This window comes from Pseudophryne corroboree, chromosome 6 (assembly GCF_028390025.1).
Source record: "Pseudophryne corroboree isolate aPseCor3 chromosome 6, aPseCor3.hap2, whole genome shotgun sequence".
Classification (NCBI taxonomy): Eukaryota; Metazoa; Chordata; class Amphibia; order Anura; family Myobatrachidae; genus Pseudophryne; species Pseudophryne corroboree.
Window position 1 is genome coordinate 349,216 of NC_086449.1, and position 144,179 is coordinate 493,394.

The 144,179-nt window shown below is 52.0% G+C and overlaps 1 protein-coding gene and 1 long non-coding RNA gene across 3 annotated transcripts; one reads left to right on the forward strand and one right to left on the reverse strand.

The window, feature by feature from the left end:
- Positions 1-6,760: 6,760 nt before the first annotated feature.
- On the reverse strand, positions 6,761-37,626 carry PHF23 (PHD finger protein 23). Of its 2 annotated transcripts, none has more exons than XM_063930653.1 (5): positions 37,384-37,626; positions 31,300-31,331; positions 15,397-15,492; positions 14,500-14,923; positions 6,761-7,192 (listed from the first exon to the last, which is right to left on the reverse strand). In XM_063930653.1, the coding sequence occupies exons 1-5, from the start codon at positions 37,544-37,546 to the stop codon at positions 6,990-6,992; spliced, it is 918 nt and encodes a 305-aa protein (XP_063786723.1). In that variant the 5' UTR covers positions 37,547-37,626; the 3' UTR covers positions 6,761-6,989. The 2 variants fall into 2 exon arrangements, with proteins under 2 accessions (XP_063786723.1, XP_063786722.1); XM_063930652.1 differs by having other exon boundaries at positions 15,397-15,495; positions 37,384-37,624.
- Positions 37,627-37,656: 30 nt separating this feature from the next.
- LOC134935836 (uncharacterized) lies at positions 37,657-92,344 on the forward strand. Its single transcript, XR_010180418.1, has 4 exons — positions 37,657-37,723; positions 91,251-91,621; positions 91,705-91,897; positions 92,173-92,344. It is a non-coding gene; the product is annotated as an uncharacterized LOC134935836 (long non-coding RNA).
- Positions 92,345-144,179: the final 51,835 nt, after the last annotated feature.

Genomic DNA, 144,179 nt, shown 5'->3' on the forward strand with positions numbered 1-144,179 from the left:
AGGTCAGAATCACTAGTGTGCGCATGGGGCTATCCATAGGAAGAGGTCAGAATCACTAGTGTGCATGGGGCCATCCGTGGGCAGAGGTCAGAATCACTAGTGTGCGAGTGGAGTCATCCGTGGGAAGAGGTCAGAATCACTAGTGTGCGTGTGGGGTCATCCATGGGAAGAGGTCACAATAACTAGTGTGCGTGTGGGGTCATCCATGGGAAGAGGTCAAAATCACTAGTGTCCGTGGGACTATCCATGGGAAGAGGTCAGAATCACTAGCGTGCGTGGGGTCATCCATGGGTGGAGGTCAGAATCACTAGTGTATGCGTGGGGTCATCCATGGGAAGAGGTCAGAATCACTAGTGTGCGCGTGGAGCCATCCATGGGCAGAGGTCAGAATCACTAGTGTGCGCATGGGGCTATCCATGGGAAGAGGTCAGAATCACTAGTGTGCATGGGGCCACCCGTGGGCAGAGGTCAGAATCACTAGTGTGCGAGTAAACCATCCATGGGAAGAGGTCAGAATCACTAGTGTGCGTGTGGGGTCATCCATGGGAAGAGGTCAGAATCACTAGTGTGCGTGTGGGGTCATCCATGGGAAGAGGTCAGAATCACTAGTGTGCGTGGGGTCATCCATGGGAAGAGGTCAAAATCACTAGCGTGCGTGGGGCTATCCATGGGAAGAGGTCAGAATCACTAGCGTGCGTGGGGTCATCCATGGGTGGAGGTCAGAATCACTAGTGTATGCGTGGGGTCATCCATGGGAAGAGGTCAGAATCACTAGTGTGCGTGTGGAGTCATCCATGGGAAGAGGTCAGAATCACTAGCGTGCGTGGTGTCATCCGTGGGTGGAGGTCAGAATCACTAGTGTATGCGTGGGGTCATCCATGGGAGGTCAGAATCACTAGTGTATGCGTGGGGTCATCCATGGGAGGAGGTCAGAATCACTAGTGTATGCGTGGGGTCATCCATGGGAGGTCAGAATCACTAGTGTATGCGTGGGGTCATCCATGGGAAGAAGTCAGAATCACTAGTGTGCGCGTGGAGCCATCCATGGGCAGAGGTCAGAATCACTAGTGTGCGCATGGGGCTATCCATAGGAAGAGGTCAGAATCACTAATGTGCATGGGGCCATCCGTGGGCAGACGTCAGAATCACTAGTGTGCGAGTGGAGTCATCCGTGGGAAGAGGTCAGAATCACTAGTGTGCGTGTGGGGTCATCCATGGGAAGAGGTCACAATAACTAGTGTGCGTGTGGGGTCATCCATGGGAAGAGGTCAAAATCACTAGTGTGCGTGGGGCTATCCATGGGAAGAGGTCAGAATCACTAGCGTGCGTGGGGTCATCCATGGGTGGAGGTCAGAATCACTAGTGTATGTGTGGGGTCATCCATGGGAAGAGGTCAAAATCACTAGCGTGCGTGGGGTCATCCATGGGTGGAGGTCAGAATCACTAGTGTATGCGTGGGGTCATCCATGGGAAGAGGTCAGAATCACTAGTGTGCGTGTGGAGTCATCCATGGGAAGAGGTCAGAATCACTAGTGTGCGTGTGGAGTCATCCATGGGAAGAGGTCAGAATCACTAGTGTATGCGTGGGGTCATCCATGGGAAGAGGTCAGAATCACTAGTGTGCGCGTGGAGCCATCCATGGGCAGAGGTCAGAATCACTAGTGTGCGCATGGGGCTATCCATGGGAAGAGGTCAGAATCACTAGTGTGCATGGGGCCATCCGTGGGCAGAGGTCAGAATCACTAGTGTGCGAGTAAACCATCCATGGGAAGAGGTCAGAATCACTAGTGTGCGTGTGGGGTCATCCATGGGAAGAGGTCAGAATCACTAGTGTGCGTGTGGGGTCATCCATGGGAAGAGGTCAGAATCACTAGTGTGCGTGTGGGGTCATCCATGGGAAGAGGTCAGAATCACTAGTGTGCGTGGATTCATCCATGGGAAGAGGTCAAAATCACTAGTGTGCGTGGGGCTATCCATGGGAAGAGGTCAGAATCACTAGCGTGCGTGGGGTCATCCATGGGTGGAGGTCAGAATCACTAGTGTATGCGTGGGGTCATCCATGGGAAGAGGTCAGAATCACTAGCGCGTGTGGAGTCATCCATGGGAAGAGGTCAGAATCACTAGCGTGCGTGGTGTCATCCATGGGTGGAGGTCAGAATCACTAGTGTATGCGTGGGGTCATCCATGGGAGGAGGTCAGAATCACTAGTGTATGCGTGGGGTCATCCATGGGAGGAGGTCAGAATCACTAGTGTATGCGTGGGGTCATCCATGGGAGGAGGTCAGAATCACTAGTGTATGCGTGGGGTCATCCATGGGAAGAGGTCAGAATCACTAGTGTGCGTGTGGAGTCATCCATGGGAAGAGGTCAGAATCACTAGTGTGCGTGTGGAGTCATCCATGGGAAGAGGTCAGAATCACTAGTGTGCGTGGTGTCATCCATGGGTGGAGGTCAGAATCACTAGTGTATGCGTGGGGTCATCCATGGGAGGAGGTCAGAATCACTAGTGTATGCGTGGGGTCATCCATGGGAGGAGGTCAGAATCACTAGTGTATGCGTGGGCTCATCCATTGGAGGAGGTCAGAATCACTAGTGTATGCGTGGGGTCATCCATGGGAGGAGGTCAGAATCACTAGTGAATGCGTGGGGTCATCCATGGGAGGAGGTCAGAATCACTAGTGTATGCGTGGGGTCATCCATGGGAGGAGGTCAGAATCACTAGTTTATGCGTGGGGTCATCCATGGGAAGAGGTCAGAATCACTAGTGTGCGCGTGGGGCCATCCATGGGCGGAGAGATTTCCATCTAGTATTTCTGATGGTCATAAGATGCTTTGACAAGTTATCTTTGCACGGCCGTCCTTTTTCCTGCTGTGGGCCTTACTGCCTCTACCTGCGCTACCAGCGTCCAGGCTGTGTGGGGGGAGGGCTCCGGTTAGGGCGTGTGGGGGGAGGGCTCCGGTTAGGGCGTGTGGGGGGAGGGTTCGGGTCAGGCCGTGTGTGGGGGAGGGTTCGGGTCAGGCCGTGTGGGGGGGAGGGTTCGGGTCAGGCCGTGCGGGGGGAGGGTTCGGGTCAGGCCGTGCGGGGGGAGGGTTCGGGTCAGGCCGTGCGGGGGGAGGGTTCGGGTCAGGCCGTGCGGGGGGAGGGGAGGGTCAGGCCGTGCGGCGGGAGGGGAGGGTTAGGCCGTGCGGGGAGAGTTAGGCTGTGCGGCGGGAGGGGAGGGTTGCTGTGCGGCGGGAGGGGAGGGTTAGGCCGTGCGGGGAGAGTTAGGCTGTGCGGCGGGAGGGGAGGGTTGCTGTGCGGCGGGAGGGGAGGGTTAGGCTGTGCGGGGGGGAGGGGAGGGTTAGGCTGTGCGGCGAGAGGGGAGGGTTAGGCTGTGCGGCGAGAGGGGAGGGTTAGGCTGTGCGGCGAGAGGGGAGGGTTAGGCTGTGCGGCGAGAGGGGAGGGTTAGGCTGTGCGGCGAGAGGGGAGGGTTAGGCTGTGCGGCGAGAGGGGAGGGTTAGGCTGTGCGGCGAGAGGGGAGGGTTAGGCTGTGCGGCGAGAGGGGAGGGTTAGGCTGTGCGGCGAGAGGGGAGGGTTAGGCTGTGCGGCGAGAGGGGAGGGTTAGGCTGTGCGGCGAGAGGGGAGGGTTAGGCTGTGCGGGGGGGGAGGGGAGGGTTAGGCTGTGCGGGGGGGAGGGGAGGGTTAGGCTGTGCGGGGGGGAGGGGAGGGTTAGGCTGTGCGGGGGGAGGGGAGGGTTAGGCTGTGCGGGGGGAGGGGAGGGTTAGGTTGTGCGGGGGGGAGGGGTTAGGCTGTGCGGGGGGAGGGGAGAGTTAGGCTGTGCGGGGGGAGGGGAGGGTTAGGCTGTGCGGGGGGAGGGGAGGGATAGGCTGTGCGGGGGGAGGGGAGGGTTAGGCTGTGCGAGGGGAGGGTTAGGTATCCTCAGTGTAGGGATTCTGTACCCAACCCTTCTGCAGCAATAGGGCAGGTGTATGTATGGGGTAGCTGTTAGGACAATATCTGTATAGAATGGCCTCAGCGAGGCGGAGGTATGCTACCGGTGCTCGGAGCGGAAAGCATAGAACAAGAAACATGTCATCACACTGTGTAACAAGGTCTGCCTCACCAGCGCAGCACAACCCCGCAGCGCTGTATAATCGCAGCACAACCCCGCAGCGCTGTATAATCGCAGCACAACCCAGCAGCGCTGTATAATCGCAGCACAACCCCGCAGCACAGTAAAATCACAGCACAACCCCGCAGCGCTGTATAATCGCAGCACAACCCCGCAGCGCTGTATAATCGCAGCATAATCCCGCAGCGCTGTATAATCGCAGCATAATTCCACAGCACTGTAAAATCACAGCATAACCCCGCAGTGCAGCATAATCCCGCAGCGCTGTAAAATCACAGCACAACCCCGCAGCGCTGTATAATCGCAGCATAATCCCGCAGCGCTGTAAAATCACAGCACAACCCCGCAGCGCTGTAAAATCACAGCACAACCCCGCAGCGCTGTATAATCGCAGCATAATCCCGCAGCGCTGTATAATCGCAGCATAATCCCGCAGCGCTGTATAATCGCAGCACAACCCCGCAGCGCTGTATAATCGCAGCACAACCCCGCAGTGCTGTATAATCGCAGCACAACCCCGCAGCGCTGTATAATCGCAGCACAACCCCGCAGCGCTGTAAAATCACAGCACAACCCCGCAGCGCTGTATAATCGCAGCACAACCCCGCAGCGCTGTATAATCGCAGCATAATCCCGCAGCGCTGTAAAATCGCAGCACAACCCCGCAGCGCTGTATAATCGCAGCACAACCCCGCAGCGCTGTATAATCGCAGCACAGCCCCGCAGCGCTGTATAATCGCAGCATAATCCCGCAGCGCTGTAAAATCACAGCACAACCCCGCAGCGCTGTATAATCGCAGCATAATCCCGCAGCGCTGTAAAATCACAGCACAACCCCGCAGCGCTGTATAATCGCAGCACAACCCCGCAGCGCTGTATAATCGCAGCATAATCCCGCAGCGCTGTAAAATCGCAGCACAACCCCGCAGCGCTGTATAATCGCAGCACAACCCCGCAGCGCTGTATAATCGCAGCACAGCCCCGCAGCGCTGTATAATCGCAGCATAATCCCGCAGCGCTGTAAAATCACAGCACAACCCCGCAGCGCTGTATAATCGCAGCATAATCCCGCAGCGCTGTAAAATCACAGCACAACCCCGCAGCGCTGTATAATCGCAGCATAATCCCGCAGCGCTGTATAATCGCAGCATAATCCCGCAGCGCTGTATAATCCCGCAGCATCCCGCAGCGCTGTAAAATCACAGCACAACCCCGCAGCGCTGTATAATCGCAGCACAACCCCGCAGCGCTGTATAATCGCAGCACAACCCCGCAGCGCTGTATAATCGCAGCACAACCCCGCAGCGCTGTATAATCGCAGCACAACCCCGCAGCGCTGTATAATCGCAGTACAACCCCGCAGCGCTGTATAATCGCAGCATAATTCCGCAGCGCTGTATAATCGCAGCACAACCCCGCAGCACTGTATAATCGCAGCATAATCCCGCAGCGCTGTATAATCCTGCAGCGCAGCATAATTCCGCAGCACTGTATAATCGCAGCATAATTCCGCAGCACTGTATAATCGCAGCATAATCCCGCAGCGCTGTATAATCCCGCAGCATAATTCCGCAGCACTGTATAATCGCAGCATAATTCCGCAGCACTGTATAATCGCAGCATAATTCCGCAGCACTGTATAATCGCAGCATAATTCCGCAGCGCAGCATAATTCCACAGCGCTGTATAATCCCGCAGCGCAGCATAATTCCGCAGCACTGTATAATCGCAGCATAATCCCGCAGCGCAGCAGAATCCCGGACACTTTCCCAGCATCCTCCTACATTATGGGAGTCACATGGCTCCAGAAGGTCTTCCCCTGGCAGAAGCTCCCGCAGGACGTGCTGCACCTGGAGGAGGCTTTGCAGTCCCCTCTCTGTCCTGCTGGAGACAGTCCAGGATTTCTAGCTGCCGCCTGGTTCTTTCCCTGGAGGTAGCACTGGGCCGTTATCCTGCTGTAGGGTGAAGCATAGAGCAGCGGGTATAGCATGGGGCTGCAGATTGAAGTCTTCTCTTCCACCACTGATAAGTTGGGCCAGAAGCTGCTGCTGCCCCGGGAGCCGCCCCGCAAGCTGCCACCCTGCAATCCGCCAGTTGCACCAGTCCAATAGTAACATACGACTTCCATGGTGTGCTATACTGTCCGTCAGATGGTGGGATGTCTGTTCCAGCGCCACTTCTACGCGGTATCCGGTCATCAGCAGCTGCCGGGACACCCGTACGACATCACTTTCTTCCAGTGCGGCAACTGTAAAAATAGGGTCTTTCAACATGCGGCCCTCCAGCTGCTGTAGAACTACACATCCCAGCAGACCCTGCTCTAATAGGGAAACTGATGCAGGGCGTGCTGGGATGTGTGGTTCTGCAGCAGCTGGAATACCCCCGGCTCTGTAGGAGAAGGGCACGTGTCACTGGATAGGCATACGAGAGCACGGCCACTGCTGTCTGCACGGCAGGACCTACCTGGACGGAGCCGTGGACCGTACTGTGTCACCTGCCATAACCACCTACCACCTATGTGCCTGGCATAAAGAAATGGAAGCAGTCACACGGAAGCATTGCTCTGCGTTACCCTGACGTACCCCCTGCGTTCCTGGCTCAGGGTCACCTACCCCCGGCCGGGGTGGCAGAGACACAGGAACCAGCACTGCTATACACAAAGTAACTTTTATTTCTGGGATAGAAACAGGAATTATTACAGGGGGGGCAGAAAAAAAAATAAAGTTTCTGTCCACTATTTACACAAGAATGAGCAGAGCGCTGCGTGATCTGTACACCGGTGCGAGCGCAGCGCTCTGCGGAGGAGACTGCTCCGCCATCCCGCTCACCACCCTCCTCCCCACTGTCTGCACTCAGTCCAAGTCTGATGAAGGGGTGTCAGGGTTCCTCTTTGGGCCCTGTGCTGCCCCCGTTCCTCCCCTCCCTGCACTTCTGGCAGTAATAGATGTCGGGGACGTTACTCTTCCGGATCTTCGCGCAGGAGAGATGAACCCACGTACAGCAGATGTTACACTCAATCATCGGGCGTCCGGCGAACGGCTTCTCGCAGTAACATGTCACCAGGTCCCAGGAGTCGTCACCTGCGGCAGGAGAGAAACAGTGAGAGGGGGACAGAGAGGGGGACAGAGAGGGGGACAGAGAGGGGGACAGAGAGGGGGACAGAGAGGGGGACAGAGAGGGGGACAGAGAGGGGGACAGAGAGGGGGACAGAGAGGGGGACAGAGAGGGGGACAACGCACCGAGCAACCGCTACAGAGGGGGAAGCCTTTATTCTACACAGAACAGCAGAATAATCCAATATACTACATGGGGATATTTCATGGGGGTGCTGGTCTTTGAGTAGGGGGGAGGGGATCCCCCTCCCCCCTACTCAAAGACCAACACCCCCACCCCACTGGAACACACTGACAAAGCCCCCCTGCATCTGTACACACGCCCCTCCTACACACACACATAGATGCACCCTAATCCTCCTCTGTACGCACTGACGCACACACCCCCCACACACACACACATACACCCTCCTCCCCAATCGTACGCACCGAGGCGCACCCTCCTCCCCAATCGTACGCACCGAGGCGCACCCTCCTCCCCAATCATACGCACCGAGGCGCACCCTCCTCCCCAATCGTACGCACCGAGGCGCACCCTCCTCCCCAATCGTACGCACCGAGGCGCACCCTCCTCCCCAAATCGTACGCACCGGGGAGCACCCTCCTCCACAAATCGTACGCACCGAAGCGCACCCTCCTCCCCAAATCGTACGCACCGAGGCGCACCCTCCTCCCCAATCGTACGCACCGAGGCGCACCCTCCTCCCCAATCGTACGCACTGAGCCACACCCTCCCCCCCATATCGTACGCACTGAGGCACACCCTCCCCCATATCGTATGCACTGAGGCACGCCCTCCCCCCATATCACACGCACTGAGGCACACCCTCCCCCCCATATCACACGCACTGAGGCACACCCTCCCCCCCATATCATACACACTGAGGCACACCCTCCCCCCCATATCATACACACTGAAGTAACCCTCCCCCCCATATCGTACGCACTGAGGCATACCCTCTCCCCCATATCGTACGCACTGAGGCACACCCTCCCCCCCATATCATACGCACTGAGGCACACCTTCCCCCCATATTGTATGCACTGAGGCACGCCCTCCCCTCCATATCACACGCACTGAGGCACACCCTCCCCCCATATTGTACGCACTGAGGCACGCCCTCCCCCCCATATCATACACACTGAGGCACACCCTCCCCCATATCGTACGCACTGAGGCACGCCCTCCCCCCCCCATATCACACGCACTGAGGCACACCCTCCCCCCCATATCATACACACTGAGACACACCCTCCCCTCCATATCATACACACTGAGGCACACCCTCCCCCCCATATCATACACACTGAGGCACACCCTCCCCCATATTGTACGCACTGAGGCACACCATCCCCCCATATTGTACGCACTAGGGCACACCCTCCCCCCATATCGTACGCACTGAGGCACACCCTCCCCCCATATTGTACGCACTGAGGCACCCCCCCCCCCCCCATATCGTACACACTGAGGCACACCGTCCCCCCATATCATACACACTGAGGCACACCCTCCCCCCCATATCGTACGCACTGAGGCACACCCTCCCCCCCATACCGTACACACTGAGGCACACCCTCCCCCCATATCATACGCACTGAGGCACACCCTCCCCCCCATATCGTACGCACTGAGGCACACCCTCCCCCCATATTGTACGCACTGAGGCAACACCCTCCCCCCATATTGTACGCACTGAGGCAACACCCTCCCCCCCATATCGTACACACTGAGGCACACCCTCTCCCCCATATCATACGCACTGAGGCACACCCTCCCCCCATATCATACGCACTGAGGCACACCCTCTCCCCATATCATACGCACTGAGGCACACCCTCTCCCAATATCATACGCACTGAGGCACACCCTCCCCCCATATCATACGCAGAGGCACACCCTCTCCCCCATATCATACGCACTGAGGCACACCCTCCCCCCATATCGTACACACTGAGGCACACCCTCCCCCCCATATCATACACACTGAGGCACACCCTCCCCCCCATATTGTACGCACTGAGGCACACCCTCCACCCATATTGTACACACTGAGGCACACCCTCCCCCCATATTGTATGCACTGAGGCACACCCTCCCCCCATATTGTACACACTGAGGCACACCCTCCCCCCATATCATACACACTGAGGCACACCCTCCCCCCATATTGTACGCACTGAGGCACACCCTCCCCCCATATCATACACACTGAGGCACACCCTCCCCCCATATCATACACACTGAGGCACACCCTCCCCCCATATTGTATGCACTGAGGCACACCCTCCCCCCATATCATACACACTGAGGCACACCCTCTCCCCCATATTGTATGCACTGAGGCACCCCCTCGCAGTCAGCGTTGGTGCGGTTGTGTGTGACTCATGCAGGGGAGCACAGTACCCCCACAGCTAGCACTGGCTGTCGGTAGGTTTCCGGGTGCCGGCACCAGCTGTGGGAAATGACAGACGGATGCAGTGGGCACATCTCCACACCATAACCCATACGATGGTGGAGACACGGAGCTTCAGCAGGGAACCGTACGTCTAGGTGTCCTCTAAGCACACAGGCCCGACGCCCCCACAGCAATACATAAGGTGGGCGGGGATTCATATCCCCTCAGAGTACCCCCCACACCGTTACACATGACCACTATCACGCATCTCCTGAAATACTCTGTGCTGCTGGGAACACTAATGATCTGACCAAAATGAAGGACATCACGGATAAGGAGCTGAAGAGTGAATACGGTATGCTGCTCGGACACAGCGTCATTGCTGGGGCTCTACTATACAGCATCTCCGTCCCCAGGATTATCCTGCAGGCAACGGCCATTCCAGTAACTAGGAGCTGCAAAGTGTGACCACTAGGTGGCGCTGCTATACCTGTACCGTAAGGAAACCTCACACGGCATTACATTCACATGACATAACCTCTAATAACAACATCACAGGCTTATCTAGCGCTGACACCCAGAGCTCAGACTACGCACAGCCAGCATCACTGCCTGGAAAACTACATCCCCAGGGCATGACAAAAGTAGGGGCTCAGCGAGGCAGGCAGGCAGGCGAGAGCAAGCAGTATGGCAGGCCAGAAAACGAGAGCGTGGGACCGGGAGCAGTCAGTAAGAAAGGCCACCAGGAGCAGTCAGTATGGCAGGCCACCAGGAGAGAGCGCGGGACCAGCAGCAGTAAGACAGGACACCAGGAAAGAGCGCGGGACCGGGAGCAGTCAGTAAGACAGGGCAGCAGGCGAGAGCGTGGGACCGGGAGCAGTCAGTTAGGCAGGCCTGCAGGCGAGAGCGCGGGACCGGGAGCAGTCAGTAAGGCAGGCCAGCAGGCGAGAGCGGGAGCAGTCAGTAAGGCAGGCCAGCAGGCGAGAGCGCGGGACCAGCAGCAGTAAGACAGGACACCAGGAAAGAGCGCGGGACCGGGAGCAGTCAGTAAGACAGGGCAGCAGGCGAGAGCGTGGAACCGGGAGCAGTCAGTAAGGCAGGCCAGCAGGCGAGAGCGCGGGACCGGGAGTAGTCAGTATGGCAGGCCAGCAGGCAAGAGCACGGGACCAGGAGCAGTCAGTAAGGCAGGCCAGCAGGCGAGAGCGCGGGACCAGGAGCAGTCAGTAAGGCAGGCCAGCAGGCGAGAGCTCAGGACCAGCAGCAGTAAGACAGGACACCAGGAAAGAGCGCGGGACCGGGAGCAGTCAGTAAGACAGGGCAGCAGGCGAGAGCGTGGGATCGGGAGCAGTCAGTAAGGCAGGCCAACAGGCGAGAGCGCGGGACCAGGAGCAGTCAGTAAGGCAGGCCAGCAGGCGAGACCGCGGGACCAGGAGCAGTCAGTAAGGCAGGCCAGCAGGAGAGAGTGCGGGACCAGGAGCAGTAAGACAGGCCACCAGGAGAGAGCGCGGGACCAGGAGCAGTCAGTAAGGCAGTCCAGCAGGCGAGAGCACGAGACCGTGAGCAGTCAGTAAGGCAGGCCACCAAGAGAGAGGGCGGGACCCGGAGCAGTCAGTTAGGCAGGCCAGCAGGCGAGAGCGCGGTACCAGGAGCAGTCAGTAAGGCAGGCCAGGAGGCGAGAGCGCAGGACCAGGAGCAGTCAGTAAGGCAGGCCAGGAGGCGAGAGCGCAGGACCAGGAGCAGTCAGTAAGGCAGGCCAGGAGGCGAGAGCGCGGGACCAGGAGCAGTCAGTAAGGCAGGCCAGCAGGCGAGAGCACGGGACTGGGAGCAATCAGTAAGGCAGGCCAACAGGCGAGAGCGCGGGACTAGGAGCAGTCAGTAAGGCAGGCCAGCAGGCGAGAGCGCGGGACCAGGAGCAGTCAGTATGGCAGGCCACCAGGAGAGAGTGCGGGACCAGGAGCAGTAAGACAGGCCACCAGGAGAGAGCGCGGGACCAGGAGCAGTCAGTAAGAAAGTCCAGCAGGCGAGAGCACGAGACCGTGAGCAGTCAGTAAGGCAGGCCACCAAGAGAGAGGGCGGGACCCGGAGCAGTCAGTTAGGCAGGCCAGCAGGCGAGAGCGCGGTACCAGGAGCAGTCAGTAAGGCAGGCCAGGAGGCGAGAGGGCATGACCAGGAGCAGTCAGTAAGGCAGGCCAGGAGGCGAGAGCGCGGGACCAGGAGCAGTCAGTAAGGCAGGCCAGCAGGCGAGAATGCGGGACCAGGAGCAGTCAGTAAGGCAGGCCAGCAGGCGAGAGTGCGGGACCAGGAGCAGTCAGTAAGGCAGGCCAGCAGGCGAGAGCGTGCGGCCGGGAGCAGTAAGACAGGCCACCAGGAGAGAGCGTGGGACCAGGAGCAGTCAGTATGGCAGGCCAGCAGGCGAGAGCGCGGGACCGTGAGCAGTCAGTAAGGCAGGCCAGCAGGCGAGAGTGTGGGACCAGGAGCAGTCAGTATGGCAGGCCAGCAGGCGAGAGCGCGGGACCAGGAGCAGTCAGTAAGACAGGCCAGCAGGCGAGAGTGTGGGACCAGGAGCAGTCAGTATGGCAGGCCACCAGGAGAGAGCGCGGGACCAGGAGCAGTAAGACAGCCACCAGGAGAGAGCCCGGGACCAGAAGCAGTCAGTAAGGCAGTCCAGCAGGCGAGAGCACGAGACCGTGAGCAGTCAGTAAGGCAGGCCAGCAGGCGAGAGCGCGGGACCAGCAGCAGTCAGTAAGGCAGGCCAGCAGGCGAGAGCGCGGGACCAGGAGCAGTCAGTATGGCAGGCCACCAGGAGAGAGCGCGGGACCAGGAGCAGTAAGACAGGCCACCAGGAGAGCGCGCGGGACCAGGAGCAGTCAGTAAGGCAGTCCAGCAGGCGAGAGCACGAGACCGGGAGCAGGCAGTAAGGCAGTCCAGCAGGCGAGAGCACGAGACCGTGAGCAGTCAGTAAGGCAGGCCAGCAGGCGAGAGCGCGGGACCGGGAGCAATTAGTAAGGCAGGCCAGCAGGAGAGAGCGCGGGACAGGGAGCAGTCAGTAAGGCAGGCCAGCAGGAGAGAGCGCGGGACCGGAAGCAGTAAAACAGGCCAGCAGGCAAGAGCGCGGGAGCAGTCAGTAAGACAGGCCACCAGGAGCAGTCAGTAAGACAGGGCAGCAGGCGAAAGCGTGGGACCGGGAGCAGACAGTACGGAAGGCCAGCATGCGAGAGCGTGGGACCAGGTACAGTCAAGTAAGGCAGGCCAGCAGGCAAGAGCGTACGAAGGGAGCACAGTATGGAAGGGCAGCAGGGGAGAGCGTGGGACCGGGAGCAGTCAGCAAGGCAGGCAGGAAAGAGTGTGGGACCTAGAGCAGTCAATAAGACAGGCAAGCAGACGAGAGCGTGGGACCGGGAGCAGACAGAAGGGAAGGCCAGCAGGCGAGAGCGTGGGACCGGGAGCAGACGGTATGGAAGGCCAGCAGGCGAGAGCGTGGGACCAGGTACAGTCAAAGTAAGGCAGGCCAGCAGGCAAGAGCGTGGGAAGGGAGCACAGCATGGAAGGGCAGCAGGCGAGAGCGTGGGACCGGGAGCAGTCAGCAAGGCAGGCAGGAAAGAGTGTGGGACCTAGAGCAGTCAATAAGACAGGCAAGCAGACGAAAGCGTGGGACCGGGAGCAGACAGAACGGAAGGCCAGCAGGCGAGAGCGTGGGACCAGGTACAGTCAAGTAAGGCAGGCCAGCAGGCGAGAGCGCGGGAAGCGGAGCAGTAAATAAGGCAGGCCAGCAGGCGAGAGCGTTAGACAGAGCAGTCCGTAAGGCAGACGAGTGTGGCCACAGAGCAGTCAGTAAGGCGGGCCAGCAGGCAAGATCGTGGGACAGAGCAGTCAGTAAGGCAGGCGAGAGCGTGGGATGGGGAGCAGTCAGTAAGGCAGGCCAGCAGGCGAGAGCATGGGACCAGGTGCAGTCAGTAATGCAGGCAGGCCAGCAGGCGAGAGCAAGGTACAGAGAGCAGTAAAGCAGGCGACAGCATGGAACAGAGCAGTCAGTTAGACAGGCCAACAGACGAGAGCATAGGACAGAGCAGTCAGTAAGGCAAGTGAGACCGTGGGACAGAGCAGTCAGTAAGGCAAGTGAGACCGTGGGATGGGGAGCAGTCAGTAAGGCAGGCAGGCCAGCAGGCGAGAGCAAGGTACCGAGAGCAGTAAGGCAGGCCAGCAGGCGAGAGCGTGGAACAGAGCAGTCAGTTAGGCAGGCCAACAGACGAGAGCATAGGACAGAGCAGTCAGTAAGGCAAGTGAGACCGTAGGACAGAGCAGTCAGTAAGGCAGGTGAGACTGTGGGACAGAGCAGTCAGTAAGGCAGATCAGCAGGCAAGAGCGTGGGACCGGGAGCAGTCAGTCAGACAAGCCAGCAGGCAAGAGCGTGGAATGGGGAGCAGGCAGTGTCTGAGAGGGGAACAGAGCAGGCAAGAGGGAGGGATAGAGCAGTCAGTAAGACAGGCCAGCAGGCGAGAGCATGGGACAGAGCAGTCAGTAAGGCAGGCCAGCAGGAGAGCGCGTAGGACCGGGAGCAGTCAGTAAGGTAGGCAAAAGCGTGGGAACGGGAGCAGTCAGTAAGGCAGGCCAGCAGGCAAGAGCATGGGACAGAACAGTCAGTAAGGCAGGCGAGAGCATGGGACAGAGCAGTCAGTAAGGCAGGCGAGAGCGTGGGATTGGGAGCAGGCAGAGTCAGAGGGTAACAGAGCAATAAGCCACCTGCGGTGTGGTGGTAAATGCTGGTGTAGTACGCAGGTAAGGTCACCATACAGCAGGATTTGGGTAAGCTAGTAGGGGTCAGGGAGCAGCGTTATATTCTGGGCATTACTATTATGTTTATCTAATACATCTCACCTGATTCCACCATTATATCTTCATCCATCACCTGCGTATCTGCGTCACTAGAGCTGCCACCACCGTCCCGACTGCTTTCTGCGCTTGGAGGTGGCTGAGGAGCAGTTTGGGACACCAAGGGTCTCTCTCCCCTATCCTCATCATCAGTGTCCGTGTCACTCAGCCTCATGCCAGCTCCCCCTCGGTGCCTCTGCCTCCTCTTCCTACGACTGCTTCTCTTCACACGGGAATGTTCTCCTCCTTTCCGCTTACTGCTGCTCCCTGCCTCACCATGACTCTTCGCCTTCATCACGAAAGTCTGGATAGTGCTGAGGTCAGAGGTGGCTGGCGCCAGGGTACCACGTGGTGCGTCCGGAGATTCGCAGCTGTCACTCTCCTCCGTCCGATGAGGGGAAGCGGAACTGGGGGGAGTCCATGACCTCTCCTAATGGGTGTAAGACACATACAGGACTGGTTACATTGCGACACAGGATATGGCGTGGGTAGGGGGATGGTGTCATCAGGACCACCACACGTTTGTGCTGGAAAGACCGGTCAATGATGAAGCAGAGGGATGTCTGTGCTTTTGGGACAAGTAAAATACATTAGGTGTCAGTCACATAGGGGGGTGATGGATGTTAGTTTAAATGTAGACTTACTAACCTAGTGGTTCCCAAACACGGTCCTCAAGGTACCAATAACCCGGGGTGTAAGGCACAGATTACCTAGTACCCTCATTCAACCACGGATATCTTTAGAGTCTGGGAATCAGTGGATAGGTGCTGAGGTACAATGGGTACATGTGCACAAAACCATGTGGGTGACAGATAAGCCCCTCCCACCAAAGGGTAGTAGGATTTATAAGCCCCGCCCACCCTGGGGAGAGTAGTTATAAGGCCCTGATACCCCCACACTCACCTCCTTAGTGGGTGCAGGGATGTAGCCAGCATAAGCGAGGACGAAGGAGCAGAACCGGTTAAAGTCTTCGACTGTACGAGAACGTTTCTGGGGGGGCTGCTGTGGAAATAACCATTAATTACTCAGTACTACTGTAGCAGAATCCCCCTCCCACAGCACACCCACCTGAGGCACGGACAGAATCCCCCTCCCACAGCCCACGTACGTGTAACCCATAGCACCACCAACTGAGGCACGGACAGAATCCCCTTCCACAGCCCACATACGTGTACCCAACAGCTCCCCCACCTGACACACGGACAGAATCCGCCTCCCACAGCCCACATACGTGTACCCCACAGCACCCCCACCTGAGACACGGACAGAATCCCCTCCCACAGCCCACATACGTGTACCCCACAGCACCCCCACCTGAGACACGGACAGAATCCGCCTCCCACAGTCCACATACGTGTACCCCACAGCACCCCCACCTGAGACACAGACAGAATCCCCTCCCACAGCCCACATACGTGTACCCCACAGCACCCCCACCTGAGACACGGACAGAATCCCCTTCCACAGCCCACATACGTGTACCCAACAGCTCCCCCACCTGAGACACGGACAGAATCCGCCTCCCACAGCCCACATACGTGTACCCCACAGCACCCCCACCTGAGACACGGACAGAATCCCCTCCCACAGCCCACATACGTGTACCCCACAGCACCCCCACCTGAGACACAGACAGAATCCCCTCCCACAGCCCACATACGTGTACCCCACAGCACCCCCACCTGAGACACGGACAGAATCCCCTTCCACAGCCCACATACACGTGTACCCCACAGCACCCTCACCTGAGGCACGGACAGAATCCCCCTCCTACAGCACACACACACACGTGTACCCCACAGCAACCTCACCTGAGGCACAGCAGAATCCCCCAACTACAGCCCACATACACGTGTAGCCCACAGCATCCTCACCTGAGGCACGGACAGAATTCCATTACAGAGCCCACATACACGTGTACCCCACAGCACCCCCACCTGAGGCACGGACAGAATCCCCCTCCTACAGCCCACATACACGTGTAGCCCACAGCATCCTCACCTGAGGCACGGACAGAATTCCATTACAGAGCCCACATACACGTGTACCCCACAGCACACCCACCTGAGGCACGGACAGAATCCCCCTCCTACAGCCCACATACACGTGTAGCCCACAGCATCCTCACCTGAGGCACGGACAGAATTCCATTACAGAGCCCACACACACGTGTACCCCACAGCACACCCACCTGAGGCACGGACAGAATCCCCCTCCTACAGCCCACATACATGTGTACCCCACAGCACCCTCACCTGAGGCACGGACAGAATCCCCTTCCACAGCACATATACACGTGTACCCCACAGCACACCCACCTGAGGCACGGACAGAATCCCCCTCCTACAGCCCACATACATGTGTACCCCACAGCACCCTCACCTGAGGCACGGACAGAATCCCCTTCCACAGCACATATACACGTGTATCCCACAGCACACCCACCTGAGGCACAGACAGAATCCCCCTCCAACAGCACACATACCACAGCACCCCCACCTGAGACACGGACAGAATCCCCTCCCACAGCCCACATACGTGTACCCCACAGCACCCCCACCTGAGACACGGACAGAATCCGCCTCCTACAGTCCACATACGTGTACCCCACAGCACCCCCACCTGAGACACGGACAGAATCCCCTTCCACAGCCCACATACACGTGTACCCCACAGCTCCCCCTCCTGAGGCACGGACAGAATCCCCCTCCTACAGCCCACATACACGTGTACCCCACAGCTCCCCCACCTGAGGCACGGACAGAATCCCCCTCCTACAGCACACACACACACACACGTGTACCCCACAGCAACCTCACCTGAGGCACAGCAGAATCCCCCTCCTACAGCCCACATACACGTGTAGCCCACAGCATCCTCACCTGAGGCACGGACAGAATTCCATTACAGAGCCCACATACACGTGTACCCCACAGCACACCCACCTGAGGCACGGACAGAATCCCCCTCCTACAGCCCACATACACGTGTAGCCCACAGCATCCTCACCTGAGGCACGGACAGAATCCCCTCCCACAGCCCACATACACGTGTACCCCACAGCTCCCCCACCTGAGGCACGGACAGAATCCCCTTCAACGGCCCACATACACGTGTATCCCACAGCACCCTTACCTGAGGCACGGACAGAATCCCCCTCCTACAGCACACACACACGTGTACCCCACAGCAACCTCACCTGAGGCACGGACAGAATCCCCTCCCACAGCCCACATACACGTGTACCCCACAGCTCCCCCACCTGAGGCACGGACAGAATCCCCTCCCACAGCCCACATACACGTGTACCCCACAGCTCCCCCACCTGAGGCACGGACAGAATCCCCCTCCTACAGCCCACATACACGTGTATCCCACAGCTCCCCCACCTGAGGCACGGACAGAATCCCCTTCCACGGCCCACATACACGTGTATCCCACAGCACCCTCACCTGAGGCACAGCAGAATCCCCCTCCTACAGCACACACACACACACACACGTGTACCCCACAGCAACCTCACCTGAGGCACGGACATAATCCCTTTCCACAGCCCACATACACACGTGTAGCCCACAGCATCCTCACCTGAGGCACGGACAGAATTCCATTACAGAGCCCACATACACGTGTACCCCACAGCACACCCACCTGAGGCACGGACATAATCCCTTTCCACAGCCCACATACACACGTGTAGCCCACAGCATCCTCACCTGAGGCACGGACAGAATTCCATTACAGAGCCCACATACACGTGTACCCCACAGCACACCCACCTGAGGCACGGACAGAATCCCCCTCCTACAGCCCACATACATGTGTACCCCACAGCACCCTCACCTGAGGCACGGACAGAATCCCCCTCCAACAGCACACATACCACAGCACCCTCACCTGAGGCATGGACAAAATCCCCTTCCACAGCCCACATACGTGTATCCCACAGCACCCCAACCTGAGGCACGGACAGAATCCCCTTCCACGGCCCACATACGTGGACCCCACAGCACCCCCACCTGATGCACGGACAGAATCTCCCTCCTACAGCACACACACACACACACACACACACACGTGTACCCCACAGCACCCCCACCTGAGGCACGGACAGAATCCCCCTCCTACAGCCGTGTGGCCAGAGAGCCCCAGCCACGAGGCAAATGGCCGCCGCGGCACTGAAGGGTTTAACCCCTAGTGCCCGGCGCCATTTTAAAGGACAAAGGGGCGCTTGGCGCCAGATTTGAAAATACTGTGGGCGCTAGGCGCCGTGTTTTATAAACTGTTTAAATTTGTACTTTAAACTGTGCCGTGGTCCCGGACCCCTCCGGAGACCACGGCAGTGAGGACAGCCCCCGGCGCGCTCAGCAGAGTGTGCGCTTAGGGGGAGAGGGCAGCCGCTGACCGCCGGAGACCGGGAGCTCCGCTCCCGGCAGCGGTCGGTGCAGCCCCGGGCGCACTGGAGTGTGCGCGCCGGGGAGAAGGGTGAGCGCTGCGGCTGGGAGCTCGGCTCCCGCTGCAGTGCTCTCTGTGTGCCGCCGCTGAGGGCCGGGAGCTCTGCTCCCGGCGCCCCAGCCCAGCACGGGTGGCCAGCCGCGGCAGCCGGGACGAACGTCCCGGGCGGCAAGGGGGTGCACCGCACACGGGGACCGGGCTAGCCGGCTCCCTAGCGGCGTGGGTGCAATTAGGCTGGCGAGCAGGCTGACGAACGCTGGGGTCCGGGAGCTACGCTCCCGGCACCTCAGCGTTACAGCAGAGCCAGAGTCACGGCGGCCGGGACAAGTGTCCCGGGCCGCCGGGCTTCAGTACAGGGGGGTGCGCCGCTGCATGCGGCGAGGCCACAAAGGTAGTGCCACACTGGGGGGACAGGGAGACCCAGCTCCCTGGACCCCAGTGGCAGGCAGGCAGGCTGGAGGGTGGGGGAAGCCAGCCCCATACCTCCAGCACTGAGAGAGCCCTAGCAGCCAGGCTGCAGGGCTAGAGGAGCCAGCACAGACAGGGTCCTAGCAGCCAGGCTGCAGGACTAGGACAGTATTCCACAAACCAGACATTGTGTAAAATAATAGAAAGTACAGTGTGTTGTAAGGCACTGCAGTGCCTAGGTATGTGGAGCCTGTGCAGGCTCAGAGTGTATTGAAATGTATAACATGTACAGTGTGATTTAAATGTAATGTATTTAAAGGTAAATTGCACTTACTTGGTTGTGTGTCCCAGGAAGGGGGAATCCATGGCTGTGCAGGCTGATGGATTCTCCCAGACCTTTTCCCCAAAAACGGAATGCTTTCCCATCCAGCCTCACATTTCCAAGGGGCACAGGGAGAAAGAGAAGCAGCTCAGCTATGAAACAAGCTGAGTGGTTTCTTGGAGCTCCATGGAGATCACCCGTAGTGGCCAAGAGACCTGGACCGGGGAGCCAGGCTGCCCAGCTCTGGAGCCCAAATCCAGGCTGCAGCCAGTGGGCTAGGTCCCGGGCAGGTTTCTGGAAGTCAGTTTAGGAGGGAAAACTTTCCCCCAGCCAGACTGAACGGCACCGGGGAGTATCCTGATTCTCCAAGGTGGGAGAGTCAAAGGAGACCGACCACTCCCCACTGTCCATAAGGGCAATGTTAGATGTGCATGTGACCAAGGCATGCACAGCTCATGGGTAAACATTGATTGGTTGTGCACCACAGGGCGGGCTTACCCCCTGTGGTAAGGGGTCTTGGAGAGGGATAAAAGGAGGGCAGTTGGCCCATAGGAGTGTGTATTATTCCATTTTATTATTCTGCTGAAAACATCTGATTGTATGCTGTTACCCCTAGCAATAGGGAGGAGCCTTTTTAAAGGTTATTGAGCAATAAACATCTTTGCCTCAAGAAGACTGCTTCATCTTGTGACCAACAGGGTTAGGCCAAACCTAGCCCCGTCCTCCGGCTGTCCAGGGAAGTACCTAGCGTCACCAAGCTCCGCCTTCTGCCAGCTACCGGTAGAGGCCTAGCAAGTGGCTAGTGGGGATTCGTCAGCACCACACAGCTGTGGTAAGGCAGTGCGTCGGCACATACAGAGCAGAACCGTGGTTCCAAACGCCACGGCAGGTTAGGAGTTTGGTGGTGGCAGCGAGAACCCGCCCACAGCGCAGTGGGTGGAGTCAGTAACAGGCAGTTACTGACGGTAAGCGGGAATCCCCTATGTGGTCAGGCCTCGTGCGGCTTGACCTTCCAATCTGTGCGCAGTCAACGGGACGCGAAAGCGGCGAGTGCTTTCGTACGGTACCGTCCTGTCACAAGCCCACATACACGTGTACCCCACAGCACCCCCACCTGAGGCATGGACAGATTCCCCTTCCACAGCCCAAATACGTGTACCCCACAGCACCCCCACCTGAGGCACGGACAGAATCTCCCTCCTACAGCACACACACACACACGTGTACCCCACAGCACCCCCACCTGAGGCACGGACAGAATCTCCCTCCTACAGCACACACACACACGTGTACCCTACAGCACCCCCACCTGAGGCACAGACAGAATTCCCCTCCTACAGCCCACATACATGTGAGCCCCACAGCACCTACACCTGAGGCACGGACAGAACCCCCCTCCTACAGCCCACATACACGTGTACCCCACAGCACCCTCACCTGAGGCACGGACAGAATCCCCTTTCCACAGCCCACATATGTGTATCCCACAGTACCCCCACCTGAGGCACGGACAAAATCCCCTTCCACAGCCCAAATACGTTGTGACAGGATGGTCCCGTACGAAATCACTCGCCGCTTTCGCGTCCCGACTCCTGCGCACAGATTGGAAGGTTAGGTCACACGAGGCCTGACCACATAGGGGATTCCCGCTTACCGTCAGTAACCGCCTGTTACTGACTCCACCCACTGCGCTGTGGGCGGGTTTATGCTGCCACCAAACTCCTAACCTGCCGTGGCGTTTGGAACCACGGTTCTGCTCTGTATGTGCCGACGCACTGCCTTACCACACCTGTGTGGTGTTGACGAATCCCCACTAGCCACTTGCTAGGCTTCTGCCGGTAGCTGGCGGAAGGTGGAACTTGGAGACGTTAGGTGCTTCCCTGGACAGCCGGAGGACGGGGCTATGTTTGGCATAACCCTGTAGGTCACAAGATGACGCGGTCTTCTTGAGGCAAATGGTATTTATTTGCAATAGTTCTAAAGAGAACTCTTCCCTATTGCTAGGGGCAACAGCATACAGCAAGATGTTCCAGCAGAATAAGATGGTACAACTACAACTTCCATGGGGCAACTGCCCTCCTTTTATCCTACCCCAATACACATTACCACAGGGGGTAAGCCCGCCCTGTGGTGTACAACCAATCAATGTTTACCCATGAGCTGTGCATGTCTTGGTCACATGCACAGCCAACATTGTTCTCTATGGACAGTGGGGAGTGGTCGTTCTCCTTTGACTGTTCCATCCTGGAGGATCAGGATACGCCCCGATGCCGTTCAGTCTAGGCTGGGGGAAGTTTTCCCTCCTAAACTGACTTCCAGAAACCTGCCCGGGACCTAGCCCACTGCCTGCAGCCTGGATTTGGGCTCCAGAGCTGGGCAGCCTAGCTCCCCGGTCCAGGTTTCCAGGCCACTACGGGTGATCTCCATGGAGCTCCAGAAAACCACTCAGCTTGTTTCAAAGCTGAGCATCTTCTCTCTCTCCCAATGCCCCTTTCAAGTGTGAGGCTGGATGGGAAAGTATTCCGTTTTTTGGGGAAAAGGTCTGGGAGAATCCATCAGCTTGCACAGCCATGGATTCCCCCCTCCTGGGTCACACAACCAAGTAAGTGCATTTACCTTTAAATACATTTAATTTAAAACACACTGTACATTCCCCTTTAAGTACTGTGCCCAGCGTTCAGCACTGGGCTCCCCTAGCCCTGCAGCCTGGCTGCTATGGCTCTCTCTCTCAGCGCTGGAGGTATGGGGCTGGCTTCCCCCATCCTCCAGCCTGCCTGCCTGCCTCTGGGGTCCAGGGAGCTGGCGGCTCCCTGTCCCCCCAGAGCGGCATTCACTTTTGTAGCCTCGCCGCACGGAGCAGCGCACCCCCCTGATCCGAAGCCCGGCGGCCCGGGACACTTGTCCCGGCCGCCGTGGCTCTGGGTCCTTTGCAGCACTCACCAACCTACTCACCCCCCCCGCCGCTAGGGAGACGGCTAGCCCGGTCCCCCATGAGCGGCGCACTCTGGTGGCCTCGCCGCGCAGGGGGCCGGCTAGCCCGGTCCCCTGTATGCGGCACTGAAATCTGGTGCCCTCGCCGCAGCGTCCGGCGGGGAGCCGGGCTGCGGCGCACCCCCCCCCTTTCCGCCCAGCAGCCCTGGACGTTCGTCCCGGCTGCCGCGGCTGACCACCTCCGATGGGCTGAGGCAACCACGGAGCGCGCAGCAGCGGGAACTGAGCTCCCACCCGCAGCGGCTCACCCTTCTCCCCCGGCGCACACACAGCTCAGTGCGCCGGGGGCTGTGCTCACTGCTGCCAGGAGCGGAGCTCCCGGACTCCGGCGGCGCACACCCGATAGCTGCAGCGGGAGCTGATCTCCCGGCTGCAGCGGTTCCCCTCTCCCCCGGCGCACACACTCTGCTCAGCGCGGGGGGCTGCCCTCACAGTCGCGGTCGCCGGAGAGGTCCGGGACCGCGGCACATTGTTAAAATACATTTTTTTACATTCATAAAACACGGTGCCTAGCGCCCACAATATTTTAAACCTGGAGCCAAGCGCCCATTGTCCTTATAATGGCGCCGGGCTCTAGGGGTTAACCCCTTCAGTGCAGCAGCGGCCATTGTCCACATGGCTGGGGGTCTCTCCGGCCACACTCCCCCCCCCCCATTCAAGCGGGTCAACCAGGGACCCATGTCCCAACGATTTGGTCCCTGGTCCAGCAGTCCTTAATGAGGTTACCGGGAGTTCTTTGGGGGTTCAGGCTCCTCCTGACGTGACAGTCCATCCGCATTGCTATGAGCCTTGCCTTGCTTGTGGATAATATGAAAGTCATAAACCTGAAGAGCAAGGCTCCACCGCAACAGTCTGCCGTTTTCCCCCGTGGTGTGCTGGAGCCACCGTAATGGATTGTGGTCCGTTACCACCGCAAAATGGCGGCCATACAAATAGGGCTGAAGCTTCTTCACAGCCCAAACAATAGCCAAACACTCCTTTTCAATTGTGGCATACCCCACCTCCCGCGGTAGCAGCTTTCTGCTCAAATAGGCCACAGGGTGCTCCTGTCCATCCGGCCCCTCTTGGCTCAGTACTGCCCCGAGTCCGTACTGTGACGCATCAGTCTGTACAACAAAGTTTTTACTATAGTCCGGCGCCATCAGTACTGGGGCTTGTACTAGAGCGGTTTTCAACGACTGGAATGCCAACTCACATGCGGTCGTCCAGTCAACTATCTTGGGGAGTTTCTTCTTAGTCAGATCAGTCAGGGGTTTGGCCACGGAACTAAAGTCAGGGACAAAACGTCTGTAGTACCCTGCGATCCCTAAGAAAGCCAGGACCTGTCTCTGGGTTGTGGGCCGGGGCCAGTCGCGGATTGCCTCCACCTTCGCTGGTTCAGGCTTCACCTTACCTCCCCCCACACGGTGTCACCTTACCTCCCCCCACACGGTGTCCCAGGTACTGTACCTCTGACATCCCCATTTGGCACTTGTCTGCCCTGATGGTCAGACCTGACCACCAAATCCTCTCTAACACCAACCCCACATGCCTCAGGTGCTCTTCCCAGGTTCGGCTGAAGACAGCAAATGTCATCCAAGTAGGCCTGGGCGAACTCTCTGAACCCCTTCAGCAGGTCATCGACCACACTCTGGAAGGTGGCTGGTGCATTCTTCATCCCAAATGGCATGGTTTTGAACTCAAACAAGCCAAAGGAGGTGATGAAGGCGGACCGTTCCTGAGCCTCGGGAGTCATTGGTATCTGCCAATACCCCTTGCTCAGGTCGAACGTAGAGATGTACTTCGCTCCAGCCAACTCGTCTAACAGTGCGTCAATGCGGGGTACGGGATAGGCGTCTGATTTGGTCACTTCGTTCAACCGGCGGTAGTCTACGCAGAACCTGGTTGTCCGGTCCTTCTTGGGAACCAGTACAACGGAGGCGGCCAGGGGAGTGTTGGAGCGCGTGATTACGCCTAGCGCTGACATCTCCTGCACCTCTTGGTAGATACTCGCCTGCGCCTCTGGTGAGACCCGATACGCGGGTTGCCGAACCGACCTATGCTCACCAGTGTCTACATGATGGGCACGTAGGGAAGTCAGGCCGGGCTTCCTGCTGAACTGGGCCTCAAAGGACTGCAGCACTGACTCCAGCTGCTCCCTCTTGGGGTTACCAAGCTCACTGCTCCAGCTAACTTCCTCTACACCACCCTCACCCTTGGCATCCGCGAGGAGGTCAGGAATGGGATCTTTTCCCGGTTCCTCCATCGGCAGGCAGCACACCGCGGCTACCGACTCCACACACCCGTGGTATGCCTTTAACATGTTTATATGGTAGGTACGCTGTCTCCTACCATCGCTGTCAAATGACACCACGTAGGTGATGTCGCTTAGGAGTTTTGCGAACGTGTACGGTCCCGCCCAGGCAGCCTGGAGCTTGTTCTGACGCGTGGGCACCAGAACCAGCACCTTTTGCCCGACTCCAAAGACCCGAGCACGCGCGCCCTGGTCATACCAAGTCTTCTGCTTGGTCTGTGCTTCCGCAAGATTCGCTTGCGCTAGTCCCATGAGATTCTCTAAACGATCTCTGAGCTTCAACACATACTCCACCACGGACTCATCCTGGTGGATCAGCTCCCCCCTCCCAAGACTCCCGGAACAGGTCAAGAGGTCCACGGACTCTGCGGCCATATAGTAACTCGAAGGGCGAGAATCCGGTCGACTCCTGGGGTACCTCCCGATATGCAAACAGGAGGTGCGGCAGGTATTGCTCCCAGTCTATCCCTCCGAAGTCACAAATGCCCGTAGCATCTGCTTCAGAGTGCCATTAAATCTTTCGCAAAGTCCGTTAGTCTGGGGATGATAGGGGGCAGTGCGGAGTTGACGCACTCCGCACCTCGCCCAAAGACACTGGACCAGATCACTCATGAACTGCGTCCCTTGATCAGTTAGGATCTCACTGGGGAACCCTACTCTACTAAATATGCCTAGCAGAGCGTCCGCTACCTTTTCCGCAGTGATGGCGTACAGAGCCACAGCCTCTGGATACCGGGTAGCATAATCCACCACGGTGAGGATGTATCTCTTCCCCGATCTACTGGGCACAGGTAGGGGACCGACTATGTCCACAGCCACTCGTTGGAAAGGTTCCCCGACTATTGGCAAAGACCTCAGGGGAGCCAGAGCACTGGGGCATCCAAGCCGTTGGCATACATCACAGGACTTACGGTAGGTCCGGACGTCATCCGACACTCCGGGCCAAAAAAAGTTCTGCGTCAGGCGCCTCAGTGTTCGGTCCCTCCCCTGGTGTCCCGCCAAAGGAATTTCGTGTGCAACTGACATCAGTTGCTCCCGAAAGCTCCTGGGAACCACCAGTTGAACTTGCTCCCGCACTGGCCTATCCCCTTCTACCTTGGCTACCCGGTACAGTAACCGTTTCCACCAGGTCACACTCCCTGCCCCCATCCTAGCAAGGCCGCGGCCAGCTTGGCGCCTCATACCTTCCAGGGATGGGTCAGAGAGCTGAGCTTCCCTAAACTCCTGCCTGCGGCCCTCACTTTCTCCTAAGTTTGGACACTCTACAGGGGGAATATTGGGGTCAGTCAAGTTGGGGTCAGTCATGGTAGGGTTGGGTTAGTCGCTCATACTCACCGCCGGAGTTGGCAAACCACTAGGGACAGGAGCATCACTGGGCACTCCCACAAGATTCAACAAACTGGAACCGACATCCTCTGCGTTGCTAGGGGACGTAGGCCCACCAGAGGCAAGGGGCAGATGTGCTGATCTGGCCGCTGTGGTCTTTTCCTCTGGGATGGCCGACGCTGTGGTTGGCAGTTGTTCAGCCGCTGTGGTCTTTTCCTCTGGGCTGGGCTGTGCTGGCAGAGACGATGAAGACTGTAGTCTGGCCGCTTGACTCCGGGTGATGGCATTCGCAAAGGCAGTAACGATTCCTCCACCGAGATCATTCCCCAAGATGACATCAGTTGGGAGGCCATCCATTACGGCAACATCTCTTAGCTCTTCTCCAGCTCCCCAGTCGAGGTAGACTCTGGCCATGGGCACTTCTCGCTCTAGCCCATGGGTCTTCAACCTGTGGCCCTCAGGCTGTTGTGGAACTACACATCCCAGCATGCCCTGCTCAGTTTTAGCATGCCTTAATAGCAAAACTGTGGCAGGGCATGCTGGGATGTGCAGTTCCACAGCAGCTGGAGGGCCGCCGGTTGAAGACCCATGCTCTAGCCCATCGGCCACTGTAACTTTTGCAGTGCAACCCTGCAGTACTGCAGCAGGATCGACAAGGTGGGGGCTTACAACAGTTATGGAGGCCCCAGAGTCTCTTAAGCCTTCGCCCTGCAGGGACCCCACTTGGACCGGCTGCAGGTGCCGCCACATATTTGGTGGGGGCTTCTTAGCCATACAGGTGACTCTTTCCGCGGAGTCCACCTGCTTCTCGCCACACTCCATCGGACTGACTGGAGGGGGTACAGTCTCTGGAAGCTCATCTCCACGGGTTAAGCAAGCAATCCGGGCTCCAGCACTCGGATTTGGGGCACGAGTCTGGGGTGCTTGGGATGCAGGACAGTTCATCCTCAGATGTCCGATTTTCCCACAAACCATAGCATTTTTTGTCCAGGCATGGCTCCGATGTCTTCTGATTACTGGCAGGGGCACTGCGGGGTGGTTGCTGGCCAAAAGCACTCGGGTCGGAAGATGCTTGCTTTGGGGGGCGATGAGCTGAAGAGGGGTGTCCCCCTGGTGGTACAGTCTTTTGGGGCTGGCTGCTGGTTGGGCGCTTCTGCCCCTGCGGCCGAATTGCCACATACTTGTCTGCTAACAGGGCAGCCATCTTTAAGCTGGGTGGCTCCCGATCTAGCACCCACTCCTTCACTTCTGGGGCGCACCTGCGGTAGAACTGCTTCCTGCAGATCAGGTCAATCAGTGCGTCCCATGTAGTGGCTTTCGAATCCTTCACCCACTTCACCACGTACTGCCGCAGCTGGGTGGCGAACTGCTCATGGGTGCTGCTAGGATTCTTGGGCAAGTCTCTGAACTTCTTCCTGTAAGACTCTGGAGTGATGAAGAATCGCTGGAGGAGGGCCTTCGCAACTTCGTCGTAGTTCCCACAGTCCTCCGTGGCCACTCCTCGATAGGCCTCCAAGGCCTCTCCATGCAGAGTGGGCACAAGGTGTCTCACCCACTCTGACTTGGGTAGATCGTGTAGTTTACAAGTCCTTTCAAAAACTTGCAAATGTCCATCAATGTCCCCATCACTGTCTGCAAACTTGGCAAACTGAACGCGTCCTGATCTGTGTACAACAGCTGACAACGGCTCCCGGGGTACCACGGCTGGTGATGCCCGCTCCGCATGCCACATCCGGATGACAAGCATGCGTTCTTGCTCCGTTGCCCTTTCCCCCAATTCCGCTAGCCGATCTGCTAGGGTATCCGGGCCGCCCCCCCTGGGACGTTGGGATCCTGGCTCTGCTAGGGATTGCTGGGAAACATTGCTGCTGTGAGAGAGGGTGGGGCTTGTGTGTCTCACCGGTTCTGTACGAAGGTCCACTGGTGGGCCGTCCTCTGCGATGCTGACGCCGTCAGTGTTTTCCACCTCCGCCCGATGGGACTCCTCCAAGCTCATGAGCGCCGCCTTAATGACGCTTCTGGACGCGTTGGAAGGGATATCCACACCCTTCCCCTGGCATACGATCTCCAGATCGCCCTTGGACATTCCGCTGAATTCCGCCATCTTGTGCGTTCTCCTGCGCTGCAGTTACTCCTCTCCTGAGTAACTCGGCTTCTCCAATCGGGTGATGAAAAGCCGCCTGGGATTCTCCCACCGCTATGCCACCAATTTCTGTGACAGGACGGTCCCGTACGAAAGCACTCGCCGCTTTCGCGTCCCGTCTCCTGCGCAGATAGGAAGGTTAGGTCACACGAGGCCTGACCACATAGGGGATTCCCGCTTACCGTCAGTAACTGCCTGTTACTGACTCCACCCACTGCGCTGTGGGCGGGTTTATGCTGCCACCACCAAACTCCTAACCTGCCGTGGCGTTTGGAACCACGGTTCTGCTCTGTATGTGCCGACGCACTGCCTTACCACACCTGTGTGGTGTTGACGAATCCCCACTAGCTAGGCCTCTGCCGGTAGCTGGCGGAAGGCGGAACTTGGAGACGTTAGGTGCTTCCCTGGACAGCCGGAGGACGGGGCTATGTTTGGCATAACCCTGTAGGTCACAAGATGACATGGTCTTCTTGAGGCAAATGGTATTTATTTGCAATAGTTCTAAAGAGAACTCTTCCCTATTGCTAGGGGCAACAGCATACAGCAAGATGTTCCAGCAGAATAAGATGGTACAACTACAACTTCCATGGGGCAACTGCCCTCCTTTTATCCTACCCCAATACACATTACCACAGCGGGTAAGCCCGCCCTGTGGTGTACAACCAATCAATGTTTACCCATGAGCTGTGCATGCCTTGGTCACATGCACAGCTAACATTGTTCTCTATGGACAGTGGGGAGTGGTCGTTCTCCTTTGACTGTTCCATCCTGGAGGATCAGGATACGCCCCGGTGCAGTGTTCAGTCCAAGCTGGGGGAAGTTTTCCCTCCTAAACGGACTTCCAGAAACCTGCCCGGGACCTAGCCCACTGCCTGCAGCCTGGATTTGGGCTCCAGAGCTGGGCAGCCTAGCTCCCCGGTCCAGGTTTCCAGGCCACTACGGGTGATCTCCATGGAGCTCCAGAAAACCACTCCGCTTGTTTCAAAGCTGAGCTTCTTCTCTCTCTCCCAATGCCCCTTTCAAGTGTGAGGCTGGATGGGAAAGTATTCCGTTTTTTGGGGAAAAGGTCTGGGAGAATCCATCAGCTTGCACAGCCATGGATTCCCCCCCTCCTGGGACACACAACCAAGTAAGTGCATTTACCTTTAAATACATTTCATTTAAAACAAACGGTATATTCCCCTTTAAGTACTGTGCCCAGCGCTCAGCGCTGGGCTCCCCTAAGCCCTGCAGCCTGGCTGCTAGGGCTCTCTCTCTCAGCGCTGGAGGTATGGGGCTGGCTTCCCCCATCCTCCAGCCTGCCTGCCTGCCTCTGGGGTCCAGGGAGCTGGCGGCTCCCTGTCCCCCCAGAGCGGCATTCACTTTTGTAGCCTCGCCGCACGGAGCGGCGCACCCCCCTGATCCGAAGCCCGGCGGCCCGGGATACTTGTCCCGGCCGCCGTGGCTCTGGGTCCTTTGCAGCGCTGAGGTGCCAGGAGCATAGCTCCCGGACCCCAGCACTCACCAACCTACTCATCCCCCCGCCGCTAGGGAGACGGCTAGCCCGGTCCCCCATGAGCGGCGCACTCTGGTGGCCTCGCCGCGCAGGGGGACGGCTAGCCCGGTCCCCTGTATGCGGCGCTGAAATCTGGTGCCCTCGCCGCAGCGTCCGGCGGGGAGCCGGGCTGCGGTGCACCCCCCCTTTCCGCCCAGCAGCCTGGGACGTTCGTCGCGGCTGACCACCTCCGATGGGCTGAGGCGCCGGGAGCAGAGCGGCTCACCCTTCTCCCCCGGCCCACACACAGCTCAGTGCGCCGGGGGCTGTGCTCACCGCTGCCGGGAGCAGAGCTCCCGGACTCCGGCAGCGCACACCCGATGGCTGCAGCGGGAGCTGATCTCCCGGCTGCAGCGGTTTCCCTCTCCCCCGGCGCGCACACTCAGCTCAACGCGCCGGGGGCTGCCCTCACTGCCGTGGTCGACGGAGAGGTCCGGGACCGCGGCACATTGTTAAAATACATTTTTTTACATTTATAAAACACGGCGCCTAGCTCCCACAATATTTTAAACCTGGCGCCAAGCGGTCATTGTCCTTATAATGGCGCCGGGCACTAGTAGTTAACCCCTTCAGTGCCGCGGCGGCCATTGTCCACGTGGCTGGGGGTCTCTCCGGCCACATACGTGTACCCCACAGCACCCTCACCTGAGGCATGGACAGAATCCCCTTCCACAGCCCACATACGTGTACCCCACAGCACCCCCACCTGAGGCACGGACAGAATCCCCCTCCTACAGCCCACATACACGTGTACCCCACAGCACCCTCACCTGAGGCATGGACAGAATCCCCTTCCACAGCCCACATACGTGCACCCCACAGCACCCTCACCTGAGGCACAGCAGAATACCCCTCCACAGCCCACACACACACGTGTATCCCACAGCACCCCCACCTAAAGCACGGACAGAATCCCCTTCCACAGCCCACATACACGTGTACCCCACAGCTCCCCCACCTGAGGCACGGACAAAACCCCCTTCCACAGCCCACATGCACGTGTATCCCACAGCACCCTCACCTGAGGCACAGCAGAATCCCCCTCCTACAGCCCACACACACGTGTATCCCACAGCTCCCCCACCTGAGGCACGGAAAGAATCCCCTTCCACAGCCCACATACACGTGTATCCCACAGCACCCTCACCCGAGGCACAGCAGAATCCCCCTCCTACAGCCCACACACACGTGTATCCCACAGCACCCCCACCTGAGGCACGGACAGAATTCCCTTCCACAGCCTCCATACGTGTACCCCACAGCACACTCACCTGAGGCACGGACAGAATCCCCCCTCTCACAGCCCACATACACGTACCCCACAGCACCCTTACCTGAGGCACGGACTTCAGACTCAGAGATGGATCTGAAAGAGAATAATTACACATTAACCTTGTGGCATCAACATATTGCCCCCACCATGTATCACCACAACGAGAGGGGGCAACACTATACAACCCCACCTACACAACCCCCATCACAGAGGCCCCGGCAGCCTCCACATCTCTCTCACACACACAAAGGACACAGCAGCCTCCCCATCTCTCTCACACACAGAGGCCCCGGCAGCCTCCCCATCTCTCTCACACACACAGAGGCCCCGGCAACCTCCCCATCTCTCACACACACAAAGGCCACAGCAGCCTCCCCATCTCTCTCACACACAGAGGCCACGGCAGTCTCCCCATCTCTCTCACACAGAGGCCCCGGCAGCCTCCCCATCTCTCTCACACACACACAGAGGCCCCAGCAGCCTCCCCATCTCTCACACACACACACACACAGAGGCCCCGGCAGCCTCCACATCTCTCTCACACACACAAAGGCCACAGCAGCCTCCCCATCTCTCACACACACACACACACACACACACAGAGGCCCCGGCAGCCTCACCATCTCTCTCACACACAGAGGCCCCGGCAGCCTCCCCATCTCACACACACACACACACACACACAGGCGTCAGCAGCCTCCCCATCTCTCACACACACACACAGGCCCCGGCAGCCTCCCCATCTCTCTCACACACACACAGGCACCGGCAGCCTCCCCATCTCTCACACACAGAGGCCCCGGCAGCCTCACCATCTCTCTCACACACACAGAGGCCCCGGCAGCCTCACCATCTCTCTCACACACACACACACACACACACACACACACAGAGGCCCCGGCAGCCTCCCCATCTCTCACACAGGCCCCGGCAGCCTCACCATCTCTCTCACACACACAGAGGCCCCGGCAGCCTCATCATCTCTCTCACACACACACAGAGGCCCCGGCAGCCTCACCATCTCTCTCACACACACAGAGGCCCCGGCAGCCTCACCATCTCTCTCACACACACAGAAGCCCCGGCAGCCTCACAATCTCTCTCACACACACAGAGGCCCCGGCAACCTCACCATCTCTCTCACACACACAGAGGCCCCGGCAGCCTCCCTATCTCTCTCACACACACACAGAGGCCCCGGCAGCCTCACCATCTCTCTCACACACAGAGGCCCCGGCAGCCTCCCCATCTCACACACACACACACACACACAGGCGTCAGCAGCCTCCCCATCTCTCACACACACACACACAGGCCCCGGCAGCCTCCCCATCTCTCTCACACACACACAGGCCCCGGCAGCCTCCCCATCTCTCACACACAGAGGCCCCGGCAGCCTCACCATCTCTCTCACACACACAGAGGCCCCGGCAGCCTCACCATCTCTCTCACACACACACACACACACACACACACACACACACACACACACACACACACACACACAGAGGCCCCGGCAACCTCCCCATCTCTCACACAGGCCCCGGCAGCCTCACCATCTCTCTCACACACACAGAGGCCCCGGCAGCCTCATCATCTCTCTCACACACACACAGAGGCCCCGGCAGCCTCACCATCTCTCTCACACACACAGAGGCCCCGGCAGCCTCACCATCTCTCTCACACACACAGAAGCCCCGGCAGCCTCACAATCTCTCTCACACACACAGAGGCCCCGGCAACCTCACCATCTCTCTCACACACACAGAGGCCCCGGCAGCCTCCCTATCTCTCTCACACACACACAGAGGCCCCGGCAGCCTCCCCATCTCACACACACACAGAGGCCCCGGCAACCTCCCCATCTCTCACACACACACAGAGGCCCCGGCAGCCTCACCATCTCTCTCACACACACACACACAGGCCCCGGCAGCCTCCCCATCTCTCTCACACACACACAGAGGCCCCGGCAGCCTCACCATCTCTCTCACACACAGAGGCCCCGGCAGCCTCACCATCTCTCTCACACACACAGGCCCCGGCAACCTCCCCATCTCTCACACACACACAGAGGCCCCGGCAGCCTCACCATCTCTCTCACACACACACACAGAGGCCCCGGCAGCCTCCCCATCTCTCTCACACACACAGAGGCCCCGGCAGCCTCCCCATCTCTCACACACACACACAGAGGCACCGGCAGCCTCCCCATCTCTCTCACACACACAGAGGCCCCGGCAGCCTCCCCATCTCTCACACACACACACACAGAGGCCCCGGCAGCCTCCCCATCTCTCTCACACACACACAGAGGCCCCGGCAGCCTCACCATCTCTCTCACACACACACACAGAGGCCCCGGCAGCCTCCCCATCTCTCTCACACACACAGAGGCCCCGGCAGCCTCCCCATCTCTCACACACACACACAGAGGCCCCGGCAGCCTCCCCATCTCTCTATCACACACACACACAGAGGCACCGGCAGCCTCCCCATCTCTCTCACACACACAGAGGCCCCGGCAGCCTCCCCATCTCTCACACACACACACACAGAGGCCCCGGCAGCCTCCCCATCTCTCTCACACACACACAGAGGCCCCGGCAGCCTCACCATCTCTCTCACACACACACACACACAGAGGCCCCGGCAGCCTCACCATCTCTCTCACACACACACACACAGAGGTCCCGGCAACCTCCCCATCTCTCACACACACACACACACACAGAGGCCCCGGCAGCCTCACCATCTCTCTCACACACACAGAGGCCCCGGCAGCCTCACCATCTCTCTCACACACACACAGAGGCCCCGGCAGCCTCCCCATCTCTCTCACACACACACACACACACACACAGAGGCCCCGGCAGCCTCCCCATCTCTCTCACACACACACACACACAGAGGCCCCGGCAGCCTCCCCATCTCTCTCACACACACACACAGAGGCCCCGGCAGCCTCCCCATCTCTCATATACACACAGAGGCCCCGGCAGCCTCCCCATCTCTCTCACACACACACAGAGGCCCCGGCAGCCTCCCCATCTCTCTCACACACACAGAGGCCCCGGCAGCCTCTCCATCTCTCTCACACACACAGAGGCCCCGGCAGCCTCCCCATCTCTCTCACACACACAGAGGCCCCGGCAGCCTCCCCATCTCTCTCACACACAGAGGCCCCGGCAGCCTCCCCATCTGTCTCACACACAGAGGCCCCGGCAGCCTCCCCATCTCTCTCACACACACACACAGAGGCCCCGGCAGCCTCCCCATCTCTCTCACACACACAGAGGCCCCGGCAGCCTCCCCATCTCTCTCTCACACACAGAGGCCCGGGCAGCCTCCCCATCTCTCTCACACACACACAGAGGCCCCGGCAGCCTCCCCATCTCTCTCACACACACAGAGGCCCCGGCAGCCTCCCCATCTCTCTCACACACACACAGAGGCCCCAGCAGCCTCACCATCTCTCTCACACACACACACACAGAGGCCCCAGCAACCTCCACATCTCTCACACACACACAGAGGCCCCGGCAGCCTCCCCATCTCTCTCACACACACACAGAGGCCCCGGCAGCCTCCCCATCTCTCTCACACACACAGAGGCCCCGGCAGCCTCACCATCTCTCACACACACACAGAGGCCCGGCAGCCTTCCCATCTCTCTCACACACACAGAGGCCCCCGGCAGCCTCCCCATCTCTCTCACACACACACAGAGGCCCCGGCAGCCTCCCCATCTCTCTCACACACAGAGGCCCCGGCAGCCTCCCCATCTCTCTCACACACAGAGGCCCCGGCAGCCTCCCCATCTCTCTCACACACACACAGAGGCCCCGGCAGCCTCCCCATCTCTCTCTCACACACACACAGAGGCCCCGGCAGCCTCCCCATCTCTCTCTCTCACACACACAGAGGCCCCGGCAGCCTCCCCATCTCTCTCTCTCACACACACAGAGGCCCCGGCAGCCTCCCCATCTCTCTCTCTCACACACACACAGGCCCCGGCAGCCTCACCATCTCTCACACACACAGAGGCCCCGGCAGCCTCCCCATCTCTCTCACACACACACAGAGGCCCCGGCAGCCTCCCCATCTCTCTCTCACACACACACAGAGGCCCCGGCAGCCTCCCCATCTCTCTCTCACACACAGAGGCCCCGGCAGCCTCCCCATCTCTCTCTCACACACACACAGAGGCCCCGGCAGCCTCCCCATCTCTCTCACACACACACACAGAGGCCCCGGCAGCCTCCCCATCTCTCTCTCTCACACACAGAGGCCCCGGCAGCCTCCCCATCTCTCTCTCTCACACACAGAGGCCCCGGCAGCCTCCCCATCTCTCTCTCTCACACACAGAGGCCCCGGCAGCCTCCCCATCTCTCTCACACACAGAGGCCCCGGCAGCCTCCCCATCTCTCTCACACACACAGAGGCCCCGGCAGCCTCCCCATCTCTCTCTCTCACACACAGAGGCCCCGGCAGCCTCCCCATCTCTCTCTCTCACACACAGAGGCCCCGGCAGCCTCCCCATCTCTCTCTCACAGAGGCCCCGGCAGCCTCCCCATCTCACACACACACACAGAGGCCCCGGCAGCCTCCCCATCTCTCTCTCTCACACACAGAGGCCCCGGCAGCCTCCCCATCTCTCTCTCTCACACACAGAGGCCCCGGCAGCCTCCCCATCTCTCTCACACACACAGAGGCCCCGGCAGCCTCCCCATCTCTCTCTCACACACACACACACAGAGGCCCCGGCAGCCTCCCCATCTCTCTCACACACACAGAGGCCCCGGCAGCCTCCCCATCTCTCTCTCTCACACACAGAGGCCCCGGCAGCCTCCCCATCTCTCTCTCTCACAGAGGCCCCGGCAGCCTCCCCGTCTCTCTCACACACACAGAGGCCCCGGCAGCCTCCCCATCTCACACACACACACAGAGGCCCCGGCAGCCTCCCCATCTCTCACACACACAGAGGCCCCGGCAGCCTCCCCATCTCTCTCACACACACACACACACACAGAGGCCCCGGCAGCCTCCACATCTCTCACACACACACACACAGAGGCCCCGGCAGCCTCCCCATCTCACACACACAGAGGCCCCGGCAGCCTCCCCATCTCTCTCACACACACACAGAGGCCCCGGCAGCCTCCCCATCTCTCACACACACACAGAGGCCCCGGCAGCCTCCCCATCTCTCTCTCACACACACACACAGAGGCCCCGGCAGCCTCCCCATCTCTCTCACACACACAGAGGCCCCGGCAGCCTCCCCATCTCTCTCTCTCACACACAGAGGCCCCGGCAGCCTCCCCATCTCTCTCTCTCACACACAGAGGCCCCGGCAGCCTCCCCATCTCTCTCTCTCACACACAGAGGCCCCGGCAGCCTCCCCATCTCTCTCTCTCACAGAGGCCCCGGCAGCCTCCCCATCTCACACACACACAGAGGCCCCGGCAGCCTCCCCATCTCTCTCACACACACAGAGGCCCCGGCAGCCTCCCCATCTCTCTCACACACACAGAGGCCCCGGCAGCCTCCCCATCTCTCTCACACACACACACACAGAGGCCCCGGCAGCCTCCCCATCTCACACACACACAGAGGCCCCGGCAGCCTCCCCATCTCTCACACACACAGAGGCCCCGGCAGCCTCCCCATCTCTCTCACACACACACACAGAGGCCCCGGCAGCCTCCCCATCTCTCTCTCACACACACAGAGGCCCCGGCAGCCTCCCCATCTCACACACACACACACACACAGAGGCCCCGGCAGCCTCCACATCTCTCTCACACACACAAAGGCCACAGCAGCCTCCCCATCTCTCACACACACACACACACACACACACACACACACAGAGGCCCCGGCAGCCTCACCATCTCTCTCACACACAGAGGCCCCGGCAGCCTCCCCATCTCTCACACACACAGAGGCCCCGGCAGCCTCCCCATCTCACACAGAGGCCCCGGCAGCCTCCCCATCTCTCTCACACACACACAGAGGCCCCGGCAGCCTCACCATCTAGCTCCCGATCTCCACACCCTCTCCCAGCCTCCCGTTCTCCCTTTCCCTCTCCCGGCCTCCCTTTCCCTCTCCCGTTCTCCCTTTCCCTCTCCCGGCCTCCTACCTTCGGCGCTGTCCTCCCCCATGGCAGCCTCCAGCATGTCCGGCTCCTGGGGCCCCTCCGGGGGCCAGACACCGATCTCCGTCACTATCCCCTCCCGCCGCTCCGGCCGCCGCGCTGCCTGCTGGGAGCCGTAGTTCAGAAGACGCGGGTAGACCACGCCCATTACCGGGGCACGGGACTACACCTCCCAGAGGGCATTGCGGCCGCTGCGCTCAGGCTGCCGTAAAGGAATGGTGGGCGCATGCGCGGAAATGTGTCCAGGGAGCGGGTACTGCGCATGCGTCCTTCTCTGCTCGCTGTATGATGGGAGATTACACGTCACCATTACCTCACACGTCAGGTGACCTGGCTGTGTATTTTGCGTAATATCTGGGGGATTGAGGGGGGGTGGACATGTGAGGGGGGGTGGGAAGGGGCTGGTGGCATGAGGGGGGACATGTGAGGGAGGGGCTGGTGGGATGAGGGGGACATGTGAGGTAGGGGCTGGAGGTATGAGGGGGGACATGTGAGGGAGGGGCTGGTGGTAAGAGGGGGGACATGTGAGGTAGGGGCTGGAGGTATGAGGGGGGACATGTGAGGTAGGGGCTGGAGGTATGAGGGGGGACATGTGAGGGAGGGGCTGGTGGTAAGAGGGGGGACATGTGAGGGAGGGGCTGGTGGTATAAGGGGGGACGTGTGAGGGAGGGGCTGGTGGTATGAGGGGGGACATGTGAGGGAGGGGCTGGTGGTATGAGGGGGGACATGTGAGGGAGGGGCTGGTGGTATGAGGGGGGACATGTGAGGAGGGGCTGGTGGGATGAGGGGGACATGTGAGGGAGGGGCTGGTGGTATGAGGGGGGACATGTGAGGGAGGGGCTGGTGGGATGAGGGGGACATGTGAGGGAGGGGCTGGTGGGATGAGGGGAACACGTTAGTGAGGGGCTGGTGGTAAGAAGGGGGGCATGTGAGGGAGGGGCTGGTGGTCTGAGGGGGACATGTGAGGTAGGGGCTGGAGGTATGAGGGGGGACATGTGAGGGAGGGGCTGGTGGTAAGAGGGGGGACATGTGAGGGAGGGGCTTGAGGTATGAGGGGGGACGTGAGGTAGGTGCTGGTGAGATGAGGGGGGACGTGTGAGGTTGTGGCTGGTGGTATGAGGAGGGACATGTGAGGTCTGTGCTGGTGGTATGAGGGGGGACATGTGAATGAGGAGCTGGTGGAATGAGGGGGGATGTGAGGGAGGGGCTAGTGGGATGAGGGGGACGTGAGGGAGGGGCTGGTGGGATGAGAGGGGACATGTGATGGAGAAGCTGGTGGTATGAGGGGGACATGTGAGGGAGGGGCTGGTGGTATGAGGGAGGGGCTGGTGGGATGAGGGGAGAGATGTGGGGGAGGTGCTGGTGGGATGAGGGGGTACATGTGAGGGAGGGGCTGGTGGGATGAGGGGAGAGATGTGGGGGAGGGGCTGGTGGGATGAGGGGGTACATGTGAGGGAGGGGCTGGTGGGATGAGGGGGGAGATGTGAGGGAGGGGCTGGTGGTATGAGGGAGGGGCTGGTGGGATGAGGGGGTACATGTGAGGGAGGGGCTGGTGGGATGAGGGGGGAGATGTGAGGGAGGGGCTGGTGGGATGAGGGGACACCTGAGGGATGGCCATTGATGGGTTTACTTTCAGTGGCACTATTGGTTATCCTTGATGGTATAAAACCATTGACAGGGGAATCATCGGTGGTGATTTCTGCTCTGACTCACTGAGCTGTGGGCCATTCAGAGGTTGGGGTGGGATTCAGCGACAGAGCTAGGCTCAGTGTCCTGGCAACAAGTAGGAAAAAAACATCAAGGGGATCTGTACCATCGATGGTGGTGAAACATTGGATCTCCGCCATCAATGGCAAAACAATCTACCATTTTTCTCTTACGTCCTAGAGGATGCTGGGGTCCACATTAGTACTATGGGTTATAGAGGGGTCCACTAAGAGCCACTGGCACTTTATGAGTTTGAGAGTGTGGGCTGGCTCCTCCCTCTATGCCCCTCCTATCAGACTCAGTTTAGAAAATGTGCCCGGAGGATCCGGTCACAGCTAGGGGAGCTCCTAGAGCTTCTTTAGTTTTATTATTTCTCATAAATCCTAGAGGATGTTGGGGACGACATCAAGACCATGGGGTATAGACGGGATCCGCACGAGACATGGGCACTCTAAAGACTTTTCATTGGGTGTGAACTGGCTCCTCCCTCTATGCCCCTCCTCCAGACCTCAGTTTTAGAAATGTGCTCAGGTCGACTGGATGCACACTGAGGAGCTCTACTGAGTTTCTCTAAAAAGACTTATGTTAGTGTGACCGGACGGTCTCGTACGAAAAGCAGTCACCGCTTTCGCGTCCCGTCCCCAGTACACAGATTGGATGTTCAGGTCACACGGGACCTGACCACATAGGGGATTCCCACTTAGCGTCAGTAACCGCCTGTTACTGACTCCACTCACTGCGCTGTGGGTGGGTTTATGCTGCCACCACCAAACTCCTAAGCTGCCGTGGCGTTTGGAACCACGGTTCTGCTCTGTATGTGCCGACACACTGCGTTACCACACCTGTGTGGTATTGACGAATCCCCACTAGTCCTCTACCGGTAGCTGGCGGAAGGCGGAACTTGGAGACGCTGTTTCACCCTAGACAGCCGGTGAACGGGGCTAGGTTTTGCATAGGCCTGCAGGTCACAAGATGACGCAATCTTCTTGAGGCAGATGATGTTTTAATGCCAACAAATAGTTCTAAAGAGAACTCTTCCCTATTGCTAGGGGAAACAGCATACAGCAAGATGTTCCAGCAGAAAGTAGTTGGTATAATACACCCTGGAGGCACGCAGTCCTCCTTTTTATGTCAATTTTCCACACAGTACCACAGGGGGTCATGTCCCCCCTGAGTAATTTCCATCCAATCAGGAAATCTTACAAAATACAAACGTTTGTTATCAGTTTAAACTCCAATTCCTACCACCTGGGAGGTTACACTTCGCCATTGATACATTTAACACATAGCTTCAAATATGGTTTGTATTTGATTTACCAAACAAATATCCTTCCTTCCCGCATCTACCATTCAGGATTCATATATCAATTTAATCAGCTACATGAAACAAACAGGTTCCAAGCCCATAGACTTTATCTATGGGATAAGGAGATCCCCCGTGAGTAACATCTTTCTCTAAGGAACTTACACATCAAAAGGTATTGTCATTCACACCTCTCTGCTAGGACAGGGCCATTAGCATGCCACTTCCTATTCCCAGAGGATAGGAGATGATTATTCAGACAGATATAGTAAGTGCATTTCTCTAACGTCCTAGTGGATGCTGGGGACTCCGTAAGGACCATGGGGAATAGACGGCTCCGCAGGAGACTGGGCACACTAAAAGAAAGATTTGGTACTACCTGGTGTGCACTGGCTCCTCCCACTATGACCCTCCTCCAGACTTCAGTTAGAATCCTGTGCCCGGCCGAGCTGGATGCACACTAGGGGCTCTCCTGAGCTCCTAGAAAGAAAGTATATGTTAGGTTTTTTATTTTACAGTGAGACCTGCTGGCAACAGGCTCACTGCAACGAGGGACTAAGGGGAGAAGAAGCGAACCTACCTAACTGGTGGTAGCTTGGGCTTCTTAGGCTACTGGACACCATTAGCTCTAGAGGGATCGACCGCATGGAACCGGCCATTGATGTTCGGTCCCGGAGCCGCGCCGCCGGCCCCCTTACAGAGCCAGAAGCAAGAAGATGGTCCAGAAAATCGGCGGCAGAAGACTTCAGTCTTCACCAAGGTAGCGCACAGCACTGCAGCTGTGCGCCATTGCTCCTCATACACACTTCATACTCCGGTCACTGAGGGTGCAGGGCGCTGGGGGGGGGGCGCCCTGAGCAGCAATAAAAACACCTTGGCTGGCAAAATAATCACAATATATAGCCCCAGAGGCTATATATGTGATAATTACCCCTGCCAGAATCCATAAAAAAGCGGGAGAAAAGTCCGCGAAAAAGGGGCGGAGCTATCTCCCTCAGCACACTGGGCGCCATTTTCTCTTCACAGTGCAGCTGGAAGACAGCTCCCCAGACTCTCCCCTGTAGTTTTCAGGCTCAAAGGGTTAAAAAGAGAGGGGGGGCACTAAATTTAGGCGCAATATTGTTTATACAAGCAGCTATTGGGGAAAATTCACTCAGTGATAGTGTCTATCCCTACATTCAGGGGCGGAACTACTGGCGGGGCAGGCAGTGCATTGCACTGGGGCCCCGCCGCACTCAGGGGCCCACAGCCGCCGGCCGGCATTTAGAACAGATTGACATGCGGACGAGAGTCCGCATGTCAATCTGCGTTCTCCTCTCCCTCCTTGCTGCTCCCCCGGCCCCCCCCCCCCCCTATGTGTTGGAGGGACACGAGCGCATCGCGCGTCTCTCTGTGTCCCTCCTGGCTCTCCCCCGGCCGCTCTAAGGAAGCATGTGCCGTTCGTGAGCTCTGATTGGCTCACGAACGGCACATGCTTCATTAGACAAGCGGGGGAGAGCCAGGAGGGACACAGTAGAGACGCGCGATGCGCTCGTGTCCCTCCAACACATAGGGGGGGGAGGGGGGACCGGGGGAGCAGGCACTGGGGGGACAGATCTGGCACTGGGGACATATACCTGGCACTGGGGGGACAGATCTGGCACTGGGGACATATACCTGGCACTGGGGGGACAGATCTGGCACTGGGGACATATACCTGGCACTGGGGGGACAGATCTGGCACTGGGGACATATACCTGGCACTGGGGGGACAGATCTGGCACTGGGGACATATACCTTTCACTGGGGGGGCATATACCCGGCACTGAGGGCATGTACCTGGCACTGGGGGCATATACCTGGCACTGGGGGGGAATATCTGGCACTGTGGGAGAATATCTGGCACTGGGGGCATATACCTGGCACTGGGGGGGAATATCTGGCACTGGGGGCATATACCTGGCACTGGGGGGGAATATCTGGCACTGTGGGAGAATATCTGGCACTGGGGGGGCATATACCCGGCACTGGGGGCATATACCTGGCACTGGGGGGGAAGCAGGCACTGGGGGGGAATATCTGGCACTGGGGGCATATACCTGGCACTAGGGCATATAACTGGCACTGGGGGGGCATGTACCTGGCACTGGGGGCATATACCTGGCACTGGGGGGGAATATCTGGCACTGTGGGAGAATATCTGGCACTGGGTGCATATACCTGGCACTGTGGGGGAATATCTGGCACTGGGAGCATATGTGGCACTGGGAGCACGGCCCTAGCAACAAGCACTACCCACTAGCAACGAGCATGACACCCAGTGCATGAAACCCCTGGCAACGAGCATGACATCCTGGCACTGTGCATGGAACCAAGTGCATGAAACCCCTGGCAACAAGCAGGTAATTTCTTTTTTTATTTGTTGGGACTGCCTGCCGCAATGTGTAAAAAGGGGGGACTGCCTGCCGCTATGTATAAAAATGGGGAATCTGCATGCCGCAATGTAAAAATGGGGAATCTGCCTGCCGCTATGTGTAAAAAGGTAGAATCTGCCTGCCGTAATGTGTAAAAAGGGCACGCTATCTGCCGTTATGTGTAAAAGTGTATGGTGTCTGCCGTAATGTGTAAAATGGGGACGCTGTCTGCCGTAATGTGTAAAATGGGGACGCTGCCTGCCGTAATGTGTAAAAAGTGCACGCTGTCTGCCGCTATGTGTAACGAGGGCACGCTGTCTGCCGCTATGTGTAACGAGGGCACGCTGTCTGCCATTGTGTAAAAAGTGTATGCTGTCTGCCGCTATGTGTAACGAGGGCACGCTGTCTGCCGTTATGTGTAAAAAGTGCACGCTGTCTGCCGTTATGTGTAAAAAGGGGAATCTGTTCGCTGTAAGGAGTAAAAGGGTCTCTACCTGGTGTAGTGGTGCTACTGTGCGGCGTAATTTGAAGAATGGAGACTACTGTGCACCGTTTTATGAATTGGTATTATTTTGTGGACACACCCCTTCCCCACGAAGCCACGCCACTATGTATTTTTGCGCGCACTGCCCATGGGGTGTACTTGGATGGGGGGCCCAAAGCATTTTGTTGCACCTGGGCCCACCGCTTGCTTGTTCCGCCACTGCCTACATTATATAGCGCTCTGGTGTGTGCTGGCATACTCTCTCTCTGTCTCCCCAAAGGGCTGTGTGGGGTCCTGTCCTCAGTCAGAGCATTCCCTGTGTGTGTGCGGTGTGTCGGTACGGCTGTGTCGACATGTTTGATGAGGAGGCTTATGTGGAGGTGGAGCAGTTGCCGATAAATGGGATGTCGCCCCCTGTGGGCCGACACCAGAGTGGATGGATAGGTGGAAGGTATTAACCGACAGTGTCAACTCCTTACATAAAAGGCTGGATGACGTAACAGCTATGGGACAGCCGGCTTCTCAGCCCGCGCCTGCCCAGGCGTCTCAAAGGCCATCAGGGGCTCAAAAACGCCCGCTCCCTCAGATGGCAGACACAGATGTCGACACGGAGTCTGACTCCAGTGTCGACGAGGTGGAGACATATACACAATCCACTAGGAACATCCGTTACATGATCCCGGCAATAAAAAATGTGTTACACATTTCTGACATTAACCCAAGTACCACTAAAAAAGGGTTTTATGTTTGGGGAGAAAAAGCAGGCAGTGTTTTGTTCCCCCATCCAATGAGTGAATGAAGTGTGAAAAAGCGTGGGTTCCCCCGATAAGAAACTGATAATTTCTAAAAAGTTACTGATGGCGTACCTTTTCCCGCCAGAGGATAAGTTACGCTGGGAGATATCCCCTAGGGTGGATAAGGCGCTCACACGTTTGTCAAAAAAGGTGGCACTGCCGTCTTAGGATACGGCCACTTTGAAGGTACCTGCTGATAAAAAGCAGGAGGCTATCCTGAAGTCTGTATTTACACACTCAGGTACTAGACTGAGACATGCAGATAGTGCTGCTGCAGCGTGGTCTGTAACCCTGTCAAACAGGGATACTATTTTGCGAACATAAGACGTCATCTTATATATGAGGGATGCACAGAGGGATATTTTGCCGGCTGGCATCCAGAATTAATGCAATGTCCATTTTGTCAGGAGGGTATTAGAGACCCAACACTGGACAGGTGATGCTGACTTTAAAAGGCACATAGAGCCTTATAAGGGTGAGGAATTGTTTGGGGATGGTCTCTGGGACCTCGTATCCACAGCAACAGCTGGGAAGAAAAATTTTTACCTCAGGTTTCCTCACAGCCTAAGAAAGCACTGTATTATCAGGTACAGTCCTTTCGGCTTCAGAAAGGCGCTTCCTTTCTGCACAGAGACGAGGGAAGAGGGAAAAAGCTGCACCAGTCAGCCAGTTCCCAGAATCAAAATTCTTCCCCCGCTTCCTCTGAGTCCACCGCATGATGCGGGGGCTCCACAGGCGTAGCCAGGTACGGTGGGGGGCCGCCTCAAAATTTCAGCGATCGGTGGGCTCGCTCACAGGTGGATCCCTGGATCCTTCAAGTAGTATCTCAGGGGTACAAGCTGGAATTCGAGGCGTCTCCCCCCCGCCGTTTCCTCAAATCTGCCTTGCCGACAACTCCCTCAGGCAGGGAGGCTGTGCTAGAGGCAATTCACAAGCTGTATTCCCAGCAGGTGATAGTCAAGGTGCCCCTACTTCAACAAGGACGGGGTTACTATTCCACACTGTTTGTGGTACCGAAACCGGACGGTTCGGTGAGACCCATTTTAAATTTGAAGTCCTTGAACACATACATAAAAAAATTCAAGTTCAAGATGGAATCGCTCAGGGCGGTTTTTGCAAGCCTGGAGGAGGGGGATTACATGGTATCCCTGGACATCAAGGATGCTTACCTGCATGTCCCAATTTACCTTCCTCACCAGGAGTACCTCAGATTTGTGGTACAGGATTGTCATTACCAATTCCAGACACTACCGTTTGGACTGTCCACGGTACCGAGGGTGTTTACCAAGGTAATGGCAGAAATGATGATACTCCTTCGAAAAAAGGGAGTTTTAATTATCCCGTACTTGGACGATCTCCTAATAAAGGCGAGGTCCAGGGAGCAGTTACTGGTCGGAGTAGCACTATCTCGGGAAGTGCTACAACAGCATGGCTGGATTCTAAACATCCCAAAGTCACAACTGGTTCCTTCCACACGCTTACTGTTCCTGGGGATGATTCTGGACACAGAACAGAAAAAAGTGTTTCTCCCGCAGGAGAAAGCCAAGGAGCTGTCATCTCTAGTCAGAGACCTCCTAAAACCAAAACGGGTATCGGTGCATCACTGCACACGAGTCCTGGGAAAAATGGTGGCTTCATACGAAGCAATTCCATTCGGCAGGTTCCATGCAAGGACCTTCCAGTGGGACCTCTTGGACAAGTGGTCGGGATCGCATCTTCAGATGCATCAACTGATAACCCTGTCTCCAAGGACCAGGGTGTCTCTACTGTGGTGGCTGCAGAGTGCTCATCTTCTAGAGGGCCGCAGATTCGGCATACAGGACTGGGTCCTGGTGACCACGGATGCCAGCCTTCGAGGCTGGGGAGCAGTCACACAGGGAAGAAACTTCCAAGGACTATGGTCAAGTCAGGAGACTTTCCTGCACATAAATATTCTGGAACTAAGGGCCATTTACAATGCCCTAAGTCAGGCAAAACCCCTGCTTCAAAACCAGCCGGTACTGATCCAGTCAGACAACATCACGGCAGTCGCCCATGTAAACCGACAGGGCGGCACAAGAAGCAGGATGGCGATGGCAGAAGCCGCAAGGATTCTCCGATGGGCGGAAAATCACATAATAGCACTGTCGGCAGTGTTCATTCCGGGAGTGGACAACTGGGAAGCAGACTTCCTCAGCAGACACGACCTACACCCGGGAGAGTGGGGACTTCATCCAGAAGTCTTCCTACTGTTGGTAAACCGTTGGGAAAGGCCACAGGTGGACATGATGGCGTCCCGCGTCAACAAAAAGCTAAAGAGATATTGCGCCAGGTCAAGGGACCCTCAGGCGATAGCTGTGGACGCGCTAGTGATACCGTGGGTGTACCTAGTCGGTTTATGTGTTCCCTCCTCTGCCCCTCATACCAAAGGTACTGAGAATAATAAGAAGGCGAGGAGTAAGAACGATACTCGTGGTTCCGGATTGGCCAAGAAGAGCTTGGTACCCGGAACTTCAAGAAATGTTATCAGAGGACCCATGGCCTCTACCGCTCAGACAGGATCTGCTACAGCAGGGGCCCTGTCTGTTCCAAGACTTACCGCGGCTGCGTTTGACGGCATGGCGGTTGAATTCCGGATCCTAAAGGAAAAGGGCATTCCGGAGGAAATCATTCCTACGCTGATAAAAGCCAGGAAAGAAGTAACCGCAAACCATTATCACCGCATTTGGCGAAAATATGTTGCGTGGTGTGAGGCCAGGAAGGCCCCCACAGAGGAATTTCAGCTGGGTCGTTTTCTGCACTTCCTACAGTCAGGAGTGACTATGGGCCTAAAATTGGGTTCCATTAAGGTCCAGATTTCGGCTCTGTCGATTTTCTTCCAGAAAGAACTGGCTTCACTGCCTGAAGTTCAGACTTTTGTAAAGGGAGTGCTTCATATTCAGCCCCTTTTGTGCCTCCTGTGGCACCTTGGGATCTCAATGTGGTGTTGAGTTTCCTAAAATCACATTGGTTTGAACCACTTAAAACCGTGGATCTCAAATATCTCACGTGGAAAGTGGTCATGTTATTGGCCTTGGCTTCGGCCAGGCGTGTGTCAGAATTGGCGGCTTTGTCGTGTAAAAGCCCTTATCTGATTTTCCATATGGATAGGGCAGAATTGAGGACTCGTCCCCAGTTTCTCCCTAAGGTGGTATCAGCTTTTCACTTGAACCAACCTATTGTAGTGCCTGCGGCTACTAAGGACTTGGAGGATTCCAAGTTACTGGACGTAGTCAGGGCCTTGAAAATGTATGTTTCCAGGACGGCTGGAGTCAGGAAAACTGACTCGCTTTTTATCCTGTATGCACCCAACAAAATAGGTGCTCCTGCTTCTAAGCAGACTATTGCTCGCTGGATTTGTAGCACAATTCAGCTGGCGCATTCTGCGGCTGGTTTGCCGCATCCTAAATCAGTGAAAGCCCATTCCACGAGGAAGGTGGGCTCATCTTGGGCGGCTGCCCGAGGGGTCTCGGCTTTACAACTTTGCCGAGCTGCTACTTGGTCAGGGGCAAACACGGTTGCTAAATTCTACAAATTTGATACCCTGGCTGAGGAGGACCTTGAGTTCTCTCATTCGGTGCTGCAGAGTCATCCGCACTCTCCCGCCCGTTTGGGAGCTTTGGTATAATCCCCATGGTCCTTACGGAGTCCCCAGCATCCACTAGGACGTTAGAGAAAATAAGAATTTACTCACCGATAATTCTATTTCTCGTAGTCCGTAGTGGATGCTGGGCGCCCATCCCAAGTGCGGATTGTCTGCAATACTTGTATATAGTTATTGCCTAACTGAAGGGTTATTGTTGAGCCATCTGTTGAGAGGCTCAGTTGTTATTCATACTGTTAACTGGGTAAAATATCACGAGTTATACGGTGTGATTGGTGTGGCTGGTATGAGTCTTACCCGGGATTCAAAATCCTTTCTTATTGTGTCAGCTCTTCCGGGCACAGTATCCTAACTGGGGTCTGGAGGAGGGGCATAGAGGGAGGAGCCAGTGCACACCAGGTAGTACCAAATCTTTCTTTTAGTGTGCCCAGTCTCCTGCGGAGCCGTCTATTCCCCATGGTCCTTACGGAGTCCCCAGCATCCACTACGGACTACGAGAAATAGAATTATCGGTGAGTAAATTCTTATTGTCACGATCCGGGTATCTGGACGCCATTTCTTACCTATCAGATGCCTTCTAAGGCTGGCTCAGCGCTCCAGGACCGGATCCCGTCTGTCATCCTGATGTGCACATTCCCGCATCCTCTCCTGTCTCTCTGGACGCAGTCACAGTAACGCCTTATACATCTGGCATGGCGTCTCCCGCGGCCTCCGCCGCCGTCCCTGAGCTTCTGCATTCAGAGTGGCGATTACGTCAGCCGCGGCCTCCGCTGTGTCCGCGTGGTCGGATGTGCATCTGTCAGCCTGACGTCTCCTGTCTCCGGTGGCCGGCGCCGCCATTACTGTTTCTCTATCGTCCTAGTGGATGCTGGGGTTCCTGAAAGGACCATGGGGAATAGCGGCTCCGCAGGAGACAGGGCACAAAAAGTAAAGCTTTTCCAGATCAGGTGGTGTGCACTGGCTCCTCCCCCTATGACCCTCCTCCAGACTCCAGTTAGATTTTTGTGCCCGGCCGAGAAGGGTGCAATCTAGGTGGCTCTCCTAAAGAGCTGCTTAGAAAAAGTTTAGCTAGGTTTTTTATTTTACAGTGATTCCTGCTGGCAACAGGATCACTGCAGCGAGGGACTGAGGGGAGAAGGAGTCAACTCACCTGCGTGCAGGATGGATTGGCTTCTTGGCTACTGGACATCAAGCTCCAGAGGGACGATCACAGGTACAGCCTGGATGGTCACCGGAGCCGCGCCGCCGGCCCCCTTGCAGATGCTGAAGTCAGAAGAGGTCCAGAATCGGCGGCTGAAGACTCCTGCAGTCTTCTAAAGGTAGCGCACAGCACTGCAGCTGTGCGCCATTTTCCTCTCAGCACACTTCACACGCGGTCACTGAGGGTGCAGGGCGCTGGGGGGGGGCGCCCTGGGAGGCAAATGTAAACCTATATAAAGGCTAAAAATACCTCACATATAGCCCCTAGAGGCTATATGGAGATATTTAACCCCTGCCTGATTTCTCTAAATAGCGGGAGACGAGCCCGCCAGAAAAGGGGCGGGGCCTATCTCCTCAGCACACGGCGCCATTTCCTCTCACAGCTCCGCTGGTCAGGACGGCTCCCAAGTCTCTCCCCTGCACTGCACTACAGAAACAGGGTAAAACAGAGAGGGGGGGGGCAAATTTATGGCGATATTTTGATATAACAAAGCAGCTATAAGGGAGCACTTATTATAAGGCTATCCCTGATATATATATAGCGCTTTTGGTGTGTGCTGGCAAACTCTCCCTCTGTCTCCCCAAAGGGCTAGTGGGTCCTGTCTTCGTTAGGAGCATTCCCTGTGTGTCTGCTGTGTGTCGGTACGTGTGTGTCGACATGTATGAGGACGATATTGGTGTGGAGGCGGAGCAATTGCCAAATATGAGGATGTCACCCCCTAGGGAGTCGACACCAGAATGGATGCCTTTATTTATGGAACTACGGGATAGTGTCAACACGCTAAAGCAGTCGTTTGACGACATGAGGTGGCCGGACAATCAATTAGTGCCTGTCCAGGCGACTCAAACACCGTCAGGGGCTGTGAAACGCCCTTTGCCTCAGTCGGTCGACACAGACCCAGACACAGGCACTGACTCCAGTGGTGACGGTGACGAATCAACCGTATTTTCCAGTAGAGCCACACGTTATATGATTTTGGCAATGAAGGAGGCGTTACATTTAGCTGATACTACAGGTACCACTAAACAGGGTATTATGTGGGGTGTGAAAAAACTACCTATAGTTTTTCCTGAATCAGAAGAATTAAATGACGTGTGTAATGAAGCGTGGGTTGCCCCTGATAAAAAGCTGATAATTTCAAAGAAATTATTGGCATTATACCCTTTCCCGCCAGAGGTTAGGGAGCGCTGGGAAACACCTCCTAGGGTGGACAAGGCGCTAACACGCTTATCTAAACAAGTGGCGTTACCCTCTCCTGAGACGGCCGCACTTAAAGATCCATCAGATAGGAGGATGGAAAATATCCAAAAAAGTATATACACACATGCAGGTGTTATACTACGACCAGCTGTAGCGACTGCCTGGATGTGCAGTGCTGGGGTAGTTTGGTCAGAGTCCCTGATTGAAAATATTGATACCCTGGACAGGGACAATATTTTACTGTCGTTAGAACAAATAAAGGATGCATTTCTTTATATGCGTGATGCACAGAGGGATATCTGCACACTGGCATCACGGGTAAGTGCTATGTCCATTTCGGCCAGAAGAGCTTTATGGACGCGACAGTGGACAGGCGATGCGGATTCAAAACGGCATATGGAAGTTTTGCCGTATAAAGGGGAGGAGTTATTTGGAGTCGGTCTATCAGATTTGGTGGCCACGGCTACAGCCGGGAAATCCACCTTTCTACCTCAAGTCACTCCCCAACAGAAAAAGGCACCGACTTTTCAACCGCAGCCCTTTCGTTCCTTTAAAAATAAGAGAGCAAAGGGCTATTCATATCTGCCACGAGGCAGAGGTCGAGGGAAGAAACAGCAACAGGCAGCTCCTTCCCAGGAACAGAAGCCCTCCCCGGCTTCTACAAAAGCCTCAGCATGACGCTGGGGCTTCTCAAGCGGACTCGGGGACGGTGGGCGGTCGTCTCAAAAATTACAGCGCGCAGTGGGCTCACTCGCAGGTAGATCCCTGGATCCTGCAGATAATATCTCAGGGGTACAGGTTGGAATTAGAGACAGATCCACCTCGCCGTTTCCTGAAGTCTGCTTTACCAACGTCCCTCTCCGAAAGGGAGACGGTTTTGGAAGCCATTCACAAGCTGTACTCTCAGCAGGTGATAGTCAAGGTACCTCTTCTACAACAAGGGAAGGGGTATTATTCCACTCTTTTTGTGGTACCGAAGCCGGATGGCTCGGTAAGGCCTATTCTAAATCTGAAGTCCTTGAACCTGTACATAAAGAAGTTCAAGTTCAAGATGGAGTCACTCAGAGCAGTGATAGCGAACCTGGAAGAGGGGGACTTTATGGTATCCTTGGACATCAAGGATGCGTATCTCCACGTTCCAATTTACCCCTCACACCAGGGGTACCTCAGGTTCGTTGTACAAAACTGTCACTATCAGTTTCAGACGCTGCCGTTCGGATTGTCCACGGCACCTCGGATCTTTACAAAGGTAATGGCCGAGATGATGATTCTTCTTCGAAGAAAAGGCATATTAATTATCCCATACTTGGACGATCTCCTAATAAGGGCAAGGTCCAGAGAACAGCTAGAGATGGGATTAGCACTGTCTCAAGAAGTGCTAAAACAGCACGGGTGGATTCTGAATATTCCAAAATCCCAGTTAATGCCGACAACTCGTCTGCTGTTCCTAGGGATGATTCTGGACACGGTTCAGAAAAAGGTTTTTCTCCCGGAGGAAAAAGCCAAGGAGTTATCCGAGCTTGTCAGGAACCTCCTAAAACCAGGAAAGGTGTCTGTACATCAATGCACAAGAGTCCTGGGAAAAATGGTGGCTTCTTACGAAGCAATTCCATTCGGCAGATTCCACGCAAGAATTTTCCAAAGGGATCTGTTGGACAAATGGTCAGGGTCGCATCTTCAGATGCACCTACGGATAACCCTGTCTCCAAGGACAAGGGTGTCTCTTCTGTGGTGGTTGCAGAGTCCTCATCTATTGGAGGGCCGCAGATTCGGCATACAGGATTGGATCCTGGTGACCACGGACGCCAGCCTGAGAGGCTGGGGAGCAGTCACACAAGGAAGAAACTTCCAGGGAGTATGGACGAGTCTGGAAACGTCTCTTCACATAAACATTCTGGAACTAAGAGCAATATACAATGCTCTAAGCCAGGCAGAACCTCTGCTTCAGGGAAAACCGGTGTTGATCCAGTCGGACAACATCACGGCAGTCGCCCATGTGAACAGACAGGGCGGCACAAGAAGCAGGAGTGCAATGGCAGAAGCTGCAAGGATTCTTCGCTGGGCAGAGAATCATGTGATAGCACTGTCAGCAGTGTTCATCCCGGGAGTGGACAACTGGGAAGCAGACTTCCTCAGCAGACACGATCTTCACCCGGGAGAGTGGGGACTTCATCCAGAAGTCTTCCACATGCTGGTAACCCGTTGGGAAAGACCAATGGTGGACATGATGGCGTCTCGCCTCAACAAAAAACTGGACAGGTATTGCGCCAGGTCAAGAGATCCGCAGGCAATAGCTGTGGACGCGCTGGTAACGCCTTGGGTGTACCAGTCGGTGTATGTGTTTCCTCCTCTGCCTCTCATACCAAAAGTATTGAGAATTATACGGCAAAGAGGCGTAAGAACGATACTAGTGGTTCCGGATTGGCCAAGAAGGACTTGGTACCCGGAACTTCAAGAGATGATCACGGAAGATCCGTGGCCTCTACCTCTAAGGAGGGACTTGCTTCAGCAGGGTCCCTGTCTGTTTCAAGACTTACCGCGGCTGCGTTTGACGGCATGGCGGTTGAACGCCGGATCCTAAAGGAAAAAGGCATGCCGGAAGAAGTCATTCCTACTTTGATTAAAGCAAGGAAGGAAGTAACCGTGCAACATTATCACCGAATTTGGCGAAAATATGTTGCGTGGTGCGAAGATCGGAGTGCTCCGACGGAGGAATTTCAACTGGGTCGATTCCTACATTTCCTGCAATCAGGATTGTCTATGGGTCTCAAATTGGGATCTATTAAGGTTCAAATTTCGGCCCTGTCGATTTTCTTTCAAAAAGAATTGGCTTCAGTCCCTGAAGTCCAGACCTTTGTTAAGGGAGTGCTGCATATACAGCCTCCTGTGGTGCCTCCAGTGGCACCGTGGGATCTCAATGTGGTTTTGGACTTTCTAAAATCTCATTGGTTTGAACCACTAAAAAAGGTGGATTTGAAATATCTCACTTGGAAAGTGACCATGCTTCTAGCCCTGGCTTCTGCCAGGAGAGTATCAGAATTGGCAGCTTTATCTTACAAAAGCCCATATCTGATTTTCCATTCGGACAGGGCAGAACTGCGGACTCGTCCGCATTTTCTCCCTAAGGTGGTGTCAGCATTTCATCTGAACCAGCCTATTGTAGTGCCTGCGGCTACAAGTGACTTGGAGGACTCCAAGTTACTGGACGTTGTCAGAGCATTAAAAATATATATTGCAAGGACAGCTGGAGTCAGAAAATCTGACTCGTTGTTTATATTGTATGCACCCAACAAGATGGGTGCTCCTGCATCTAAGCAGACGATTGCTCGTTGGATCTGTAGCACAATCCAACTTGCACATTCTGTGGCAGGCCTGCCACAGCCTAAATCTGTAAAGGCCCACTCCACAAGGAAGGTGGGCTCATCTTGGGCGGCTGCCCGAGGGGTCTCGGCATTACAACTTTGCCGAGCAGCTACGTGGTCAGGGGAGAACACGTTTGTAAAATTTTACAAATTTGATACTCTGGCTAAGGAGGACCTGGAGTTCTCTCATTCGGTGCTGCAGAGTCATCCGCACTCTCCCGCCCGTTTGGGAGCTTTGGTATAATCCCCATGGTCCTTTCAGGAACCCCAGCATCCACTAGGACGATAGAGAAAATAAGATTTTACTTACCGATAAATCTATTTCTCTGAGTCCGTAGTGGATGCTGGGCGCCCATCCCAAGTGCGGATTATCTGCATAAATTGTACATAGTTATTGTTAACTAATTCGGGTTATTGTTGAAGGAAGCCATCTTTTCAGAGGCTCCGCTGTTATCATACTGTTAACTGGGTTTAGATCACAGGTTGTACGGTGTGATTGGTGTGGCTGGTATGAGTCTTACCCGGGATTCAAAATCCTCCCTTATTGTGTACGCTCGTCCGGGCACAGTACCTAACTGGAGTCTGGAGGAGGGTCATAGGGGGAGGAGCCAGTGCACACCACCTGATCTGGAAAAGCTTTACTTTTTGTGCCCTGTCTCCTGCGGAGCCGCTATTCCCCATGGTCCTTTCAGGAACCCCAGCATCCACTACGGACTCCGAGAAATAGATTTATCGGTAAGTAAAATCTTATTTTTCCAGACCACATGGATTACAATCCAAACTTCCCTCCAAGTGTCTGCATGGGCGCAGCCATCTTGGATTCTGTCAGCTGATCTTTCCTACCAATCCGTTGTCAGTATTATTAATTTGCATAATTGCCTAGCCAATGCCTTCCTTGCTGCAGGTATAAATAGGTTGTGCCTGAGCAAGGAAGGCGTCAGTGCTTTGGTTGTCAAACCTAGTTCCAGTTTGTCTCTCTTCTGTGAATGTCTTCCAGGTTCCAGCTCCTGTCTCCAGACTTCTGCTATAGAGACCCGCACCAGCATTCCATCTGCGGTGTAGCCTGACTCTCCGATCCATTCTGGACTCACCTGTTTCCAGCTACAACATCACCTGCTTCCAGCTCAGCTTCCAGCAGTGTACAGCTTCTCTTAAAGGGCCGGTGTCCTTTCTGCAGTTTACCACTCTCCACCGGTATTATTATTTCTCCGCTCTCAAATTCTACATTTCATCTACATTGCATCGCTCTCAAGCTTTATTTATTATTTAACTGGTTCCAGCCAGTATCCACTCCGTGCCAACACCTGTCTGGTTCTAACCAGTACCCACAGCAGCATTTTATCTACAGCAGTCCAGCTTTCCCTGGAACACCAGCTGGTACGACCCTGGGCTTTCCTCATTGCTACAGTTGAGCCTGGTAAGGACTTTCCAACTTGCAGATAATAAGAACTGTCTCATACCACCAGAGCTCTGTGGCCCCTGCCACCCTGTAGTACCCAGGAACTGTATTATTATTTCTCTGCTGATTTTTATGTTACTTTTTACTGCTACTGTGATGCATGGAGTTTGTCATAAATAAATATCATTGACTTTTACTCAAGTTGTCGTGGTCACGCCTTCGGGCGGTTTCTCTTCATGTTACTTACATGTCCAGGGGTCTGATACAACCTCCCAGGTTCCGGTACATCTCAGCCCCTACAACTGAGGCTGCCTTCCGTCAGCTCAGGCCCTCAGTTGTGACAGTAAGCACTGACCTAATGAATCCAGCCGGAGACCAGGATCAAGCGGCCAGGCCGATGCAAGAACTGGCAGCCCGACTTGAACATCAGGAGGCTGCACAGGGCCACATCATCCGCTGTCTCCAGGATCTCTCTACTCGGCTGGATGGAATTCAGACAACTCTCCGTGGATCAGACGCATCTGGGGCGTCAACCATAGTGACTCCAACTATAACCCCACCCACCTTACCCGTTTCTGCTCCACGTCTTCATCTTCCAACGCCAGCAAAATTTGACGGATCTCCAAGATTCTGCAGGGGATTTCTCAACCAGTGTGAGATTCAGTTTGAGCTACAACCTGGCAATTTTCCCAGTGACCGTACAAAAATTGCCTACATCATCTCTCTTCTCAGTGGCTCCGCCCTTGACTGGGCATCACCATTATGGGAGAGGTCCGACACCCTGCTATCTTCTTACACTGCATTCGTGTCAACATTCAGGCGCATCTTCGACGAGCCAGGCCGGGTAACTTCAGCTTCGTCTGAGATTCTCCGTTTACGCCAGGGATCACGTACTGTAGGACAATATCTTATACAGTTCCAGATCCTGGCATCTGAACTGGCATGGAACGACGAGGCCCTGTATGCTGCATTCTGGCATGGTTTATCCGAGCGTATTAAAGATGAGTTAGCTACCAGAGACTTACCCTCCAAGTTAGATGAGCTAATCTCACTTTGTACGAAAGTTGACTTACGTTTCAGAGAGAGAGCAATTGAGCGTGGAAGATCATCTGCTCCAAAATCTTCTGCTCCTCCTCCTCGCCAACTGTCACCAACTAAAGATGAACCCATGCAAATTGGCCGTTCCCGTTTAACTCCTGCTGAGCGCCGAAGACGTCTCTCTGAGTTTCTTTGTCTTTACTGTGCAGCTCCGTCTCACACCATCAATGCCTGTCCCGAACGTCCGGGAAAACTCCAAGCCCTAGCTCGCCCAGGAGAGGGCCGGCTAGGAGTAATGATCTCCTCTCCATCTCCTCATGATTGTAATCTCCCAGTCTCGCTTCAAGTTGCTCAACGTTATCGGAACGTCATTGCCCTCCTTGATTCCGGAGCAGCTGGGAACTTTATTACTGAAGCCTATGTTAAACGGTGGTCCCTACCCACCGAGAGACTTCCTTCCTCCTTTTCCTTAACTGCCGTGGATGGCAGTAAAATTTTTGATACTGTTATTGCTCTAAGGACTCTACCAGTTCGTCTGAGAGTGGGAGTTCTTCATTCCGAACTTATTTCACTTTTAGTGATTCCAAGAGCCACACATCCTGTGGTCCTGGGCCTTCCATGGCTCCGTCTTCACAATCCTACAATTGATTGGACGACTACGCAAATTCTGGCATGGGGTCCCTCCTGTGCTGAGACATGTTTGTTTAAAGTGTTGCCTGTCTGTTCTTCCTCCCCCAGGTCGTCTGATGTTCCACCTCCTCCATATCAAGATTTCACGGATGTGTTCAGTAAAGCTTCTGCTGATATCCTTCCTCCTCATAGAGAATGGGACTGCCCGATTGATCTCGTTCCAGGGAAGGTTCCACCTCGAGGCCGAACTTATCCGTTGTCTCTGCCTGAGACGCATTCTATGGAGGAATACATTAAAGAGAACCTAGCAAAGGGGTTCATTCGACCTTCTTCTTCTCCAGCCGGCGCAGGCTTCTTTTTTGTAAAAAAAAAAAAGATGGTGGTCTGCGGCCGTGCATCGACTACAGAGGTTTGAACGACATTACCATCAAGAACCGCTATCCTTTACCCCTGATTACTGAGCTCTTTGACAGAGTTAGCGGAGCTACCATCTTTACAAAGCTGGACCTGAGAGGTGCATACAATCTCATCCGGATCCGTGAGGGTGACGAGTGGAAGACCGCATTTAACACCCGTGACGGACATTATGAGTACCTCGTCATGCCCTTCGGATTGAGCAATGCTCCAGCTGTCTTCCAGCATTTCGTCAATGAGATTTTCAGAGACATTCTATACCGTCATGTCGTGGTCTATCTAGATGATATCCTCATGTTTGCCAACAATTTAGAGGAACATCGTTTTTGGGTAAAGGAGGTTCTGTCCCGTCTCCGTGTCAATCATCTCTATTGCAAATTAGAGAAATGCGTCTTTGAAGTCAAGTCCATTCCGTTTCTAGGGTACATTGTGTCCGGTTCCGGACTAGAGATGGATCCTGAGAAACTACAAGCAATCCAGAATTGGCCGGTACCCTTAACCCTCAAAGGGGTCCAGAGGTTCTTAGGGTTCGCCAATTATTACCGAAAGTTTATACGAGACTTTTCCACCATTGTGGCGCCTATTACTGCTTTCACCAAGAAGGGTGCTAACCCGTCCAAGTGGTCTGAAGAAGCCATGCAAGCTTTTCATCTTTTAAAACAGAGGTTCATCTCTGCGCCTGTCCTGAAACAGCCTGACATCGACTCTCCTTTCATCTTAGAGGTGGATGCCTCCTCCGTTGGAGTAGGAGCGGTGTTATCTCAGAGGGCTAAAGATGGCCATTTACATCCTTGCAGTTTCTTCTCACGGAAGTTCTCCCCAGCGGAGCGCAACGATGCCATTGGCGACCAGGAGTTGCTAGCCATCAAGCTCGCTCTAGAGGAGTGGAGATATCTGTTGGAGGGAGCTTCTCATTCAATCACCATCCTTACAGACCACAAGAACCTTCTATATCTGAAAGGCGCACAATGTCTCAACCCTCGTCAGGCCAGATGGGCACTTTTCTTTTCCAGGTTCGACTTTAAACTCCAGTTCTGTCCGGGCTCTCAGAATCGCAAGGCCGATGCCCTTTCCCGCTCATGGGAGCAAGAAAATGAGTCAGAGTCTTCAGACAAGCATCCTATTATAAATCCGTTGGCATTCTCCACGGTAGGGATGGACTCTACGCCCCCGTCAGGGAAAAGTTTTGTGAAGCCGACACTAAGGAAGAAGCTCATGCATTGGGCCCATGCTTCCCGCTTTGCCGGACATACAGGTATCCAAAAAACCCTGGTGTGACAGGACGATACCGTACGAAAGCACTCGCAGCTTCCGCGTCCCGTTGACTGCGCACAGAATGGAAGGTCAAGCCGCACGAGGCCTGACCACATAGGGGATTCCCGCTTACCGTCAGTAACCGCCTGTTACTGACTCCACCCACTGCGCTGTGGGCGGGTTCTCGCTGCCACCACCAAACTCCTAACCTGCCGTGGCGTTTGGAACCACGGTTCTGCTCTGTATGTGCCGACGCACTGCTTTACCACACCTGCGTGGTGTCGACGAATCCCCACTAGCCACTTGCTAGGCCTCTACCGGTAGCTGGCGGAAGGCGGAGCTTGGAGACGTCAGGTGCTTCCCTGGACAGCCGGAGAACGGGGCTAGGTTTGGCCTAACCCTGTTGGTCACAAGATGAAGCAGTCTTCTTGAGGCAAAGGTGTTTTATTGCTCAAAAACCTTGAAAAAGGCTCATCCCTATTGCTAGGGGCAACAGCATACAATTAAGATGTTTCAGCAGAAGAAGATGTTACAATACACAATCCTATGGGCCAACTGCCCTCCTTTTATCCCTCTCCAAGACCCTCTACCACAGGGGGTAAGCCCGCCCTGTGGTGTACAACCAATCAATGTTTACCCATGAGCTGTGCATGCTCTGGACTCATGCACACCTAACATTGTCCCCAATGGACAGTGGGGAGTGGCCGGTCTCCTTTGTCTCTCCCATCTGGGAGAGCAGGCTACTCCCACGGTGCCGTTCAGTCTGGCTGGGGGGGAAGTTTTCCCTCCTAAACTGACTTCCAGAAACCTGCCCGGGACCCCTTCTCACTGCCTGCAGCCTGGATTTGGGCTCCAGAGCTGGGCAGCCTGGCTCCCCGGTCCAGGTCTCTGGTCCACTACGGCTGATCTCCATGGAGCTCCAAGAAACCACTCAGCTTGTTTTATAGCTAAGCTGCTTCTCTTTCTCCCTGTCCCCATTGGAACTGTGAGGCTGGATGGGAATGCATTCCGTTTTTAGGGAAAAGGTCTGGGAGAATCCATCAGCCTGCACAGCTATGGATTCCCCCCTCCTGGGACACACAATCAAGTAAGTGCATTTTATCTTTAAATACATTACATTTTTAAATCACACTGTACATTTCCCTTTGTTAAATATACACTGAGCCTGTGCCCTGCACAGGCTCTACATACTCAGGCACTGCAGTGCCTTCCCTAGCCCTGCAGCCTGGCTGCGAGGGCTCTCTGTGTGCTGGAGGTATGGGGCTGGCTTCCCCCATCCTCCAGCCTGCTTTTCTGCCTCTGGGGTTCCAGGGAGCTGGCTCTCCCTGTCCCCCCAGGGAGGCACTAATCAGTGGCCTCGCCGCACGCAGCGGCGCACCCCCCTGTACCGAAGTCCGGCGGACCGGGACACTTGTCCCGGCCGCCGTGACCCTGGCTTGTTTCAGCGCTGAGGCGCCGGGAGCGTAGCTCCCGGACCCCAGCGCTCACCATCCTGCTGGCCCGCCTAATGTGCCCACGCCGCTAGGGAGCCGGCTAGCCCGGTCCCCCCTGAGCGGTGCCTGTCTTGTGGCCTCGCTGCAGCGTCCGGCGGGGAGCCGGGCTGCAGCGCACCCCCCTCGCCGGCTAGCAGCCCGGGACGTCCGTCCCGGCTGCTGCGGCTGGCCACCCGTGCTGTGCTGAGGCGCTGGGAGCAGAGCTCCCGGCCCCCAGCGGCGGCTCTCACATAGAGCACTGCAGCGGGAGCCGAGCTCCCAGCCGCAGCGCTCACCCTTCTCCCCGGCGCGCACACTCCAGTGCGCCCGGGGCTACACTGACCGCTGCCGGGAGCGGAGCTCCCGGACTCCGGCGGTCAGCGGCTGCCTCCTCTCCCCCGGCGTGCACACTCTGCTGAGCGCGCCGGGGGCTGTCCTCCCTGCCGTGGTCTCCGGAGAGGTCCGGGACCACGGCACAACCATAAAATACATTTTAAACATTTTTTATAAACACGGCGCCTAGCGCCCACAGCATGTTTCAAATTTGGCGCCAAGCGCCCCTTTGTCTCTAAAAATGGCGCCGGGCACTAGGGGTTAACCCCTTCAGTGCCGCAGGCGGCCATTTGCCTCGTGGCTGGGGCTCTCCGGCCACACTCCTCCCCCCCCATTCAAGCGGGTCAACCAGGGACCCATGTCCCAACGATTTGGGTCCTGGTCCCGCAGTCCGTTGGGGTGAAGGGGACGCTACCTGGGGGTTGTAGACTCTGGCCTAGACAGTTCATCCATAGTGTAGTGGGCCTCTCTTCGTGGGTGCACAATGTTCAAATAGTCCACCTGAAGTCCAAGTTCAAGGCTCCACCACAAAAGTCTGTCCAATTTCCCCAAGGTAGGTTGCAGCCACCTGACAGGTAGGTGGTAAGTCACCACGGTGGGGGGCCGGTTACAAACAAGTGCCACCCACGGTGTCCCAACTGTGGCATACCCCATCTCCCACAATAGCAGTTTTCTGCTCAAACAGGCCACAGGGTGCTCCTGCCCATATGGCTCTTTCTGGCTCGGTACAGCTCCCAGTCCGTGCAGTGGCGCAATAGTTCGTAACACACAGTCCTGGTCAAGAATGTGCGCCATCAGCACGGGAGCGGGTACCCGAGCCTCCTTCAATGACTGGAATGCCAACTCGCAAGCGGGTGCAAAGTCCACTGACTTGGGAATGCCCTTCCTAGCCATCTCTGTCAAGGGGTTCACTACAGGACTAAAGTCAATGACAACATGTCCGTAGGGCCTTACAGGTTCTAAGGTCAGTACCGGTCTGGGTGATGTGGGTCGGGGACAGCCTCTGGTTGCCTCCACCCCCTCTGGGTTGGGCCTACCCCTGTCTCCTCCCACATGGTGCCCCAGGCACTGCACCTCCGTCATACATATCTGGCAACTGTCTGCCCTTACTGTCAGACCTGCCCTCCAATCCTCCTCTGTCGACCTATGACTCGGGAAACCTACCCTGTCACCTAGGCCTACTCCTTCCTCCTCGTCCGCTACCTGTGCCACAGTGATGGCGGCCAGACCACCAGCCTCTGGATCCTGTGTGGCATCCACCACAGGGAGGCTGCGTGTCTTCCCCGATCTACGGTGCACAGGTAGGGGACCTGCTATGTCCACAGCAACTTGCTGCAAGGGTTCTCCTATGGGCAGAGTCCCAGAGACAACACAAACGCTGGAGTGCCCCGGCTGCCAACGCATGGCACCAGCCTTACAGTTGGTCTGGGCGTCATCCGACATTCCAGACCAGGGTAAGCTCTGTGTCAGGCACTTCAGGGTACGGGCTGTCTCCGGGTTACTGTCCAAAGGGGTTTCGCTGGCAACCGACACCGGTTGCACAGGAAAGTTCCCTGGGGGGACCAGTTGGACACATTCCCTATCTGGTCTATCCCCTCCCACTTTCCTGGCTACCCTGTACCTTAACCCTTCCCGCCAGGTCAAACTTCCTGCCCCAACCCTGTCAAGGCCGCTGCCAGAGTGGCGCCTCATGCCTTTCAGGGATGGGTCAGAGAGTTGAGCCTCCCTAAACTCCTGCCTGCGGCCCTCAATCTCTCCTAAATTGGGACACACTACAGGGGGATCTAGGTGGGGACTACTAGGGTCAGTCTGGTAGGGGTCAGTCATGGAAAAGTCAGTGTGGTTTCTCATACTCACCGCCGGAGTTGGCAAACCACTTGGGTCAGGAACATCATTGGGCACCCCCACAGGATCAAACGAGCTGGAACCGACATCCTCTGCGTTGCTAGGGGACGTGGGCATACCAGAGGCAAAAGGCATGCGGGGTCGATGTGCTGATCTAGCCGCTGTAATCTTTTCCTCTGGGCTGGTTGATGCTGTGGTTGGCTGTGCTGGCAGTTGTCTAGCAGCTGTAGTCTTTTCCTCTGGGCTGGGCTGTGCTGGAGTAGCTGATGTCAACGGTGGTTTTGGAACTTGACTCCGGGGAATGGCGCCAACAAACATAGTGACGATCCCACCACCCAGATCATTTCCTAGGACCACATCAGTTGGGAGACCATCCATGACGGCAACTTCTCGCAACTCTGGTCCAGCTCCCCAGTCCAGGTAGACTCTTGCCATGGGAACCGCTTTTTCTGTTCCTTCTGCCAGGGTGATCGTGGCAGTGCGACCCTGCAATACTGCAGCAGGATTTATAAGGTGGGGGCTCACCACAGTGATTGAGGCCCCAGAGTCTCTTAGGCCTTCTCCCTGCAGGGGTCCCACGTGGACTGGCTGCAGGTGCCTCCACATGTTGTGTAGGGGCTGTTTGGCCATGCAGGTGACTCTCTCCGCAGAGTGCACCTGTCTCTCGCCACACTCCATCGGACTGACTGGAGGGGGAACAGTCTCTGTAGGCTCATCTCCTCTCGTCAAACAAGCGATCCGGGCTCCAGCACTCGGATTTGGGGCACGAGTCTGGGGTGCTTGGGATGCAGGACAGTTCATCCTCAGATGTCCGATTTTCCCACAGCCGTAGCACTTCTTCTCCAGTCGTGGCACCGATGATCTCTGATCAGTTGCAGGGACGCTGCGGTGCGGTTGCTGGCCAAGAGCACCCGGGTTGGAAGATGCTTGTCTTTGGGGGTGATGAGCTGAAGAGGGTGGTCCGCTTGGTGGTACAGTCTGTTGGAGCTGGCTGCTGGCGGGGCGCTTCTGCCCCCGTGGCCGAATTGCCACATACTTGTCTGCTAATTGGGCAGCCATCTTTAAGCTGGGTGGCTCCCGATCTAGCACCCACTCCTTCACTTCCTGGGCGCACCAGCGGTAGAACTGCTCCCTGCAGATCAGGTCGATCAGTGCGTCCCATGTAGTTGCTTCTGAATCCTTCACCCACTTCACCACGTACTGCCGCAGCTGGGTGGCGAACTGCTCATGGGTGCTGCTAGGATTCTTAGGCAAGTCTCTGAATTTCTTCCTGTAAGACTCGGGAGTGATGAAGAATCGCTGGAGGAGGGCCTTCTCGACTTCGTCGTAGTTCCCACAGTCCTCCGTCGCCACTCCTCGATAGGCCTCCAAGGCCTCTCCATGCAGAGTGGGCACAAGGTGTCTCACCCACTCTGACTTGGGTAGATCGTGTAGTTTACAAGTCCTTTCAAAAACTTGCAAATGTCCATCAATGTCCCCATCACTGTCTGCAAACTTGGCAAACTGAATACGTCCCGATCTGTGTACAACAGCTGACAACGGCTCCCGGGGTACCACGGCCTGTGGTGCCCGCTCATCACGCCACATCTGGATGATGATCAAGCGCTCTTGCTCCGTTGCCCTTTCCCCCAATTCCGCTAGCCGATCTGCTAGGCTATCCGTACTGCCCCCGCTGGGACGTTGGGATCCTGGCCCTGCTAGGGATTGCTGGGAAACATTGCTGCTGTGAGAGAGGGCGGGGCTTGTGGTTCTCACCGGTTCCTTACGAAGGTCCACTGGTGGGCCGTCCTCTGCGATGCTGACGCCGTCAGTGCTTTCCACCTCCGCCCGATGAGACTCCTCCACGCTCCTGAGCGCTGCCTTCATGACGCTTCTGGACTCGTTGGAATGGATATCCACACCCTTCCCCTGGCATACGATCTCCAGATCCTCCTTGGACATTCCGCTGAATTCCGCCATCTTGTGCGTTCTCCTGCGCTGCAGTTACTCCTCTCCTGAGTAACTCGGCTTCTCCAATCAGGTGATGAAAAGCCGCCTGGGATTATCCCACCACTATGCCACCAATTTCTGTGACAGGACGATACCGTACGAAAGCACTCGCAGCTTCCGCGTCCCGTTGACTGCGCACAGAATGGAAGGTCAAGCCGCACGAGGCCTGACCACATAGGGGATTCCCGCTTACCGTCAGTAACCGCCTGTTACTGACTCCACCCACTGCGCTGTGGGCGGGTTCTCGCTGCCACCACCAAACTCCTAACCTGCCGTGGCGTTTGGAACCACGGTTCTGCTCTGTATGTGCCGACGCACTGCTTTACCACACCTGCGTGGTGTCGACGAATCCCCACTAGCCACTTGCTAGGCCTCTACCGGTAGCTGGCGGAAGGCGGAGCTTGGAGACGTCAGGTGCTTCCCTGGACAGCCGGAGAACGGGGCTAGGTTTGGCCTAACCCTGTTGGTCACAAGATGAAGCAGTCTTCTTGAGGCAAAGGTGTTTTATTGCTCAAAAACCTTGAAAAAGGCTCATCCCTATTGCTAGGGGCAACAGCATACAATTAAGATGTTTCAGCAGAAGAAGATGTTACAATACACAATCCTATGGGCCAACTGCCCTCCTTTTATCCCTCTCCAAGACCCTCTACCACAGGGGGTAAGCCCGCCCTGTGGTGTACAACCAATCAATGTTTACCCATGAGCTGTGCATGCTCTGGACTCATGCACACCTAACATTGTCCCCAATGGACAGTGGGGAGTGGCCGGTCTCCTTTGTCTCTCCCATCTGGGAGAGCAGGCTACTCCCACGGTGCCGTTCAGTCTGGCTGGGGGGGAAGTTTTCCCTCCTAAACTGACTTCCAGAAACCTGCCCGGGACCCCTTCTCACTGCCTGCAGCCTGGATTTGGGCTCCAGAGCTGGGCAGTCTGGCTCCCCGGTCCAGGTCTCTGGTCCACTACGGCTGATCTCCATGGAGCTCCAAGAAACCACTCAGCTTGTTTTATAGCTAAGCTGCTTCTCTTTCTCCCTGTCCCCATTGGAACTGTGAGGCTGGATGGGAATGCATTCCGTTTTTAGGGAAAAGGTCTGGGAGAATCCATCAGCCTGCACAGCTATGGATTCCCCCCTCCTGGGACACACAATCAAGTAAGTGCATTTTATCTTTAAATACATTACATTTTTAAATCACACTGTACATTTCCCTTTGTTAAATATACACTGAGCCTGTGCCCTGCACAGGCTCTACATACTCAGGCACTGCAGTGCCTTCCCTAGCCCTGCAGCCTGGCTGCGAGGGCTCTCTGTGTGCTGGAGGTATGGGGCTGGCTTCCCCCATCCTCCAGCCTGCTTTTCTGCCTCTGGGGTTCCAGGGAGCTGGCTCTCCCTGTCCCCCCAGGGAGGCACTAATCAGTGGCCTCGCCGCACGCAGCGGCGCACCCCCCTGTACCGAAGTCCGGCGGACCGGGACACTTGTCCCGGCCGCCGTGACCCTGGCTTGTTTCAGCGCTGAGGCGCCGGGAGCGTAGCTCCCGGACCCCAGCGCTCACCATCCTGCTGGCCCGCCTAATGTGCCCACGCCGCTAGGGAGCCGGCTAGCCCGGTCCCCCCTGAGCGGTGCCTGTCTTGTGGCCTCGCTGCAGCGTCCGGCGGGGAGCCGGGCTGCAGCGCACCCCCCTCGCCGGCTAGCAGCCCGGGACGTCCGTCCCGGCTGCTGCGGCTGGCCACCCGTGCTGTGCTGAGGCGCTGGGAGCAGAGCTCCCGGCCCCCAGCGGCGGCTCTCACATAGAGCACTGCAGCGGGAGCCGAGCTCCCAGCCGCAGCGCTCACCCTTCTCCCCGGCGCGCACACTCCAGTGCGCCCGGGGCTACACTGACCGCTGCCGGGAGCGGAGCTCCCGGACTCCGGCGGTCAGCGGCTGCCTCCTCTCCCCCGGCGTGCACACTCTGCTGAGCGCGCCGGGGGCTGTCCTCCCTGCCGTGGTCTCCGGAGAGGTCCGGGACCACGGCACAACCATAAAATACATTTTAAACATTTTTTATAAACACGGCGCCTAGCGCCCACAGCATGTTTCAAATTTGGCGCCAAGCGCCCCTTTGTCTCTAAAAATGGCGCCGGGCACTAGGGGTTAACCCCTTCAGTGCCGCAGGCGGCCATTTGCCTCGTGGCTGGGGCTCTCCGGCCACACCTGGAGTTTATCTCTAGGTCCTATTGGTGGCCAACTCTGAAAAAGGACGTTTTGGAGTTTATTGCATCTTGCCCAAAGTGTGCTCAACATAAAGTATCCCGCCAGTCGCCTGCGGGGCAACTGGTTCCACTATCTGTTCCCCGTCGACCATGGACCCATTTGTCGATGGATTTTATTACAGATTTGCCCATGTGCAACAAGTTTAATACCATCTGGGTGGTAGTTGACCGGTTCACCAAGATGGCACACTTCATTCCTCTCACCGGTCTTCCGTCAGCTTCCAAGTTGGCTCAAGTATTCATACAAGAGATCTTTCGACTCCACGGTCTTCCAGAAGAAATTATCTCAGATCGAGGAGTTCAATTCACAGCCAAATTCTGGCGAAGTTTATGTCAAGTCCTCCAAGTCAAGCTAAAGTTTTCCACGGCTTACCATCCTCAGACCAATGGTCAAACTGAGAGGGTGAATCAGGACTTGGAGTTCTTCCTCCGCATCTATGTGTCCTCTCAAGATGACTGGGTTCAATTACTTCCCTGGGCCGAGTTCTGTCATAACAACCAGTATCATTCTTCATCTTCTTCAACACCATTCTTCACCAACTTTGGATTCCACCCTAAAGTCCCTGAGTTCCAACCGCTTCCAGCAACTTCTGTTCCCGCAGTGGATATCACCTTGCATCAGTTTGCCAATATCTGGAAGAGCGTACGATCTGCTCTGCTCAAGGCATCGTTCAGGTACAAGAAGTTTGCGGATAAGAAGCGTCGAGCCGTTCCTGCTCTCAAGGTGGGTGATCGGGTATGGTTATCCACGAAGAATTTGAGGTTAAGAGTTCCCAGTATGAAGTTTGCACCTCGCTACATCGGTCCTTTTAAAATTGATCAAGTCATCAATCCTGTTGCTTACAGACTCCAGTTGCCTCCCTTCTTAAAAATACCCAGGACATTCCATGTTTCCCTGTTGAAACCGCTAATCTTGAATCGGTTTCATTCCTCACTTCCTCCAACTCCGAAAGTCCAAACTCAACGAGGCGTTGAGTATGAAGTAGCCAAGATCCTGGACTCACGTCACCGTTACGGTCAACTTCAGTATCTTATTGACTGGAAGGGTTATGGCCCTGAGGAACGTTCTTGGACCAATGCTTCTGATGTCCATGCTCCTGCCTTGGTCCGGAGATTCCATTCCAAGTTTCCTCAAAAGCCAAAGAAGTGTCCTGGGGCCACTCCTAAAGGGGGGGGTGCTGTCACGATCCGGGTATCTGGACGCCATTTCTTACCTATCAGATGCCTTCTAAGGCTGGCTCAGCGCTCCAGGACCGGATCCCGTCTGTCGTCCTGATGTGCACATTCCCGCATCCTCTCCTGTCTCTCTGGACGCAGTCACAGTAACGCCTTATACATCTGGCATGGCGTCTCCCGCGGCCTCCGCCGCCGTCCCTGAGCTTCTGCATTCAGAGTGGCGATTACGTCAGCCGCGGCCTCCGCTGTGTCCGCGTGGTCGGATGTGCATCTGTCAGCCTGACGTCTCCTGTCTCCGGTGGCCGGCGCCGCCATTACTGTTTTCCAGACCACATGGATTACAATCCAAACTTCCCTCCAAGTGTCTGCATGGGCGCAGCCATCTTGGATTCTGTCAGCTGATCTTTCCTACCAATCCGTTGTCAGTATTATTAATTTGCATAATTGCCTAGCCAATGCCTTCCTTGCTGCAGGTATAAATAGGTTGTGCCTGAGCAAGGAAGGCGTCAGTGCTTTGGTTGTCAAACCTAGTTCCAGTTTGTCTCTCTTCTGTGAATGTCTTCCAGGTTCCAGCTCCTGTCTCCAGACTTCTGCTATAGAGACCCGCACCAGCATTCCATCTGCGGTGTAGCCTGACTCTCCGATCCATTCTGGACTCACCTGTTTCCAGCTACAACATCACCTGCTTCCAGCTCAGCTTCCGGCAGTGTACAGCTTCTCTTAAAGGGCCGGTGTCCTTTCTGCAGTTTACCACTCTCCACCGGTATTATTATTTCTCCGCTCTCAAATTCTACATTTCATCTACATTGCATCGCTCTCAAGCTTTATTTATTATTTAACTGGTTCCAGCCAGTATCCACTCCGTGCCAACACCTGTCTGGTTCTAACCAGTACCCACAGCAGCATTTTATCTACAGCAGTCCAGCTTTCCCTGGAACACCAGCTGGTACGACCCTGGGCTTTCCTCATTGCTACAGTTGAGCCTGGTAAGGACTTTCCAACTTGCAGATAATAAGAACTGTCTCATACCACCAGAGCTCTGTGGCCCCTGCCACCCTGTAGTACCCAGGAACTGTATTATTATTTCTCTGCTGATTTTTATGTTACTTTTTACTGCTACTGTGATGCATGGAGTTTGTCATAAATAAATATCATTGACTTTTACTCAAGTTGTCGTGGTCACGCCTTCGGGCGGTTTCTCTTCATGTTACTTACATGTCCAGGGGTCTGATACAACCTCCCAGGTTCCGGTACATCTCAGCCCCTACAACTGAGGCTGCCTTCCGTCAGCTCAGGCCCTCAGTTGTGACACTTATTTTTTCCCTTTAAAATACAGGTGACCACATCTTAAATATAAATACATTTAAACATGCATTCCTGCAATTGTGCACAGAGCACTACATGTGACATGTTAAGACACATCATTAAACATATTTTGAAACAGTCTGCGCCCAGCGCCGTAAGTACATTTAACAGTGACGCCAAGCGCCTATTTTCCGCAAAATGGCGCCGGGCACGAGGTTAACCCCTTCAGTGCTGCAGCCGCCATTACACGTGTGGCTGGTTAGTCTCTCCGGCCACCGTTAGGTTTTTTATTTTCAGGGAGAACTGCTGGCAACAGTCTCCCTGCTTCGTGGGACTGAGGGGGCAGAAGTAGGAACCTACTCTAAAGAGTTTCATGGCTCTGCTTCTGGCCGACAGGACACCATTAGCTCCTGAAGGGAACTGAACGCTAGCCGTGCCTAGATGCTCACTCCCACAGCACGCTATCACCCCCCTCACAGAGCCAGAAGTCAGAAGACAGGTGAGTGTTAGAAGACAGATCTTCAATCAAGAAAGTGACGGCTAAAGGTACCGCGCGGCTGGCGGGAGCGCAGCGCGCCGTGGTGCCCACACATACACAGGCACTGCAGGGCGCAGGGGGGTGGGGCGCCCTGGGTAGCATGAAACCTATGGAAACTGGCATAAATAAGGGGCATAAGTTGCTGAGGCACAGTCCTACCCCCGCCAGTATAAAAAATTACCTCATAAAAGCTGAGGAGAAACACACCATTGAAGAGTGGAGCTTTCTTCTCAGTCAGCCAGCACACTGCTCAGCGCCATTTCTGCTGCAGGGTACACTGGGCTCCACAAGGAATGGACAATGGGGGTGTAGAGTAGGATCTTGATCCGAGGCACCAACAGGCTCAAAGCTTTGACCTTCTTCCCAGAATGCATAGCGCCGCCTCCTATATCACCCCGCCTCCCTGCACAGGATCTCAGTTTTGTAGTTGGTGCCGCAGTAAGCAGGCACTTAACAGAGAAGCTGCTCCAAGCAGCCCTAAGAAGAGCTTTTTTTCTGAGGAAAAAAGTGAAGACTTCAAGGGCAGCAGCGGTGGTAAATGTCTTGTGGCATTCACGGATGCAGCTCCAGCTCTCCCCAGCGGTGCTGTACACTCCCGAGCCCTGGTTGCCGGGTAACTACAGCGGAGGCTCCGGTTTTCTTCTTGTCAGGCACACACGACGGGGGCTCTCCGGGATCGCGTGGCCACGCTTCGGGAGGTGGTGAGTGGGTCCGGCTTGCGGGACCCGGTCTTTATCGCGATCCGGCGTGGTCAGTGGGAGGCGGGCCACACGCGCTGGCGGTGGACACTGTGGCAGTACAGGCGATCCCACTAGATCACCAGGGCATGGGACAGGTCAAGTTTTCTCTATAAACCGTTTTATTAGAGCCCGCAGTACCCGGTGGTTTTGCCAGCAGGGGGATAGAGCTTGGACCTGAAGCCCCTCCCCCAGCCCCAGGGCGCCATTTTCTGCAAATGTTCCCGCCCTGGAGCTGCATATCTGTCTCTCCCTCACTCCCTGTCAGTGTCTGGGCGCCATTATCCCTCAGCTCACTGTTCCTGGGAATGCTTGGGCAAATCCTCCTATGTAAAGCCGCCTGGTTGTCAGCGCTGTGACTTTACATGACACTTAAGTATCCTACCTGCCTATTAGTCAGTGTTAGTAAGAAAGAGTGCATTTAGTCAGGGTTTCCTAGTACAATTACCCTGTGATATACATCCAGTTCTTACTGTGTAGTGTTATATCTATTGTTATATAGCTGTGTAAGCTAGTCCAGTGCAGTATTATTGTCAGTAATAACCTCTGCATTGTACAAACTGTGACTATCTGTGTGTGCATTGATAGCTGAGGGGTGTCCATCTCGTGTCTTTCACTCAACCTGCTATCCCTATATTCTATAACCTGAGGGGGCTTGGTGCGTCAGGTTTTATCTAATATAGGATTTTCACAAAGATATACTGTATTACGTATTTTTCTCTGTGATTTAGTCACCATATCTCTCCTTTATCTCTGCTGGTGCTGACTACACTGCGCAGGGGTTTGGGTTTAGAGGTATTGTGCTGCTGATAATTGTACTGTGTTACCTGATACTGCAAGTTATATCATGTCTGCTTATGAGGGTAACAGTGCTGGGGCTGAACACACTGCCGGTGTTGCTGAAGCCACAGACCCATATGAGGAGAATATAGCAGCTGTGGGCTCTGGTTCTGGGGGTTCCTTGCCCCCCAGTGGGACGGTGGCAACGGGGGCAAATAATGACCCGCCGTGGGCTGCTATTTCCACGCTTCTGCATACGCTAGTTCATAAACTAACACCCCCTATGGGACCCCCAATGCCGGTGCAACCGTTTGTGGTCCCTGCAGCTAACCCGCCGTGGGCGGACAATTTATCTGCTCAAATAAAGAAGTTGAAACAGTCCCTGACTACTTAAAAGTCTGACCGTCGCTCGCCTACGTCCAAGGGGTCCTCTAAGCGAGCGCTTGTCTCCTCACAATCCACTGCTGTCACTGACACCTCGTCGGATGAATACAGCACTTACACTGACCCCACAGGTTCTGACTCAGATACAGCTGATGGGGAGGGTGGTTCACATGTGGATGTTCCTGATCTTTTGGAGGCTATTAAATTAATTTTACAGATTACGGATGATCCCTAGCCATCCGTTCCTCCTAAGAAACCAGATAGGTTCAAGCGTCAGAAGGTGATTAAACAAGTTTTACCTCACTGACCACCTAGTGGATATACGTCAGAAACCCTGGGAAAACCCGGGTACGAAGTATGTGCCTCAAAAGAAGATGCTGGCTCGCTATCCCCTCGCGCCGGAGCTGTCTAAGAATTGGGAAACGCCTCCTCCAGTGGACTCACATGTGGCTAGGATGGTGGTTTCCTCAGCTCTACCGGTCACCACCGTCACGTCTCTAAAAGAGCCTATGGATAAACGTGTGGAGGGTTGTCTGAAAGCGATTTACACCCTCACGGGTGCTGCACAAAGGCCCACTATTGCAGCTACTTGAGCTGCAGAGGCCATTGAAGCATGGGCCTTGGAGTTAGATGCTGAAATCTCCTCTGACCATGCTAGACAATGCTTGTCTTATATTGTCACAGCTTCTCGTTATATTAAAGAGGCGGCTTCTGATGCCGGTATCCTGGCAGCCAAGGCCTCTACTACCTCAGTCCTGGCTCGCCGGATATTGTGGCTGAGATCCTGGTCTGTGGATCTGGACTCTAGAAAAACCCTGGAGGTACTCCCTTTTAAGGGAGATATTCTGTTTGGGGAGAATTTAAATAAGATTGTGGCTGACTTGGTTACTGCCAAAACTGCCTGTCTGCCAAGTATTGCTCCTTCTGTGTCGAAGGCTAAAGGTACTTCCTTTCGCCCCTTTCGTCCTTCAGGTAAAGTAAAAGGTCAGGCATACAACAAGCAGGTCCGCACTTCCAAACCTGGTAAGCCTAATCCCAAAAGAGCCTGGGCAGCCCATCTGCCAGCTTCCAAGACAGATAAGCCTGCCGCATGACGGGGCGGGCCTCCCTCTGGGGGATCCCATGGTGGGGGGCCGGCTTCTAGGGTATACCCAGGAATGGTTGAAGACCACTTCAGATGCCTGGGTACGGGAAGTCGTCACTCGAGGTTACGCCATAGCCTTCAAAAACCGACCCCCTCATGGATTTTGCCAGACAGATGTCCCGTTGGACAAGACAAAGGCAAACACTCTACATTCGGTGGTACAGACCCTCCTGGATACAGAAGTCGTAGTACAGGTGCCTCTTGCGCAGAGGGGCCGTGGGTACTATTCTCCGCTGTTTCTAGTCCCGAAACCGAATGGGTCCTCCCGGCCCATTCTCAACCTCAAGGCATTTAACAGGTTTGTGAAGGTTTCCAAGTTCCAGATGGAAACCCTTCGCTCTATAGTTCTGGCCTTGGAACCTGGGGACTTCATGGTCTCCCTGGATATACAGGATGCTTACCTGCATATTCCTATAGCAGTGTCTCATCAGCAATACCTGAGATTTGCGATTGGCAACTGCCATTACCAGTTTCGGGCGTGACCTTTTGGTTTAACAATGGCTCCGCGAGTCTTTACAAAAGTCATGGCGGTGATGACGGTGGTACTCCGCCGTCAAGGGGTCAGGATACTGCCGTATTTGGACGACTTGTTAATCCTGGCAAATTCCCCAGAACTTCTCCTGCGTCATCTAGATGTGACGGTCCGGTTTCTGCAAGCCCACGGGTGGCTCATCAACTGGAAGAAGTCATCCCTGATCCCTGCTCAGAGCATGGTGCATCTGGGAGCACTATTGGACACTCACAACCAGCGGTTGTTCCTGTCTCAGGAGAAAGTCCTGAAACTTCAGGACAGGATTCGTTGCTTCCTATCTCGTCCGCAAGTGTCGATACATTCGGCGATGCAGGTGCTGGGCCTCATGGTGTCAGCATTCGACATGGTGGAGTACGCTCAATTTCACTCTCGCCCTCTCCAGAGGCTGATTCTAGCCAAATGGGACGGCCTGCCTCACCGGATCAGGTCTCAAATGATTTCATTGACTCCGGAGGTCCGTCTGTCGCTCTGCTGGCTCCGGGACCAACAACTGTGCAGGGGCCGTCCGTTCTGGATATCCGACTGGGTCCCGTTGACGACAGATGCCAGTCTAAGAGGTTGGGGCGCGGTGCTGGAGCAACACTCCCTTCAGGGGCGGTGGACCAAGGAGGAGTCCCTCTTCTAGATCAATATAGGAGTTGCGGGCGGTCTTCAATGCCTTGAACCTAGCCCAGCATTTAATTCACAACCGTCCTATTCAAGTACAGTCGGACAACGCCACCACAGTGGCTTACATAAATCATCAAGGCTGCACTCGGAGCCGCCTAGCAATGAAGGAAGTCTCACGGATTCTACAGTGGGCAGAACGCCATCTACCGGCCACATCGGCAATATTCATTCCGGGAGTTCTGAATTAGGAAGCGGACTTTCTCAGTGCATGCCGGCGAGTGGGGCCTCCATCCAGAAGTGTTTCAACTCCTAGTGGAAAGGTGGGGCCTTCCAGACGTAGATCTGATGGCATCTCGACACAATCACAAGGTTCCAGTCTTCGGAGCAAGGACAAGGGATCCTCAAGCAGCATTCGTGGATGCGCTGGCGGTGCCGTGGAGGTTTCGGCTGCCGTACGTGTTCCCTCCAGTGTCACTCCTGCCCAGGGTAATTCGGAAGTTCAAGCAAGAAAAAGGAATTCTGCTTCTCATAGCTCCAGCGTGGCCCAGACGGCACTGGTTCTCAGACCTGCAAGGCCTATCGTCAGAGCGTCCAATTCTACTTCCACAACGCCCAGACCTCCTCGTTCAGGGCCCCTGTGTCTACCAGGACCTAGCCCGGCTGTCTTTGACGGCGTGGCTCTTGAAGCTTCCGTCTTAAGGGCTAAGGGTTTTCTGAGGCGGTCATTCAAACTATGTTGCGGGCCCGGAAACCGGCTTCGGCTCGGATTTACTATAGGGTCTGGCATTCTTACTTTGTTTGGTGCGCATCTAACGATTATGATGCTTCCAAGTTTAGTATAGCCAAGTTGTTGGCTTTTCTTCAGCAGGGCCTGGACTTAGGCCTGCGTCTGGCCTCCCTCAAGGTTCAAATATCTGCCTTGTCGGTGTGGTTTCAGAGAAAAATTGCGACCTTACCTGATGTGCATACCTTTACTCAGGGCGTGTTGTGTATCCAACCTCCCTATGTCCCGCCTGTGGCTCCTTGGGACTTGTCGGAGGTTTTGGAGGCGTTACAAGAGTCTCCGTTTGAACCTCTTGGTTCAGCTGACCTTAAGTGGCTTTCCCTTAAGGTGGTGTTTCTGCTGGCTATTGATTCAGCTAGAAGAGTGTCGGATTTGGGTGCCTTGCCCTGTAGTTCCCCTTATCTGATATTTCACCGTGACCGGGGAGTTCTTAGGACTCGTCCCGGCTATCTACCTAAGGTGGTTTCTTCGTTCCACCTTAATCAGGAGATTGTAGTTCCGGCACTTGTTTCTCCTGATCTGTCTCCCAAAGAGAGGTCTTTGGATGTGGTACGGGCTCTCCGTATCTATGTGAAGAGAACTGCTCCTATTAGGAAATCTGATGCACTTTTAGTTGTGTTTGGGTTTCACAAACGGGGCTGGCCTGCTCACAAGCAAACTCTGGCCAGATGGATTAGAATGGTGATTGCACATGCTTATGTGAAGGCTGGTCTCTCTGCTCCTGATCACATTAAGGCCCATTCTACTCGGTCTGTTGGACCTTCTTGGGCGGCCCAACGTGGTGTGACCCTTGAACAATTGTGAAGGCGGCTACGTGGTCCTCTGTGAACACGTTCATAAGGTTGTATGCCTTCGATACTGCCGCCTCACAGGATGCTTCTTTTGGACGCCGGGTTCTTGTGCCCGCTACAGTGCGTCCCCTCCCATAAGGAACTGCTTTAGGACATCCCCATTGTCCATTCCTTGTAGAGTCCAGTGTACCCCGAAGCAGAAAACAAGTTTTATGGTAAGAACTTACCTTTGTTAAAAGTCTTTCTGCGAGGTACACTGGGCTCCACAAGGCACCCACCCTGACGCACTTAGCTTCTTTGGGTTGGTATGGCATTAGCCGCTGACACGTCTCCTGTCGTGAGAATGCGGTGTTGTGGCTACTAACTGTTGTTGTCTCTTTTCCTGCTACTGCATTGGACTGGTTAACTAAAAACTGATACCCTGTGCAGGGAGGCGGGGTTATATAGGAGGCGGCGCTATGCATTCTGGGAAGAAGGTCAAAGCTTTGAGCCTGTTGGTGCCTCGGATCAAGATCCTACTCTACACCCCCATTGTCCATTCCTTGTGGAGCACAGTGTACCTCGCAGAAAGAGTTTTAACAAAGGTAAGTTCTTACCCTAAAACTCATTTTTCTCTCTCTCCTCAGGCTGCAGAGACAAGGCTGGTCCTCCTCCACTACTGAACAAGTATTAGGGTGCAAAACTGGGGGGGGGCCACAGTGAATTTGGTGCTATATAATTGTGTGATTAACATTATAAAAGCGCTGAATATCAGTGGGCATTTTGTGTTCACAGACATTGTGTTACTGGCGCTGGGTTGTGAACTGGCAAATCCTATCTGTGTCCCTCTGACAGATTTTACTGTGGGTCTGTCCCCCTATAAGTCCCGGAGTGTCTGTGGTGTGGTTCTGCACGTGTATGACATGTCTGTGGCAGGGAACTCTGTGGAGACATGTTAGGGACACAGAGGTGTAATATGACACCAAGAGCCTGACTGGGTGAAAGGTTACATGATGGTGTGAATCATATCAGTAAGACGTTGGACTGAATCTCATACAGAAAATGAAAATAATCTGTTGAAGATGTGATTTTTAATAGTTCTGCCTTTCATCCACAGGGACCTTTCTGGGTCACATACAAATTTGAACAAGTAGTACAAACTGATACCGACACGGACTTTGATTCCTGTGTTGACACTAGTGATTCCAGGGGAATAGGTCCTAAGTTAGCAAAAAAGCATTCAAAACATGTTTTAGCTATAAAGGAGGTGTTAGAAGTTACGAAGCCCCCTCTTTTACCACAAGGAGAGGGTTTACTTTAGTAAACAAGTAATGTAATTTTCCCTCCACCTCAGGTCTGATTTAACCTGAAAAGAAATTTCAGATTCCCAAAAGGAATTCAGGCAGCTTACCTTTTTCCAAAAAAGGTGGGCATCACCCCGCATTTTAGACAGGGCCCTGTCATAAAAGAGAAAAGGTGTTTCTCCCTGCGCCTGGAATGGCCTCACTTAGGAGCCGACAGACCGCAAGTGAGTGAGGGGATTTATTGATGTGGCCAATGGGACACTACTCAGGCCTACCATTGTCTGTGAGTGGGTGAGTAGTGCTATTGAAAAGTGGTCAGAAAACTTGTCATGACTTCCGGTGGGTGGCGCATCCAAGATGGCCACGTTTTAGCAGAGCTCCGCTCAAACCTGCTCCATCCGTCGCCATCCACTTGATTCTAAACTGTTTGGTTCAGTTTTCTATATCGGGTTCGCTCCCTGACTACGGCTGGAACCCAGCAATACCCTACTTGGATGGGTGGCGTGGCTGGAGGCTCTATTCCCCCGGAGTCCGGCCCGTGATCGGGCTGCCGCATGGTGACAGCCGGTGTTTCCTGCCCTTCCGCCTGGCTGGATCTCCTACCACTGCTGCCTTACCTCGATGATTGCCACTTCTCCTTGCTACCCTGGGGCGACGCGGCTGTGTCTTCCCTGACCCGGTTGGCCGTGGTAGTTCGTCCGCTGTGGCTGGAACCGAGGCTGCCCCTCTCAGGTCGTCTGGCTTGTGACGGGATCATCGGATGCTGTGAGGCGGAGTTCCCCCGGCGTCTCAACCTGGTTGGATTCCCTCCTACCGCTGCAGTGTGGAGGCATCTTCGTTGGGACGGCAGCGCTGATCCTCCTATCTCCCTACGATTCGCAGGTACTGTGCTGATGCGGGGATTGCTTCGGGCAGTGTGCTGGCCGCTCTCTGACGGGGGGGATCGTGTGACCCGCTCGCCTGCCGCGGCTGTGTCCGGACCAGCAAACATTGTGTGCCTGGCTATCTGGCGTCCCTGCTTGGGCGGACTACCTCCAGTCGCGATCCTTCAGACTACCTCTCCTGTCTCCCTTTGGCTACCGGCTCTGTGCACCCGACGACTGGCTGTGTGGAGCTCTCTGGGGGCATTAACTAGTGGGACCGCTGTGGCTAAGTGGAATTGAAGACCCCATGTAATACCGACGCGCACATAGGGGTCCTGTTGAACCTGCTTACCTTCTGTACTCCCGGAGTGCGCATTATAAGTTGGCTCCTGCCCATATCGCTGCTGACTTTCAGATAAGACTGCTAATCATCCCCTGATTGCAAGCCGCCTACAGGGATCTATAGTGGTCTTCTCACAAATGACTGTAAAGTGAATGCCCAGGTTGCTCTCATAATCCCCTAGCAAACATATATGGGACACTAATTTTACTTATCACACACCTTCTATACTATACTTTGTCAAAGTCAGAAAAATATCACGCTGCACGTTGCCATATATACACCTAATGCGCGTGCCTGCTGCACGTGCACATTCTCTCCCGTGCGTGCGGATACTTGCAGCCGCGTGATGGCGCCTCGGCCATGCGCTCGAGCGCGTGGTATGTGCATTTACGGTAGAGTTTGTGTGCGTCTAGCGGGCGACTCAATCGTTAAATAATAAAACCAAATAGTATGTTTTATAGATAATGTTCCCCTTAATAATGACTGTAAGTTTGTTTAATGTAAATGGTCGCTGGACAGAGGAATTCCTCTTTGTATGGTACGAAGGGTCAGACAGGGTTTGAACAGCTGTGTCTGGTACCTAACTAAAGAACATTTTATTAGAAACAGTCCGGTGCTGGTTAGGTAAAGATTAATCGCTCGTGCGTATAGATATGGCCATTAGTATTTTCTGGACATTTACTATATTTGCGATTCATTACCCATGCGGCAGGAATCTTCAGATTCCCGCCCACCTGAGCAGTTTGATATAGTCACAGCCCACCTGTTCAAACTAACCTATGACCTTTTGTTATGATGCGAGGAGACATTCCTGTGTCCAATGAACAATGAGATTATAGGTCCCTTTGTAGTATACTGTACTCAGTGTATATAAGATCAGCCAGCCTGGGCAGCTCTTGCTCTCTCCACAAACGGTTTTCATCTTGACTAACTCGGAGCTGGTACCAGAAAGCTGCGCAGCGATCATTCCCAGTGTGTGTAAGTAATTCTCTGTAATCATCTCGCTCTTTACTTGTATTGGCCATATTCTCTCTCTCTCTGTTATAGTATAAGATTGTAAAGTTATTGTATATTTTTGTCTAGATATTCTGTTAGAATTATATGTTAGTTTGTAGTGTATGACTTGTGAACTGTTTTACCTTTTTCGATATAACTTAAAAGCTTGTTAGTAAAGGTGTTGGAACCTTAGCACGGTATCGTGTGTTCATTACATTGCAGTGGGTAATAGGAGCGTCTCGATCGCTCAAACAGCTTTAGTATTAACAAGGTTAAGCAGCGTTATATCGCTACAGTGTTTCAGTACAAGGTTTACAGTATAAGAGTATCCTTTCTGTGTGTTACATTCAAGGTTTACTGATTGTCATCTTGTGAGCGTCTGCGCCGCTCGTGATCTCCTCGTGGTCTCGAGCGTCCGCTACGCTGGTAGCGTAGCATTACGGTAGTCGCCCGCCTATAGCGTGCTCGACACCACGCATTAAGCTGTGAGCGAGCGTGACGCATGTGCGTCTCGATCACGGCCGAGCGTATGCTACGCTAAGTGCGTACCCTTACGGTACCCCATACGCCAATTGCGTATTAAGTCTCTTACCCATATAGTGAAGGTTATAAGGTAATCAAATCAGCATTATCAACTTCAACATTACTTTCTGCTCTCTTCTTTATGTTATCCTTTCCTTGCACCCTTCCCTTTCTATGTGTTCTTATTATCCCACCCGCCATCCCCATTCCACCCCCTATTCTTGAGCTGCCTATATCTCCCTTCCTTACTCTTCCTACAGCCTACTATCAAAACTGTATGGTCAAAGGAATGGCATTAGAATCCAGAGGCGCTCAAAAAAACATAAATAAACATTCATAGTGTATCATACATATACAGGACTGATTCAGATGAAATCTTTTAATAAGCTTTGTACCTATAATTGAGTCTACTTTTTTAAGAGTAGACCATCACGCTTTTTGGGGGGAGCTGGAATTCCACCAGTATAGGTTCTAAATGGCTTTGGTCTTCCTCTCCACAAGTATGACCCAAAAAAGAAAGATAGAAAACCTCCAATGGTGCAATATCTTTTATTCACTGTGCTGAACATATACAAGACAGGGTTAAGGGTGGTCTCTCACCATATGAAGTGGTCTACAAAGTAGACAATACCAGCAGGTTTTAAAAGCTGTTCACACTCGGGCGTCCCCGGAACCGGCCGCTCAACTCCACAGGTGATGTCCCAACCGTCTCCCTCACAACAGACAAGTCCTCCTGCCGATGTTTATTAACATCCTACCGTGGGATGTTAATAAACCTATTATGGCTTAAGAAAGGTGGACTTCTCAATAATAGAGAGGAGATTGACGGGCAATACACTTCCGGTGGGACGTTTGAAGCCACATCCCCGCAACTTCCGGGTGTAGCGGATCGCGGAGGATGGAGATGACGCACTTCCGGTCGCGGACCGAATGACGTATTTCCGGTCGCGGCCATAATGACGACTTCCGGCTGGTGGGATTAACCGGCTAGAGGGGGTGGACTCTCCCCCCTTGGCGGGAACATGTGGTTGATTAGGAAATATGAACTGGATCAAAATCGGGATGAATTGTTAGTATTAGGATAGGGATTTTAGAGGATAGTTGCTCCATGTCTGGAAATAGGCTTACCCCTTAGAGAATTAAGATGGGTATATATAGATTAGAAGGTCAGTTCCTCCTTATGCCTTGATGAAGACACTGCTTGTGTCGAAACGCGTCGGCAGGAGGACTTGTCTGTTGTGAGGGAGACGGTTGGGTCATCACCTGTGGAGTTGAGCGTCCGGTTCCGGGGACGCCCGAGTGTGAACATCTTTTAAAACCTGCTGATATTGTCTACTTTGTAGACCACTTCATATGGTGAGAGACCACCCTTAACCCTGTCTTGTATATGTACAGCACAGTGAATAAAAGATATTGCACCATTGGAGGTTTTCTATCTTTCTTTTTTGGGTCATACTTGTGGAGAGGAAGACCAAAGCCATTTAGAACCTATACTGGTGGAATTCCAGCTCCCCCCAAAAAGCGTTATGGTCTACTCTTAAAAAAGTAGACTCAATTATAGGTACAAAGCTTATTAAAAGATTTCATCTGAATCAGTCTTGTATATGTATGATACACTATGAATGTTTATTTATGTTTTTTTGAGCGCCTCTGGATTCTAATGCCATTCCTTTGACCATATCGATTTCTGGAGTGTGGGGTGACACTTCTTTGTCCATTTCCTGAAATCAGAGGCAGCCATCCTTGGCGCACGGTATCTTATCATCATTGTTTGTTTTCTACTATCAAAACTGAGTTACTTGTATTCACAGCTTTGGTGCATAGATATCGGGACATAGGGTTTGCTGTGCCTACATAATTTGATTACATTCTCACTTATAGAAGGGTGTTTTTTTTTCTTTCCTTTCTCTCATCCTCTTAAAGTGTCTCAATGCCATCTGATGCCATGCAGGAATTTAGGGCCATCTAGTGGCCATTTTACTATATAGCTATGTTCTGCTTATACCTATATCATATTTGCATATATTGGCTACTGACGCCATCTGGTGGTCACTTTGTTGAATTGCCTTAATCTCATCACATAATCTCACATTTCTATTAGTGATATCTGGTAATTTGATTTGTCACTGGGTGTGAATTTTTTTTTCCTACCTGCTATAAATCTATTGAGCCTACACTGAAATTTTTTTTTACATTTTTTTTTTACCTCTATTGGTTTCACCGATATTAGCAGGTCGCTTGCTCTTGCTGTTATACTACAAACGCCTACCTTCTAGGAAATTATATTTGTATTATCCACTTGGGAATTTGTATTTTTCATTAGCTGATTTTGGATATTCTCCATTCCGGATAGCTTCACTTAACAATTATAATGAGACCTTTTTTATTTTATTTTTTATTTTGAATATATCCTTTAGGGGGATTGTACTCTATTTCTGAAAATGTATTTGGCCTTCTAGTAATACCTTGCTGGTGAGCTCCATTCGCATCTCTTAGACTTACATTGTCCGATTTAACCAATTAATGGAGAAATTCTTGACCTCTCATTCTCAAACTAGATTTACGCTCAGAAACACCCCAAATACCATGGGCAAAACAAAATCTAACAAACAGGGCGGATCGTCTTCCCAAGATTCACTCCACTCAGACCCAACAGCTGAGGTCCCTGATCCAGTCTTGCAACTGGATTCCTCAGAACCCATCTCCCAAACTGCCCGGGAAATTCTATCTGTGCTTATGCCACACATTGATAAAAAGATAGACGAATTTAAGGATTCGTTTCAATCTACTCTACGGGAAGTAGCTTCTAATACCTCAAGAATATCAGAATTGGAGTAAAGGGTGAGTGACGTTGAGGATTCGGCCCTGGCCTTACAATCCTCGGGTGATTCTTCCATTACTATGATCAGGGAACTCCAAGAAAAATTAGATGATCTTGAAAATAGGAATCGCAGAAACAACTTGCGATTTATTGGCATTCCCAGACAAGTAAAACCATCAGCCCTGGGGGATTTTTTGTCGTCTAAGTTGACTCGAGCATTACACATTTCTGACATAATAGAATTCCCTCAGATTGAACGGGCACATAGAATAGGGATGGAGAGGGAAGACGCCACCACCCGCCCAAGACCAGTGGTAGCCCGTTATTTTGATTATAGAACCAAAGAACTGATCTTGAGATCATATAAAAGACAAGGCCAATTGGTCATCGATGAGCACCGTATTTTAATATTTTAAGATTTTTCACTGGCGGTGACTCAGAAGCGAAAAGCTTTTTCCCCGGTTTGTAAATTTTTTGTGGAATCACAAAAACGATTTGCGCTTCTCTACCCTGCCAAATTAAGAGTCATGGATAATGTACGCACCATGACATTTGATGACCCTGATGATGCTCGCAAACACTTTCTACCTTCTTCCATTTCATTGAGCTCACCAGCACCCTCTTCCACGAAATCGCCCAATAGATGAGGTGACTTGATACGATCCCAACAAATACTCTTAGTGTGATCTCCCCTAACATTTAAATACTGTGTTCCACTGTTTATCTCCGTCCTTGGTGATCTATGGTTATGCTTTTTATATATGTTCACTGTTGGGCATGGGAGGAGGTAGGGGATTGGCTCTGGCGATCACACTGAAACCTATCTGGTTGATATCTGATGTGGGAATCTCTTGGAAAAAGTTGATATATGTATTCCTTGATTTTCTAATGTTGACTACTTGACAACTTTTCCTTGATGTAATGTTACTACACCTCATTTTGTACTATGTTCCCCCCTAAAGTGATTCTTCTTTTTATTTTCTTGTTGTAACACAGTTTATGTTTCCACTAAAACTATGTTTATTTTCTTTGTTCATTTTACATATTACAAAAATATCTCAGGTCGACCTCGGTGATCCCTCCGAGGTCCACCAAGAATGTTTATGGTTTGAGAAAAATTGGAAAACGATATTGAAGCATGCCTTTATTAATTTTTTTTTATATTCAGAGTGGTGATTATATGCAAATTGATCCTTTTTTTATATTGCCATGTGATTTGGGGTCTGAGAGTCATGGTGGCATCCAGGGGGTTGCCCTCCACTTGCTGGGATGGGGGGTCCCCTTCTTGTGATTTGAAACCTAGGATTAACCTTTGGAACAAAATTGGGATTGGATAATGCACCATAGCACGCAATCTTTACCCTACTCGTCTCCCTGTGCCTCGCTTAGTTGCGTCTCATGGAATACCGGAGGACTTAATTCTCCTGTCAAGCACAAAAAAGTGCTCACACACTTACACCGACTTGATCCGGATATTCGTTTTTTACAGGAGACACACTGGAGGATTGGAGATGGCTCATCCCTTAGGGCTAATTGGATTAGTGACTGCTTTTCGGCCTCCTATACCAAAAAGACCAGAGGTGTTGCCGTTCTATTTGCACGTCGCCTTTCATACACTATCTTAGACACAGTTTTAGATCCTAATGGGAGATACATTCTAATTGATGTCAAGATTGGTGATACCCCATACACAATTTTGAATATATATTCTCCAAACACCCGGGTGTCAGATTTTTTAAATCACATTGTTCTCTTATTGCAGCAACGTGAAACTTTCTCCCTCATCATTGGAGGAGACTTTAACACGGTTAAAGACCCTGTGTTAGATAAGTCTCCTATACCCTCTTCTTTACACTCCCCTTCTTGGACAGCCCTTAGCAAATTCATGTTGAAATTACAACTAACTGATGTTTGGAGACTATTCCACCCTTCGGATAAGGCTTTCACTTTCCATTCAGGCGTTCATCATTCAGTCTCTCGAATAGATTATTTTCTGGTCGCTAATAGTTTGATAACGGAGGTATCTTCTGCCAACATAGCGGAAATAGTAATTTCCGATCACGCACCTATTGAGTTCTCATTTAAACTACCGATTATGGGCCCCTTACATCGTTCATGGAAATTTCCAACATACCTTTTTCACTCTGAACATTTCCGCGATTACTTAAAAAGTCACTGGCTAGACTATGTAGATAATAACATTGGCCACTGGGATAACCCTATTTTATTTTGGGAAGCATCCAAATCGGTAATGAGAGGTCATATCATCTCATATGTTTCCCAGCGTAATAAATCACAGAAAAAAACAATATGACACCCTATATACGGCTTTACAAAACTCTTTCTCTTTGTATGTTGATAATCCTTCAGAAGAAAAATTCTCTACATATGTTCAAGCCAAAGCTTTACTAGAAAATTTCTTGTTCGCCCAAGCACAGTTACGCATAGACTTTACAAAAAACAGGTATTACCGATGGGGTACGCAACCGGGATGCTTATTGGCTTCTTTAACCAAAACGTTTAAATGAAAAAATCATATAGGGGTATATGCAATTGCGGTTGAATTGACGCGAAAGTCGAAAAACGGGACATTTTCGACAAAAAAAAACATGTCGAATTGGATTCGTCAATGCAATACAGTACTTTTCTTCAAAATACCTGCCGTTTCAGATTCGACTTTTTGCAAATCGACATTTTTAAAATTCGACATGTCTGCAATGGTCAAAATGCGGCTTATCGACAAAAGTATGTTCAATTGAAGAATGTCGATTCGACAACAGTACTTTTCAACAGCAATTTCGTCAATTTCATTCCGCCTCACTTTGCTGGCGGGATCTAATAAAAAATTTCAAAAAAATTATTATTTTTTTGCTTTTTGGATTGCTAATAGCATATCTATTTATATTTGAAGGGATTATCTACTTGGTTTGTCTTTTTTTGACTCACAAGTATTATTTTATTGATTTTTTAAAAGAATATTTTCTCTGACGTCCTAGTGGATGCTGGGGACTCCGTCAGGACCATGGGGAATAGCGGCTCCGCAGGAGACAGGGCACAAAAGTAAAAGCTTTAGGATCAGGTGGTGTGCACTGGCTCCTCCCCCTATGACCCTCCTCCAAGCCTCAGTTAGATTTTTGTGCCCGGCCGAGAAGGGTGCAATCTAGGTTGCTCTCCTAAAGAGCTGCTTAGAGTAAAAGTTTTGTTAGGTTTTTTATTTTCAGTGAGTCCTGCTGGCAACAGGCTCACTGCATCGAGGGACTTAGGGGAGAGAAGTGAACTCACCTGCGTGCAGGATGGATTGGCTTCTTAGGCTACTGGACACCATTAGCTCCAGAGGGAGTCGGAACACAGGTCTCACCCTGGGGTTCGTCCCGGAGCCGCGCCGCCGACCCCCTTGCAGATGCCGAAAAGTGAAGAGGTCCAGAAACCGGCGGCAGAAGACTTTTCAGTCTTCATAAGGTAGCGCACAGCACTGCAGCTGTGCGCCATTGTTGTCAGCACACTTCATAGCAGCGGTCACTGAGGGTGCAGGGCGCTGGGGGGGGCGCCCTGGGCAGCAATGATAGTACCTTATTCTGGCTAAAAATACATCACATATAGCCCCTGGGGGCTATATGGATGTATTTAACCCCTGCCAGGTCTCAGAAAAACGGGAGAAGAAGCCCGCCGAAAAGGGGGCGGGGCCTATTCTCCTCAGCACACAGCGCCATTTTCCCTCACAGAAATGCTGGTGGGAAGGCTCCCACGCTCTCCCCTGCACTGCACTACAGAAACAGGGTTAAAACAGAGAGGGGGGGCACTTATTTGGCGATATGACTATATATATTAAAATGCTATAAGGGAAAAACACTTATATAAAGGTTGTCCCTGTATAATTATAGCGTTTTTGGTGTGTGCTGGCAAACTCTCCCTCTGTCTCCCCAAAGGGCTAGTGGGGTCCTGTCCTCTATCAGAGCATTCCCTGTGTGTGTGCTGTGTGTCGGTACGTGTGTGTCGACATGTATGAGGACGATGTTGGTGAGGAGGCGGAGCAATTGCCTGTAATGGTGATGTCACTCTCTAGGGAGTCGACACCGGAATGGATGGCTTATTTAAGGAATTACGTGATAATGTCAACACGCTGCAAGTTCGGTTGACGACATGAGACGGCCGGCAAACCAATTAGTACCGGTCCAGGCGTCTCAAACACCGTCAGGGGCGTTAAAACGTCCTTTTACCTCAGTCGGTCGACACAGACACAGGCACGGACACTGACTCCAGTGTCGACGGTGAAGAAACAAACGTATTTTCCTTTAGGGCCACACGTTACTTGTTAAGGGCAATGAAGGAGGTGTTACATATTTCTGATACTACAAGTACCACAAAAAAGGGTATTATGTGGAGTGTGAAAAAACTACCTGTAGTTTTTCCTGAATCAGATAAATTAAATGAAGTGTGTGATGATGCGTGGGTTTCCCCCGATAGAAAATTATTGGCGGTATACCCTTTCCCGCCAGAAGTTAGGGCGCGTTGGGAAACACCCCTTAGGGTGGATAAGGCGCTCACACGCTTATCAAAACAAGTGGCGGTACCGTCTCCAGATAGGGCCGCCCTCAAGGAGCCAGCTGATAGGAGGCTGGAAAATATCCTAAAAAGTATATACACACATACTGGTGTTATACTGCGACCAGCGATCGCCTCAGCCTGGATGTGCAGCGCTGGGGTGGCTTGGTCGGATTCCCTGACTGAAAATATTGATACCCTTGACAGGGACAGTATTTTATTGACTATAGAGCATTTAAAGGATGCATTTCTATATATGCGAGATGCACAGAGGGATATTTGCACTCTGGCATCAAGAGTAAGTGCGATGTCCATATCTGCCAGAAGTTGTTTATGGACACGACAGTGGTCAGGTGATGCAGATTCCAAACGGCACATGGAAGTATTGCCGTATAAAGGAGAAAAAGACAACGTCTTTTCAGCCTCAGTCCTTTCGTCCCCATAAGGGCAAGCGGGCAAAAGGCCAGTCATATCTGCCATGGGATAGAGGAAAGGGAAGAAGACTGCAGCAGGCAGCCCATTCCCAGAAATAGAAGCCCTCCACCGCTTCTGCCAAGTCCTCAGCATGACGCTGGGGCCGTACAAGCGGACTCAGGTGCGGTGGGGGGGGTCGTCTCAAGAGTTTCAGCACGCAGTGGGCTCACTCGCAAGTGGACCCCTGGATCCTACAAGTAGTATCCCAGGGGTACAGATTGGAAATTCGAGACGTCTCCCCCTCGCAGGTTCCTGAAGTCTGCTTTACCAACGTCTCCCTCCGACAGGGAGGCAGTAGTGGAAACAATTCACAAGCTGTATTCCCAGCAGGTGATAATCAAAGTACCCCTCCTACAACAAGGAAAGGGGTATTATTCCACACTATATTGTGGTACTGAAGCCAGACGGTTCGGTGAGACCTATTCTAAATCTGAAATAGTTGAACACTTACATACAAAGGTTCAAATCAAGATGGAGTCACTCAGAGCAGTGATAGCGAACCAGGAAGAAGGGGACTATATGGTGTCCCGGGACATCAGGGATGCTTACCTCCATGTCCCAATTTGCCCTTCTCACCAAGGGTACCTCAGGTTCGTGGTACAGAACTGTCACTATCAGTTTCAGACGCTGCCGGTTGGATTGTCCACGGCATCCCGGGTCCTTACCAAGGTAATGGCCGAAATGATGATTCTTCTTCAAAGAAAATGGACGATCTCCTGATAGGGGCAAGGTCCAGAGAACAGTTGGAGGTCGGAGTAGCACTATCTCAAATAGTTCTACGACAGCACGGGTGGATTCTAAATATTCCAAAACCGCAGCTGTTTCCGACGACACGTCTGCTGTTCCTAGGGATGATTCTGGACACAGTCCAGAAAAAGGTGTTTCTCCCGGAGAAGAAAGCCAGGGAGTTATCCGAGCTAGTCAGGAACCTCCTAAAACCAGGAAAAGTGTCAGTGCATCATTGCACAAGGGTCCTGGGAAAAATGGTGGCTTCTTACGAAGCGATTCCATTCGGTAGATTTCACGCAAGAACTTTTCAGTCGGATCTGCTGGAAAAATGGTCCGGATCGCATCTTCAGATGCATCAGCGGATAACCCTGTCTCCAAGGACAAGGGTGTTTCTTCTGCGGTGGCTGCAGAGTGCTCATCTACTAAAGGGCCGCAGACTCGGCATTCAGGACTGGGTCCTGGTGACCACGGATGCCAGCCTGAGAGGCTGGGGAGCAGTCACACAGGGAAAAAATTTCCAGGGAGTGTGATCAAGTCTGGAGACTTCTCTCCACATAAATATACTGGAGCTAAGGGCAATTTACAATGTTCTAAGCTTAGCAAGACCTCTGCTTCAAGGTCAGCCGGTATTGATCCAGTGGGACAACATCACGGCAGTCGCCCACGTAAACAGACAGGGCGGCACAAGAAGCAGGAGGGCAATGGCAGAAACTGCAAGGATTCTTCGCTGGGCGAAAAATCATGTGATAGCACTGTCAGCAGTGTTCATTCCGGGAGTGGACAACTGGGAAGCAGACTTCCTCAGCAGGCACGACCTCCACCCGGGAGAGTGGGGACTTCATCGGGAAGTATTCCACATGATTGTGAACCGTTGGGAAAGACCAAAGGTGGACATGATGGCGTCCCGCCTGAACAAAAAACTGGACAGGTATTGCGCCAGGTCAAGAGACCCTCAGGCAATATCTGTGGACGTTCTGGTAACACCGTGGGTGTACCAGTCGGTGTATGTGTTCCCTCCTCTGCTTCTCATAACCAAGGTACTGAGAATTATAAGACGTAGAGGAGTAAGAACTATACTCGTGGCTCCGGATTGGCCAAGAAGGACGTGGCACCCGGAACTTCAAGAAATGCTCACAGAGGACTCATGGCCTCTGCCGCTAAGAAGGGACTTGCTTCAGCAAGTACCAGGTCTGTTCCAAGACTTACCGCGGCTGCGTTTGACGGCATGGCGGTGGAACGCCAGATCCTAAGGGAAAAAAGGCATTCCAGAAGAGGTCATTCCTACCCTGGTCAAAGCCAGGAAGGAGGTGACCGCAAAACATTATCACCACATGTGGCGAAAATATGTTGCGTGGTGTGAGGCCAGGAAGGCCCCACGAAGAAATTTCAACTCGGTCGATTCCTGCATTTCCTGCAAACAGGAGTGTCTATGGGCCTCAAATTGGGGTCCATTAAGGTTCAAATTTCGGCCCTGTAAATTTTCTTCCAGAAAGAATTGGCTTCAGTTCCTGAAGTCCAGAAGTTTGTCAAGGGAGTATTGCATATACAACCCCCTTTTTGTGCCTCCAGTGGCACTGTGGGATCTCAACGTAGTTCTGGGATTCCTCAAATCACATTTTAAACCGCTCAAATCTGTGGATTTGAAATATCTCACATGGAAAGTGACCATGCTGTTGGCCCTGGCCTCGGCCAGGCGAGTGTCAGAATTGGCGGCTTTGTCTCACAAAAGCCATATCCGATTGTCCATTCGGACAGGGCAGAACTGCGGACTCGTCCCCAGTTTCTTCCTAAGGTGGTGTCAGCGTTTCACCTGAACCAGCTTATTGTGGTACCTGCGGCTACTAGGGACTTGGAGGACTCCAAGTTGCTAGATGTTGTCAGGGCCCTGAAAATATAGGTTTCCAGGACGGCTGGAGTCAGGAAAACTGACTCGCTGTTATCCTGTATGCACCCAACAAACTGGGTGCTCTTGCTTCTAAGCAGACGATTGCTCGTTGGATTTGTAGCACATTTCAACTTGCACATTCTGTGGCAGGCCTGCCACAGCCTAAATCTGTCAAGGCCCATTCCACAAGGAAGGTGGGCTCATCCTGGGCGGCTGCCCGAGGGGTCTCGGCATTACAACTCTGCCGAGCAGCTACGTGGTCGGGGGAGAACACGTTTGTAAAATTCTACAAATTTGATACCCTGGCTAAAGAGGACCTGGAGTTCTCTCATTCGGTGCTGCAGAGTCATCCGCACTCTCCCGCCCGTTTGGGAGCTTTGGTATAATCCCCATGGTCCTGACGGAGTCCCCAGCATCCACTAGGACGTCAGAGAAAATAAGATTTTACTTACCGATAAATCTATTTCTCGTAGTCCGTAGTGGATGCTGGGCGCCCATCCCAAGTGCGGATTGTCTGCAATACTTGTACATAGTTATTGTTACAAAAATCGGGTTATTATTGTTGTGAGCCATCTTTTCAGAGGCTCCGCTGTTATCATGCTGTTAACTGGGTTCAGATCACAGGTTGTACAGTGTGATTGGTGTGGCTGGTAGGAGTCTTACCCGGGATTCAAAATCCTTCCTTATTGTGTACGCTCGTCCGGGCACAGTATCCTAACTGAGGCTTGGAGGAGGGTCATAGGGGGAGGAGCCAGTGCACACCACCTGATCCTAAAGCTTTTACTTTTGTGCCCTGTCTCCTGCGGAGCCGCTATTCCCCATGGTCCTGACGGAGTCCCCAGCATCCACTACGGACTACGAGAAATAGATTTATCGGTAAGTAAAATCTTATTTTTTTCTTCACTCTGCTGAGGGAAATGTAGCCATGATTCCACAGTTTTACCCAGGATACACTTCTGCAAAGCCCCTCCTCTCTCCTCACTCCCGTTTTTGAGACTTCAGGGAGAAGAGCCATTACAGTCAGCTCTATTGTGGAATCGTTTTTTTAGGACAATCCCTGCGTTTTAACACATTTATATCCTATTTTTGTACTGACTACAATAATGGAGCCTTTTTCTGACCAGATTGTGATGTTCATGCTGGCTGCAAGCATGGAGGAAGAAAGGGCTGGTGAACATCAGGATCAAAGTCAGCAAATGTCTGCATTGGGTGAGCCAGTATTGCGTGTTTCATTTCCACGTCCACGCCAGTATCGCACTAGGCGTGAACTGGAGGATCTCAGCGAGTTCGAGGTGATTCAAAATTATCGCTTATCGACTCGCGACATATATTCGCTGTACGCTCTGTTGGAGGCCGACCTGGAACCTCGGGCACGGACCAATCGCGCAGTCAGTGGTTTCCAGAAACTGCTGGCTACGTTACATTTTTTGGCGTCAGGCACATTCCAGCCTACTTTGTCTCAAACATGCGGTTTTTCACAGTCGACACTGTCGCGCTGTATAACCCAGGTCATTAGGGCTTTCCGCAAATTGACGATCCAGTTCATCACATTTCCAGATACGGACAGCGGATGTCGTGAGATCAAATTAGGCTTTTTTACCAAATACAATTTTCCCAATGTTCTGGGCGCGATTGACTGTACCCACATGCAGATCAGACCGCCACGGAATTCGTAAGAATGTTTTCGGAACCGAAAACATTTCCATTCCATGAATATACAGGCGGTCTGTGATGTCAACATGAAATTTTTTAATATTTTTGTCGGATTTCCTGGATCGTCTCACGACTCCTTCATCCTAAGTCAGTCATCGCTGTTTGACAATTTCGAAACAGGAAACATGCCGGGTGGCTGGCTGTTAGGTATTTATTTTAATTGTTTTTATTTTATTTTATTTTTTATATTACCCATCATTTTTTTCATTTCCATAGGCGATGCGGGTTATCCCAACAAATCGTGGCTCTTGACCCCATTGTCTAATCCTGTTGGTAGAGCAGAAAAACGTTACCAAGAGACACACAAAGCATCGAGGCAAATAATTGAGCGTGCCTTCGGTGTACTTAAAAGCCGGTTTAGATGTTTAGACACTTCCGGTGGTGCTCTTTTGTACTCACCGGCGAAGGTTTGCGGCATGGTAAATGCATGTTGTATTTTACACAACTTATGTGTCGCAAACCGTTTGCCGTGACTCTTCGTCGCAGTACTTTCCGACGCGGGAACCGTTCTTCTGCTCTACCGGTGGGTATGGACGAAGGAGATGATTCCCGACGGACATTGATCCAAAGCTTTTTTTCCACTGCCTGTGAGTATACTTGTAACATTTGTATTATCGTGTAAACTGAGATTGTAATATTCTAAAAAAAAATCTTTATGTATGTATTTCAGAGTTTTACGTCCTGTTGACGCACCTTCCCAGGCCTGTTTTCAAAGTTTCGTCCTGTTGACAACCTGTTACCCCCTGTTTTTTCCTGTTGTTGGGTTGCCGCAAATATTGGACCCATTTATTCAACTCTACCATGGGCAACCTACTTGTGATGTGGACCGGAACCTCCGCCATGTAGCAGACAACCCCCCTCAGGTGAGATGTATTGCCCAAAACTCCCTCCTGTCCAAGTCACCCCGGCATGTCCAAAGTGCAGCCCTCCGGCATTTGCAAAACTGCACATTTAATCATGCCCTGACAGCAATGCTTACGCTGCGTCAGGGAATGTTTGGATGTGTAGTTACGCCGGAGGGCTGCATTTGGGGCCGCTGTAACCTGCTTGTGTCAAAGTGTTGCTTGTACCTTTTCTTTTCCATAGAAGGGTGACACTATTACCAATAGCTGGAACCTCATACTGTTCTCTTCCACAGGTCTTGCGGAGTATCCTTCCCAAGTGGCTTGAATCATCATGGTTGAAAAGGGACACGACAGTTCCCCTGCTGTACCATGGGCGACCTAATACCACTGCATCTCATATATTACATTTTATTTACTAATAATTTAAAGAAAAAACACACAAAACTTCTTATTTTAAAAATTTATTGAAGAAATATAATTGTATTTTATTCTGGAATAAAAAATAAAATGTAATAAAACAAAAAAAGTAGTGTTTTTTCTTCTTTACATTATTTTCTTGAGTAGATATCTGTGGGGGGAAAAATCCATATTAAGTAAAGAAACTAATGATGTCATGTTCATTCCTTTCCCAATAACATTTGTGGAACCACACAGCCCAGCATGACTCATTGCTGGGCGGTGTGGTTCCACAAGGGCAGGCGGACCAAAGTGGAATAGTGGTGTCAGTGGTCAGCACTTTGACACGCCTGCACTTGTGGAACCACACAGCCCAGCATGACCCATTGCTGGGCTGTGTGGTTCCACAAGGGCAGGCGTTCCAAAGTGGAATAGTGGTGTCAGTGGTCAGCACTTTGACACGCCTGCACTTGTGGAACCATACAGCCCAGCATGACCCATTGCTGGGCTGTGTGGTTCCACAAGGGCAGGCGGTCCAAAGTGGAATAGTGGTGTCAGTGGTCAGCACTTTGACACGCCTGCACTTGTGGAACCACACAGCCCAGCATGACCCATTGATGGGCTGTATGGTTCCACAAGGGCAGGCGTTCCAAAGTGGCAGAGTGGTGTCAGTGGTCAGCACTTTGACACGCCTGCACTTGTGGAACCACACAGCCAAATTGACCCATTGATGGGCTGTGTGGTTCCACAAGGGCAGGCGGTCCAAAGTTTCTTGAATATATACATTGAAACATGGCTTTACTCACCTTGGTACGCACAACACGAACTACGCCGTCCACTTCAATTTTCCACCCAATCCTATGAATAAGCCAAAAATAAACACTAGTGAATAGTAAATTCACACAACAGTGAAAGCCTATTGTACACCAATACAAAAAGGAGTTTTTTGGTAAAAAAAAAAAAAAGTGGTATCAGAATAGCTCTTTGGCCCATCATACATGTAGCCACAAGGAGCTTTCATCCGTTACCACACACGCCCGCATACATGCCCGCGCATGTATGCCTAGACAGAAAGCTCCTTGGTAGAATCCGGTCGACAGTGGGGGAGCCCAACACAAATATAAAACAATAGTAAGAAAAAAAAAACTAATGGGAGGGGGAGAAAGGGAAACATGAAAAACATAAGAGTAAATAATAAAACAATACGACCGGGTTTATGGTGGTTGTCCGTCCGGATCCTCTTCTTCCTCCTGATGGGGCGTCGATGACCTGGGCGGCTGGGGAGTGTGTTGACTTGGCCTCGGTGGCCGTGCGGGTGTAGATGATGCGGCCGGTGTTGGTGGTGGAGGCATCTGGTGAGTGGGGTACATTCCTGTATAGCCTTGGTACAGCTGTGACCGTCTATACCAGGATGGTGGTGGCGGAAGGGAAGGAGGCATCCGTGTGGCTTGTGATGGCGGAAGTGGTGGTTCACCAGCGTGTTGATGAGCTGGCTCTGGGAGCTTATCGTACATCATCTGCAGTGTGGTTGCGATGATCTGTTGGCTGGATGCCGAATGTCGTTGGCTCTCCGACATGTTGTCAACGCTGTGTGCCAGGCATGATGTGTTCTCCACCAGCCGGTTGATGGATGTGGCCAGAACGTGAAGGATGTCCATAGTCTCCCTGTGATCTTCTCGTCTGCTCTTTTGCGTTTCTGCCGTGCTGTCGGCATGAGCCTTTTGCATTTCAACCAGACCGTTTGCCATCTTCTCCATTATCTTTACAATGGCGTCCAGTCTGGTTTCAACGACATTCGTGTAGGTATCCTGGCGGGCAGTCACCTCTGCTGCCAGGGTGTGTACCCTCTGAACATTTGAAGGATCCTGCCCTTCCTGTACGTCTGCCACCAATTGCATTTGTGCAGCTGAAAAGAAAATTAGAAATTAGTATACACATTCATACATTTGTTTGAAGGCTCACAATTCGATATTTACTCACACAGGGATGTAGAAACAGCGGGCTGCTGCACTTCCACCTCGTCGTCCGACGAATCCTGTAGGAGATCCGGCCTGAAGAAGGAACCAATCCCCGACGCAAGTCCGCTGCTGGTCCGTGGCACCTCTGTTTGCAAAAGTAAACAAAACATTAAAGTTAATAAACTATACAAAAATGGTGCCCTCCCCAAAAATAAAAATAAAAACCTTCTCCATCCGGTGGTGCCGCTGCTCCAGGAGCTTCACTTGTCCTCAATTCTGGAGACTTTTCAAGGGTCTGGCTGGATACTTCTGCACGGCTGTCTTCAAACCCAAGAAAAGTCTCGTCCGTTAACCCTGTAGACTCAAACAGTTCGGGTGATGGGTCCACAAGGATAGTGTCTTGTTGAGGCTCTTCGGTCACAGTCCCAGAGCTCCTGGAGAGATGACGAGCTGGTGATGGCCTGCGCGCAGGAGATGTACTTTGGCGCCCAGCTGGTGGTGTGGTCGCCGACGGTGTCTGGTGCACAGGTGACGTTCTGTGCGCTGATGTCTGGCGCGCAGGGGATGGTCTGCGCGCTGACGATGTCTGGCGCACAGGTGACTTTCTGCGCGCTGACGATGTGTGGCGCACAGGTGATGATCTGCGCGCTGCTGATGCTTGCTGCGCAGGTGATGGTCCGCGCGCTGCCGATGTCCTGCGCGCAGGTGATGTCCTCTGGGCAGGCGTGTCTGGGGAAAAAGAACAAACACATTAGCAAATATTAAAAAAAAAAAAAAAAAAAAGATTAGTGCAGCTCATCTGAATGTATTCTTACCATCAGGCCTCCTTTTGGACTGCTTGTCTCCCGCCGTCTTCCGTCTTCTGGGCGGTTCTTCCTCCTCGGGAAAGCCAGCAGGACGGCTAGAGTCCACACCTCCGCGAACTCCTTGGACCATGGCAGGGTTCATGCGCCTTTTAATAACTTTCACCCAGGGTAGCCACTTCAGATTGAGAGCCGGACCACCTCCCGTAGCTGTCTCATGTCTGCGCTTCTTCTTGGTCTGTCTGCGGCAATCACTGTACCGCTTCATGCAGTTTCTGGTGCTCCGGCGGTTTCCAGATACTGCAGTGACTTGTCTCGCGAGGGCATCCCAGATGTTTCGCTTGGTCTTAGCTGCTGTGGTCTGTGCTCTTAGTCCATACAGAACGTCGTAGGACCTGTCGACGCCATCCACTAGGGCACAGTTTTCCGCCTCAGTGTATCTGGGTCCACGCGGCTTCTTCTGTCCTGCGTCTTCACCAGAGGCTTCCTCCTCCGACTGCTCCTCTGGCTGGCTTCTTGCCTTTAGGGATAAAAAAAAACATGCATTTAATAAGATCGGTATGTACCTGTGTGTGTCAGTATCCCTGGCAGTGCGCAAAGATACCTGTAGGTGTGCATGGCAGTGCGCAAACTAGGGTGTGTCAAGTTGGATGCTATTGTGTCTGCAGGTGTTGTCAGTATTTACCTGTCTAGGCCTTTTCTTTTTCTTTTGCTTCTGTCTTTGGTCCCTTTACGACCACGGCTGGTCACTGGATGCCTGTTCGGTCGTATCCTCCTCCTGGGTCGGCTCCCACTCCTCATTGCTGTGCAGGGAAAGTTCTTCTGAGGGGTGGAGGGAAGGGGGGGGTCGGGGCCGCTTGTCCCTGGACATCTCTGTTGTAAAAAGATAAAAAAATTATTTTTACAAATTTAACACACATTACATAATTACATGCAACCACACGTCATGCTGCTGGGTCCCCAGTGCTCAAGCAGGACTAAACAACAACAAAAATTTAAAATTTGAAAAAACCCACAGCCAAACAAGCCAAAACCCCCGTACAATCATCCCTGCACATGCTGGTGGTCAACCAGTGCTACAAAAGGAGCAAAAAACATGTTTTGGAAACAATCTACACAACATGTCGGCCACATGGCAGATACCGACATGGTCAAAGTCAGCCCAAACAAGCCAAAAAGTACCTCCAGCATGTGCAGGCTTGCACCAGTGCTAAAATATGAGCAAAAAAATGTGTTGTTGGAACAAACGACATCACATGTCAACCACATGTTGGATACCGACACACTCTAAAATCACCCCAAACAAGCCAAAAAGCATCTCTGCAAATGCTGGAGGTCAACCAGTGCTACAAAAGGAGCAAAAAACATGTTTTGGAAACAATCTACACAACATGTTGGCCACATGGCAGATACCGACACGGTCAATGTCAGCCCAAACAAGCCAAAAAGTACCTCCAGCATGTGCAGGCATGCACCAGTGCTAAAATATGAGCAAAAAAAACATGTTTTGGGAACAAACAACATCACATGTCGACCACATGTTGGATACCGACACACTCTAAAATCACCCCAAACAAGCCAAAAAACATCCCTGCACATGCTGGAGGTACACCAATGCAAAAGCATGACCCAAAAAACACTTTATGAAAAAAAAAACGTGAAAAACTACCAACAAACAAACAACTCCCCAAAAAACATGCAGCAATACAAGCAGGAGTTATATACACATACCTGCACACATATACATATCCCAAACACCCCAAAGCAAAGCCACATGTACACCTCATGGCATCCCCCCCCCCACTACACAAACACATACATGCAACGCCAGACCACATGTGGTACTTACCTAGAAATGTAGAAATCGCTCCAAAAACGACTCTCCTCCAGGGTAACAGGTATCCTCCTGTCCGTTCTGGATTAAAGCCTGCTGGGTGTCCAAACGGTACCACAGCAAACAACACCAATTTGCTAGCTCTGCAGCACCTCACCTCCACTCCGCAGGTTCACAAAATGGCTGCTGAGCACGCAGCAAACAAGACCTATTAAAGGGCTGAAAACGGCGGGAAGTCGAATCCAGGACGCCCACTACTCGACGATTGGTCCGCTATTCGACAAGGGGAGTGTTGAATGCGTTTTGTATTGAATATGTCGAATTCATGGTCCCGGGTGGAGGGTTTCGGCTGTCGAGTACAGTCGAATCCTAAAACGGACGAAAAAAAGACGCAATTCGACCAGAATTGCATATACCCCATAGTTTCAATAAAAAAAGATACCACTTCCCCTTTAACGCGGACCTCTGATATTTCGAGGGCTTTTCATGAATATTATAGTAAACTATATTCGGCGGACTCTTTGGTCTTAGACTCCTTAGAAGAAATTATTCGAGAAGCTAAATTACCTACTTTGACAAATGAGCAAAGGGAACTTTTAGACTCTGACATAACAGAAGAGGAAATTAGCTTGGCAATATCCTCTCTACACACTTGCAAAGCGCCCCGGCCCAGATGGCCTCTCTGGCGAATACTTTAAGCTTTTAAAACTGGACATTACTCCTGCTTTACTAGAACTTTATCGTAATATACACAAATCTTGTCCAGTCTACCCTTCTTTTAATAATGCATTCACCACCTTAATCCCAAAGCCGGATAGGGATCTAACATTGCTTGGATCTTACCGCCCCATTACTCTGTTAAATGTGGATTTTAAAATTCTTTCTAAAATATTCTCAACTAGATTACAATCATTCTCTTCTACCCTATTTACGTCACATCAACTGGGATTCACTCGTGGCAGGCATTCTGTTAAAGGTATCCGTACGGCCATAGCCTCCATTGTAGCAGCTAATACTAATCCTACTATTCCTAATATGCTTTTGAGCCTTGATGCTCAAAAGGCATTCGACACAGTGTCGTGGCCCTTTCTATTTAAAATTCTCTCAACTAGGGACTTTGGTCCTCACTTTATTAATTTAATAACTTTTTTCTATAACTCTCCTACTACCTCCCTTTTGATTAATGGTACAAGAACTGATCCGATCGTAATGTCCCGAGGTACCCGTCAGGCTGCCCCCTTTCCCCAATACTATTTAATTTATCACTGGATCCCCTGCTTAGGATGATAGATTCTTGGCCTGTATTACAGGGCATACGTGTAGGAACCTCTGAAATAAAAATCACAGCTTTCGCTGATGATGTCCTCATTCATATATCAAATCCTAAACGCTCCCTATGGCCTCTTTTGGACTTGATTGATAGGATAGGCTCTACCTCTGGTTTTCTTGTTAATTTTGAAAAATCACAAGCTTTTTATTTAAAACGTGGATTTCATCGTCCAAAATGGGCTGGACAATTATCTTTGAAATGGGCAAAAACGAGACTTCCATACCTGGGTATTCTCCTTCCCAAGAACATATCTAATCTATATGACATTAATATTAAAAAAACAATATCGCAGATTAAGGTGGGGATCGAGGGGTTGAGCCATCTCCAATTATCTTTCTTGGGCAGAGCTAACATACTTCGTATGATTTATTTTCCTAAAATTTTATACCCATTAGAGGTTCTTCCTATATTATTGTCCCGAACTGATTTGCTGCAGTTAACCTCCCTTTTTAGAAAATGTATTTGGAATAATAAACGGGCACGAATTGGATTAATAAAGCTTTGTCAACCCAAATCTAACGGAGGAATTAACTTTCCTGACATTCTAACATATAATTATGCTGCCCATGTCCGTTATATTAAGGACTGGTTGCATCACGGGCAAACATATACTGACACATCCTTGGAACAACATTTCATTGCTACACTATCATTGGCAGCTTTTTTGCACACTAAGGATACAGAATTACCTCTAGATTTGTCCAACAACCCTCTTCTTCTTACCACTAGAAAAGTATGGTTGCTGTTACGACATAAATATAAAATTCACCAAAACTTCTCCATACATCTACCCTTTTTACAGAATCCAAATTTCCAATATGGTAATGCTGCTCACCCATTCTATGTATGGAATTCAGAAGGACTTTATAGAGTAGGCCAACTGATTAAATCTGATTCTCATAAACCGCTTTCGTACTCAGATGCAGTGACTAAATTTACATTTCTCGGTCCTCACAACCTTATATTTTTCCAAGCTCAACATTATGCTAACCAGATCTCTAAACTAATCCCGGCGGGTGATTGGGGCAACCCTCTGGATGACATGTTGCTAAAATCGCCTCTATCTAAAGGGGCTATTTCCTCTTATTATAATTGTCTTAGAACCTCACTGGAACACTCTTCCCTCAAAACTGGTATTGCTAATTGGTTGGAACATTTCCCATCCCTTACGGTAGACACTTTGTTAAAAATGCTACAGACCTCGATTGCCACATTCCCAGCGGCTAAGTATGCAGAGATGTACCTTAATATTTTTCATCGCTCTTATATTTCGCCGCATAGGGGTCATATAATGGGCCTCTTGGACAATCCTTGTTGCCCTAAATGTGGACATCAGCCCGCTGATCTTTACCACTGTTTTTGGGCGTGTCCTTCCTTAAGACAATTTTGGCTAATGGTATGGCGTTTTGCCTCTCAACACCTAGTAAATTATATTCCCCATACACCTGAATGGGCAATCTTTGGTCTACTACCACCAAACATTCGAGTACCCAAACCAGTCAAGAAATTATTATTGGCAAAATCATCTGCAGCCCGTAAATCAATTTTACATATGTGGATACAAAGCTCAGTACCAACTTTGGATATGTTTACAGATAAACTGTTTTTTATTTGTCACATGGATTGGTTGGAGGATTCTCTCCAAAAAGAATCCCGTACTGAAAGTTTTTTTGCTACTTGGGAGAGTTTTATTGAGGTTCTTCCTATATCCACTAAAGAAGCCATTCTTAAATGCTTCCGTGACACCATATGGTATGAAACTCGTGTTTTCCTCCAAGATCCTCCTATCACTATTTGACGAGATTGATTGCATGTTCGTGGTCTTTGACCCCTCTTGTCACACATATATTTACTCTATTTATTTCTGCTTCTCATTTGTATAATATATTATATGCATAATATTTACAATTTCTGATTTATTTTCTCTACATATACTGTATTGCGCTCTCTGATGTACTTTACTCTTGTGTTTAATGGAATCATACTCATACAAATGTATTTGTTGTACTTCACTTTTATTGCTTCAATAAAAAGAAAAGTTAAAAAAAAAAAAAAAAACTTGTCATTAGACATTGACACAATAGATGGAGACGAGATACTCCTAACGTTAGGTCATATCAAAGACGCTGCTGCGTACGTACTAGAATCCATGAAATATATTGGTCTCTTGGGATCAAGAACCGCTACCATGACAGTAATGGCTCGGAGGGCGTTGTGGATTCGCCAGTGGAATGCTGATGTAGATTCCAAAATAAAATATGGAGGCTCTCCCGTATAAAGGTGAGGCCTTGTTTGGTGATGGGCTGGATGCGTTAGTCTCGGCGGCTACCGCAGGTAAGTCGACATTCTTGCCTTATGCTCCTACACCGGCGAAAAAGACACATCACTCTCACATACAGTCCTTTCGGCCCAACAAATACAAAAAGGCCAAAGGTCTCCCCTTTTTTTGCAGGTAGGGGAAGGGGAAAAGGAAAGAAATCAGCAGCGTCTCCCGGATCGCAGGAGCAGAAGTCCACCCCTGCTTCTGCCAAATCTGCAGCATAATGCTGGGGCTCCCTTGCGGGAGTCCGCTCGGGTGGGAGCACGTCTGAAACTTCTCAGTCAAATCTGGATTCAATCTGGCCTGGACCAATGGGTCTTACAAATAGTGTCCCATGGGTACAAACTAGAGTTTCAAGATGTTCCCCCATGCCAATTTTTCAAATCAACCTTGCCAGCTTCTCTTCCGGGAAGAGAGGCAGTAACAACGGCAATTAAAAAATTATGTCAGGATCAGGTCATTGTTCTGGTACCCTTGGCACAGTAAGGAGAAGGTTTTTTTATTCAAGCCTCTTCGTAGTTCCGAAGCCGGACAGCTCGGTCAGACCGATTTTAAACCTGAAAATCTGAATCTCTACCTGAAAAGGTTCAAGTTCAAGATGGAATCCCTGAGGGTAGTGATTTCCAGTCTGGAAGAGGGGGACTTCATGGTGTCAGTAGACATAAAAGATGCTTACTTGCATGTTCCCATTTATCCTCCTCACCAAGCTTATCTGAGATTCGCAGTACAGGATTGCCATTACCAGTTTCAGATGTTGCCGTTCGGACTCTCCACGGCACCGAGGGTATTCACCAAGGTGATGGCAGAGATGATGGTCCTCCTTCGTTAAAAAGGAGTCAATATAATTCCTTATCTGGACGATCTCCTGATAAAAGCGAGATCCAGGGAACAGTTGGTGCAGAACATCGCACTCTCCCTGTCAATACTCCAACAACACGGTTGGATCATGAATTTTCCAAAGTCGCAGTTGGAACCGACGACAAGATTGTCCTTTTTAGGGATGATTCTGGATACAGAAGTACAGAGAGTATTTCTTCCAGTGGAAAAGGCTCTGGAAATCCAGAAAATGGTCAAACAAATATTGAAACAAACAAGCGTGTTGATCCATCCATGCATTCGGTTGTTGGGGAAAATGGTAGCGGCCTACGAGGCCATACAGTTTGTAAACGCCGGTTTACATACAGGACTTAAAACAACACTTTAAAAAGACATTTAATACACTTTAAATGGAGCCGCTGCGGCCGCTGTAATTAATCCTTAGCCTACATACTTTTTACACCATTAGCATACAGAGCCCTGTACCGTGTACGTACTTTGCGTCCAAACGCCGCGCTGGCCGTACAAAGTACACGCAGTGCGTACACACCCAAAGATACACCGTGAGCATTTAGCAGCTGCACGTGTGACTGAAATACACTTTAAACTTTAGCAGGGAAAGGAAACACGACACCAGATTGTATTAAAAATGCCGGGTTCTGACACACCAACATATAATTACTGAAAGGGGGTTACAATAACAATACAATACAATAGAATAATGGCTACAGTCAATGGTACATACGTGTTTGGTTTCGCCTGCGCTTCCCAGTCTGGTCCTCAGTCATCAAGGTAGATGACCTTCAGAGTCTGTGTGTGGCTGGGCATGCAGCTGGCTCTTTTATACAATATTCCAAAACCTAACACAATGGATGCTGTAATCTCTTTGTCCATTGGACACAGGGATGGTCATTTGCAGTACAGGAGAGGTCATAGGTTGGTTTGAATAGGTGGACGATGTCTGTTCCAGGTGCACTTGCAGGTGGTCTCCTCAGGGTTCCCGCCGCATACCAAATGTACAGTAAATACAGTTTATATTTATATTCTGCTCCTGCGCATAACTATGCGCAGGAGCGTGCGATCTTCTGCAAACCAACACCGGAATATTGCCCTTAAAATACCCTACAGCTGGATACCAAACACCACCTTATAACCTTGTTCTGTCCCCTCCTATTCTGTAAAGGTGAATCCCTTTGTTCTGATACCATTTAAACTGTTGTAACTTGCTGGTGTGGTGCAGGGAGACTATGTGTACATTGTGCACTATTTAGATTAAATATGTAATGTGTTTTGATGGCTTCTCCATGCGATCACAAACTCTACCGTAATTACCCATACCACGCGCTAATACGCATGACCGTGGAAGCGACCATACGCAAACTGCGAATATGTGCACGCACGGCAGAACAAGTACGCGCACAGAGGCTATCTGTGTGTAGTTTGTACGTGATGTGTGTACTGCAATATTTTTTTACTTCGACAGTCCACCCTTTGGCAGTCACCAATAACTGCCACTAACTAATCAATAAACAGAAAAATATCTATACAATATACATACAGAAGCTTGGATGATCGGAGGAGAGGTGTAGGTGGGAAATGTATGACCTAGTGGGATAGTAAAAAAGCATGTATGTATGAATCCATGTCTGAGGGGCATGTATCATCGTGCCGTATATGTTCTAAATAAGCTTCGAGGTATTGCGAAGTATACATTAAATCCTTCTCATCCTGTATTAAGGGTCTGTAAATGGGCAAACAAACACTACCGAGCTCTTTTCGGCTTCATGTTCCAACAAATGGGGTGCACATTTAGTTGATGATACATGGAGGGGGAATATATGTGAGTGCTAGTATATGTGGATATCACCTGTCGACTATGTGAGCCATTAACTGGAGGTTACAGAGATGAAGATAAGACACATATATAAAAATACATTCACATAAACATTGTGGATAGGGCTGACGTCTTTTCCAGTTGGATGTATCTGGGCAGAGGGGGAGACAAAGAAAAACGGGTGAAAGAAACAGGCCATGAAATTCATTTGCAATCCTTATCATAACACCGTCTCTATGGATGGATCATAAATTAAATCTGCTGCTATAACAGTGCCCTCGCTCCTTAGACTCATCAAATTTGTACTGCGCTTGCGCCGCGTTAGAATTTGAACACACCTAAATATCAGGCCAATAATTATGATGACTCCAAGGATACAAAGGAGAAACTCCCCCACACTCATTATGACATTTTGAGCCCACTCTCCTAACCCTGAGAACCATTTGCATGGGTTCAACCATGAGACCCAGCCGGTCAGTTCATTACCCACAGTCACTAAGGTAAGGTTGTGCTTCCTCCTGAACTCCCACTTCAACTGCAAGATCTCATCCATCTTCTGATCGATGATCTCCGTGGGGTCGTCAGTGCTGTTTGTAATATACGTACAGCACTTCACACCATATTGAGTTGCCAGAGTAACACAGTACCCACACGTCACGGCTGTGACGTAATTAAGGACCATCCTGTGCTGAATCAGTTCCTTCTTGTAGGTTTGTAACTCCCTTCCCGTATACCTGAAGGTGTCATCATACATCTCAGTGATATTATCTATCAAGTTCGCTAGCACATGGATGTACCTATAATTTATAGTTCCTCTGGCAGTACGGGTGATATCTAATGTGAGAAAGAACTGAATCCTGGTGGATTCGTGGATCAAATCAGAGGCTGCGTGCTCTGCCCTATCTATGAGGTGTCTCTTGATGTGTTCATAGTGAGTATGAGTATAAGGAGCCTGAGCACTGCGGTGAACGTCTTTCATTTTATCATGGGTTATGGTCATGACCTCTGGTAGTACTCTCCCAATATAACACAATCCCTCTGAGCTCGGGGCAAGCCACTTGTATGCTTTCCTCCCACATATGAAATAGGCATCATCTGGGAGAACATAGGGGACAAAATATAACATCACCATATTGCAAACTTTCCAAGTAAAGAAACCAATCCCTAGTTCTCCCATCTGCTCAGTACAAGTATCAGGCTGGATGATATGGGCACAATACCCTGACGATACTTTTTCAACCCACATGGTCTTGCTTCCACGGGTATACCTATACCGGAAATACCTCCCACTGTTGGCTATTTGGCGTACAAGTTCAGAGTCTATGGGTATCCTATCAGCTCTGTGTGAAAAAGTCATTGTCTGGTTATTCCACGTCACTTCCCAATTTCCTGGTTTTCGGTAATTGGAAATATTAAAACACAATCAGGACCTGTCTACATGATACTGGTGGAGCTTCAAACTAGGGGGCCTAGAGATATTGAATTTCTTGTCCACCGGTCTCCCACCCCGTAATTCGAGTACCTCATCTATTGCTAAAGGGTATGGTACTAATCCTGGCTTACTCTGACCTTGAGGTACTCGTGAGCACACCCAGCATTCTGTCTGGTTTAAGACCTTACCCACTAGTGAGTGGTAATCACTCAACGGATGGCGGTCCATGTCACTATTAAGGTTGGACTGACATCTCTGGATGCACCCATCCTCGACTATATTCTCACAATTCCTACAAATACAATATTCATCAGACAATAACCCTTCACAGTGCCTCCGAGCTCCATGACTACCAGAGCGCTTACTGATACCAGCCTTTACTCAAGTGATGTGCTGCTCCTGAGATCCTACAAATTCGTACTCGCCATCAGAACCCATTCCAGATTCCTGCTCAACCTCTCTGGGACCCTCACCAGAGCAAATTGTCCTGATCAAAACCAGAATTACTAGCAAAACCCGAAATGCAGTCTCTTGTGATAGATCCATTTCATTAGGGGAAAGAAGGAAAATAAGAAGGAGAAAAGAAAGGAAAATGTAGGGGGAGGTGAAAAAAAGAAAATGGTGCAACAACCATCCTAGATCTTGTTGCTCTCCGTGCTCAGATGCCTTTCAACAGTCCTGTCTCTCAACGTTCCCGGACAAACACTCCAGTGATACGAGGTTCTCTACACTCTGCTCTTTGTCACGAGTTTTCTCCGGGTCAGCGACCTTCTTGCAGTGGGACAAGTGGACCCAAGTCTCTCTTTCGGCGACCTTCAATGCTGTCGTGCTGGTTAACAAGACTTGATATGGTCCTTCCCACCTGTCTATGAGGCAACCTGAGCGTAAAATTTCTAATCATCACATAATCCCCAGGCTCAATGTCATGACAATTACTGTTTGGTAGGTCAGGAATCACCAGCTTTAGATTTCTTTGTTGATTTCTCAGCTGCTGGCTCATCCCAACCAAATATTTCACAGTCACTTCATTATTACATTTCAAATCATCCTGGGGGGTCTATCATTACATGAGGTTGTCGACCAAAAAGAATTTCAAAGGGTGATAATTTAAGTGGAGACCTGGGAGTGGTTCTGATGCTGTACAACACTAGTGGCAAAGCTTCTGGCCACAACAATCCAGTTTCAGCCATTAATTTGCTCAGCTTGTTCTTAATAGTGCTGTTCACTCTCTCTACCTTTGCACTTGCCTGTGGCCGGTACGGAGTATGCAGCTTGCTATTAATTCCCATCAGTTTGCACATGACCTGAAAGACTTCACCTGTAAAATGGGTACCCCTGTCACTTTCAATCACTCTAGGGATACCATATCTACACACAAATTCCTGCACAATTTTCTTTGCAGTGAACGTAGCAGTATTTGTGGCAGCAGGGAACGCTTCTACCCAGTTGGAAAATACATCAATACAAACTAACACATATTTAAAATTCCTACAGGGTGGTAACTGTATGAAATCGATTTGTATTACCTGAAAAGGTCCGTCTGTAGGTATTGTCTTTCCAATATTCTTCCTCAAGCAAGTAAAACATGTCATTGCTCTCTTACCTGCATGAGAAGAGAATCCTGGCGCACACCAGTAGGCTCTTACCAACTTGCACATACCCTCTTTGCCCAGATGAGTCAGACCGTGTGCCACCTCAGCTAGACTTGGAAGATATGCTCTGGGGGCCACCGGCTTACCCTGTCCACCTGTCCAAAGTCCTGAGGACTCCTTTACCATACCCCTTCGACTTCCAGACTGCCTTTTCCTGTAGGGAACACAAATTTTGCATTTCAATTAATTCGTGTGTGTTGACCATGTTAAATGTCATCAGTGATGTGATGTTCGTTTGTATGGGGGTGCTTGCTGCTGATTTTGCAGCTTCGTCTTCCCGGCTGTTACCAAGTGAAATTGGGTCTTGTTTGTAAGTGTGTGCTTTGCACTTGATAACAGCCACTCCGTCTGGTTCCTGTATTGCTGTCAAAAGCCTTTTGATGTGGGACGCATGCGCTACAGGTGTGCCAGCTGCTGTCATGAAATTTCGGAGGCGCCTTAGAGCCCCAAAATCATGCACCACTCCAAAGGCGTACCTAGAATCTGTGTATATATTAGCTGACTTACCCTTGGCCAATTCACACACTCCGGTTAGGATGACCAACTCAGCAACTTGTGCTGAGTGCGGTGGGCCCAGGGGTTCAGCTTCTATGATACCTTCATCATCTACAACTGCATATCCAGTGCACAATTCTCCCAATTCTGTCTGTCTGTGGCAACTACCGTCAGTGTAGAAGGTAAAGTCTACTCCTTCCAGTGGGGTGTCACTGATGTCAGGTCTCGCTGTGAAAGTCTGATTCAGGTATTCCATACAATCATGCGTATCAGTATCTGCACTAAATCCTCCTTCACCATCATTCTCATCCTCCACCCTTTGTGCCTGTCCAGGCACACTTGGCAAGTAGGTTGCAGGATTTAGTGAGCTGCATTTCTTAATGGTGATGTTTACCGGGGCCATCAGTGATAATTCCCATTTTGTAAACCGAGCAGATGAGACATGTCTGGTTTGGGCAGAGTTTAGTAAGGCTGATACTGCATGAGGTGTATGAATGGTCAGGTCGTATCCTAACACTACGTCCTCGCTTTTACTTACCAGCAAAGCTATCGCTGCAACACTTCGCAAGCAAGTGGGGAGAGACCGCGCTACAGTGTCCAACTATGCACTGTAGTAAGCTACCGGTCTGCTTGCATGACCATATTTCTGAGTTAAAACACCTGCCGCGCACCCAGCACTTTCAGTACCGTACAATTCAAAGGGCTTCTCATAATCTGGCATACCTAATGCTGGTGCCTGTGATAGACACTGTTTGAGTCTCTCAAACGCCAGTTCGGACTCATCTGTGTGAGAGATCCGTTCCGGTTTGTTCGAAGAGACCATTTCTTGCAAAGGTAAAGCCAGTATAGAGAACCCTGGAATCCAGTTTCGACAGTACCCACACATTCCAAGGAAAGTGCGGATCTGTTGCTGAGTTTGTGGCAGAGTCATGTCGCAAATCACCTGTATTCTATCAGCGGTGAGGTGTCTAAGTCCTTGAGTCAAGCAATGTCCCAAATATTTGACCCTGGTCCGACACAACTGCAACTTATCCTTTAAAACCTTGTGTCCTGTATGGGAAAGATGAAACAGAAGCTGTTTCGTGTCTTTCAAGGACGATTTGAGTGAGTCAGAACACAACAATAAGTCATCAACATACTGTATTAGTACTGATCCACTCTCAGGTTGAAAGGATTGTAAACAGTCATGCAAAGCCTGGGAGAAAATACTCGGGCTGTCAATGAAACCTTGGGGCAGACGTGTCCAGGTGTACTGTACTCCCCTGTATGTAAATGCAAAAAGGTATTGGCTGTCAGGGTGAAGAGGGACAGAAAAGAAAGCAGAACAGAGGTCAATGACAGTGAAGAATTTTGCAGTAGAGGGAATTTGCATGAGGATGACAGCTGGATTGGGCACTACGGGGAATTGACTCTCAACTATCTTGTTTATCCCCCTTAGATCCTGCACTAGCCTGTAGCCCCTCCCCCACTCTTTTTCACAGGGAAGATGGGACTATTGGCTGTGCTGGACGTCCTGACTAGGATGCCCTGCTGTAACAGCCGCTCTATGACAGGGTACACTCCTAACTCTACCTCTGGCTTCAGAGGATACTGAGGGATTTTTGGAGCTATCCTACCATCTTTTACTTGTCCTGCTACTGGAGCTACATTCGCCATCAATCCAGTGTCTTGTCCATCTTTGGTCCAAAGGGAACCCGGTATTTGTGAGATCATTTCCTCTACCTTTGATGGACACGTCTCTATAACAGTAGAATGTGACATTAGCCTTTGAGGGGTGTCTAGTATATCTTGTACTTCTTGAGCATGGTTCTCTGGTATATCCAAGAAGACACCCTCAGGAGTACAATATATGACACACCGCATTTTACACAGTAAGTCTCTGCCGAGTAGATTAGTCGGAGCCGATGCAGCCAGCAGAAAAGAATGTTTGGTTTGCAAGGGCCCTATCGTAATCTCTGCAGGTCTACTCAAAAGGTATTGTTGCACCGTTCCTGTTATTCCCATTGCCGAAATCATTTTTCCCGTGGTCTTTACACCTGATGTGGAATTCAACACTGACCTGGCCGCCCCTGTATCTACAAGAAATGGTAATGGTACACCAGCTACATCAACCGTGACCTCAGGTTCACTACCAAGGCTAGCAATCAACTTCACTGGCTGCAGACTACAGGTGTGGCCCAACCCCTGTTGTGTATTTGGACACTCCCGCAGCGCATTGGCAGCTACGATATGTGAGGGGGGTAGCTGTGAGTTTTCGGAGGCCTGACAGTCTCTCCTTGGTGGGTACCTCCTTGTTTCCCCTGCATGTGGCTCGTAATTTCTCCTATGTGGTCCCTGATCCCAATTATGTGAATTGTAGTGTGGTTCGTATCCTGGTCTAGGGGGTCGGTATACATTATGTGCCCCTTTATTCCTACATTCCCTTGAGTAATGTCCTACCTTCTGACAATTATAACATATTACTACACGTGATGTACCACCAGGGGTCTGGGGTTTTGGCTGATGTGGTTTTGTTGTAAGAGCATGTATACTCACCGTCATCAGCTTATCCCCCTGAGACTGTCACAACTGAGGGCTGATGACCGTGACTGGGAGCCTCAGTTGTAGGGGTTGACGGGTACTTGAACTTAGGAGGAGCCATGTGACTCCTGGACATGCGTAAAGACAGTAGCAAGGATGCCCGAAGGCGTGACCACGACAACTGGAAATATCATTCTCTATCGTCCTAGTGGATGCTGGGGTTCCTGAAAGGACCATGGGGAATAGCGGCTCCGCAGGAGACAGGGCACAAAAAGTAAAGCTTTCCGATCAGGTGGTGTGCACTGGCTCCTCCCCCTATGACCCTCCTCCAAGCCTCAGTTAGATTTTTGTGCCCGGCCGAGAAGGGTGCAATCTAGGTGGCTCTCCTAAAGAGCTGCTTAGAGAAAGTTTAGCTTAGGTTTTTTATTTTACAGTGAGTCCTGCTGGCAACAGGATCACTGCAACGAGGGACTTAGGGGAGAAGAAGTGAACTCACCTGCGTGCAGGATGGATTGGCTTCTTGGCTACTGGACATCAGCTCCAGAGGGACGATCACAGGTACAGCCTGGATGGTCACCGGAGCCTCGCCGCCGGCCCCCTTGCAGATGCTGAAACATGAAGAGGTCCAGAATCGGCGGCAGAAGACTCCTCAGTCTTCTAAAGGTAGCGCACAGCACTGCAGCTGTGCGCCATTTTCCTCTCAGCACACTTCACACGGCAGTCACTGAGGGTGCAGGGCGCTGGGAGGGGAGCGCCCTGGGAGGCAAATGAAAACCTATTTGGCTAAAAAATACCTCACATATAGCCTCCGGGGGCTATATGGAGATATTTAACCCCTGCCAGAATACACTAAAGAGCGGGAGACGAGCCCGCCGGAAAAGGGGCGGGGCCTATCTCCTCAGCACACAGCGCCATTTTCCTTACACAGCTCCGCTGGTCAGGACGGCTCCCAGGTCTCTCCCCTGCACTGCACTACAGAAACAGGGTAAAACAAGAAAGGGGGGGCAAAATAGTGGCAAAAATTATATTATAAAAGCAGCTATACAGGGAGCACTTATTATAAGGCTATCCCTGTCATATATAGCGCTTTTGGTGTGTGCTGGCAAACTCTCCCTCTGTCTCCCCAAAGGGCTAGTGGGGTCCTGTCTTCGTTAAGAGCATTCCCTGTGTGTCTGCTGTGTGTCGGTACGTGTGTGTCGACATGTATGAGGACGATATTGGTGTGGAGGCGGAGCAATTGCCAAATATGGGGATGTCACCTCCTAGGGGGTCGACACCAGAATGGATGCCTTTATTTATGGAATTACGGGATAGTGTCAACACGCTAAAGCAGTCGTTTGACGACATGAGACGGCCGGACAATCAGTTAGTGCCTGTCCAGGCGCCTCAAACACCGTCAGGGGCTGTAAAACGCCCTTTGCCTCAGTCGGTCGACACAGACCCAGACACAGGCACTGATTCCAGTGGCGACGGTGACGAATCAACCGTATTTTCCAGTAGGGCCACACGATATATGATTTTGGCAATGAAGGAGGCGTTACATTTAGCTGATACTACAGGTACCACTAAACAGGGTATTATGTGGGGTGTGAAAAAACTACCTATAGTTTTTCCTGAATCAGAAGAACTAAATGATGTATGTGATGAAGCGTGGGTTGCCCCCGATAAAAAGATGCTAATTTCAAAGAAGTTATTAGCTTTATACCCTTTCCCGTCAGAGGTTAGGGCGCGCTGGGAAACACCTCCTAGGGTGGACAAGGCGCTCACACGCTTATCTAAACAAGTGGCGTTACCCTCTCCTGAGACGGCCGCACTTAAAGATCCAGCAGATAGGAGGATGGAAAATATCCAAAAAAGTATATACACACATACAGGTGTTATACTACGACCAGCTATAGCGACAGCCTGGATGTGCAGTGCTGGAGTAGCTTGGTCAGAGTCCCTGATTGAAAATATTGATACCCTGGATAGGGACAATGTTTTACTGTCTTTAGAGCAAATAAAGGATGCATTTCTTTATATGCGTGATGCACAGAGGGATATCTGCACACTGGCATCACGGGTAAGTGCTATGTCCATTTCGGCCAGAAGAAGTTTATGGACGCGACAGTGGTCAGGCGATGCGGACTCAAAACGGCATATGGAAGTTTTGCCGTATAAAGGGGAGGAGTTATTTGGAGTCGGTCTATCAGATTTGGTGGCCACGGCTACAGCCGGGAAATCCACCTTTTTACCTCAAGCTACTCCCCAACAGAAAAAGACACCGACTTTTCAACCGCAGCCCTTTCGTTCCTTTAAAAACAAGAGAGCAAAGGGATATTCATATCTGCCACGAGGCAGAGGAAGGGGGAAGAGACAGCAACAGGCAGCTCCTTCCCAGGAACAGAAGCCCTCCCCCGCTTCTACAAAAGCCTCAGCATGACGCAGGGGCTTCTCAAGCGGACTCGGGGGCGGTGGGCGGTCGTCTCAAGAATTTCAGCGCGCAGTGGGCTCACTCGCAGGTAGATCCCTGGATCCTGCAGATAATATCTCAGGGGTACAGGTTGGAACTAGAGACAGATCCGCCTCGCCGTTTCCTGAAGTCTGCTTTACCAACGTCCCCCTCAGAAAGGGAGACGGTTTTGGAAGCCATTCACAAGCTGTACTCTCAGCAGGTGATAGTCAAGGTACCTCTTCTACAACAGGGAAAGGGGTATTATTCCACTCTATTTGTGGTACCGAAGCCGGACGGCTCGGTAAGACCTATTCTAAATCTGAAGTCCTTGAACCTGTACATAAAGAAGTCAAGTTCAAAATGGAGTCACTCAGAGCAGTGATAGCGAACCTGGAAGAAGGGGACTTTATGGTGTCCTTGGACATCAAGGATGCGTACCTCCACGTTCCAATTTACCCCTCACACCAGGGGTACCTCAGGTTCGTTGTACAAAACTGTCACTATCAGTTTCAGACGCTGCCGTTCGGATTGTCCACGGCACCTCGGGTCTTTACAAAGGTAATGGCCGAGATGATGATTCTTCTTCGAAGAAAAGGCGTATTAATTATCCCATACTTGGACGATCTCCTAATAAGGGCAAGGTCCAGAGAACAGCTAGAGAGGGGATTAGCACTGTCTCAAGAAGTGCTAAAACAGCACGGCTGGATTCTGAATATTCCAAAATCCCAGTTAATGCCGACAACTCGTCTGCTGTTCCTAGGGATGATTCTGGACACGGTTCAGAAAAAGGTTTTTCTCCCGGAGGAAAAAGCCAAGGAGTTATCCGAGCTTGTCAGGAACCTCCTAAAACCAGGAAAGGTGTCTGTACATCAATGCACAAGAGTCCTGGGAAAAATGGTGGCTTCTTAAGAAGCAATTCCATTCGGCAGATTCCATGCACGAATTTTCCAGAGGGATCTGTTGGACAAATGGTCAGGGTCGCATCTTCAGATGCACCAGCGGATAACCCTGTCTCCAAGGACAAGGGTATCTCTTCTGTGGTGGTTGCAGAGTGCTCATCTATTGGAGGGCCGCAGATTCGGCATACAGGATTGGATCCTGGTGACCACGGACGCCAGCCTGAGAGGCTGGGGAGCAGTCACACAAGGAAGAAACTTCCAGGGAGTGTGGACGAGCCTGGAAACGTCTCTTCACATAAACATTCTGGAACTAAGAGCAATCTACAATGCTCTAAGCCAGGCAGAACCTCTGCTTCAAGGAAAACCGGTGTTGATCCAGTCGGACAACATCACGGCAGTCGCCCATGTAAACAGACAGGGCGGCACAAGAAGCAGGAGTGCAATGGCAGAAGCTGCAAGGATTCTTCGCTGGGCAGAGAATCATGTGATAGCACTGTCAGCAGTGTTCATCCCGGGAGTGGACAACTGGGAAGCAGATTTCCTCAGCAGACACGACCTTCACCCGGGAGAGTGGGGACTTCATCCGGAAGTCTTCCACATGCTGGTAACCCGTTGGGAAAGACCAATGGTGGACATGATGGCGTCTCGCCTCAACAAAAAACTGGACAGGTATTGCGCCAGGTCAAGAGATCCGCAGGCAATAGCTGTGGACGCGTAACGCCTTGGGTGTACCAGTCGGTGTATGTGTTTCCTCCTCTGCCTCTCATACCAAAAGTATTGAGAATTATACGGCAAAGAGGCGTAAGAACGATACTAGTGGTTCCGGATTGGCCAAGAAGGACTTGGTACCCGGAACTTCAAGAGATGATCACGGAAGATCCGTGGCCTCTACCTCTAAGGAGGGACTTGCTTCAGCAGGGTCCCTGTCTGTTTCAAGACTTACCGCGGCTGCGTTTGACGGCATGGCGGTTGAACGCCGGATCTTAAAGGAAAAAGGCATGCCGGAAGAAGTCATTCCTACTTTGATTAAAGCAAGGAAGGAAGTAACCGTGCAACACTATCACCGCATTTGGCGAAGATATGTTGCGTGGTGCGAGGATCGGAGTGCTCCGACGGAGGAATTTCAACTGGGTCGATTCCTACATTTCCTGCAATCAGGATTGTCTATGGGTCTCAAATTGGGATCTATTAAGGTTCAAATTTCGGCCCTGTCGATTTTCTTTCAAAAAGAATTGGCTTCAGTTCCTGAAGTCAAGACTTTTGTTAAGGGAGTGCTGCATATACAGCCTCCTGTGGTGCCTCCAGTGGCACCGTGGGATCTCAATGTGGTTTTGGAATTTCTAAAATCTCATTGGTTTGAACCACTAAAAAAGGTGGATTTAAAATATCTCACATGGAAAGTGACCATGTTACTAGCCCTGGCTTCGGCCAGGAGAGTGTCAGAACTGGCAGCTTTATCTTACAAAAGCCCATATCTGATTTTCCATTCGGACAGGGCAGAACTGCGGACTCGTTCGCATTTTCTCCCTAAGGTGGTGTCAGCATTTCATCTGAACCAGCCTATTGTAGTGCCTGCGGCTACAAGTGACTTGGAGGACTCCAAGTTACTGGACGTTGTCAGAGCATTAAAAATATATATTGCAAGGACAGCTGGAGTCAGAAAATCTGACTCGTTGTTTATATTGTATGCACCCAACAAGATGGGTGCTCCTGCGTCTAAGCAGACGATTGCTCGTTGGATCTGTAGCACAATCCAACTTGCACATTCTGTGGCAGGCCTGCCACAGCCTAAATCTGTAAAGGCCCACTCCACAAGGAAGGTGGGCTCATCTTGGGCGGCTGCCCGAGGGGTCTCGGCATTACAACTTTGCCGAGCAGCTACGTGGTCAGGGGAGAACACGTTTGTAAAATTTTACAAATTTGATACTCTGGCTAAGGAGGACCTGGAGTTCTCTCATTCGGTGCTACAGAGTCATCCGCACTCTCCCGCCCGTTTGGGAGCTTTGGTATAATCCCCATGGTCCTTTCAGGAACCCCAGCATCCACTAGGACGATAGAGAAAATAAGAATTTACTTACCGATAATTCTATTTCTCGGAGTCCGTAGTGGATGCTGGGCGCCCATCCCAAGTGCGGATTATCTGCAATAATTGTACATAGTTATTGTTAACTAATTCGGGTTATTGTTTAGGAAGCCATCTTTCAGAGGCTCCTCTGTTATCATACTGTTAACTGGGTTTGATCACAAGTTGTACGGTGTGATTGGTGTGGCTGGTATGAGTCTTACCCGGGATTCAAAATTCCTCCCTTATTGTGTACGCTCGTCCGGGCACAGTACCTAACTGAGGCTTGGAGGAGGGTCATAGGGGGAGGAGCCAGTGCACACCACCTGATCGGAAAGCTTTACTTTTTGTGCCCTGTCTCCTGCGGAGCCGCTATTCCCCATGGTCCTTTCAGGAACCCCAGCATCCACTACGGACTCCGAGAAATAGAATTATCGGTAAGTAAATTCTTATTTTCAGTGATTTTATTAAATGAAAAGTCATAAAACTGGCAAAAACAATAGAAAGTCACAAGTGGAAATTTAGGCGTGCAACTGGTTAATACCAGTAACCTGGAATGTAGAGAAAAGTTCTGTAAACTGTAAATGAACTAGGGTTCGCTGGAAAACTGTAGTTGTTGAAGAGTGGCTGCTGGAAAGCCGGAATACAGACACAGATGAGTAATGTGATGTTGTAGAGGGTTAATCACAGAGGTGTCGTGTTACACCACAGAGTGTAACACAGAGGAGTCAGGCTTGAATGCAGGAGAGTTCACTGGAGAATCTGTAGAAGACTGCACACAGAAACCACTGGAGACAAATGAAGCACTGCAGAGAAAGTCCATGGAAGAACTGCTCACTGGAAACACTGAAGACCATTGAAGCACTGACATCCTTCAGTGCTGGGACAGGCTATTTAAACCCACAGGTTAGCAGGGATTGGTGGGCAATTAACCAGAGACCAGAGTACAGCTGCTGTGTAATCAGGCTGGGAGCAGAGTGCAGCTGATTGGCTGAAAAGTAACATGTGATGAAAACAAACATGGCTGCGCCCATGTTTGAACTTGGAGGGAAAGACTGTTTGTAACTTGCATGTGAGTTTTAACCATGAAGCTGCCAGAATCACAGTAAAGAGATTTGAGACAATGAGATGCAGCATGCTGCACACAGACAGCGCAGATGGAATCCAGGCTTGGGACACTGGGACAGTCTCAGGAGGCATTTGGAAGGTAAATACTAATAAGGAATTACCTGGATCGTGACAGTACCCTCCCCTTTAGGAGTGGCCCCAGGACACTTCTTAGGCTTGAGGAGGAAATCTGTCGTGGAAGCCTGAAGCAACTGGATTGCTAGAAGTCCTCCCAATCTTCTTCATCTGAAAGGACTGAGGAATAACCTGTAGAAGGTCCCTTTCCTGGATTAGAAGTACGAGAAAATCGTGCTTTTGAAGCTAGCACTCCACTAAGTCTTAAATTAAATCTTCTTCTAGAACGAGGACTTTTCATACAGAGACCTGTAGAACTTTTTGGTAATTCTGGAACCTCTTCATGCGTGAAAGCATAACAGGAAAGAGCAGGACCTCCCATAATGTAGCTTGAGTCATCAACAAATTCACCTTCGGAACCTGAATTGAATCCTGATGAACTTGAACTGGCTGGAACCAGAGGAGTCTTTGGACTAACGGATAGGACTTGATTAGATTCGAAGGTGCTGGAATCGGCTGGAACTGAAGGAGGCTTACTGGAATCGGCTGGAACCGAAGGAGTCAGAATCCGGTTGGAACCGGAATGAGTGGTTTCCAAGTGTTCAGTTAGACCATCCTGGACCTGGTCCATGCTGGATGCCAACAGGGTGGTGCTCTCTGAAAACGGCAAACAGGAGTTCATAACTGCATCTGTAGCACAAAAATTTCCATCTGGGAACTTGGCTCTGGATACTTCCCTTGGGGCTGAAATTTCGGTGACCCCTCCTGGGGTTGACGAATCAGACACCTCTCTCAGGGTTGTTTTCTCCAGCACCCCTCCTGGGGTTAACAGATCAGAAACTCCTTTTTGAGAAGACTCATATGCCCCTAGTAGAGCTTGAACATTGGATACCTTTCCTGGAGCTGTAGAAACAGACGCCCCGTCTTGGGCTGCAGAAACAGACGCCCCGTCTTGGGCTGCGGAATTGGATTTCCCTTTGGTGAAGAAAGTCTCATTAAATCTCTTTTGTTTCCCGGAATTGGAAATGGGGCTCCTGGACACAGGACCCCAATTGTAGAATTGGGTTTTTCTTTGATCAACTTTTATATTTTTCTTGACCGGCTCAGAAGGAGCTGAAGATTCCACATAGGAAGGTTTGTAACTATGAATGCTGTGATGTGGAGATCTATCCCACTTCCTCGGCTTATGGAGAGAACAGTCTTTAATAAAGTGATCAAAACCCCCACAGTAGAAGCAGAGTTGAAACTGCATGCGACGCTTGCGTTCCTCTTCAGAAAGTCTAGACCGTGGCTTACTCCGGAACTTATCTTTACTTGGAGCAAGGGGAAACGACTTGGACATAGAGAGATTGGCAGCTGTTGCATCTGTGTTCTCAGCAGACTGTGGGAAGGCTTTCATGGAGACGGGAGCAGAGATAATAGGAGTATCACAGAGACACTTTGAAATAACTGGAACGATGCTAGAAAGAAGGTCTTGTAACTGAACCAACAGTTGACTGAGAGTCAGGACACTGGATGCCCCTGAACCATTAAGGGTTACTTGGATTCCATCCAGCCGGGTGGAAAGGCCCTGGAGACAGCGAAAAACTTGACCCTGTGCAGCCTCCAGAAGTTCTAAGCGTGCAGCAAGTCGTTGCATCGGGTTAAACGCTTGGGCCTGGTCTCCGGCCAGATCCATTAGGTCAGTGCTTACTGTCACAACTGAGGGCTGATGACCGTGACTGGGAGCCTCAGTTGTAGGGGTTGACGGGTACTTGAACTTAGGAGGAGCCATGTGACTCCTGGACATGCGTAAAGACAGTAGCAAGGATGCCCGAAGGCGTGACCACGACAACTGGAAATATCTTTCAGTGATTTTATTAAATGAAAAGTCATAAAACTTGCAAAAACAATAGAAAGTCACAAGTGGAAATTTAGGCGTGCAACTGGTTAATACCAGTAACCTGGAATGTAGAGAAAAGTTCTGTAAACTGTAAATGAACTAGGGTTCGCTGGAAAACTGTAGTTGTTGAAGAGTGGCTGCTGGAAAGCCGGAATACAGACACAGATGAGTAATGTGATGTTGTAGAGGGTTAATCACAGAGGTGTCGTGTTACACCACAGAGTGTAACACAGAGGAGTCAGGCTTGAATGCAGGAGAGTTCACTGGAGAATCTGTAGAAGACTGCACACAGAAACCACTGGAGACAAATGAAGCACTGCAGAGAAAGTCCATGGAAGAACTGCTCACTGGAAACACTGAAGACCATTGAAGCACTGACATCCTTCAGTGCTGGGACAGGCTATTTAAACCCACAGGTTAGCAGGGATTGGTGAGCAATTAACCAGAGACCAGAGTACAGCTGCTGTGTAATCAGGCTGGGAGCAGAGTGCAGCTGATTGGCTGAAAAGTAACATGTGATGAAAACAAACATGGCTGCGCCCATGTTTGAACTTGGAGGGAAAGACTGTTTGTAACTTGCATGTGAGTCTTAACCATGAAGCTGCCAGAATCACAGTAAAGAGATTTGAGACAATGAGATGCAGCGTGCTGCACACAGACAGCGCAGATGGAATCCAGGCTTGGGACACTGGGACAGTCTCAGGAGGCATTTGGAAGGTAAATACTAATAAGGAATTACCTGGATCGTGACAGAGACTCCCTGTGCTTACTGATGTTCCGGTCGTGCTCGATAGCGGACTCTCTCAACGCACCCACCAAGATATCTCTCCAGTTAGGTAGAGAAGTCTGCACTCTTGTTCTCAGTGCCTCCTTTAACCCGTCCATTAATACAGAAACAGCTTCCTCCCTATGGTGTGCATTATCTTTAATGTCCTCGATCCCAGTGTATCTAGCTATTTCCTGTAGTGCTCGATGGAAATATTCGGATGTCATTTCATCTTCCTTTTGTCTTATGGAGAAGATTTTATTCCATTTGACAACAGTAGGGAAATACACTCCTAGTTGCAGATTGATTTGCCGTACATTCTCCTGATTGTATTCATCAGTGAGAGGTACCTCTGCGTCTAACTTACAATCGGTTATGAATTTTGTGGTGTCAATATTTGAGGGTAAACACACCCGTAGCACTGTTCGGCAATCTTTATTTGTGGGCTCATGGGCGTTACCTAACTCTTTAACAAACTTCTGGCATCCGACAAGATCTTTTCTGGGATCGGGAAATTCTGACATAATTGACCTTAACTCTGCTCGGGACCAAGGACAATGCATGACAATGTTCCTGATGGGAGTTACTCCCTGAGCGTCAGTCTTCCCATTGGGGACTGCAATCACCCTGACCGGATTTAATTAAATTACATCATTCTGGTTTGACTCTATAATGTGAGGAGCTATTGTTTCTGCATAGTGTAAGGTACCGTACTTACCTGTGGACACGACCTCACTTATCCCTCCGCTAGGGGGCCTTGCTACAACTCTTGGTGGTTGGGCCATGACTACCTGGGTGTCCTGTATGGTGGCTGCAAGAGAGAGTGCCAATATCGTGCTGGGCTCATCTTCCTGCTCACAGTCCTGGGGAAAATTTAAAACGGGATACAGCTGGCAAGGGTTAGCGTTAGTACATTTATCAATCACATTCCTATCCTGTACCAATGCACCATTGCTTGTAGCCACTTTCTCCCCATCAATATATGGTGGTGGTGGTGCGGTCGCCATTATTTTCCTGCTAGGTTTGGAACCTGCTGTGCAAGCTAATTCCCTTTGCACATCCCCCTCTTGCTGCCATAGATTTAAGCAATCTGTATGTCTAATCCTTTGTTTTCTGGATTTTATCAGACATATCCTTATCCTTAAGTTCTGTAATACCTCTGGCTCAAAGTTGCCCACCCTATGGAATGATACCCTATCGTTGTCAGTCATACGTACCCATTCGTCACAATAAACTTCAGCGTGTAGACCATATTTTCCACACATAATAAACCTCGCTGACCCCTTGGGCCGTGGCTCTTCAACCTGAACCCTGGCTACCATACGTCCCTTAGTTGAGTAAATGGCTCCCATAATTGTGGGCCTTTTCCCACAAACACCAAAATACTCAATATAAGCCGACGGTGAAAGTTCTCCGAGCGCTTTCACCCACTCTCACCCACGTTGGCCGATACCACCATACACTGTCGATAGCGAAGGCAATGTACCCAACTTAGGGCCCCTATTGACCTATATTTACTGGAAGTTTTTAGGAATAACTTTACCCTTTCCAGTAAAGTATCTGTCGTTGGAGAGTTTCCTGAGAGAGACCAGCGAAAACTCCCTATGCACTTTGTACACAAATCACGCTTGCGTATGCTGTACACAGCGCTAATGATACCGCGATTTTACGCAAAAGCTCATAAAAGGGTATCAAGCTTGCAAAATTCTACAAGTTTGACACCTTGGCCGATGAGGACCTAAAGTTTGGTCAATCGGTGCTGCAGGGTCATCCGCACTCTCCTGCCCATACTGGAGCTTTGGTATAGACCCCATGGTCTTGATGTCATCCCCAGCATCCTCTAGGACGTATGAGAAAATAGGATTTTGATAACCTACTGGTAAATCCTTTTCTCCTAGTCCGTAGAGGATGCTGGGCGCCTGTTCCAGTGCGTACTCTACCTGCAGTTTAGTTATTACAGTTACACAAGTTGTGTTATATCGGTTTCAGCATGTTGCTGCAATTAGTTCATGCCTGTGGCGTGTGTTATGTTGAATGCCATGTGTGTGGCATGGTTGAGGGTGTGAGTTGGTAGATACAGTATCTCACCACTAGTTAAGTAATTCCTTTCCTCGAAATGTCAGTCTCCCTGGGCACAGTTCCTACAACTGAGGTCTGGAGGAGGGGCATAGAGGGAGGAGCCAGTTCCACCCAATGAAAAGTCTTTAGAGTGCCCATGTCTCCTGCGGATCCCGTCTATACCCCATGGTCTTGATGTCATCCCCAGCATCCTCTACGGACTAGGAGACTCAGATGTTTCAGCCACGTCTGGGTGTCGTCTGGCCTGGATCCCTGTGTACAGGATAATGTGTCCCGGGGTACAGACTCGAGTTTCAAGAACTCCCGCCTCACCGTTTCTTCAAATCAGGCTTGCCGGCTTTGCCGACAGACAGGGCTATCCTACAGGAAGCCATCCTAAAATTGGAAAAGTCACAGGTCATTATCCCGGTTCCACCTCATATGCAGAACAAGGGTTATTGTTCAAACCTTTTCGTGGTACCGAAACCGGATGGTTCGGTCAGACCGATTTTTAATTTTAAGTCGTTAAACCCTTATCTGAGGGAGTTCAAATTCAAAATGGAGACTCTCAGAGCGGTGATATCAGGTCTGGAGGAGGAAGAGTTTCTGGTATCCTTGGACATCAAGGATGCGTACCTCCACATTCCAATTTGGCCACCGCACCAGGCTTATCTCTGATTTGCACTGTTAGACAGTCACTATCAATTTCAGGCACTGACATTCGGCCTCTCCACAGCACCAAGAGTGTTCACCAAGGTGACGGCAGAGATGATGGTTCTCCTCCGCAGACAGGGGGTGAACATAATCCCATATCTGGATGATCTGCTGATAAAGGCATCGTCCAGGGAGACACTGTTGCAGTCCATTGTACTCACGACTCATCTACTCAGGGAACATGATTGGATCCTGAACCTTCCAAAGTCACATTTGGAGCCGACAAGGTGATTGTCTTTTCTGGGAATGATCCTCGACACGGAAGTGCAGAGGGTGTTTCTGCTGAAGGAGAAAGTGTTGGTGATTCAAACAATGGTCCGGGATGTCCTGAAGCCAAACCGGGTATCAGTTCATCAGTGCATTCGCCTTCTGGGGAAGATGGTTGCCTCCTATGAGGCCCTACAGTTCGGAAGGTTTCATGCTCGGTCCTTCCAACTGGATCTCCTAGACAAGTGGTCGGGATCTTACCTACACATGCACAAGAGGATACGTCTGTCGCCGAAAGCCAGGATTTCACTTCTCTGGTGGCTGCAAATGCCTCATCTTCTGGAGGACCTCAGGCTCGGGATTCAGGACTGGACCACAGATGCAAGTCTCCGGGGCTGGGGCGCAGTCACTCAGGGGGAAACCTTCCAAGGAAGGTGGTCAAGCCTGGAATCCAGTCTTCCAATAAACATTCTGGAACTAAGAGCCGTCTACAACGGTCTTCTCCAAGCGGCTCATCTTCTGCGAGATCGAGCCATTCAAGTGCAGTCGGACAATGTAACGACGGTGGCCTACATAAACCGACAGAGCGGAACGAAGAGCAGAGCTGCAATGTCAGAGGTAACAAGGATCATCCTCTGAGCAGAAAAGCACGCGGTGGCGCTGTCAGCAATCTTCATTCCGGGAGTAGACAACTGGGAAGCAGACTTCCTCAGCAGACATGATCTCCATCCAGGAGAGTTGGGACTCCATCCGGAAGTGTTTACAGAGGTGACAAATCTTTGGGGCGTTCCACAAATCGACATGATGGCCTCCCGCCTCAACAAGAAGCTTTGGAGGTATTGTTCCAGGTCGAGAGACCCGCAAGCAGTGGCACTGGACGCCCTGGTAACTCCGTGGGTGTTCCGGTCCATGTACGTGTTTCCTCCACTTCCACTCATCCCAAGGGTTCTAAAGCTCATAAGGAGAACAAGAGTCCAGGCAATCCTCATTGCCCCGGATTGGCCAAGAAGGGCTTGTTACGCAGATCATCTGGATCTACTGTTGGAAGTTCCGAGGCCTCTTCCTCTTCGGGAGGACCTTCTGCAACAGGGGCCATTCGCTTATCAAGACTTACCGCGGCTACGTTTGACGGCATGGAGGTTGAACGCCAGATATTAGCTCGGAAGGGCATTCCGAACAAAGTCATTCCTACCCTGATACAGGCTAGGAAAAGAGTAACATCTAAACATTACCATCGCATTTGGAAAAAGTATGCATCTTGGTGTGAATCCAAGAAGTTTCCTACAGTGGAGTTTTAACTAGGACATTTTCTCCTCTTCCTGCAAGCAGGTGTGGATATGGGCCTGAGGTTGGGATCCATAAAGGTCCAGATTTCGGCCTTATCCATTTTCTTCCCAAAACAGCTGGCTTCCCTCCCTGAGGTTCAGACTTTTTTGAAAGGGGTTCTGCACCTCCAGCCTCCCTTTGTGCCGCCTACGGCACACTGGGATCTTAACGTGGTGTTACAGTTTCTCCAATCGGATTGGTTCGAGCCTCTTCAGGAGGTTGAAGTCAAGTTTCTCACGTTGAAGGCGGTCACTTTGTTGGCCTTAGCTTATGCTCGACGTGTGTCGGAGTTGGGGGCTTTGTCTTGTAAAAGCCCCTATTTGATCTTCCATGAGGATAGAGCTGAACTTCGGACCCATCAGCAGTTTCTTCCGAGGGTTGTGTCGGCTTTTCATATCAACCAACCTATTGTGGTGCCAGTTGCTACTGACTCCTCAATTCCATCAAAGTCCTTGGATGTTGTGAGGGCTCTAAAAATCTATGTGAGGAGGACTGCTCGTCACAGAAAATGGGACTCTCTGTTTGTCGTGTATGATTCCAAGAAACTTGGATGTCCTGCTTCTAAGCAGACGATCTCTCGCTGGATCAGGTTCACTATCCAGCATGCATATTCTACGGCAGGACTGCCGTGTCCAAGATCTGTTAAGGCCCACTCTACTCGTAAGGTGGGTTCTTCATGGGCGGCTGCCCAGGGTGGCTCGGCTTTACAACTTTGCCGAGCAGCTACGTGGTCTGGGTCGAACACGTTTGCTAAGTTCTACAAGTTCGATACTTTGGCCTCTGAAGACCTTAAGTTTGGTCAATCAGTTCTGCAGGAGCCTCCGCGCTCTCCCTCCCGTTCTGGGAGCTTTGGTACATCCCCATGGTACTAATGTGGACCCCAGCATCCTCTAGGACAGTGTTTCCCAACCGCGGTCCTCAAGGCACACTAACAGTTCTGGTTTTAGTGATATCCATGCTTGAACACAGGTGACTTAATTAGTACCTCAGTTATTTTGATTTAACCAGCTGTGCTGAAGCCTGGATATCACTAAAACCTGCACTGTTGGTGTGCCTTGAGGACCACGGCTGGGAATGCCTGCTCTAGGACGTAAGAGAAAATAGGATTTTAATTACCTACCGGTAAATCTTTTTCTCGTAGTCCGTAGGGGATCCTGGGCGCTCGCCCAGCGCTTCGTGATCCTGCAGTGGTTACTTAGTGCAGTACTGCTTTGTTCTTGGTTAAGTACTCTTTTTCTTACTTGGTTAAGTAATATTGGTCCTCATTCCGAGTTGTTCGCTCGTAAGATTTTTTCGCAACGGAGCGATTAGTCGCAAACTGCGCATGCGCAACGTTCGCAGTGCTTCTGCGCCAAGTAAATTGGCAAAAGAGTTTGGTATTTTACTCACGGCCTAACGAAGAAATTTCATCGTTCTGGTGATCGGAGTGTGATTAACAGGAAGTGGGTGTTTCTGGGCGGAAACTGGCCGTTTTATGGGTGTGTGAGAAAAAACGCTTGCGTTTCTGGGAAAAACGCGGGAGTGTCTGAAGAAACGGGCGAGTGTCTGGGTGAACGCTGGGTGTCTTTGTGACGTCAAACCAGGAACTAAACTGACTGAACTGATCGCAGTGGCAGAGTAAGTGTGGAGCTACTCAGAAACTGCTAAGAAATTTCTATTCGCAATTCTGCTAATATTGCGTTCGCAATTCTGCTATGCTAAGATTCACTCCCAGTAGGCGGCGGCTTAGCGTGTGCAATGCTGCTAAAAGCAGCTAAAGAGCGAACAACTCGGAATGAGGGTCATTGTTCAGCCGTTGCTGATTTTTCAAGCTGGTTAGCTTGGTTTGCCTTGTATGTGTGAGCTGGTGTTAATCTCGTCACTATCTGTGTAAAATCCTTATCTCGAAGTTGTCCGTCTCCTCGGGCACAGTTTCTAGACTGAGTCTGGTAGGAAAGGCATAGAGGGAGGAGCCAGCCCACACTCTCAAACTCTTAAAGTGCTAGTGGCTCCTAGTGGACCCGTCTATACCCCATGGTACCTCTACGGACTACGAGAAAAGGATTTACCGGTAGGTAATTAAAATCCTATTTTCTCTGACGTCCTAAGTGGATGCTGGGACTCCGTAAGGACCATGGGGATTAGCGGCTCCGCAGGAGACTGGGCACAACTAAAGAAAGCTTTAGGACTACCTGGTGTGCACTGGCTCCTCCCACTAAGACCCTCCTCCAGACCTCAGTTAGATTCTTGTGCCCGGCTGAGCTGGATGCACACTAGGGGCTCTCCTGAGCTCCTAGAAAGAAAGTATATTTAGGTTTTTTATTTTACAGTGAGATCTGCTGGCAACAGACTCACTGCAGCGAGGGACTAAGGGGAGAAGAAGCGAACCTACCTAACAGGTGGTAGTTTGGGCTTCTTAGGCTACTGGACACCATTAGCTCCAGAGGGATCGACCGCAGGACCCGACCTTGGTGTTCGTTCCCGGAGCCGCGCCGCCGTCCCCCTTACAGAGCCAGAAGCATAAAGAGTCAGGAAAATCGGCGGCAGAAGACTTCGGTCTTCACCAAGGTAGCGCACAGCACTGCAGCTGTGCGCCATTGCTCCTCATGTACACCTCACACTCCGGTCACTGATGGGTGCAGGGCGCTGGGGGGGGGGCGCCCTGAGGGCAATATATGACACCTTGGCTGGCAAATCTACATCATATATAGTCCTAGAGGCTATATAGATGTAAAATTACCCCTGCCAGTAATCCAGAAAAAGCGGGAGAAAGTCAGCCGAAAAAGGGTCGGGGCTTCTCCCTCAGCACACTGGCGCCATTTTTTCTTCACAGTGCAGCTGGAAGACAGCTCCCCAGGCTCTCCCCTGTAGTTTTCAGGCTCAAAGGGTTAAAAAGAGAGGGGGGCACTAAATTTAGGCGCAATATATGTATACAAGCAGCTATTGGGGGAAGAATCACTCAGTTATAGTGTTAATCCCTGCATTATATAGCGCTCTGGTGTGTGCTGGCATACTCTCTCTCTGTCTCCCCAAAGGACTTTGTGGGGTCCTGTCCTCAGTCAGAGCATTCCCTGTGTGTGTGTGGTGTGTCGGTACGGCTGTGTCGACATGTTGGATGAGGAAGGTTACGTGGAGGCGGAGCAGAGGCCGATAAATGGGATGTCGCCCCCTGTGGGGCCGACACCAGAGTGGATGGATAGGTGGAAGGTATTAACCGACAGTGTCAACTCCTTACATAAAGGCTGGATGACGTAACAGCTGTGGGACAGCCGGCTTCTCAGCCCGCGCCTGCCCAGGCATCTCAAAGGCCAGCAGGGGCTCAAAAAACGCCCGTTACCTCAGATGGCAGACACAGATGTCGACACGGAGTCTGACTCCAGTGTCGACGAGGTTGAGACATATACACAATCCACTAGGAACATCCGTTACATGATCTCGGCAATTAAATTGTGTTACGCATTTTCTGACATGAACCCAAGTACCACATAAAAGGGGTTTTATTTTTGGGGAGAAAAAGCAGCCAGTGTTTTGTTCCCCCATCAGATGAATGAATGAACTGTGTAAAGAAGCGTGGGTTCCCCCGATAAGAAACTGGTAATTTCTAAAAAATTACTGATGGCGTACCCTTTCCCGCCAGAGGATAGGTTACGTTGGGAGTTATACCTTAGGGTGGATAAGGCGCTCACACGTTTGTCAAAAAAGGTGGCACTGCCGTCTTAGGATACGGCCACCTTGAAGGAACCTGCTGATAAAAAGCAGGAGGCGATCCTGAAGTCTGTATATACACACTCAGGTTATATACTGAGACCTGCAATTGCCTCAGCATAAATAGTGCTGCTGCAGCGTGGTCTGATACCCTGTCAGATAATATTAATACTCTAAGACAGGGATAATATTTTGCTAACATAGAGCATATTAAAGAAGTCGTCTTATATATAAAGGATGCACAGAGGGATATTTGCCGGCTGGCATCCAGAATTAATGCAATGTCCATTCTGCCAGGAGGGTATTAGAAACCCGGCAGTGGACAGGTGATGCTGCCTGTAAAAGGCACATGGAGATTCTGCCTTATAAGGGTGAGGAATTGTTTGGGGATGGTCTCCGGGACCTCGTATCCACAGCAACAGCTGGGAAGAAAATTTTTTACCTCAGGTTTCCTCACAGCCTAAGAAAGCACCGAATTTTCAGGTACAGTCCTTTCGGCTTCAGAAAAGCAAGCGGGTCAAAAGCGCTTCCTTTCTGCACAGAGACAAGGGAAGAAGGAAAAAGCTGCACCAGCAGCCAGTTCCCATGATCAAAAATCTTCCCCCGCTTCCTCTGAGTCCACCGCATGACGCTGGGGCTCCACAGGTGGAGACAGGTGCGGTAGGGGAGCGTCTCGGGAACTTCAGGGACCAGGGGGCTTGCCCACAGGTGGATCCCTAGGTTCTGCAAATAGTATCACAGGGATACAGGCTGGAGTTCGAGGCGACTCCCCCTCGCCGTTACCTCATATCAGCCTTGCCTGCTGCCCTCGGAGAAAGGTAGTACTGGCGGCAATTCACAAGCTGTACTTCCAGCAGGTGAAATCAAGGTACCCCTCCTTCAACAAGGCCGGGGTTACTATTCCAAAATGTGGTGGTACCGAAACCAGACGGTTCGGTGAGACCCATTCTAAAGTTGAAAGCCTTGAACACTTATATACGAAGGTTCAAGTTCAAAATGGAATCGCTCAGGGCAATTATTGCAAGCCTGGAGAATTTCATGGTATCACTGGACATCAAGGATGATTACCTGCATGTCCCTATTTACCCTCTTCACCAGGAGTACCTCAATATTGTGGTACAGGATTGTCATTACCAATTCCAGTCGTTGCCGTTGGTCTGTCCCCGGCACCGAGGTATTTACCAAGGTAATGGCCGAAATAATTATCCCGTACTTGGACGATCTCCTTATAAAGGCGAGGTCCAGGGAGCAGTTGTTCGTCGGAGTAGCACTATCTCGGGAAGTGCTACAACAGCACGGCTGGATTCTGAATATTCCAAAGTCGCAACTGGTTCCTACGACGCGTCTACTGTTCCTGGGTATGGTTCTGGACACAGAACAGGATAAAAAGGGTTTCTCCCGGAGGAGAAGTCCAAGGAGTTGTTGTCTCTAGACAGAGACCTCCTAATACGTATACAGGTGTCGGTGCATCAATTCACGCGAGCCCTGGGAAAGATGGTAGCTTCTTACAAAGAAATTCCATTCGCCAGGTCCCATGCAAGGATTTTCCAGTGGGATCTGTTGGACAAGTGGTCCGGGTTGCATCTTCAGATGCATCGGCGGATAACCCTGTCTCCAAGGGTCAGGGTGTCGCTGTTGTGGTGGCTGCAGAGTGCTCATCTTCTAGGGGGCCGCAGATTCGGCATACAGGACTGGGTCCTGGTGACCACGGATGCCAGCTTTCGAGGCTGGGGGGCAGTCACACAGGGAAGGAACTTCCAAGGCTATGGAAAAGTCAGGAGACTTCCCTACACATAAATATTCTGGAACTGAGGGCCAATTACAATGCCCTAAGTCAGGCTAGACCCCTGCTTCAACACCGGACGGTGCTGATCCAGTCAGAAAACATCACGGCGGTTGCTCATGTAAACCGACAGGGCGGCACAAGAAGCAGGATGGCGATGGCAGAAGCCACAAGGATTATCAGATGGGTGGAAAATCATGTGTTAGCACTGTCAGCAGTGTTCATTCCCGGAGTGGACAACTGAGAAGCAGACTTTCTCAGAAGACACGACCTCCACCCGGGAGAGTGGGGACTTCATCCAGAAGTCTTCCAAATGATTGTACACCGTTGGGAAAGGCCACAGGTGGACATGATGGCGTCCCGCCTCAACTAAAAGTTAAAAAGATATTGCGCCAGGTCAAGGACCCTCAGGCGATAGCTGTGGACGCTCTGGTAACACCGTGGGTGTACCAGTCGGTGTATGTGTTCCCTTCTCTGCCTCTCTTACCCAGGGTAATGAGAATAATAAGAAGGAGAGGAGTAAGAACTATAACTCATTGTTCCGGGTTGGCCAAGAAGAGCTTGGTAACCAGAACTCAAAGGAATGATCTCAGAGGACCTATGGCCTCTGCCGCTCAGACAGGACCTGCTGCAGCAGGGGGCCTGTCTGTTCCAAGACGTATCGCGGCTGCGTTAACGGCATGTCGGTTGAACGCCGGATCCTGAAGGAAAAGGGAATTCCGGAGGAAGTTATCCCTACGCTATTTAAAGCTAGGAAAGAAGTAAACGCAAACCATTATCACCGCATATGGCGGAAATATGTTGCGTACTGTGAGGCCAGGAAGGCCCCAAAGGAGAAATTTCAGCTAGGTCGATTTCTGCACTTCCTACAGTCAGAGGTGACTATGGGCCTAAAATTGGGTTCCATTAAAGTCCAGATTTCGGCTCTATCGATTTTCTTCCAAAATTGAACTGGCTTCACTGCCTGAAGTTCAGACTTTTGTTAAGGGAGTGCTGCATAGTCAGCCCCCGTTTGTGCCTCCAGTGGCACCGTGGGATCTCAACGTGGTGTTGGATTCCCTGAAGTCGCATTGGGTTGAGCCACTTAAATCCGTGGAGCTATAATACCTCACGTGGAAAGTGGTCATTCTGTGGGCCTTGGCGTCGGCCAGGCGTGTATCAGAATTGGCGGCTTTGTCATACAAAAGCCCTTATCTGTATTTTATATGGATAAGGCGGAATTGAGGACTCGTTCCCAATTCCTTCCTAAGGTGGTATCAGTTTTTCATGTGTACCAACCTATTGTGGTGCCTGCGGCTACTTGGGACTTGGAGGATTCCAAGTTACTAGATGTAGTCAGGGCCCTGAAAAGTATATGTTTCCAGGACAGCTGGAGTCAGGAAAACTGACTCGCTATTTCTCCTGTATGCACCCAACAAGCTGGGTGCTCCTGCTTCTAAGCAGACGATTGCTCGATGGATCTGTAGCACGATTCAACTTGCACATTCTGCAACTGGACTGCCGCACCCTAAATCTGTAAAAGCCCATTCCACTGGGAAAGTGGACTCTTCTTGGGCGGCTGCCCGAGGGGTCTCGGCTTTACAACTTTGCCGAGCTGTTACTTGGTCGTGTTAAAACATTTTTGTAAGAGTCTACAAGTTTGATACCCTGGCTGAGGAGGACCTAGAGTTTGCTCATTCGGTGCTGCAGAGTCATCCGCACTCTCCCGCCCGTTTGGGAGCTTTGGTATAATCCCCATGGTCCTTACGGAGTCCCAGCATCCACTTAGGACGTCAGAGAAAATAAGATTTTACTCACCGGTAAATCTATTTCTCGTAGTCCGTAGTGGATGCTGGGCGCCCGTCCCAAGTGCGGATTGTCTGCAATACTTGTATATAGTTATTGCCTAACTAAAGGGTTATTGTTGAGCCATCTGTTGAGAGGCTCAGTTATATTTCATACTGTTAACTGGGTATAGTATCACGAGTTATACGGTGTGATTGGTGTGGCTGGTATGAGTCTTACCCGGGATTCAAAATCCTTCCTTATTGTGTCAGCTCTTCCGGGCACAGTATCCTAACTGAGGTCTGGAGGAGGGTCTTAGTGGGAGGAGCCAGTGCACACCAGGTAGTCCTAAAGCTTTCTTTAGTTGTGCCCAGTCTCCTGCGGAGCCGCTAATCCCCATGGTCCTTACGGAGTCCCAGCATCCACTACGGACTACGAGAAATAGATTTACCGGTGAGTAAAATCTTATTATTTGTAACCACTGATGGTCAATGGCCAACCCTAGAACACATTCCCCCAATCAAATTCACCCCCGCCAATACATACACCTGCCAATACACCCCCACCAATACACACCCATCCTCCAATATACCCCCCACCAACCCTAATATGCCTGCCAATACACCCCCACCAATACACACACCCCACCGATACATCCCACGATACACACCCAACCTCCAATATACGCCCCACCAACCCTAATACACCTGCCAATACACCCCCAATACACACCCAACCTTCAATATACCCCCCACCAACCCTAATACGCCTGCCAATACCCCCACCAATACACACCCAACCTCCAATACACCCCCCACCAACCCTAATATACCTGCCAATACACCCCCACCAATACACACTTCCCACCAATACACACCCAACCTCCAATATACCCCCCACCAACATTAATACACCTGCCAGTACACCCCCACCAATACACACCTCACCTCCAATATACCACCACCAACTCTAATACGCCTGCCAATACACCCCCACAAATACACCCACCATTGCACACACCCCACCAATACACACCCAACCTCCAATATACCCCCCACCAACCCTAATACACCTGCCAATGCACCCCCACCAATACACCCCCCCACAATACACATACCCCACCAATATACACCCAACCTCCAATACAGTTCCCACCAACCCTTATACGCCTGCCAATACACCCCCACCAATACACACACCCCACCAATACACACCCAACCTCTAATATACCCCCACCAACTCTAATACGCCTGCCAATACACCCCCACGAATACACCCACCAATACACACACCGCACCAATACACACCCAACCTCCAATATACCCCCCTGCGACCGGACGGTCCCATACAAAAAGCAGTCACCGCTTTCGCGTCCCGTCCCCAGTACACAGATTGGATGTTCAGGTCACACGGGACCTGGCCACATAGGGGATTCCCGCTTACCGTCAGTAACCGCCTGTTACTGACTCCACCCACTATGCTGTGGGTGGGTTTATGCTGCTACCACCAAACTCCTAACCTGCCGTGGCTTTTGGAACCACGGTTCTGCTCTGTATGTGCCGACGCGCTGCCTTACCACACCTGTGTGGTATGGACGAATCCCCACTAGTCCTCTACCGGTAGCTGGCGGAAGGCGGAACTTGGAGACGTTGGGGTGCTCCCGGGACAGCCGGAGAATGGGGCTATGTTTTGCATAGGCCTGCAGGTCACAAGATGATGCAATCATCTTGAGGCAGATGATGTTTTAATGCCAAAAAATAGTTCTAAAGAGAGCTCTCCCCTATTGCTAGGGGAAACAGCATACAGCAAGATGTTCCAGCAGAAAGTAGTTGGTATAACACACCCTGGAGGCACGCAGAGTTCCTCTTTTTATACAGTAGAATCACAAACCACAGTCCTTTCCCTCCAATCAGGATATCTTACAAAATATAAATAAATTAAATTTTCAAAGGATACAAGTTCTTTAAACAATTTCCTCCTTCCTGTCACACAGACGTTTGTTATCAGTTTAACATTCACTATTGATACATTTATCACATAGCTTCAAATACGGTTTGTATTTTATTTCCCAAACAAATGTTATTCCTTCCTGCATCTACCATTCAGGATTCGTATATCAATGAAACCAGCTACATAAATAAATACAGGGTTCCAACCCAATCTGACACTCACAGCCACTACCTGCCGTGCATTGTCCAACATCAAAAGGGTTTTCCTTCATCCACTCGGGGCCACTGGAGCGTAGTTACAATGGGGAAATAGTAGGCAGTAATTGGGAGCTGGCACTTTAAAACTCTCACACTGTGGCTAGCTCCTCCCCTACTATCTCCTCTCCAAGCCAGTCTTAGTTTGTGACCGAGGTGAGCTGGTTCACTTGGGTTTTGGCTGAAGAATTTTTTCTTTTTTCTTTATTATTTTTCTTTTTCTTTCTTACACACACAGACCGGAAGCTCTGCCACTGCCAGTCTGTACCGCGGGAGCTGCCGGCGGGGTCCCATCGGGAGACACTGAGCCCTCTTGAGCTGGCCGGACACCGCTGCGTGCGGCGCTTGTCGGGGCCGCTCCACCAGCAGAAGATTCCGGCAGCATGGCAGCGGTATCAGTGGCCAGACACCGCTGCGTGCGGCGTGTGTCGGGGCCACTACACCACAGAAAAAGTGAGTGTGTGCTTCCCCTACCCCCCCCCCCCCCCCCGCCCAGGCTCTATGCAGTGTTGGGATCACAGGGTGGCAGGAGGGTTTGAATAACGTTATGGGGTTAATTTTACTATTTATTTATTTGTGAGACCCTGCTTGTTAAACTTTGGTTACCACACGAGCCCGCCACCCCCCCCCCCCCCGCCCGCTCGCCCCCCTCTCCGCTTGGATCCCCGCCATCGCGGCTCACAGAGCCGCTACGGGGATCCGGCAAAAGGCGCAAAGCAACTTTGAGGAGGGGGCGGAGCTTAGTCCCGCTCTGCACCGCCGGAAGTAGCGTGCGCTGGCGGCCATTCCCTTTCAGCAGCGCAGGACGGAGGAGCGCCACGGAGCACAGTGAGGCTGTTACAGTGGGGAAGGGGGGCACTGGGGGGCACCTATATCTTACTTACAGCCTGTCACTGCACAGTATCGTGCAGGACAGATCGGGCTGCTGTGGCTGCCTTTTTCCCTGCTTTCCCCCCTCCCTCCCCTTCTGCCTAGTGCTGTTTTCCTGTGGGGGAGGGTCACAGTGTAAGGTGCTGCCATGGCCAATAAAGGCTCCAAGGCAACACAAAAGCAGGGTCAGGTTTTAGGTGAGGAGTCACAGCCATCGGCTCAGCCCTCCTCAGAACCCCAGAGCGCCCCGACATGGACGACACAACTCACAGAGGTGATGTCCCTGCTGACTGGGGAACTTAAAGCCTCTCGGGAAGATAGGGAGGCGGCCCGGTTCCGACAGCTTGTCCCGGTACCGGCACCAGAACCTGCATGGGCTGTCTCATTGGCAAAGTCAGTGGAAGGGCTTTCCAGGGCTGTAATCCCTTCCCAAGCCCCGTCCTTTAGCCCCCCCCCCCAACAGGCTGCAAAAAAGAGATTGCAAGCCTCTGTGTTACAGGACTTTGATGATGATATGCCTCAATTAGATGAGGCGGGGTTAGATGTGCAGGATATACAGGATGTGGATATCCAGGATACTGATGATCAGGTATATGAGGACTCTGAACCAGTAGCTCAGGGTATAGAGGCTCTTATTACTGCTATTCGCTCAGTGTTACAGGTGGAAGAGACGGAGGACGCCTTACGCCCTTCAAGGTTTGGCACCAACCAATGCCTGCCGGTGACCTTTCCAGTTTCGGAGGAGCTGGATGCGCTCATAACGGCAGCCTGGAAACATCCAGACGCAAAATTTCAGGTATCAAGAAAACTGTTGTCTTCTTATCCTTTTCCCGCAGATAGCAGGACACGTTATGAGACCTCTCCGATGGTGGATCCTTCGGTATCTCATCTGTCAAAAAAGACGGTCCTACCGGTTCCGGGTGCAACTTCGCTTAAGGAGGCGTCAGATATGTGTTATGAGCCACGGCTGTGGCTCATTCCTGTTTTGCATTTTGGTTATGTATTTTATGTTTATAGTTGTCTTGCAGGCCTGGATTTCCCGTTGCTCTGGTTTAAGAAGACTCTTGTTTGCTGCCGGTGGTGAGTCTGTGTAATTGCAGCTTGTTCCCATGTGTTCAGCCTCACCTGTCTGTTAATTGCACCTCTCAGTTGTGCAGCAGGGCAGCTGCACGACATAATTAATTAGGACTCTCTGTTATATTCTGTCTCAGTGCAATACACAGATGCTGGTGATAGTTCCAGAGTTCTTGAGTTCTGAGCTAGTTCCTGCCAGTTCCTGAGCTCCTGTCTAGCAGTGTCTGTCTAGCTGCTTCCAGTGTCGGTTCCAGTGTCTGATCCCGTGTCCTGCCGTGAAGCGTTCCTGTCCAGAAGTCCTGTGGCTTTGTCTGTGCCTGGTCGAGTATCTGGCTTCTTGGTGTCCACCGGTCTGTCGTTTGGGATTCTGCCTGTCCTCCGGTTCTGAGAGTCTGTGTCGGCTACATTGGGGGTTCCTGTCCGTTTGCCAGTATTTGTACCGGTTCCGTGAGTAGCGGCTTTGCCGCGTCCGTCGGCCTAGGCCGCAGTATTCTTTGGTTATATTTGTTACTGGTGTTTTGCAGAGGGTTCTGCTTATGCTGTCACCGCCGGTACACAACAGTATTGTGTCGGCGTGTGGACAGCATTTCCTTTGTTGTTCTTTTCCTTTGGCGGCGTGCCGCACATATATTTAGTTTTAGGGTTGTTTGTAGCCCCTAGCCTTCTGTTTGCTTTAGTTAGAGGTCCCCTTGTTATTATCCTGTCTTGTTTCACGCCTTGTCTCACTCTAAGACCTGGGGGCATCGGAGTTGGGCAGACCTAATCCGCCCTTCAAACGCGGCTGCCGTGGGCCCAAGAAACCATAGTCACGCAGGCGTGAACTGACCACACGGGTGAAACAATGGAGGTAAGGTGCTAGGGGCTATTTCCATAACACACCTTATTTCAGCGTCACGTTCTGGTGCTCTGGACTCACTACGCAACATCTCCCTTGTTCTGAGCACCAGGAACCTAACAATAGGAAGTTGGAATCTACCTTAAAGAATATTTACTCTGCGGCAGGGGTATTACATCGCTCGGCGCAGGTAGGTTGTTGGGTCAACAAGGCGATCGAAGCTTGGGCGGAGCATTTGTCCTCTGGAATTCGTGACGAATTGCCGGCGGATCAATTGATAGAGTTGGCGGAACACATCCGTGAATCAGCCCTTTATCTTTGTGAAGCGTCCAAGGACATAGGTATGCTCGGAGCTAGAATTTCCTCTTTAGCAATTGCGGCCCACAGAGCTCTCTGGCACCGGCAGTGGCAGGCGGATACGGAATTCAAAAGGGCGGCCGAAGCGTTGCCCTTTACGGGTGAGTTTCTGTTTGGTAAGGATCTGGATGCCTGGATCTCTCAGGCCACCGGGGGTAGGTCGACTTATCTTCCTTCTGCTGCTCCAGCCACTCGTAGGCCATATAGGGGTCCCTCTTTTTGATCCTTTCGTGCCCCTTCCAGGTTTTGAGGCCAGGCCAGGGGTGGAGCTTCTACCTTCCGTGGCCATAGAGGTAGAGGCGGCGGCAGGGGTAGAGGTTCCGCAGCCTCAGCCCAGTCAGAGGTTAAGTCCTCTACCACTACCACCGCATGACGGGCTTCCCTCCCACCTGGGAGATCACAGGGTGGGAGCTCGTCTGTGGGATTTCAAGGAGGACTGGATACAGTTCTGCCCAGACGCTTGGGTCCGGGATCTAATCACTTGCGGTTACAAGCTCGATTTTCAGGAACAACCGCCCCAGCGTTTTTTTTACCACGGGTTTGCCAGTTTCCGACAACCGGGGAGTTTCCTTACAGGCAGCGGTCCAGAAGCTTCTATCAGCAAGGGTAGTGATCCCTGTTCCCTCTCATCATCGGAAACAGGGCTATTACTCAAGCCTGTTTCTAGTACCGAAGCCGGACGGCTCGGTCAGGTCAATCCTGAACTTGAAAGATCTCAATCTGTATTTGAAGGTATTCAAGTTCAAGATGGAGTCCCTCCAGTCTGTTATTGCGGGGTTGGAAAAAAACGAGTTTCTGGCATCCTTAGACATCAAGGATGCATACTTACATGTTCCCATTTGGCCTCCTCATCAGGCTTTTCTCCGGTTCGCAATACAGGACGCTCATTTACAGTTCCAGGCCCTTCCTTGCGGTCTCTCTTCTGCTCCCAGAGTGTTCACAAAGGTCATGGCGGTCATGATGCCCCTACTTCAGAAGCAGGGTGTGACAATTGTTCCCTATCTGGACGATCTGCTAATAAAAGCAAGCTCAGCAGAACGGTTAATACAGAATATCCGGATAACACAGGACCTTCTGATTCGACACGGGTGGATCCTGAATTTCCCGAAGTCTCACTTATGCTCCTCGCAACGGCTATTGTTTCTGGGGATGATTCTCGACATGGCCTGTCAGAGGGTTTTCCTTCCGCAGGACAAGATACTGTCTCTGCAGACACTGGTAAGATTGGTTCTTCGACACCGTCGGGTGTCGGTGTATCTGTGCATTCGCCTTCTGGGAAAGATGGTAGCAGCGTTCGAAGCTCTTTCGTACGGTCGCTTCCACTCTCGACCGTTTCAGCTGTGTCTTCTACATCAGTGGTCAGGATCTCATCTGTTCCTTTATCAGCGGGTGACGCTATCTCCAAAGGCACGGTCGTCGCTGCTCTGGTGGCTCCAGTCGACACATCTGTTGGAAGGAAGACGGTTCGGTATATGGGATTGGACTCTCCTCACCACGGACGCCAGTCTGCGAGGCTGGGGGGCAGTGACCCTGGAACATCGGTTTCAGGGGCGCTGGTCAATCCACGAATCCTCTCTCCCCATAAACATTCTCGAACTAAGGGCGGTGTACAATGCTCTGCTTCAGGCACATCACCTACTGCGCGGTCAAGCGGTCAGAGTTCAGTCCGACAACGCCACGACGGTAGCGTACATCAACCGGCAGGGCGGCACTCGCAGCCGCGCGGCGATGAGGGAGGTCACTAACATCCTTCTCTGGGCGGAGAAGTATGCTCTGTCCTTCTCGGCGATATTCATTCTGGGAGTGGACAATTGGGAAGCCGATTATCTAAGCCGCCAGGACATGCACCTGGGAGAGTGGTCACTACATCCCCAGGTGTTTTGGAAACTGGTACGCCGGTGGGGAAAACCACAGATCGACCTCATGGCTTCCCGCCGGAACCATCAGTTGCCTCTTTATTACTCTCGGACAAGGGACCCGGCGGCGGCGGGCGTGGATGCCCTCACGGCTCCTTGGAATTTCTGGTTCGTTTACCTCTTTCCTCCTTTCCCGCTGTTGCCGAGGGTTCTGCAACGCTTCAAGCGAGAAGACGCTCTGGTCCTCCTGAGGCTCCGGATTGGCCACGCAGGGTTTGGTACTCCACCCTACACCTGTTGTCAGTGGCCGAGCCTTGGCCCCTGCCACTACGAGACGATCTTCTACAACAGGGTCCTTTTCTTTATCCAGACTTACGCAGGCTACGTTTGACGGCGTGGCTGTTGAGTAAGCCATCTTGAAAAGAAAGGGGATTCCTCATTCAGTTATCCCTACTATGCTTCGGGCTAGAAAGTCAGTCACATCTTCTCACTACTACCGCATTTGAAAGGCTTATGTAGCCTGGTGTGAACGTCGAGAATTTTCTCCTTCCGTGTTTAGCTTAGCCCGTCTTCTCCGTTTTTTGCAGGCGGGTTTTTCAGCAGGCCTAATACTGGGTTCACTAAAGGTGCAGGTCTCTGCTCTTTCGGTGTTCTTCCAGAAAAAGTTATCCTTGCTGCCTGAGGTTCAGACTTTCTTTCAAGGGGTTCTTCGAATACAGCCTCCCTTCCGCCCTCCGACAGCGCCATGGGACCTCAGTCTGGTCCTTTCTTTTCTGCAGTCTTCATTGTTTGAGCCCCTGGAATCAGTAGAGATAAAATATCTCACCTGGAAGGTGGTTCTTCTCCTGGCGCTGGCTTCAGCTAGACGGGTGTCGGAACTTGGGGCTCTCTCTTGTAGGTTTCCTTACCTGGTGTTTCATGCGGATAGGGCCGAGCTTCGTACTCGTATGTCTTTTCTACCTAAGGTGGTGTCTGATTTTCACATCAATCAGCCGCTTGTGGTCCCGGCCCTCTCGGGGGACTCTCCGGATTCGAGATCATTGTACGTTGTCAGGGCGCTCAAGATCTATGTGGATAGGACTTCAGCTATTCGGAAGTCAGATTCCTTATTTATTCTCTACGATGCTGCCCGCCGTGGTTGGCCGGCTTCTAAGCAGACCTTGCCTCGATGGATTAGACTGACCATCAGACAAGCTTATTTGGCAGCTTCTCGGGAACCTCTATCTTCCATTTCAGCGCACTCCACGCGCTCTGTGGGACCTTCGTGGGCGGCTGCCCGTGGGGTCTCCATGACTACTTTATGTCGGGCGGCTACTTGGTTGGGCCGTCATACGTTTGTCAAATTCTACAAGTTTGACACTTTTGCGGCCTCTGCATCCCAGTTTGGCCGAGCGGTTTTACAGGACTCTCAGCGCTCTCCCACCCGTTTTGGGAGCTCAGGGACGTCCCCATTGTCACTACGCTCCAGTGGCCCCTAGTGGATGAAGGAGAAATCAGGATTTTGGTACTTACCGATAAATCCCTTTCTCCGATTCCACAGGGGCCACTGGACGCCCGCCCAGCGCTGTTTCCTCCTTGTTTTTTGCTAAACGGTTTGCAGATCACTGTGTGACTGCTTGCTGAGTTCAGGTTAGCCTGTTTTTTTGTTAGGTTCTGTTCCAGGTTTGGTTTGTGTTATCCTGGTTTACAGGGCGTCATTAACCTCCTCTACCTTAAGGTTTGTTTATTACAGCTCTCCTCGGGCACAGTTTTACGTAGACTGGCTTGGAGGGGAGATAGTAGGGGAGGAGCTAGCCACAGTATTAGAATTTTAAAGTGCAAGCTCCCAATTACTGCCTACTATTTCCCCATTGTAACTACGCTCCAGTGTGTGGAATCGGAGAAAGGGATTTATCTGTAAGTACCAAAATCCTGATTTTTGTCATTCACACCTCTCTGCTAGGACAGGGCCATTAGCGTGCCACTTCCTATTTCTCCTTCATCCACTAGGGGGCACTGGAGTGCAGATACAATGGGGAAATAGTAGGCAGTAACTGGGAGCTGGCACTTTAAATTTATAACCATGTGACTAGCTCCTCCCCTACTATGTCCCCCCTCCAAGCCAGTATTATTTTAGTGCCCGAGGGAGCTGGTCACTCTTGGGACTTATGAAGATTTTTTATTTTATTTTTTATTTTCTTTCTTCACACTCACAGACTGGCAGCTCTGCCACTGCCAGTCTGCACCGCGGGAGGCTGCCGGCGGGGTCCCATCGCAGCTACGTGCGGCTCGGGATGGGCCCCGGCTGAAGGAGAAACTGAGCTCTCCGGAGCTGGCCGGACACCGCAGCGTGCGTCGCGTGTCGGGGCCGCTCCGTCGGCAGAAGATTCCGGCAGCATGGCAGCGGTAAGTATCAGTGGCCGGACACCGCTGCGTGTCGGGGCCACTCCGTTGGCAGAGGCCGGACACCGCTGCGTGCGGCGTGCGTCGGGGCCACTCCATCATCTGCAAGCAGTGGTGAGTAAACACCCCCCCTCCACATTGTTGTATAATTTAACTAGTACATTGCTAAGCCATGTTTAGTGTGCAGTGCCCACAAATGCTATATGGAGAAGGCTGTAGTGTAGTGGACTAATGCTACAGATTCCTAGGCAGGCATCCTGGGTTCAAATCCATGCCTGATCTCATACTAATTTGTAATACTTTTATTCCCAGTCATACCCTGTCTGGAGTGGGTCAGGGTTAAGACTATTGGCGCTTTTTCTAGTTTAAAATTGGCGCCATTGATGGGGGGCGGAGCTTCATCCCGCTCTGTAAAGTGGGCTCAGCGCTCCCCGGCCGCGGCACACATTGCCGGCGGGGATACAGGGCGCTCCCCGCTCCGTTTGATTTGCAGCGGGTAAGTTTAAATTAAGCGCTATAATGGGGGACGGAGCTAACTCCCGCTTTGTACAGCGGGATCAGCGGTTGGGTTTAAAATAGAGGGGCCGGCGCTATCTCCCGCTCTATACAGCGGGCTCAGCGCTCCCTGGCCACAGCACGCATTGCCGGCGAGGGATGCAGGGCGCTCCCTGCTCCATCTGAACTAGCGGCGCTGACTCCCGCTCTGTACAGCGGGCTCAGCGCTCACTGCTCTCCGGCCACAGCACGCATATTTACAAGTTCAAGTTGCATTTGGGGGGGCGGAGCTTAATCCCGCTTTGCTCAGCGGGCTCCCCGGCCGCGGCTCACACTGCAATGCAGCGCTCTCACATCTTTATAGAGAGCCATTATGGTTAGTGGAACCCAGATTCAGTATCACAGCGCAGAGGTCCCGGGTTTGATTCCCACCCAGTGTGGAGTTTGTATGTACTTCCTCCCACGCCCCAAAAATACATACTGTGACTTCCAACAAAAAATGTAGCTTGTAATGTGACTAGCCAGACATCCTCTACAGTACTCCCTGCAATGTACACCCTGTCTGTGACATGACCCATCTATAAATACAACAGTGTATTTAACTACCTCAGGTTCACTGTAGGTGTGTGTGTATATATGTGTAGGTGTATGTATGTGTATATATATATAGGTGTATGTATATGTGTATGTATATATATATGTATGTATGTATGTATACTGTTACAATACCATATATAGTGGATAGAACTGAACTCTTTTACAATGTTTTCTAATAACATACAGACCTGGGTTCACATTCCGCCTTGCCACATAGCATTTTCCCCCGGCTTTTATCACAGGCTGACCGCCATTTTGGGAAACCTGCGGAGCCTCCGAGAAACATGTATTGCACCTGTTCTTCCTAATTTAGCAGAACACTACATACAGGGCGGGTGTTGCCTTCCCTTTATTATTCCTTTGTTTCACTTGGTACTGATGCTGTTTGTATTTTGAACACGGGTTTCACTCCCAACAAAAGCAACTTTAAGGGAAGCTCCTATGGCCTAGTGGCTAAGACTCCTGACCCGCAGCGCTACCGGTTCAAGTCTCCGCTGCTCCAGAATGTTTATTTGAAACGTATCTGTCACTGCACGTTAGGGTGCAGAGATTACATAGGGCTACGCCTCTTTAACCCACCTTTTCTCTTTCCGTTTACTGAACGTAACACCCAGTCAGAGAATTCCCTGTTATGTGGGGATTGTGCGGTGGAGCCATCTGCTCAGCCCTCACCGCAGATGCAGGACGCTCCTGTTTGAACAACTCGGCTTATGCAGGTAATGTCGCTGTTAACCAGAGACCTCGTACGTTATTTTTCCTCTCCAGGTTTCTAAAAGGAGGTTGCTAACCTCCATGTTACACGACTGCGGATGAGAGGCCTCTCTTGGAGGAGGCGAGAGATGTCCAGGATACTGATGTCTGTTTTCGGTGGAGTCTGAACCAGTATCTCAGGATATCGAGGCGCATTGTACAACAGTTCATCTGGTGCTGCAGGTAAAGGAGTCGGTCACTTCACGTACCGTGGAGTTCGGCGCCAAGGAAGAAATGACGACTTGTCCAGTTTCGGATGAGCTGGATGTGATCCGGTAGGCGGCCTGAAGACATCCGAATACACAATTTCAGGTATCAAACAATGTTGGTTTTCCTATGCTTTCCCCGCAGATAGCAGGAAACGATATCAGACCTCTCCAAGGGTATACCCCACGAGGTATCGCCGGTCCAAGCTGCTGTTTCCTGGGGCAACCTTGCTAAGGGAGCCATCTGAGAGAAATATGCGGCAGCAGGGATTCTACCATGTCCGGAGCAGGTAGGTTGTGGAACAATTGGTTACCGGATGGTTTGCATCAGGATCAGCTGATACCTTGGGCAGATCAGCGTCTCGATTCTTCTTTATATTCTTGTGAGGCCTCCAAGGACGTCTGTATACTCGGAGCCTGAATTTCCGCTTGGGCTGTCTTAGCCCGACGACCTTTGGGGAAAGAAAAGTGGACTTACCCCCAATGGCCTGAGAATAACTTGCCAATACACCCACACCAATACATACGCCCACTAATGCACATGGCCACCAATACACACCCCACCAATACACACAAATACATACGCCTACCAATGCACTTGTCCGCTTATGCACATGCCCACCAATACACACACCCCACCAATACTCACCCAACCTCCAATATACCCCCCACCAACCCTAATATGCCTGCCAATACACCCCCACCAATACACACACCTCACCAATACACACACTCCACCGATACACACCCAACCTCCAATATACCCCCCACCAACTCTAATACACCTGCCAATACACCCCCACCAATACATACTTCCACCAATACACACACCTCACCAATACAAACACTCCACCGATACACACCCAACCTCCAATATACCCCCCACCAACCCTAATATGCCTGCCAATACACCCCCACCAATACACACACCTCACCAATACACACACTCCACCGATACACACCCAACCTCCAATATACCCCCCACCAACCCTAATATGCCTGCCAATACACCCCCACTAATACACACACCTCACCAATACACACACTCCACCGATACACACCCAACCTCCAATATACCCCCCACCAACTCTAATACACCTGCCAATACACCCCCACCAATACATACTTCCACCAATACACACACCCCACCAATAGAGACCCAACTTCCAGTACACCCCCCCACCAATACACATTCCTGCCAATACACCCAACCACCAATACACACGCCCACCAATACACAAACCCCACTGTGACCGGATGGTCCCGTACGAAAGCCCTCACCGCTTTCGCGTCCCGTCCCCAGTACACAGAATGGATGTTTAGGTCACACGGGATCTGGTCTCATAGGGGATTCCCACTTACCGTCAGTAACCGCCTGTTACTGACTCCACCCACTGCGCAGTGGGCAGGTTTACGCTGCCACCACCAGACTTCTAACCTGCCATGGTGTCTGGAACCACGGTTCTGCTCTGCATGCGTCGACACGCCGCCTTACCACACCTGTGTGGTGTTGCCGAATCCCCAAATGTTGCTTGCCCAAGCACAGCACGTAGCAGGCCAAAGGCGGAGCTTAGAGACGCTGGTCACACCCTAGACAGCCGGTGAACGGAGCTAGGTTTTGCCTAGCCCTGCAGGTCACAAGATGAAGTGGTCGTCTTTAGGCAGAAGATCTTTATTTGCCCAAATAGTTCTGAAAAGAATTACAGCAATACAGCAGATGTTTACAGCAGAAGAAAATGGTATAATACACTGTGGATGCTCGCAGTCCTCCTTTTTATGTCCATTTTCCACACACAGTAACACAGGGGGTAAGCCTGCCCTGTGGTTTACAACCAATCAATGTTTACCCATGAGCTGTACATGCCTTCGTCACATGCACAGCTACCATTGTTCTCTACGGACAGTGGGGAGTGGTCACTCTCCTTTGACCATCCCATCCTGGAGGATCAGGATACGCCCCGTTGCCGCTCAGTCTAGGTTGGGGGAAGTTTTCCCGCCTAAACTTACTTCCAGAAACCTGCCCGGGACCTAGCTCACCATCTGCAGCCTGGATTCGGGCTCCAGAGCTGGGCAGCCTAGATCCCCGGTCAGGGTTTCCTGGCCATTCCGGGTGATCCCTATGGAGCTCCAGAAAACCACTCAGCTTGTTTCAAAGCTGAGCTTCTCCTCTCTCTTCCAATGCCACTTTCAAGTGTGAGGCTGCAGGAGAAAGCATTCCGTTTTGGGGGAAAAGGTCTGGGAGAATCCATCAGCCTGCACAGCCATGGATTCCCCCCTCCTGGGACACACAACCAAGTAATACCCCTTTCACACTGCCAATGCCGGATCCCACCTGGGAATTGGAAATGGGTCCTTCCCGGGTGGGAACCGGCATTGGCCGCTGCTGCAGGCTTCCCCGACCCGGCAATATGCCGGGCGGGTTGCCATAGCAGGGGGGGCGGAGATGGAGGCGGCGCTGGGAGATGAGATCATCTCTGCTCCGCCTCTCCCTATCTAGTAAACGGGTCGCGGGACGCATCGACC

Excerpts from the sequence above, each read along its gene's own strand:
- PHF23 (XM_063930652.1), bottom strand. The coding sequence starts at position 37,546 with ATGGGCGTGGTCTACCCGCGTCTTCTGAACTACGGCTCCCAGCAGGCA. Across the intron at positions 31,332-37,383 it reads GGGGGAGGACAGCGCCGAAG|ATCCATCTCTGAGTCTGAAG; the intron begins GTAGGAGGCCGG and ends ATTCTCTTTCAG. Across the intron at positions 14,924-15,396 it reads TCCCTGCACCCACTAAGGAG|GAGAGGTCATGGACTCCCCC; the intron begins GTGAGTGTGGGG and ends TACACCCATTAG.